The sequence below is a fragment of the Coffea eugenioides genome, chromosome 6 (assembly GCF_003713205.1).
Source record: "Coffea eugenioides isolate CCC68of chromosome 6, Ceug_1.0, whole genome shotgun sequence".
In the NCBI taxonomy this organism is placed as follows: domain Eukaryota; kingdom Viridiplantae; phylum Streptophyta; class Magnoliopsida; order Gentianales; family Rubiaceae; genus Coffea; species Coffea eugenioides.
In genome coordinates this window covers 10042762-10149658 of record NC_040040.1, presented here as the reverse complement: position 1 = coordinate 10149658, position 106897 = coordinate 10042762, and the positions used below count along the sequence as shown (strand labels likewise).

Here is a 106897-nt window from a genome sequence, read left to right as displayed (position 1 = left end):
TTATACATAAGATAATCCCTTATGTATAAAAAGTAGTATTAAAAAATACGTTGGAGGAGAGAGATTAGATTATCCTTCCACTTCTAATCTTTTGGCCGTTTTGCAATATGATTTATGAATTTGAGAACATGAAAAGAAAAAGGCAAATAATACAGGAATATATTAAACTTTTAAGTTGAGGGGATGTAAGTGCAATAGGCACTGTTGCAACATAACTTAGCAATTTGGAGACCGATGCTCAGAATGGTGACTGCTTGAATACTATAAAAGGGCTTGAAAATGAGTACAAAAAAATTTGTAGCAAAGAAAAAAATTCAAGAGCAGATTCTCAAGGAGAAGAAGGTTGGGTTAGGTGGTAAAATGAGAGGAATTATAAGTAAAAGATTCAAATCCTCTCACTTAAGCAAAAATAAAAAAAAGGAGATTCTTAAGAGATTGGTTATTTTAGCAATATGAAAAACTCTTTCATTGGAGGATTGATATTAACTCTCTGATGTCATTTAGCATAAAGGATCGATATTGTGGATGCATTTTTGTGTTTTGAAGATACGCCCAATTTGGCCCTGTTTGGACAGCCATTTTCCGCCGAAAAATTGCGTCGTTTTCCGTGATCACATTTCTCTATTATCTTTTTTCCTCACATACAACAAATCGCTACAGTAATTTTTCTACAAAAAAAATCCAAGAAAATGCAATCCAAACAAGGCTATAAATATGATTTTTTTTTACCTGAAACGAAGTTTTTTTTCTTTTCCTCCTTCGGAAGTAGAAAGCCTTAGGAGTAGCATCGTCATTTCATCGCTCGATACGTGGTCATATCATTCTGCTATGGGAGGTAAGTGAGATCTCTAAAAATTGAGGGTGCCAGGTGATATTAAGGTATAAACCTTAAGTGAAGTTTCTAGAATTATCCCTATAATAAAATGACAAAAATAAATCATGTGGTATGCTGGTGGAATAATGGTCCTCCGGCATTTCAGTAATCTTTGTTGGGCCTCGTCAAAATTATGGAGCGACAAAAAAGCTTGTTGTCCCCAAACGTAAACATGATTAGTAAATACATTATTATTTATCTTAATGTTATAAATTATGTGTGCATTGGACAGCCGATATTTCCTGAATTCTAGCAACAAATGTGCATATCACTGTTTTATCAGAGGGAGTGATTTTTGGCTAAACTCTTGCCTAAAAGATTGTTCTAGACGAACGTTGTTTTCAACTTTATGATGCCCAACCAGATGCAAACAGCGTCGAGAAATTTTTACACTCATCTGATTATAACATAAGCTTCGGCCAACAGCCTCTTGGAGAGGCTGTTGATGCCACCAAGACATTTAAGTTTTGATGGGATGAGAGGTTAAGGGTTTAATTTTTGCCTCTTACCTTGTTATTTAATTGTAGTTATCATTTTTAAGTGGCTTTTTCTGCTGGGATTGCTCGTCGGCTCCCTATTTTTTTAGATTAAACTAGAGTAGATTGTACAAATATTATCGTTGCGACAAAAAAAAATAAAATTATAACATAAGCTACTATTGAAGCACCATCAGCCATTTTCATCTGTAACAAATTGGCATCTGTCTAACCATGACATGGATAGTGCGATTCTTTCTTTTATTTAATGCATCAATGACACTAGAATAAGAACAAGATAAAAAATCTCAAGAAACTTTTGTACCCCATTTGATTTAGAACATACTACTAAAGCATAAAGTGCAAAAAAGAACTTCTTTATTGTATCATCAACTTTTTCATTTTCTTCCTATCCTTGTCCTTTTCGATACTGATCAAGTAACTTTTGAAGTTGACACGAACGAGTAATTCAAGCCCTGCCCCCATGTGAATGGGCTGGTGGTTGGCGCCTCTTCCTCGGGACCGTTAGGTCCTGGGGTCGAACCTCCGCAGCAACATAGTTCGCCGTGCATTAACGTGCTAGGTCTGGTTGGGACGCTGGCCGGGCCGGAGTGGGGATTAGTCGGGCCGCCTTTACGGACTTGATCCGGACACCCCACTCCGTCGACAAAAAAAAAAAAAAAAAAGAGTAATTCAAGCCCTGGGTCATTTAGGACCACTTTTTTTCCTCTTTGTTGTCCCTAAAGTGTTAGGACCCCAGCCCCGTTTCCCCTAACAGACTAAAAGCGCTAGCAGTCAGGAGGACCTCTTCTATTTCTTGGCGAAGTCTTGGATGAAAAATCAGCTTTTTGGGACTGTGGTGCCCCGCAGAGCAAGGCTCGCAGGAGACCACTTCGCTTTGCCATCGCAATCGCAACATTATGGTTGTTGCATTGATACGTTACCTAACGTAGTATTCACATATATACTCGTGCATTTACTATTTACTATACGTGTCATTTCTTGGCATTTCTTCTCTTTATATCATTCTAGTCAAGTAAATAACATATTTAAGAGTACCATTTAGAATCTAGGCATCATTACCTGAGATGCCATATTATATATGCTGAAACCTCTATACAATGTTTCCTGAAGAAGAAAAAAAAAAAACCCCCTGCAAATATTTGCTTAAAAAGATGAGTAGTTCTTGGCCTATGATCACGTCTTTGTATGTGAGTTAAGCATTATTAATCCTTGCGATTAGGAAGCTTGGAAAATTGCCAAAAAGAAGTATTTTCAATAACTCGAAAACTTTTTGTGTGATTAATTTAGGCCTTGTTTGGAAAGCCAGTTTTTATCAAAAAATTTACGTTTTCCGTGAACACATTTTTCAATCATCATTTTACCTCACATATATCAAATCACTACAGTACATTTTCTATAAAAACTTTAAAAAATTGCAATCCAAACAAGACCTTAGTGTTTCCAAGCGAACAATCAATGATGACTTGGCAGAAGAAACTAAACAAATTCTGACAACCAATAATTATCAAGCACATTGAAATAGTAGTAGCCTCACGAAATTTCAATTAAGCACTTGATAGTACAGCTTGTCCTTTAAACAAACTCTACCGAGACGAACTCTACTTAATTTGCAAAGGAGCAGGGGAATGAATGTACAGACCCCCCAAGAAATACTCCTGACAGATTGTCATAATGATATCAGGATCATATAATTTATCAGGATCATAAATCCTACATCCCACATTAGATGTTTGTGCTTTCCAGTCCAACGTATATTGTCAAAATCAGATTGCTGCAACACACTATGTCCTTTACCGTTATATTTTATCCAAGGACAAGAGATCATAAGCAGGAGTATGTTTGTTTGTTACCAATCTGACAAAAGTATGCCTTGACAATGCACAAACAACATAAACGGTCTTGAACAATACATATGCATGCTTTTCTTCCTCCCCATCAATTTTATCTGCAGAGAAATAATAATAATATGATAGGGCCCGTAATAATTGAAGGGCTGGGGTTGTTATATAGCTCATAGGATAGGAGAGGGTTGTTGGCTGTCTTGGGGGCTACAAAGGGGTATGGTGATGCACTTTTCCACCAAACTTGGGGTCTTCAGATTCCTACGTGAATCCAGGGAGGCAATGCCAGAATGATGAGAACAGCACAGCATATATATATCGTATCTGGAGTTTGGTAACAAATTAGACTATTACTGTCGAACAGATCATCAGGGTAGTTGATCAGTTTGCATCTCATCAGATAGATATTAATTTCCTGCCTTGGATCACTCTGTTGAACTAATATCATAACAACACTAATGATGACCATTCATTTGCACTGACTTTGATGCATTTAGCGATTGGAGCAGACTCTCATGTTCATGGCCATATTCATGGCAGCAGTTAAGCGAATTGCATGATTGTTGTTAAAAGAGGAGCACGCTATGGAATGATGATTTAATTTATTAGGAGAAACATATGATGTTTATTGTTGATTGATGCTAACTAACGAAGCCAACAGTGTCTTATCCCTAACTAAAAGAAAAGATTTATTGATAGACTCTCTTATCTAATCAAGGAGATTTGGGAGGTTGAGGATTACAGCCTTAACCCAACGAGCCATTTCTTTTTCATTTCTTTTTCACTTGTTGCTTGTCAGAGCAAACGGTAATTAACTTAAGTTGCCATGGCCTCGCACCCCCCTAATTAGTTGTCATGTAATTTCTTTGTATTTGTTTTCTTGTGGGATTTGCTGCGCCGGAAGTTTTGAGTCTCCGACGTACAGCATTCATTTACGGGTTGCTTGCGAAGTGTCAGTGTCGGGCTTATCTGGACTTGAGTGTCAGAGAATGTTTTGATTTCCAATCCAGCAGTTCAATAATGAGTTGAAAAACACCATCGATCCTAAGAACACTTGAGAATATCCACATAGCAAGAGACATCACGCTACAAATCAGTATCTATTGGTCTGAGAAAGAAGAACGAAATCTCGAGAGAAGCTGATAAATTTGAAGTCCTGCATCAATGGGCCTGAGTTTTTGTTGAAGCAATATTCTAATCTTCTGCAAGTCAAGTAACTTGTAAGAAGTGGCAGCTCTATTCCCTTGTTGTTTCTACTTACTATGGTTATATATGGTCCGTTCAGACATCTCCTTGTCTTCTCGGGTTGGGATTTAGAAGAAGAATTATATATGTGTCTGTGAAGTAAAAGTTCCGCATCAATTTCCAGGCATGGAAGAACTACGATCTATTTCAATTTCTTGTTATATAAAGAGTTGATAGGAGAACTGAAGAAAATGTAGAATCTCAACTTTCCAGCACAAAATGTTGAATACTACCGATAGATGAATAAATCAATCGTACCTGAAAGTGGAATAAATTTCACACTCCGTGGTAAATCAAAACAGAATTATTGAAACAACAGGTTTCTGACTTCCAAAATTAATCCAGATAGACATTAACACCCATATCTGTGATTATCAATTACAAAAAAAAAACAATATAACTAGAAAAACCTACAACAAACACTTAGATGCCCTCTCGCATGGTTATTGTCTGCGCAAACTCCACGCAATGTTTATGTTTCAAATGACGACTCGATCTTAGAGAAGCAGAAGAGGCAAGAATCATCCAGAATGAGCCAGCCTACAGGCCCTGCTCAGTGAGATAATCTCCCAGCCTCTCAACAACCAGGTTGCATTGTCCAGGGGTCACCGGCTCCTCATAGATCCCAAAGACTAGAGCTTGGCCAGTTTTCTTGATAGTAACACCTCCTGGCCCCTGTCCAAACCAATCAAGTAACTTTATAAAAACACATGTATAATATGGAACATATTGCGTTTCAAGTAAAGCCACAGACAGGAGGAAATGAACCATCCACTTTTTTTTGACAGTAATATCAGAGAAAACATATCGACCACTTGGTGAAAATCATTTAGTAACTTTATCAGAAAGGATGCAATTCATCTGGGCAGAAAACAACACTGGATAGACGGAGTAAAATGCAGCAGCATAAAATCATTATTATGACCTTCTTTCCACGAATAACAGCACCAGGCTCGCCTTGGATGACCATGTATTTCGTTCCTCCGAGGTGTAAACCTGTAGGGGCAAGATGTCCTGGCTCATCGAAATCAGTCATGATACCCTTGATCTCATCAGGCTTAATCTGTAAAGAAACAGAGTTCATAAACCAATGGTGGAGACACTTCAGAACTTGATAGCTTTAAACAGGCACCATACTAACAGTACAAAAGGCACAACGCCGGTCATTGGCTTGGAAAGTCTACAATTCCAGATCAACAATTTTGCATAGAGGAGGAAATCATGTTCGTATGCAAAACTCTTCACACCGAAAATGGTTCAAGAACTAAGAAAGATTCAGTAGACAAAAACAAAAAGGCGAATAAATTTCAGCTGAATGATTTGCTCCAATGTTAGGACTGTCATGAGGCCCTAAAATTGGGAAAAGTCAATAAAAGAACTCCAAAGTACATGTGCAAATGATAGCACTCCCGTTACTATTCGACAACAGAGATGATTTTAAAAAAAAAAAAAAAAAACCAAATATGATTGTAAGTGACAATTACTATGAACAATATACACTTTTATGTTATTAATGGTTCTATTATAAGATGTGGTCTGCATGAACAATGCCTTTTCTTCTTTTTCTTTTCCTTGTCTGGTGAACAATGCAACACTTAGCTCTAAAAAAAATAAACTAAATATTGCTCCCAATTTTTTGGTGATAAAAAGAAAAAAAAAATGAGTCCACATTTAAAGGGATCGTGTAGATGAAATGTGACCTGAGGGAAGTTGGAGCTCTGGGCCCAAACGGCGCCGTCGTGGCCGAGAATGGCAGCAGCAGTGAGGTGATGGCCTGTGCCTTCAATGTCACACATCAAATGATCATCCACGTAAGTTTGCCACGACATTTTTTTTTTTCTGGGCTTTGAAGAACGACAACTTCTTTCAAGAACAACGAAATTTGGATGTAGCAGGCAGTTTCAAAGCACTCCGGTTATGGTAATGATCCCGTGGAGCTTGAACAGATAACCCTTTTTTTTCCTTTAATTTTGGGGAGGTTGGAATGCAAAAGCAGAGTGATGTGAGTGATTAAGTAGGCGTATTAAGAAGAAGGGAAAATATTAGGGAAGGAAGGAATAATGAGGACGTGCATGATCGTCTCGGAGCCAGTGAGCTGTGGATTTATTATCACCGTTCAGTTTCCGCCTTTATTTAAGGAAACTAATCAACTACCATTTGGCGGCCACCTCACTGTCCATTTGCCCTTTTCCATCAGCCTTCCCCCATAAGGCCATAACCATAATCCTCCTCCCTAGCAAGAGTAGTTTTGCTCTCTGCTTTTATTTGGCTTTTCATTTTTCTTTATTTCAAAAAAAAAAATGAAAATGGAAACTCAAACCTGTCCGAAGCTCGTGCGTGGCTTTGAGGGATTAAACATATCATGTTATTACTAATTGGGCTAACAAGACTGGTATAAGCGACCTTTTGATATTTTAGACCGGTTGAAGATAATACTATAATACAAAATTTGGAGTTTTCATTGATCCGTCTTGAACGAAAATTTTATCTTGAGATTTTTGTTCATTTTTTAGTAGATATGGAAATGCCCAATTAGTAGCGCTGCGAGTAATCGGACACACCCACAAGCCCGACATACAATTTCTCCTCCTCATTTTACTTGTTGCTTAATGAATGGCTACGACCTAATTACATCCACATAACAATCACACCTGCACCTTTGTGATTCTAGCAGCGTACTACCATCCCTGTGCCATAGTTCGAGGACAACGTCTTCTTCAATTACTCTCTCACACCAACATATTTATTTTATGTTTTCTATTGTGTACCCATAGAACCATATCTGTCGTTCTTCTGTTTTCCTTTAACTATCTGATACCCTATTTGATAACCCAGTTCAGCACTTAAACTTAATGGATTCAGATCTTAACATGACCGTTTGATAATCAAAAATTGAACATCTGAATTAATTAAATGGCACTGAATTTTTTAGGCAAAACTTTTTTCTAAAATTAAGTGATAAACTATTCACTTATCACTGAATGTTATATATCCTCAAATGTATTAGATTTAATATTTAATAATTCAATAATTTAATAGATTCAAATTTCAAATTTCAATTTTATCAAAGGAATACTGAATATGTCGTATGTACTTCAACTATTTAATTCGCTAAACTGCCATAAAAAAAAAAAAAAAAAGAAAAGCAACGAGAGAATCGTGGGCATTGACTTTGAGGACCGACTCCACTCCTTTCATTAGAACTAGAGAAATGCTTCTCTTCATACAAGAAGTTCCCCAAAATAATATGGTAATTTCATATTTCCCTTCGTCCCAAGTAATGACACAAATGGTTTGTCTTTGACGCAGAATACACTGAAGAGCAGAAATCCTCATCTACCAGATTAACTGGTAAATCTTCACGAACGTGTACGCTATGAGGAATATACGCAGAACTTCCAAACCCCATGAAGCCGTTGCCATGCACTCCATGCAGAGTTCATAGCAGGCTTTTTTTTCATTACTTCCCTTGCATCGCTAGTCAATTTAGGTACGAGATCATCCGTGCTAGAATATCTCTCAAAGATAACTCGTGGATCGTGCACGCCTACCATCCCTGTCAATGTAATCTAACTCGGACTCAAATAATCCCACGAGTATGCAAAAACACTTGCAGGCTGCAATGGAAGTTATTACATGCGAGAAAAGAAGGTTGCTGTCATGGAGACAGAAATCTTCTCGAGTTCTATGGATGGGTTCGCAAACTTCCTGTCATGGAGAAGTATCACATTACAATATCATGGAGATAGAAACCTGCTCAAGTTCTATGGACAGATTTGCAAATTAATCACATTGCCGTCAACGTCCGTGTACCAATGAGAGTCAACTGAAGATGCAAAACAGCCTGCGGAGGTAATCCTCCTAGATAAGAGAACTAAATTCAATGGCAACACATTCAAAATTTATCTCTAACAGAGAAAAATTCCAACATTTGCAAGCCCAATAACAACATCACAGAAAGAATCCACATACACGCAGATAAATGGCAACATATCTTGGAGACTTCAGATTCCATCACTTCAAAACCAATGCTTCAGCTCTATGATGAGCTTAAGATTTGATTGCTTGCCCGTAGATGAGCGATTATAATAACTCTCAAACTTTCAGGCTTAGGTTTGCAGAAGCGAATAAATCAACCACTCTCCCCCATTCCCCCACCCAGCAGCTCATGCCCTTTATCCATCCTTCAACCAACACTAAAAAAAATTTAAAAAAAAAAAAGAGTAAAATGTCAAATAAAATAAACCATTCCCATGCTCATCAATCACCTTTTTTGAGATGCAAGTTTTCCAATGATTACTTCCTCCAAGAACCTATAAGTATCCTATATCGATGAAGATCCCAAAAGCAAAAAATTGCTGCCTCAGTCATTGAGGCACTCCTATTCTGTTTGAAGTTAGTAGAGCCAGTTTAAGCAACTTGGATTACTCTTCACACCAGCATTATCCACATTTCACTATGTCGAGTGCTGATGTTTACAAAATTTTGCAATTTCTATATATGTGAGAAGAAATCCATGTCAACCACCAAGACGATAAGATCTACCCCTGAAAACTGGATCTGTCCTGTCAGCCCGAGCAGAATTTTGCACTGGATTGAAATATCTAGTGCACTGCACCAGTTTATGTCTGTGGAACAGTTAAAGGACAACTGCAAAGAAAGAAACAGAGGGAATGTGCAGAGACTTATTAAGCATCCTATTACTGAGGAGGATTCAACCATTTCAAGGGGCAACGGTGTGAGAGAATGTGCATGGACATGCCTGCATGCAGAGAGAGAAAGAGAGAGAGAGGTATATATATACATATATAAAAACAGCTTATATCTAGCTGCTCCACAGAACAAACAAAAGGATACACCCACTGTGGTGTCTTCAATATGTTTCTCCCAGTGGCAAGCGGATGCAACACTGTCAAGAAGTAAAACAGATGTCCAGCTACAATGCCTAAAAGATCTGGTATGATTGGCGAACCGAATATAACATCCAGACATAGCATGGCCCATGGCAAATAAAATGCCTGTAAATGAAAGACAATGCCATGCATCAGTAAAAACTGACAAACGTATTAAAAATCCAAAAAGAGCAACGGTTTCAGGTAGAACCTAACAAAGAGAAGAAGAAAAGAGAGAAAGAAAGAAAGCAACACACCTTAAGATTGACAAGGCCATATATGTTGATACTGGCATTGGGAAACTCCCTACTCCACACATAGAGAAGCATGAAGACCAAAGATATCCCCAGGAAAGGAGACTGGAGAGGAGGAATGGCAGCTAAAACCTAGTGCACACACAAATCCAATAGTGTTAAATGAGATCATTCTCAATTCACATCAATATTCAACAATAGATATCTGAAAAAGATGAATTATCAGACTTCTCCGCTCCAAACATAAAAAGATGCAAATCTAGAGTCCAGCAGGTAGCGAAGCAGATAGGAGCAAGGAAAAGTAAAAAGGAAGAAAATATGCTTCCCTAAACAGATATGCTAGTATGAACCAGCCAATCAAGTATCCCAGTAAGGCAACTGATATTAATCTCTTGAGGGCAAGTACGTTGTATATGTTTGTGTGGCTGAGTCTGAGAGAGAGAGAAAGAGAGGGTAAAAGATGGAACTAAGTCTCACATACCAATAGGGAAAATGCTCCAAATATCATCATCCACAAGAAATCAGCTGTACGACCCTGAAAAGGTCCGCTCTCCAGTTGTACACCATATCTAGCTCTATAATTTCAAAAAGAAACAGCAGAAAATTAATCCATTAAATCTCAAAAATCATACGAGCAGTTAACTGCTCAAGGGTAAAACATAACCTCTTACTCATTTTTGTCATAGTTATGTAGCTCTCGCATAAATTTTAAAAACTCTAGTAAGCAGTAACCTACCCCGAGATTTTTTAATCACATCTTATAAACCTCCCTTGTTAAGAGTTGCCAACAAACATCATTTCTCAGTAAGCAGTTAAACTTTGAAGAAGGAAGGTCATTGTGACCTAATATTTCACAAATCGACAGGAAAATTTTTTAGAGGAGGATAGTATAAAATCAGAAAAAACTCAGTGGAGAACCTTGAGATTTGACAAAATCTAGAGGTGTGTAATTAAGAAAATAAATAACCTTCCGGTGCAACCTCAACTAGCAGTTTGGATGTTTAGAAATAACTAATTAGCTATTTATGTGATCTACTGAATAGAAGTTCCAATACTTACATCATTAAGAGGCGAATCCCAAAGTTGATAGAGAATTTTCCGAGGAAAAAAAGCGTCGTAAAAAGCTTATGGACCTAAAAAAGCAACACAGAACAGCAACACAAAATGAATAAAGAATCTCAGTAAGTCAAATTGGAATTGGTCCATTCCATTGAAAAATGCTTTAGAAAATACAATCGTGTACATTACATGCAGAAAGAGAACATTCAGATGAGCTGTCTTTCATTGGAATTAACCAAATTATACATGCCACCAACTAAATAAATTTCAAATGCTTTAAGTTGGATAAAGAAAGGAGGGATCAAAAATTAGAAAAAAAAGAGAGAATCTCAATAGAGTTAGTCAGGGTTGTATAGCACTAAAAGCATCCAGTTCTTGAAAACAATCATATTTTCTCATTCCATCATTCATATTGCTAAGATACAGCAACATATGCTAACCAAGCTGCAAATAGAGGACAGGCAAATCTATAAGCAGGAGGAATAGACATAATCAGGAAAACAATCACTTAATGTAAACAGAACCGTACAGGATTTTAAGAGTTTGTGGTCAAGCAGCCATATGGGACCTATATGTCGTCCAGATATATAAATTGGGTTTACCAGAAAAACATTGAAGCAATTATCAAAGTACACATGCATTTGCTGGCCGCTAAATCAATGCAGCAAAGGTTAACATAAATATCATCAAAATCTGACAGCAAACACATAGTTGTATACAAAGTATGGGTCTCTCTTATCACATTACAACAAAGACCAGTTTTCACTTTCAGTATTTAAAAAGCATGTTAAATGAAAATCAGTTGGACTACTATTTTTATATTGAAAATACGTCAAAGTCGTTCACTTCAGCTTCATGCAGTGGCGATGCAATGATTATCATAGCAAAACCATATGTAAATGAACAAGGCTTCCTCAAAGAGAAAGTGCAACTAACTTTTAATCTCTCATATTTCAAATCTATAAACATTATCAACATGGATATAAGATAGATATTTCCAGTGTCTCACGAACAAGGCCTAGCACAACGAGAATGAATGGAAATCATGGACTTACCTGAAAGTTAAAGAAGACTAGCCGAGGAATGTATGCAAAGTCAAAAGGAGTCAATAGGCCAATCTGACAGGCGACGGTACAAACTAAACATGCTGTCCCATAGATCTTGGTAACTGGGGGAAGTGACTTGTACCATCTGGAACAACAGAAGAGTATAAGGTGTCATCCAAGCATCGATAGTGCAAACATCCTCCAAAAGACGAGGATTGAGAGAAACAAAATACATGTCTCGAATCTTCTCAGAGCTAACTGTTTTACACCTAAGGTATCACTACATGCCACAAACGCACAATAAGAGACGAGTTTCAACACTTGGGACATTTTAATCCCCTTTGATTTTGCCTCGAATAGTTGAACGTCTCCTCCATCCCCTCCTCCCCGGGCCCGACCGACCAGGCACACCCAAAGTGAAAGCAAAAATTACTAACACTCTCTCCCCTTACCAAAGTTAAAGCACTACTTACTGAATTACTGCCTCCTCTTCTATAATTGAGCTCTTCAGATTGTATAATTTACTACATGTGAACAGATCATCGGACGGCCAAAAATACAAGGTCCAAGCCTTGCCTTTTAACCACTGACTACTGCACAATTGGACATAATTCCCAGCATGTATCCCCCCCCCCCAAGTACACTTCGCGTTTTAGCGCATTCTACTCTTCTTTCTCGGAAAACCGAACGCAGGCAGCCATGTACTTAGCTCTAATTCCCACAAAGAAGACCTCCACAACAGTTTTCATATACTTCAATCAAGCGATTTAATCAAACTTAAAATACAAATTAGCAAACAAATGAGCAAGCCAAACTTCCAACAATGCCAACAAAAATTAACTAAATACTAGTAGCAGTAGTATCTGATCGTGTATTGAGTAAGAATTAATCACAAAGCATTTATACTCATAAATGCATTAAAAAAATGAACTGCATATTATCAAAATAGCGAGAGAAAGAAAAATTACTCAGCAGGAGAAGACATTTTTTTGAACGTGAGACCAAGATCTCCGTGTATTGTGTAATTGTCGGATTTATTGTGGGGGAAAAAAAGGAGAATAGAGGAAATATAAGGATTTGTGATTTGGTTGTTGAGATGCTTTGAGTTGTTTGGGCGAATCAAAACTCAGTAGTCTGCAGAAGTTGCGTCATCGTCCTTCCACGTGGACGTCCTGGTGGGCTAATTGTGCGATGGAGTGGGACTATTCCAGATAACTTTTTCAAAATGGGCCTTTCTTTTCTTTTTCTTTTTTTTTTACTTGAAGACAAATCACATGGATTGATGGATCCAACCCAGTCCATTGAAAGGACTCCTAAGGAATATAAGGGCTCACATTTAGGTAGATTCCAAAAATTCAATGACTGGATCATTAGATCTTTAAAGATCGGATTCACTCAATTTTTTGAACCAATAAAAAAATTATGTGGGAAAAAAAAATAAAAGGGTAGAATCCTAAAATTTTGATTACTTTTTGCTGCCTTTCTTCGAATAATGGAAGGGGGGGGGGGGAAAAAGATCATGTTTATTATAATAAATCCCATGAAAATTGTGTTCATTAAACTTGGCCCTTCTCATATGAAGAATTATCACTTTTTATTTTCTATCAAAACTTTTAAAAAATCATATAAAGTGCAAACTAACATGGTTTCTACCCTACTTGGCTACTTCTCGACATATTAATACAGAGCAAAAGCACAACAAAAACTACTGCAAAAAGTACTCCCCCTCAGGACGTAATTAAAATCCTAAGCAATTCCAATAATAGACAAGTCAAATGTTTTCGTATATTATCCTAAGAAAAACATTCATTTTATCTCTCTCGACTGGAAAAATTGAAACCGCCGATGGAACGAAGAAGAATACAAATAATAGACTAGAAATTTTGGATTGTAAATTATTTGAGATATTTTTACTGTTGTACTTTTTGTGATGTGATGTATGTGAGATAAAAAGGTAATTGGGAAGATAAAAAGTTGTATTAGAAATTGTAATGGTGATATAAGCAAATATATTTGGGGAAATAACCCACTGTCCAAACAAACCCAATTATTTAGACAGCTTATGTCATTCTCGTATGGAACTGTAGAATTCCAACGATGCAAATTAAAGTTGATTTATGTAAATGTGAAGGTTGATATTCTCATTAAATGTTTACATTTCTTTTTTTTTTCTTTTTTTTTTCAAATGTTTACATTTCAAACAAGTTTAAATTAGGAGAAGATTGGATGCCACGGGAAGGATCGCAAGTAAGCTGTTCCAGATTCGAGATCTTCCTCATACTTAGGCTTTAAGAAAAAGACGAGTTTAAATTATTTATACAAGGGCTAATTGCATTTAACCTATCGAACTATTGCTAATTAGCATTTTGCCCTTTAAACTATTGTTTGTAGCATTCTATTGCCTTGAACTTTTGAGTTTCTGCAATTTACTCCACGCACTTGCCACGTGGCGAAATCTCAAGCTAATTTGGGCATTTGTTCATGAGTTTAAAAGAAAATTTACTTGCAAACTTGCAACGACATTCCCTAAGATGTGCCTCCAATAAAAGATATTGAGCCTTGTCTAATTTTGCTGATACAAGAGCTTGACAGGTAAATGACCAGTCAAGTTGTTGACAAAATAAATTAGGGCTATCAATGAGACCAGTTCAGCTCAAACCTAACCCATTCGACTCTAAAAAACTTGTTGAGTCTAAATTTTAAATAGACCAAATATTAGACCCAAACTAAATGTGAGTCAAGATTGGACTATACTAAATTAAAGTTCGATTAAGGTTCGACACTTATATAATTATATATATAATAATAATATCTATAACTTGTAGTTATACATATAGTGACATAAAATGCTAATAATTTATATATAAATTTATAGTAATTCATAATTGAAAAATATATATTATAATAATTATGTATTTAAGTAGGAGTTTGGACCGAATCTGATTTAAACTTAAAACTTCTATAATACTGTGAGCTAAATTTGAGCATTTCAATTTGAACCCGAAATCCAAAAATCCATATAATTTGTGAATGAGTCTAAACTTGTTAAAAACCAATTGACGCCTCAAAAATGAATGGTCAGTCTCAGATGAATTCTATCAGTGGTATCATTGGTATTATCGAGAGTTAGTCTGCACATTTGTGGAGTAGACACGTTAGTCAGTTCCAAAAATTCCAACATGTTCAAGTGATCAAAACTAAATCGTGACAAATAGAAAAGTTTGAGGTAAACAAAATGCCCTAATTTACGTTTGAATAGCAAAAGAGCCAATCGTCAATGAGTCAAGGATCTTCATGTCTTCAAGGGAAAATTAAAATAAAAGATACACACACAAATTTATAGAGCCCCCAAAAAAAGTGATTAAGCTCTATGACTCCTTTAATATGCTTTTCATCCACTTGTTACCAAGAAAAAATTGCTCCTTGATACTTGTCTAAATCATGATGCTAACCACATTTTGGGTCAGGAACATCGCGCGGTGCCAACAACGACGTGCCGGAGGCACATGGAAAGAAAAGTTATGCTATACCACTTGTACGACGTTTTATAAGGGGCATTAGCGACAATTTCCTCCTCCTCAGAATCCGCACGCCAGGCCATTATAAACCCCCCCCCCCCCCCCCAAACAACGACTATAAGGGGTTGTACTATAAATTTCTCTAGCTTTGGCATTGGTATTTAGGTTCAGCTACTCCACTGTCAAGTGGTTTTCCTCCCGAATTCATCGTTCTCTCAGTTCAGCAGTGTCGGAAGATCGAAAGATGTCGTGGCAGGCGTACGTCAACGACCACCTTATGTGCGACGTCGGGGATGGTAATACCCTCACCGCCGCTGCCATCATCGGCCACGATGGCAGCGTCTGGGCCCAGAGCGCCTCCTTCCCTCAGGTCTTCTAAAAAGAAATTCAACATTTAGTTTTCTTATTTGAATTACTTTTTGTTGCAGCTGATAGAAATTGTGTACTTCGTGCGTTTCCCTTTGGAGATCTGAAAATTAATGCGTACAATGTTGCACTAGTACGTTCTTTCGGAGTGTTGACTCTTTGGTACTTGGTTAATCTGTGATCTGGGCATGATGTTTTTTTCCGCTATGACGAGGATGCTATAGTTCTGATCCAATACACAAATGGAATGTCGATTTTGGGAGTTCTTCCATTGACTTTGAGTTACCTGTGAAGTTGGATGACTTGGTTCTGATCCAAAAGATGATTGCTCATTTTTTTTCTCTTTATAGTTTTAAGAAAAGTTTTTTTATTCCGGTGATTGATCACACCTCTAATTTGGTCAGTTAAACAGCCGCTGCACATAAATTTTCCAGTTTGGATATAAGTTATAGACGCGGTTAATTGAAATCAATGTACGTTAAAAATAATAATAATAATAATAAAAGTACTTAAGGTGCATCTGGGGTTGCTTTTATGCTTTAAGAGCTGGAAAGCTGTCGTTAGCAGCCAGTTTGTGTAAAACAATTAAATAAGCACTTGCTTTTTAATACCTCGCTTACAATTCCCATGTTGTTACAAGAGTATATGGGTAATCACAGACCATAACTAATGATTTGCCATATCAAAGCACTCAAAATAGGGAATTGTAGGAACAGGTGTTTTGTGAATTAGAGATTTTATTTGAAAGAACTGCTAATGCTGTTCTTCTAGCTGGTTTCTGTTTTCTTGGACATGTTCGCTGCTACTTTTATTAGGAAGGCATCTGTTTTGGGGTGGAATGAAAGGGTTGTTAACGTGTACTTTTTCACTCGAGCTGTTGTTACAGCTCAAGGCCGAGGAAGTGAGTGGAATCATGAATGACTTTGCCGAACCTGGCTCTCTTGCACCAACTGGCCTGTTCCTTGCTGGCACAAAATACATGGTAATTCAAGGTGAACCAGGTGCTGCCATTCGAGGCAAAAAGGTATTGAATTTGGCTTATTTCTTACTTGGAGGCGAAAAGATGTGTTCCTGCTGCATGATTGGGGTGCAATTTTTTGGGTCTTGTGGTGGATGTGGAGTTTAAATTGGTAGTTAATGCCCCTGTTGATGAAATATGAGAAGATGACAGGTTGCATCATGCAAGGGTTTTGTGCAGATTGACTTGAAAACTTGTTTCTCATTTTTTGGGAAAATAAAAATGGCGATCTGAGTAATGTTGTATGGTGGATCCCCAGCTTGTATCAGATGCATCATACTTACCTGTCAGCTCTCACAAAAGTCTTCTAATATTTTATTTGGCTTGCTATTATTCAGGGATCTGCAGGTGCTACCATTAAGAGGACCGGCCAGGCCTTAATTATTGGCACCTATGATGAGCCACTGACTGCAAGCCAGTGCAACATGGTTGTTGAAAGGCTTGGAGATTATCTTATTGACCAGGGTCTTTAACTATATATATTCTTCGTAACTGGTAGTACCGCTTACAGAATTTCTTTGGATCCTTTACAAGCTTTGCATCTAGATTGTCCGCCAATGAAATGATTGCAGCGAAATCCTTGTACTAAGATTGATTGGGAAATCAGATTTGAAGTAATGCTTCATCGGCGCGTGAGAAGTAGAGATATCATCGTCTGTTTCTGGATTTGACAGGGTTTTCTTTGTATTCTACCTTTATGAAAAGTGGTACTATGATGATTTCAAGCGAGGAATTGATCTTTTTTTTTTTTCTGATTTTGAATTTTTTTTTATGCCCATTTGGTTTACATTTGACACTTGGCTTTTGTAATTACTGGGGGACGATGCTTATTTTATTTAATTTATATTTGGGCAGATATATTTTTTTTTCCGAACAAAGACATAAACACACACACCCAGTTAAATTAACGCTCAGGAAGTTAACATCAAAGAACGGTCCAAAGTACAATCTAAGGGAGACCCACAAAGCAATACTGTTCAGCGATATATGATGGGTAGCTTTTCATTCTCGCCTATTTCCTTCAACATAAATGAGATGAGATACCTATTTATGATATAAATAAAAATATTTATGATACAAATAAAATATGAGTAAATCTTTTCTACACTGACAGTGTGTACACTATTATCGTTAGAATCACGACATGTGTGCAAAAATTAATTTTTAAATTTAAATTTTGCACAGATATCATTCATCCAATACTGATAGTGTATACACTGTCAGTGTAGGAAAGATTAATCCATAAAATATTACGTGAAATAATCCAACAATCCAAATTATACAGCAAACATGTTTTTAGTCGGAGCATTGTTCTGAGAATTTTCTTCGGTTGATTGGTATCTGATTTCAAGTATTGCGCGTTTCAAGATCTTGCAAAACCCGTTTTATCTCTCGAATCATTGGGACACTTTTATCCTTGAACCCGTTAACGTGGATAGAGAGACTGCACGGAAACACGTTTTATACCTTGGATCATTGGGACACTTTTATCCTTAAAACTCGTAACGGGAACAGAGACCGCACGTAAACTGACCGCATAAAATCATGCTTGAAGCCTTGAATCAGCGCAGACATTTTTCTCCGGAAACGCCCTCGTCGAACCACAGGTGAGAACTAAAAAAGTCTTCAAGGAAAGGAATATCTATATCCTCGCAGTGAATTGAGCCTCGTGCTTATAAAAAGGGGACTCGGCTTGAGAATAGTTGATGCAGAATTACAAAACAGGAATCCTCGTGGGAGGAATATTACCCAACAGACATCAACAAAAAAAACACAAAAGAAAAGCAGATCTAATTCTCTCTCATTAATGGCTTTGCTTTTGACATACCAACCATCCATCCGTCCCCCCCAAGTTGAGTACCTACAGTTACATGCAAAATTCGAGGGAAGATTCGTCCTATAACCTTTTTACCAAATCTAGTAAAGCACATTTCCGGAGGCCACCGTGCTTATCCCTGAGACACGGCAGCCATGCTCGCCAAAATCAAAAGTTCTTTTCAAGAAATTACCACAGTTAAAAGGATAGTCAAGAAACCCATAAGCAGGCAACCAGGGACATGGATAGAAACTTTTCCAACAGATGATGCAGATTTTGAAGCACTTGCAGCTGTTGCATTACTCGCAGCAGTTTTCCGGCTCCTGTGGAATGTTTGCACAAACCAACTCAGTAGGAGCACGTTACATACCAGACAAGGAAACAATCATAAAACCTTGCGGAACCTTAACTGAAAGAAACCAAAACTTATAGATGATGAATGGTTATAATAATATAAAAGGGAAACATACCCAACGGTTGCATAAATGCAGTTGTCGTAGCCTGCACAAATATATGATCATGTGTCAGCCAAACTATGAAAAAGTCCCCAAAGCAGATAATCATCCAAGCATACAACAGGAATTAAAATTCTTTTGAGCCATGGGAGGGATAAATTCATCAAAATCATCGAAGTATGATGTCAATTTTGCTTTTTGGATGTTGGAGAAAGAGGCCCTAGAAAACAAATTACCATCAAGACACACTATATCCTTTTAGAAACATCCATAAATTGAAGAATCAACATCCGAATTCCATCTACGCAAAAATATTAGATATACTCTCCTAAATCTGAATACCGAATATCTAAAAATTAGGCATATCCTCTCCATTTCAGGAACTGCCACGACAATTTAGGTGCACTGGAACCACAATCCAAAAGCCTTCAGATTTTGAACTGCTTCTGAGGACTGAGGACTCAAAAATTATGTCAAAGATTAATCTACTCGGTCCAGAAACTGACAATGATTACTTAAATAGAAGCCCATATTGCCTAAAATAAGTAAATAAATAAATAGAAGTCCAAATCTGTTTTAATGAGCAAACAAACAAACATAAATACAACAGCCAGAAACACAGGTATTACTTTAAGTGATGAGCCAGCAAAGTTAACTCAAGTATTTTGATTAATTACGGTATTATAATCTGACACTCATGAGAGAGAGAAGAATGTCTTATCAAAGCCTCCCCATTATGAATGCAGCTGTATCAAAAGCAAACAAGTAACTTGCATCAGTGCTAAACATGCATTTCATGTTATGCAATTCAATTAAACAGTCAACTAACAGAATCCATCGCAACTCAATTAAATATGTTTTGCCTCCACCACCCCATTAATAGGCTGAAATGAATGGTTAAATGGTTTTTGTGTTGCATAGAGCAGAATAATGTAAAAGGCACAAAGTTGAATAAACAGTTGAAGTTGAACGAACTTTTTTAACATACTTGGGTTCTTATTCGTTCTAAGCCCATTTCCTCCAAAGCTGCAAGCAATATCAGTAGCCCCATTCTGTTGGTAATAACTGTTAAAAGCATATGATGCATGAGATACGAGGTTATCTGGCTCAAAACAAGGCTGACTTGGCTGAATAGCAGAACAATCCACATTCCCAGATCCACAAGCCCAATCGAGGGCATTCTGAAGGTCAGCATCAGAAGCATTAGATGCTGCAACACACCATGTTTCATTTGAACTAGTGATGTTGGCACCTGTTGTGATATCCACTGTACCCCTGCCAGTGAAGTCAAGGTTGTATACACTTGTCTGGTCCGGGAAAAATAAGCCCCAGTTTCTCTCAGATTCTAACCCTGGTTTCCTGTTCTCATTGAACAAGGAAAAGATGTATACATCTAGCTCCTGTCCTGGCTTTGCTGGAGTGCCAGTGTCATTGATGACATGGCGAATCAGATTTGTGTTGTAAGTTTGGGCATTGTCTGCAGTTGCAGCTGTTTCTTTAGGAGATCCTTTGGATGGCCAGCCTGTCTCGGTCACCATTATTTTAATGGTTCTGAAATTGAGAGCCATCAAAGCAAAGTAAATAGCATCAATCTGGGCATCAAACATATTTGTGTAAAGTAAACCAGTATTTGGGTCGATTACTTCAGACGATGACTCAAATAGAGCATAATCCAGGGAAACGTTGCTAGAGGAATCCCTGTAGGCATAGTAAGGGTATGTATCAACCATGAAAGGTGACTGATTCTCAGCAAGAAATTCCAGCAAGGGTCTCAGAAAGAATGCATAGCTACTATTGAAAGCCCCTGCTGAAGGTGGATATGACCGGGACAAAACACCCAAAGAATGAGTAGTGGAAACTTTGATTTTCTTGTGAAGACCAGCCTTTCTCAGAGCAGTGAAAACATTCTGCATAGCAGGTACTACCATCGCAGAGACATTTTTGGGAACCTCAGTGGCTTCAGCACCAACTGTTATGTATGTGATCTTTGTGGCTGGATAATATGGAAGAATGTTGTTTCTTAACCAAGTATCAGCATTAGATTGAAATTGTGAGAATGGCAACAAGTCTGAATTTGGAATACCAATCACCAGCTCAATTCCACTATTTGCAAAGGCCTTCAGAACTTGGATGTTAGAGTCATAAATCCTCACATACTTAATGTTATGATTTTGAATCAATTGTACAGCTTTATCTGGTGTGGGAAGATCATCAGCATTTCTTCCATAGCAAACTCCAACTTTGCTCCCTTGGCACACTCCTGTCAAATTTTGTTTGTGAAGTCTCAGTAGAAAAAGAAAAATAACATTTAATCTGACTAACTTCTTGTAGTAGATAGTGAGGAGAATATTGGAGCAGACAAAGAAAGAAAAAGTAAAAAAAGGAGTCCACAATCATTCGTGTGCTTTCCATGCATCTTAACAATCAGAAATTTGCATCGGCATCACAGCATGTGCTTTGAAGCCAAGCTCCAGTAAACTGCTTTAAGACTAAGTGTTAGTGAGGTAGTGACTGTGATCTACTGACAAATGCATGGACCGATACAAGACATTGCATACACCAATATCCAAGAATCATTGTTTGCATCTGAATAGTCTCTTACACTGCATTTGTTCAAAGGTGAACATTAGTTTCGCCCATCATCTAGGCACATCAACTACTCTAAGTACAGAATTCAGGAATTCAGGTGGTACCACACACGAAAGGACTACTAAGGCAATTAAATAACACCAAAAGAAACTATAGAAGTGTTTTACATTGCTCTTGTCATAGAAAATAAAACGATGGAAGACGACAAATTCCACCTAAAATAGTTTATCTATGGCAACAACGTAAGAGTATATAAAAAGACGCGGAAGAGTATATAAAAAGACGCACGCATATGCAAGATGCAAAACAGTACTAAAGAATAACTGCATGCAACTCTGTCACAAGGTCATTACATATTGCTTTAGATAATAAACTCACATCACAGACAGGACCATGTCAACAACATAATTATAGCCCAAACATCAGAAAAATGTTCCTTAAATCTACAATTGGAATTAGGAAGACACGAACCACTAGCAAGCAAGGAGGGATGGGGAAAATATTGACTTCCTTGTTCATTTAAAGTCCAAGAAACCGCCAAGACTCACATTCTGACATTGTGTTAACAAAGAGATTGAGGAACTTGTAGCTTCATCAAGCCTCCCTTGTGTACTTGGGTATAGATGGAGCTGGATCCAACATGTAATCATCTTAAACACTTATCTAGTCTAAATCCTAATGGAACTTAAAAAATAGGCAAACAAACACACTTCATATTCCTTCAAGTTATATCTATACCAATTATGCAGCTAATGAAGCAAAGTTTTGCATTACTCGAAAGAAAAAAAACCATTAACAGTAAATAGGCCAAAATGACAAGGCTCAAACGAAACAAACAACTTTCCCCCGCATTGTTGCGCATGTTGTAACAAAGATGCAGAACTGACAGTGCAAAGTGATTGAGAAACAATACACATAAAACAGACAATAGGGATAGCGCAAAATTGGTTAAAAAAAAAAATACCCCAGAGCTATAGAAAAAGAAATCCCCCACAGGAAAAGTTTTAGTAAATGATTAAGTGGGTTGGGTGCATAGCCCCAAAAAACAAGTCACCTTGACCAAAGAACTATTCAAGATGTCGGTGCTGAAAACAAATACTACTGCTAGCAGTTGATCAAAAGAAGAGGAGGACCGCAGAATGAGCCAAAAAAGGGAAATGAAAACATCAAAAAAGAGGGAACACTAAAATAGGCACATTACCAATGAGCATTAGTAGAAGGGAAGTAACAAGTACGAGTATGAAGCTCCTCCCCATCAACTATCTTTCTTGGTTTCCCTTCACCTTTTTTCGGTCTATTAGAAAGAAGAGGAGAAGAGAAAGGAAGCCTTATTTACTGGCTTTTTCGCTTGTGAGTCTGTCCAGAAGACAACCAACGTTCACCTGGACAAGAGAAGAGACTACTCCAAACGATTATCTGTTTGTTTCTCTTGCCGGGCTGGAGAAAGAGGACATTGGGAGCGCTCTCTCTCTGGAGCAGCAGCGAGTGGAGTGTCCCTGTGACAAACCAACAAAACCGTAAGAAGACAGAAGAAAGAGAGAGGAGAGTGAAGAGAGAGAGAGAGCGAGAGGACTGGCTGACTGGGTGGCTGCGTGTGTGTGTGTTGGACAGTGTGCGTCAGCAAATGTCTAAGTAGGAGTGTAGGACTAGGAGTAATGTCTGTAAGTGTAAAGCGGACCTCAGAATATCTTATGGAATATAATTTAGGAAAATGCCTCGATTCCGCAGCTATTTTCCCAAAGCATAATTTTTTTTTTATTTTGCTTTACTTTCATAAGGTAATGCTACTAGCAGGTGCTTCCTGTTAGCAAGGTTCTATTTCTTGGCAAAATGGGATGTCCTGTTCTTCTCTACTTCTCTGCGAGTGTAGTAGTGTACAACAACTGTTTCCAGTTTCCACCTTCAGGCTCGGATTTAGGATTTAGAATTTAGAATAGTCCCCACCACTTTTAGCACCTGTTCCATCAGCCTCATCTCCGATGGAACTGGTGGGATCGACCGCTACGAACCATATGACTCCAAGCTGCTGGTGGGATCGACGGTCAGGGCTCGGGAACCATATCCCCCTGCAAGCTCCCGAAAGACGCGAGACGGAAGACCTCAAAGTATAGAGTAGAATTATGGGTCGGCTTTTCTCACGGCAGCTACCCAGCACCGTTCACGAACCTTGACATCTTCAGGGATAATTTCAAAAACGTCCCTTGAGGTTTTTGACAATTGCAACAACCTCCTCTTCTAAGGCTTGAAAAATTATATAACATTCCCTAAAAGTATGTCTTGATGAAACATTAATGATGTAAGTTTAAAAAAAGAAAAAAATCACTGAATATTCAATATTACCCCTCTCTAATATGTAAAACAAATTAAATGCTAAAAAGGTAACTATCACCATTATTTATTATGTGAAAATTTTAAGTCAATTTTTTGCAGGAAAAGTTAAGCCATATTTTGAAGGCTTTCGTAGTTTTTTCATAGCATCAAAGGAAGTAAATATGATTTATCAAATCTTAGAAAAGGTAGATGTAATTGATAAAGATCTTAGAGGAGGTTTTCTAAAATCATCCCATATTTTTAAGCAAAATCATACTATAAACATATATGAGTGTATCTTGTATGTGATATTAAAAAAAAAAAATTAGAAGATGCATTTTATCCTGTTTTCTGAAAACTAAAAACATGTTTCTATGCGTTTGAATTGTTATTTTTTGGATTTTATATAGAATGATATATTATATTATATCGATTTTATGTATGTGAGGTTAAAAGATAATTATAAAATATCACGAAAAACATAAAATATTTTCTTTCGAAAACTTCAATCGAAACGAGGCCGCCTTAAGCTTCCACGGCTTAATCAGAACCCCTTCATGCATTTGCAGTGGCACTTCATGAAGGTTTAACAAATCCATGATTTGAGCATGAAAGAACATCCTTTTATTAGGCCAGAGCCGGAATTATACCAATTTCTAGAATGACTTAACTCCTACAGCAAGAGTATGGCCCTAAGGACAACAGACGACGTTGGATCATATGGGCTTGGTTGTAAGTCGCAACCCTTTTTGAAAACAGGAGGCAGGAGGGCTTTGCCAAACCCAATAAAAGAGTGCACTCACGTTCATTGATTTATCATTTATCTACGAATGAATATTTGTCTTTTTCTTGGCGAGCCCGACTGCTCAAATCACAAGTTTAATTCCTGTAGTAACCAAAAAGTGTGTTTGGATAGCAAAATTATTTCAAATAATACTTTATTTACATCATAAATATAATTGTCAATCAATTTTGTATATATTTTAATTATATTTCTGTCTCAAATACATTACATCTTAAAAATATATTATAATAATTATTGCAGATAATATTTCAAAAAATCTCCTATCTAAACACATTTGAAAACTCTTTGTGAATCAGCAATGCCCGTCAAATATTTAACAACTTAGATATATCCAAATGAATAATTTCAAACACCAATGAAATTGTCCAAAACTCAAATTTACTTCTCTTTATCTTTTCTATGTTACCACCTAGTTCTTAACTCAGGTTCAAGACTTGATTCTAAATCCTGATTTTGAAAAAAAAAAGATTTCGGCTTGTTCTCAACTATATTTTTTATATCCAAAAATTTAATTTTTTACCTTAAAGAAAATTAAAAATATATTTTTATTTTTTATTCTGATTTTTTTATAATCAATTTTTACACAATCAAAATCATTTGAGAGCAGGACCTACGTATGGGTAGCACTGGTTATAAGTTACTCTTAATCAACAAGCAAGTTAATTGCAGTAACGAATGTATATTTTAGAGCACGGAGCAATCTCTCACATGCGAAGGTGCTACAACGCAATCCATAAAAGAAAGAGTATAAATTACTTGGCTACCCACTAATATTTTTGAAAAAAAAAAGTAGAGTTTTGGTCATTCAACTTTTAAAAGTATATAGTTATCTACTAAGTTATTAAAAGTATAAATTTTGAGCCATTTTGTCTATTTTCACTATCGAATCTAACATATATAAAGTATCGCACGAGTTACGAGACATAATCAAGGAGCAATTTAGGAAACACATAATATATTTATCCACCAAAAAATAGTGTGAGTATGTAATAACCCAGTAAACTATAGTGTGAGTATATATTTAACCACTAAATTATTGTGCAAGTCTTTAGATCTGGCAAACTTAATGATAGAAATACATAAAATGATTCAAAATTTATACTTTTGATAGTTTAATGGATAAATATATACTCTTAAAATTTGAATGGCCAAGGCTCTATTATTCAAAAAATTTGGTGGATTGCGGGGTAATTTGCTATAAAAGGAAATAGGATAAAGGAACATGTGTATGCTTTGCACCCAAATATTCAAACTACTAGTATAAAAAAGGGAAAAAAGTATTGAAGTACTAGTTGGTCAAAGCTCACAAGGATAATTGTGCATTGTAGAACGAAGTTTACGGTACTTCGAGGTTCCAAACACAACTTGTAATGCTTGGACATTAGAAATTTAGAACTTTCAAATTGTGGGCTGTTTCGTAAGTGAGTTTTTTGGTTGTTTATTTAAAATTTTACTGTAGAAGTTGTAGAAAAAATTTTTGAAGTGTGTAAACTTTTAAATATTTTGAAATGTATAGTTTAAAAATTTTGAGAAGTTTTTTGAGATTACTGTAGTTAAATTGTTAAAAAATTTGTAACAGATAAACTTGGCAAAAAACTTGTTTGCCAAACAAGGCCACACCCAAGTGTTTAGTATTTCATTGCCCAATTCAATTAATCTTTTATTATTTGATTTGGACTATCTATTGGAAGGATTACTAATTTTTAAGCATCTCACTTTTTGCAAAAAAAAAAAAAAAAAGTATCTATTTGTCTTTGTTAAAACAAATTTAAGTATATTAATATTTTCAAAATTTAAAATAAGTACCTATTTAATAATTTTAGTATAATTTCCGTCTATTTTAGTTTCTACCTCGAATAGAATATATCGTGCGTCACAATAAATTGGTAACAGCAACACGGCTTTTGGCGCTCTTCCCAGTTTGAATCCTCTCTTCCCCAAATTCGGTCGGTGGGTTTTGTCACCCCTTCCCTCTGCTCCACACCCAATTCCTCCCCCATTGATTCCCTACTTTCCCTTCTCTCCAAATACTTTTTCAGTCCAAACCCTAGCTTTAATTATAGAAGCAGGAATCATGAAGCTAAAGAAGCCAGTGAAGGAACTCAAGCTCTCTGTTCCGGTTCAAGATACCTCCGTCTCCAGCTTCTTGTACGCTCCATTATCTCTTCCTTTAATCTTTGTACGCTGACAATTCTAAATTAATTAAAATTTATCTAGTTTATTACGCTAGTTTTTTTTTGGGGGGAAAATTCATGAAAGTGATGGAATTTGTCAAATGATGTGTTGTTAAACATGGTAGGACCGCGAGCGGAACCTTTCACGACGGCGATTTACTGTTAAACCAGAAAGGTTTGCGCCTTATCTCCGATGACAATGATTCTCCTCCTCAGGTAATAATTTTTCGGCATTTCGATTTCGATTTGGTGTGATCGGATATCATAGAGCTTTAGATAAAATGCTCTAGTTTTGAGGACTTAATGGAAGATTGAAATTGGACGTAATTAGAAGCGTACTAATTAAGACGTGGCTGATACACGCGGTTGTTTTATCCGTGGATTGAACACTCTCATTTATTTTGCGAGGGAAGAAGCTTCAATTGAGTCCAAAATTGAAGATCTGAAGAAATGCTTAATTGATGTGAATTCCATTATGACGCTGTTTCCAGTTCAGTTGGTAGATGGAACGGAATTGGAAAAACAAGATATAAAAGAGAACAATGCATTATAGATTTCGTATAATGTATCTGATTTCACTTCAGTTCTTATAATTTTGAATATGTGGATTACATCTCAAAACAGACTTAAAAGTTTGTATACGTAGAATTCTTAAATTTGAACCTAGTTTTGCCTTTTTACATAAAGGCTTGGCCATAGCTACCGAAAAATAAATGAAACAGGACAATCACATCAAATATGACACTCATTAATACTACTTTGGCAAGTCAAACACGTCCCACAAATATTTCAGTTATAGGTGCAGCACATACATTGCTTTATATTTTATATTAATTTTTGTTTTTTCGTGTTTTCATGTCCCAAATCCATCTCAAATAGCTTGTTTTGGTGGATTTCAGATGACTATTGCCCTCAGAATATGATACGAACTGTTTTAGGACTTCTGTTTTGCTTTCATTTGAAAGTTCAGTAGTTTGTGCCATTTTCATTATTTGCTACACAACTTCCAAGAAAGAGAAGGAAAAAAAAAAAGAAGACTAGAACAGCAAAAGGTTTGCAACTTGACTAATGGAGGATGTATCATTCTCTCAAGCATCTCCTTAGCTTTGCATCACTTAAAACTCATGAAACATTTTAGGTAGTATAGGGAACCTATTGTTTGCACGTCATAGTATGCTTCTCTTTTGAATGAAAAAGAACAAGGAAAAGGAAGCCGAAGATGTGACAAATTGAATATTTGTGTGGGCAGCCTGCAGAAAGTAAGGAATTTGATCTTCAATTTTCACTGGAAGATCTTGAGACCATCAAAGTGATTGGAAAGGGAAGTGGTGGTGTGGTTCAACTTGTTCGTCATAAATGGGTTGGAACGTTATTTGCCTTGAAGGTCAGCATACAACTTCAGTTTCCTGCTAATTTGTTATCCTTGAGCACGTTGATTGTTTCAGGAGATCACTTCTCTAAGTGCACAACTTTAGTCATCTTTTTACGCACTTGTGCAATTAATGAATAATTAGTCTTGCATGTTATGCATATCGAATGTGACAGCACAGTGTTTGATACTGATCTTATGAAATTAGTGGATTATTTGCTAATTGAATAAATCAATGATTAGAAACTTTTACTAGAGTTGCTTTATTAGGGAGTTGTGAAGGTGATTTTGGTCAATCTTGCTTAAGATATCTAACATTTGAATAGTTTTGAAGGACCCTGATACTGAACATGGAAGCTTTGAGCTCTTCCTAAAATGACTGGCATTAGCTACTGGCTTTTTGTTGTCATGTCTCTTGACACATTAGCTCTGTACTGATGATGCTTTAGATATTCTAACTCCAGAGTGCATGTCTAAGCACAGGTCATCCAGATGAATATACAAGAAGATATTCGGAAACAAATTGTGCAGGAGCTTAAAATTAATCAAGGCTCACAGTGTCCCCATGTTGTGGTTTGCTACCATTCTTTCTACCACAATGGGGCTATCTCGCTTGTACTGGAGTATATGGACCGTGGCTCTTTAGCTGATGTACTCAGACAAGTGAAGACAGTTCTTGAACCGTATCTTGCAGTCCTGTGTAAGCAGGTAGGAAAAACTGAAACATGAGATTCTTCTGAAAGTATATAAGCTTAACTTTTGCTCACCATGGATATGTGAAATTTTAATATGTTCAGGTTTTGCAAGGTCTCGTGTACTTGCACCATGAGAGACATGTTATCCATAGAGATATAAAGCCATCCAATCTGCTAGTGAACCACAAAGGGGAGGTCAAAATTACAGATTTTGGTGTGAGCGCAATGCTGGCCAGCTCTATGGGTCAAAGAGACACATTTGTTGGTACCTATAATTACATGGCGGTGAGTGGAGATATGATCATGAAAAATTAATCCATTAATTTTTACAGTGGCTATTGGTACACATTCTGTAGAACATACTAAACATCTGATGTGCAACAGCAAAATGTTTTGAGTGGAAAATCTAGAGGCCTAATTCTGGTTTGGTGACTTGTTTCTCCTTTCTCATCTCATATTTAGCCTGAAAGAATTAGTGGGAGCACCTACGACTACAAGAGTGATATCTGGAGTCTGGGCATGGTTACCCTTGAGTGTGCTATTGGACGTTTCCCTTACATACAATCTGAAGACCAGCAAGGTTGGCCAAGCTTTTATGAGCTTTTAGAAGCAATTGTGGGAGGCTCTCCACCTTCTGCTCCACCAGATCAATTCTCCCCAGAGTTTTGTTCATTTATCTCTGCCTGGTAAGGTCTAAGAAGATTCGTTTATGTTGCACATATGCAGTAAACACTCTTATCTACTTCTTTATGGTCCTTCGACTGAATGCGTTTGACTATTCCATTACTCTGTCTTTAAGTTGACCTTAAATTCTTAAGACTTTTGGTTGAAACCTGCTGCAATTATTCTAAAAAAAAGTGCGAGTTTTTAGCATTAGAGGATACTTTCTTATAGTTCTATGTTGGATCAGTGACGTAGCTGTGGGTTTCTCAATGTATCCATGTTGTTGCCCCTACCTTCTCTCCTAATGATGCTCTGCTTTGTCATTGTGGCTTGCTTTTTCAGCATACAGAAGGATCCGAGGGACAGATCCTCATCTCTGGACCTTTTGGTTAGTTAACTACCCACTTCTTTTAGTCTTTCTTTTGGTCACCGTGCTCCAATATGCAAATGCTGACTGCTTGATTTGCTCCATTGCTTCCAGAACCATCCTTTTCTTAAGAAGTTTGAAGACAAGGACATTGATCTTGGCATTCTGGTAGCTAGCTTGGAACCTCCCATAAGTTTTCCTAGATGATCATTTTCTTGTAATGACTTCAGAGTACAATATTTTTCCCCATATGCTTTAGCCGCAAGCCATGCTCGCAGATTACAACTACACATTGTTTAATTCTTCTAAATTTTCCCAAAATTTTGTTGGTTGCAAACTTATCAGACATGATACGTAGAAGTCTGATACTGTAAAAGTCTGATAAAACATGATATGTAAAAGTCTGATATTGTCATACACCTCTACACGTTTTCTCAAGCGCAGAATGGCATTTAAGGTGATCATAGACCATTTGAAGGCGTTTAGCTTGTAGTGGAATGAGAGCAGATGATGTTGCTTCTATAACTTTAGCACTACTTAGTCTGTGCAAGTTAAAACTTCATAGTTTAGCAGCAGCAGCCAAAATTCTTTTAAGCAGCCAGCGGACTTGTGCGAGTTTATAAATTTAATTTTAGGCTGCTCTTCTGGGGTAGCTAATACTAACCTTGTCACAGTAGGTTTACAGCAGCAGGACATTAATGCTTATTGGTTTGTGGTTTGCACAATATCCCTTAGCCTTGGGTTGGAGCTTTCAGCGTTCTGTCGAAGGCAAAAACAGGTGTAACCGGTTTTTAAGTTTTTCATATACAGACTGCACCATGGGCGATTTAATTTGGGCCTTGGAGTGAGGGCATAAAGCATACATCAAAAATTGCATGATCTAGGCTGTATAAGTTTTTAAGTCACATTCACTTGTACCGTTATGGCCCTAAATCCTCCGTCCGTAAGTCTATTCTTTCTCAAGGAGTTGAGGAGAAATAAATTACTGCGTCAGGAAAATTAAATTAACATCAGATCGTAGAACTTGATTTTTTTTTCCTTTCCCCCGTTCTGTCTATTTGTTTCAAGTGATGGAGCCATTTGATCCAGGATATACTTATTTTGCACGTTACAACTCGGCTTGATTTCTTGGATAAGTGGACCGAATATTCCCGTCAAATAAGACCATCTTTGCTTCTGCTAAGTCAAGAAGCTTGGAGGCTTTCATTGTAGCGTGTGGAGTTAAATCGTTGTTGTCTTTTTCTAATGCTTCCGGTACTATGACACAAATAAAGGATGAGCATTTACAACAGACGTTTACATCAGCGGACGTAAGTGGAGCAGCTGTCCCCCAAGATTTTAGAAATTGGTTTATGTTCCCGTAATAGTTAAATGTTTCCCTCTCTCTCTCTCTTTTATTTTTTTATTTTTGTCCTAATATACCTTCATAAAAATTAGACTCTGCCCTTCCAAAAGTTTATAAATCATTTTGACCCCCATAAAGTATTTAAAAGTTTCACTCATATCATTTGATTGTAAATAAGGTGCAAACCAAGCAATTTGATTGTAAATATTGGACCTTGTCCTCCAATTTTTTTTACAAAATTGTATATGCGCCCTCCTGCGTCTGCATCTTTACTAATTTTGCTCTCTTAAAATCTCAAATTCTGGTTCCGCTTGTGCTTGCATAAGAGTACACGTGAAATAAAGAAAAAAAAATGCATTATAGATTAAATTAAAACATGAAGAAGAAGCATATACTCGCAAAAATCAATGGACTTTTACAAGCCAACAAGATTCAAAACTTCAAACAACTTGATGTGTTAAATCAGACTTGTAGTTGAATCAGTTACAGAGCCAGTATTCGGTGTCATTCAAGCCATTTGAAACTTCAACTTTATTTATTTATGTGCTTTAGAGAAGCACTTGAAAACTTCAACTTGATCCACCATTTTCTCTTTTTAGGGTCTCTATATTTTCCTTCATTGAAGAGTTCATTTATAAAAAGCAATTAAAAATTTCGAAAATTCCTAAATCTTTCAATTTATTTCTGTTTTAAGTGATTTTCCTATTTTGAAATGCAAAACGATCATATCATTAAAGGGAGGGAGCTGGCAAAGGCTGAAGCTGTGGGCTACGGACCGTGGAACAGGGAATTTAATCATGGGTAAGAGGCAGAAACCATACAACAACGACTTGTGTGGTGCCAGAGAGAAGCACCCAATCCCACGCAGCTCAAGCTTTCATTTCATGACTAACGCTACAGTCAGCTTCCTTATCCTGTTCCCTTTCTCCCCAGTCATTAACTCCCAAGCCCCCTTAAATTCAATCCTCTGATGCCACGGAAGCCTCGATCCAAAAGCTACCATTTCGATGCCGACTTCTTTCTCTCCTTTATAACAGTCACTCGCTTGGCGTTAATTATTATTGATTGATTGGATCTCACCGGATGATGTAGTAATTAGGCTTCACGATATTCTATTAATGACAATGATGTTTCTCGATCGTGACATCTTCAATTAAATTATGAATATCATCGTGCGTTAGATCTTATTTAAAAAAATTGCATCACATCAAGAAAAGATAATGTAGGTGTTAAGATTTTAATGTGTTAACAAATGCCTATTGAACATCCATTAAAGAAGCCATTAAATTGTCACTGTTACGCGTGGATGAGGAATTAATGGTCACAAATGGGCAAGCTGACTAAACAACTGGCATTTTTCGGATAGTAAATTGTCTCAAATAATATTTCGTTTGCATAATAAACATATTTTTAAATTTATTTTTTTATATTTTTAATTATCTATTTATCTTATATACATCACATCATAAAAAATGCTATAATAATTATTTTAAATAATACTCTATAAAATAATACTTAGGATCATTGCGCATGCACAGGGAGTTACATTGACAATAGACTATAGGAGTATAATAATAACAGCACATATCAAGGCATTTGTTTCTGTCTACAATCAAATTGGGGGATAATTTGAGAAACCTCTCTCGAGGTTTAACAATTGTAATTCCTAATTAAACAAATTATATTGGCTGAGTTTTCAAAAGCTAAGATATTAATTAAATTTGTTATGAAACTAAAATGGTTTACAAGAAAAGGGTAATGTTGAATTGAAAATATATTATCTATCTAATAAAAAGTTAAAAATAAGAGAGGCAAACGATATTTTTCAAAGTTTAGAGATGCTAAGTGATATTGTCACAAAACTCCTCAGGGGAGGCTTTTGAAATTATCCTATCAAAATGTCAATAGCTGAGTAACGAATTCCCCTGGAAGGATGGATGGATTCAAAACATTTGCCTTGACGGCCAACTTTATACGCATATATATAATCTAAGGTATACTACTATATAATTTCTAAAGCCGCTTTGGTGCCCCCGTCTAGATTGCTATTTTCTAGAGTTTTTATTGAAAAATATACTTTAACCATTTGATATATGTGAAGTAAAAAGATAATTAAGAAATGTATTTGCGAAAAATGTAATTTTTTTTTTGGTGAGAAAAATGGCAACCCAACAAGTAAAAAATATACTTGAAAGCTTTCAACGTTTTAAGAAGAAAAAATTAATCTTCAGATTTTTTTTTTTTTGGCTGCAACTATATATGCTCAAATTAATTACATATCTCAATAAAGCTTTTGATGATTAGCGTAGAGATAAGTTGATCCTACCATAATTGAGAATGGAAAATATATAATAATTGTAAGAGGTAATTAATTGGGTGTTCAATGCTCACCGAGAACAGTTCTCAAAAATCTTTTGATTTCTTTTTTTCTTGGAATTTTACCAAATAATCATAGGTGGAAAAGATCATGGCTTATCCCTTTCTCCACTTTCCACCATTTGTTGTCTTCTATTATAATAATGTTCTGTTGTCATCACGCCAAGGTTTCTTCTTTAATTTAGAGATTCCTCTTTGGCGTTATCCCTAAACTGTGGATGCCTTAAAATGTCAAAAAGAAACGGATAAAACAGTTATGTCGTAACTTTATTGGGGCAAAAAGTGCAGAGGATGCCAAAGATTATATATTATTATTTTATTTTCCCAATATAGAAATTTGAGGATAATATGATGGGTTGGTCATTGGTGACTCGGATACGGATGTCTTCGAAGCGTTTGGACCATAACCTTATCCCCTTTCCTTGTAGAATGGGAAAAGGAAGAAATTCAAGCCATATGAATTTTGACAGTGACAGATGACTACAAACCTGAGGATAAAGCAACATATCATCAATTAAACAAAGCAAAAAAAAAAAAACGCGTAGCTCATGTATGTTAATGTAACGCCCCTGTCGTAAAACTTAAAAAGTTAATGCTTCAATAACATCCTATTTGTAAAATCAACTTCTGGCTAACCAAGCCACCCTGTAATATATGTACGTATATATACATAATTAGCTCATGCGAGTTTCAACCCCTGCTGAAGCCTGAAACAATAGTACATCATCAAGTTTTCATCCTTCATTTGCTCTGCTGTTCTCCTTATTCGTTCATTCCAAGATTGTGATCTGCAATGGGTGGAGCAAATCAGGTTTATCAAGAAATGACCTTCAAGAATACCTTTGCCGGCCTTGATCCAAGGCATGTTCAGTGGGTGATCACGGAAGCTGAGGATGACACTTCCTGTGATTCTGAATCCATCGGTGAAGACTCGGGGAATAACTCCGCAGCACCATCTTCTTCATCAGACTTAGCAGAGGATGCATCCTCTTCTCCAACATCGTCACCATCTACATCACCTTCACATGGGCCGTTGTACGAGTTGTCGGAGCTTACGAACCAGCTGCCTATCAAGTAAGCATTCGATATATTTGTGATGTACCAAACGAAGAGTTAGACTTGGAACTGTTCAATATATTAATCTTTAGGTACTTCATTCAAGTAATGGTGTATGAATTTTGTTCGTTCAGGAGAGGTCTCTCAGAACATTATCAAGGAAAGTCTCAGTCTTTTACATCTTTGGCAAATGTGAAGAGCCTCGAAGATCTTGCAAAGAAAGTTAGTCCTTATGGTCAGAGGATGAAGCCATGTAAGAGCTATGCAGGTTTAGTTGGTCAAAAGATTGGTCCAAGGGCTGTCATAGCCAAGAAGTCTTCTTCCAGGGGAATGGGATCATCATTTCTATCTTCTTTTGGCAGTAGAGCGAGTTTTGTTGGCAGTTGTCGGCATCCCATTCCCCTGCACAAAGATTGTTAATCTGTAAATCACTTAATTTAAGAGGCTTGCATGTATTTTTATTGCAAGCTTTCTAATATTTCTCCATTGAAATTTTCTTCAAATTTCAAACCGTGTAAGATAAACGAGTCGAGGTCATATATGTGTAGAATGAAGCGAACAGGTTTTTATTTCCGCCTCTCTATCCCAACCCCATCGAAATAGTAAACAATACATAAATAGCAGAAATCTAGAGATTAGAGGTGTCAAAATGGGTGATTTGGACGGATTTGGGTTGGGTAAAATAGGTAATGATATAAGTGAGTCAATCTATTTATACTTATTTAATTATATGGGTATAAATGGGTAAGTCAAAAAATGAATTGGATAATTCAATTATTTATTTATTTTAATTTTTTGTAAACTCATTTAGATTCATTTTTGAAAAACTAAATTATCAATTTATATCACCCTTTGTACCCATCATTAATTTTAAATATTTACTTATAATGTTCAATAAGCATAATTACCAATTTTTTGCCATCCGTACTCTATGTAGCAAAATTACATACTATTTACTAATTGAACAATAAGAATATAACAATTTGAACTAAGTACTATAAAAGTTAACATAAAAACTTAAACAAAAAATTTTGAACCCTAGCATTTTTAACTAGACATTCCCTTGCTGCCCTTAAAATGTGGATCAAACCCACCCCACCCCCCCCCTCCAAAAAAAAAACGTTGCTATGATATCATTAACTTTGTTTTACTGCCTTGTTTACAAAATAGAAAGTATACATCTTTCAGAAAATCCATAGCAAAAGTTGCTACGGAATTGCTAATTCTGTTTAGTGCCCTGCTCAGAAGGACTTCAGCGATGGAACAGATAGCTCAGGCCTAGGGGCCCTCTAGAACGGACAAGGGGGCCTGGACAGCTTCTCAATTTTTTTCGTTTGCCAGCTTCTCAATCAGTTTCGTATCAAACCGCGCCACCCCTTTTCCACCTCGTGCCTCCGTTGCCTTCAAGGAGAATAATCAAAACCCACTCACCCTTCCCCGGCCCCCCACCTCTTCTTCCTTTTTTGCCTTTTTGAGAATTTATTCCCGGGCGTTCAATATCCTCCAACCCCAACAGCTAAGGCCACCAAGAGTCTTAACTATTATGCTTTTCAGAATCATATGCAAAATTGCCTACTCATAATGCTCGATATATTTACCTTCTTTGGTACATATGCTAATGAAGCCCCTAGGGCCTAGACCGCCCCCATATGGGAAGTCCTAGTTTACTTCGACATTTACGTACCAGATCTCAAACTCACTCCCGTATTAAACAACCGCAGTGACAAACAGCAATGCGACAAATTGCACAAGCTTAATGGAACACAAGGTATAAATTTTACAGACAGTAACTCGTAGAAATCAATCCAAAAAATTTTAAAACTGCTTTCATTAGATAGGAGCAAAAGGCTCGTCTTATCCTAGAATATAATCATCACGTAAAAAAAAAATGCCAAAGTGAGGTACAAACTTTGTATAACATCCACAAATTAGAGGTCGGCAAATGTATCTCTCAAGGAATCAAATTTTATAGACAGGTGTAATTCCCAGCAGAAAAAAGCACTTTCGCATGACAACTGCAGTTGCCTCACAAAGCAAGAGTCTACTGATCTCCTGTGGTGACCCAACCACCTACAGATTTTTCACCAGGACAAATTCAAATCAAACGCCTGTAACAACTTAGAAACCATAAAACATGCAAGGTACTCATTGAAGCCATTTGAGATTAAGACAAGCATTATCTTCCAATTTTATCCTCTTCATCTCATCAATTATATGGGCTCCATACCTGACAGTTCGTATAAAATTTTGTGAAGTCTTCAGACAAATTGTACAGGTATTCACACAAAATGTTTGGCAACATATTTGTACATGCCTCTTCAACCACCTGCAATGTGAAAAAGGAACACATTAACAAGATGCAACATGTTTAAGTGACAAAAGTAATATCAATCAGATAGATTTTTGCAAAATCTGTAGTCTTGACTCTTGAAGCATACCTCTGGGAACTGTAGCAAATGAAGGCCCAAAACCCGTTCATCTGGATGAGCCAAATCAACTGTTCCAACCTGCCCAAAACAGATGAAGTATGATGTAAGAAGCCAGCGTTCCAGGCAAAGCATATTTCTCAGCATCGAGCCACCATTCCCTGAAAAAATACTCGGGCAGGCTCCTAGTTGATTTTTTATAGACAGAAGACTGTCATCCAAGGCTAGGTTCAACTTTCAGTAAATACTGAAAATTTCAAAGAAGCTGCATTGCTTTATCCAAAACAGAGTAGGGTTAGGCTTTTGAATAAATCCAAAAAAGATTGTCATTCTTGTAATACATCATAAGCACTTTTTCATAAGAAGAGAAAAAGAGCAACAAATAAAAATCCAAATGGATAGTCAATTCATCTGATAACAGAGTAAGAGCAGAAAGCATATGAGTTTTAAGTCGCAGATTATCACCATAAAGCTCTAATCTGAAACTTCTACTCCAAAGGCTCTGAATTTATTACTTGATTCTTAACTTCTAGACTTCTTCCTCTAAGTTAAGGACTGAACTTTACTCTTCAATCCAAAAAAATTTGTGTACATTAGACCAAGTCGTTCATCAGACAAGGCAGAGACGTGTGCAGAACACGTGTACAACACACAAAACACGAATTGCAGATGGGGTGTTTACTATTGAGTAAAATCATTGGAAACCACTCCTTCCACTTTGTAATCCAACAAAATCATACTGGCTAATCACCAAAGTTGACTTCGTGATCAAGGTTCTTGAATATAGAAGAATACATTGGAAAATTCACCATTATAATTCAAATACTCTACTGTTGTAAGCATGAAGAAGAAGAAGAACCTCTACCTTTTTCAACTCCTCTACATCTCTACCAGATCTCCTGATGATTGAACAAATTCGAGCATGTGCATACAGCAAATAGACAGCAGTATTTCCCTGTTCAATATAAAAACAAGCAATACTATATGTATAGTAACAGGGTAGAAGATTTATTTAAAAAAAAAAAAAGCATCAGAGGCTTGTAGAAACAAGATGGGTAATTAGATTGATAGGCATAGTCATGAAGACTTCAAGTGACAATATGCAATTCAGAAATTATATTGGTGAGGAGCCAACTATTTCTTGCTTGATGTAATGAACAAAGAATGCAGAACTTTGGAAGAATAAGGAGAAATGCATTATAAAGAAAAACATGAATACTGGTTGCATAAGAGAAGAAATCAAGCGCCGCACCTTGTCATTAAGCATCTGATCGAAATTGAACGTGTAGTTGGTTAACCTGTTGTTCTTTAGGTCAGCATACCTGATTAACATCCAACAAAATCACTATTAAGATAAAACTTAGAAGTGGGGAAACTTCAAGAAAGTGCAAACAAACAAGTGAACAAGCAATAGGAACTTACTTTACAGCCCCATATCCAATAGCTTCAGCAGTTTGCTCAAGCTCCTCCCCAGTCCATTTCTCAGCTTTGCCTGATCAATATTCAAACATTTATCATGGTTCAAGGAGTTAAAGGTTATTCAGATACTTACAGGGTGAAAGTGGAGTAGAAAGGAGACAATGAAAACTCGAGCATGATATGTGCAAAAAGGAGACTGAGAGGTCACATATTAAGAAAAACAGTTCATAGATAACATCCTACCTCTTTCAATCAGAGCTGCTTTACACCGATTCTTAGCTTCATCAAGTAAATCAACTAGTTTAACAACTTCAGTAGCTCGCGTACGGAATCTCTTTCCATCTTCTCCTAAAACAAGACCAAAACCCACATGGCTGACTTTGGGATACTTATCTTCTTCAGCTGGAAGCCAACCTGCCTGTCTGGCAGCCTAGAATAGAAGATAATTGCACAAAGATCAACCGATCAAACAAATAAAATTTTTCCTTTCCAGGGTTAGGGGGTGGGATGCAGCATCTATCGGGATATGAATTACTTACAGCAAAAAACATTTCAAAGTGCTCCCTCTGGCCAACATCAGTTACATATATGATCCATTCTGCTTTTTCTTCATTGAGCCGATACCTACAAATTGCAGGCAGAAAACCTCAATAATTAGACAAATATTCCTACTACTAAAAGTCACATGTAAATTAAGACACCAATATAAAATTTCAATGCCTATCTCTTTATAGGTAGTCATCAAATAAATGTTAGAGAAAACAGTCTTTCTGAGTTATAATCTATAGGGCATGGTACAAGCCAAATTCCCTTTTTTTTTACTCTCAAATAACCTACCCTCACTATCATGCCTTTTGACACTTGAAGCAAAAGCTTAACTCCATTATAATGGCAAACAATTTGCATTTAACCTGCTTCTCTTGGGCTATGAAACATCACAGCATAAAAAGACACATAAGAAATATGCAGCAGGACCTAGCACCTGGGCCTCCACCCCTCCTTACACCACCCCTGACAAAACCCCAACCTTGCCCAAATGATAGTTCTGGAACTGCTCTTGACATCATTAGTTAAAATTGTAAGCAGGTGGCAACTCTGGTTAGGAGCATGGCATGCCAAATCATAGAGGAAAGATAGCAGGAAGAAGAATCAATGCAATTTTAGGCAAATTTCCGTTATAAAGGGATGAATCCCCTAACATTTAGTATACAAAACCTTGTAAAGGTAACATTTCACAAGAGATTAACTTTGAAGTTAATACGTGCATCATTTGTTTGAAAGATGCCAACTAAATAGGAGCTTATGAACTTTCTCCTCATCTTAATAATTTCCTCATCAGGGGTCTAGGGCTAGGTAGGATGACACAGAACACTCCTTTCTTAATCACGTTCTCATGCACCAATGATAATAAATTGCAACATCTTATGAACAGGCCGAAAATCATTGTTCACACTAAGTGCACTATCAGGCAAATCGCATACTAGCCACTATCGAATATGTTAGCTAGCTTGACTATGTTACTGGACTTGGGTATGGTGTCCCCCCCCAAAACAGCTACTCTAGTGCAAAATGAAGAGTAGGACACAGGTACAGCAGGGCTGACTCGAGTCCGGTTTAACATAGTTGCTTGATAATTGAGGCAGAAGCAACCAAACAGTGCACGCAAAGGTTGATTAAAAATGCATTCGAAGTAATCTTGTCTAGATTCTCTTATGTGACAAATATATATAGAATGGTGGCATATTTCAGTCATGTAAAGCAGGTATTTTGAGCTCGTAGCCACGGCTACTCTTTCAAGACTTCCAGATTTAGCTACAGACTGAATCATCTGTGGTTTTAAACTAATGCTTGACCTGCATGTATTCACCTACAGAGATTCCAAGAACTTACAAGGATAAGGTATCCAGGATTGATTAACTAGTTTTTCAAATTTGACCCTCATACTTCTTTCACTTTTTGGAAAAATAAACCTCTCAAGTCTATGCCTATAAGAACACAGACGAAATTGCAAGACAATGACGAGCAGCAAAAGTCATCTAATATGGGCAATGTGACAAACTCACAAATCAATAACAAAATAATCATACAAGATAATTTAATCCATATTATACTCTGTCAAAAAATCTATATAAGTAGTTATATGTATAACACAATTTTTTTTTTTAAAGTTCAGCCACATGCAATGCATAAAACAGTTGATCTACAATACTATTAAAAGAAAAGTAGACAGTGAATGTTAATCCCATTAACAAACACATCCAAAAAGTGAAAACAAACCACAAAGCAGCAAGATCAGTTGAAGCATAGTTGTAACCACCATCCTTCTTCACAACAATAAGAGGTCTTGTGATCCCGCCAACATAGATAACACGTGCACCTTCACTTTCTTCAATTAAGTTCTCTTTACTCAATAGCTCTAAAGCCTTTGGGATATATGGATTATAAAAGCTTTCCCCCTAATAAGAAGAGAGAAGAGATAAATAAACCTGGGCATGTGCACAGTCAAGAACAAAGACTACACTAGTCCCTACACACTACGAGTCTAAGACATATGCAAAACTTCCCAATTTAAAAACTAATGCATTTTTAAGCTATTGTGTACATAATTCCGAAGGCACAATCATTTGAATTTAAACGAAATACCAAGTATAATGCGTTCTGGCTTAGTCATCAACTATTAACTAAAGCATACAAAATTTTTTTTTTAAAAAGATCAAATATGGGAGACAGAGATGTCTCCCATATTCGAGACAAGCACCCACAGTTTTCCTCCCTTTCCTCTCCATTGGCATTTACAAGCCAATATAACTAAAACTGCATATTTGTCCTCCTGTATATTCCAGGACTCGAGTCCTCCCTCATGTTTTTTGTCATTATGATGGAAGATAGAAAAATGATTACCAATACATACAGATAAAGAGTGGCTTTTGTGAAAACCAGGTCACAAAGTGTATTCATCCTAGACGACCATTTGTCATTGTCAATATATTATACATGTGTCCCAATTTAAAAACACCTAGTTGAATCACAAAAAGTACAGAACCCATAAGTTGTAGAGACCAAATTGCATTAGAAAATGATCAAACCTAGGCAGTCAAAGGCCAGTGGAAAGAGACTTCTCAAACACTCAACTGGAATGCAAGACATACATTGCTTATTTAGTGTTCGTTTCATCATGTAAAGCTACAAAACTGCTAACATTCCATTCCATACCTTCTCCTCCAGCTTAATACCTAGCCGCAGATAAACTTTATCAAATTCCCTTCGACTAGTTTCACAGATCTGTGCCCATGCCTTCCGATACTTCTCTTCTCCTCCCTGTTACAAAAATTAACTTACAGCATGACAATAGAATTGCCAACAAGGACAACCACTAAATCAACTTCAATATATTGATAACCTGAATCCTCAAACAAACAAACAAAAGAATACAAAAACCTTTAGCATGAATGGATTTATGAACATCCAAATCACGCACTAGTGAAGCTTCAACTACAAAATTGAGGTGATTCACCTGAAGACTGACTACTGCTTTCTGGGCCCTCTCTTTAAAATCAGAATCGGCATCAAATTTCTTCTTTGATTCTTTATAAAATCCCTGAAAATGGTAACAATTTAATAGACATCAGATGATCATGTCTAGTAAAATTGAACAGCTACAAAGACTCTCATGAACCAACAGGAATCTGCTAAACAAGTGCATTTAAAATAACGTGAATTTCTATCTGCATCATAGTACCCACCTACCGTCCTGAGTAGGAAACAACATAAATAGTAGAAGTTGAATATTTTCCCAGATAAATTCTTTTATTAAAAAATGAATTCAATAAGACCTGTGTACCCAAATGCATTATAAAAGCAAGCCATTCCTTGAAAATATTTACCACCTCTCAACAGAATAATATGAAACAAGTAAAAAATCATGAATAGTCATATTTTATCTTGCACTCACTTGTAGATCTCCAATGGCTTCAGTTGGAGCAGCCTCCCAGTTAGGATTTTCTTCAAATAGATATTCTATCAGCATGCCAAACTGCAAAACAAATAATAAAAAATAGGATTCAAATAAATGAGGTAACCAAAGAGTTGGTCACAATCGATCACACATGATTGTCACATCAGTAGAAATACATCATGCAGGACAGGAGATGGAACTTAATTTGTGAAGTCACTTACAGAGCTATATTAATACAAACTAATGTGACAAGTTAGGTTCGTGGATAACAGATAATATAAACAAATAACCAAGCCTATCAGACCGCTTGTGACAAGTGAAACCCCCTTGCGCAATCTGCCTACTTTTACACCGTTCCTATAAGGTAAAAGATGGGAAAATAGATTGGGTGGAAACCATCTAAAAAGGTATGAATAAATCCAATAGGTAGCAAAATGACAAACAAATAATACCAAGGAGACTAGGATCCATGGACAGCTCCAATCCGAACAACCAAAAAACAGATCTCTAGATTTTCCACAATTAATACTTTGAAGGTAGAGCAAATAAGAAGCAAAACTAATAGATGTAAACAAATCAAAAGATGCCGAAAATCACATTGGCCACAAGGCAAAAGTAAAAGAACCAAGTGGAAAATTAGATATGTAGCCAAAATTGCCATAACCTGTGTTCCCCAGTCACCAACATGGTTTCTCCTAAGAACTTCAACATTTTGAAACTCCAGCATACGGGCCAGTGTGTCTCCAATAATGGTAGATCTCAAGTGCCCAACATGCATCTCTTTTGCTATGTTAGGTGAGGAAAAATCAGCTATTGCCCTTTGGACTGGAGGTTCTGGCGCCCATGTTTCAACACCATCAATAAGCATTTTATGAATTCTCTGCAGGAAGAATGATAACATTATTATCATCATTGCCAATATTATCACTTATTATTGTTTCTACCCATCCAGCAATAATTACACAGCAATCCAAATTTGGGAACATTTAGTATCCATATGAAACATAAAACTACTGACAACACTTGGTGAAATTAAGAAAGGCTAAATACCTTTGCCATCCATTCTGTTGACAATGTAACGTTTACATAGCCAGGTCCTGCTATTGTGCACCCCCTAATCATTTCTGAATCAGGAAGACTGTCCATGATTGCCTACAAATGGAATGAGAACAACTGAATCTTCATGCTTTAATAAAAAGGACCTAACTTTTATGTCACAATAGTCATTCTAGATTTGGATGATACTAAAATGAAACTATGAATACCTGTCCCACAGCCTGGGGTTTCTTGAATTCAGGAACTCTGCCTTTAATTTTCGCAAATAAGCTCATTGCATTATTGCTGGACCAAAAGAATAGTTTCCTCAATCAGCATTGCAGGGAACAAATGCTATGCAAAAAGATTCTAGGCATGGAAATGTTGTAATTTTTACTTCACACACAACAGACCAACATTTCAATGCAAAACCAATTAATTAGCATCCATAGACAATCTAATACACCATTTGTGAATATGAGAAGCTTTTGCATACCATTGATAATCGCCGTGTCTTAGATCTTTGCAAGGAGTAATAATAGGAACTATATCTAACTCATCAGGAAATTTATCTCTGAGGGCTTCTCCAAATAGTCTCTGTAATTGTTGCTTAACACTCCCTACTCTCTCCATAACCTGTACAGTGAAGTATAATGCTGAACGTCAAATCCCCCGAAGGAAACACATATCAAGGTGCAGAGATGGGTATAAGCCAATCTTTTTTGGACTAGCCTCCATTCAGTAAGTGTGCATATGGATTACATCTAAATCATACAGGCTACCAACCACTACCTTAAGTTCTCCAAATTGTTGATCAAAAATCCCCAATTTTCCTACCCAGCTCAGTGAACTGTCATATTAAATGTCACATTCTCCAAAAGCAAACACCTATCAATATATGCAGTCTTTTCTGAAACTGTCTAGTCATTTACGTTGCACATACTAATGAAAAATTACCTCTGCCATGGATGATACAGATTGCAGTTTTGCCACAGAGAAAGGCCTACTAGCTGTTCTCAGAATACCTGTCTAGTTTCACAATAACCACACCAAAATAACAGGTTAAAGAACAAGTAACGATATCAAACATCCCACAAAAATTAATGTCTAAATCATTTAAAAAGAAAACAATGACTCAAAAATTCTCAATTCATCAACATATTATCTTCAAGTGACTGACAAATAACCACAAACCAGTCAAGCGTCTATTATATGTTGATTTCATCAACATATTATCCCCCCACCATTATTTTAAAACCACTTCAACAATGCTAATTTTCATTTTTCCCTCGAAAACTAAAAACATCTAAAAGGTTTCAGTTTCGAAGATATTTGAAAAAGAAAGGAAACATAAACGTAATAAAAAAGAGCTGCTGCCCAAGAACACACGACCTCATTTTAGAAAGACACAACTCTCTCCAACAAACCAATGCACCCACCAAAACACCAATAATTAAGCCACAGAATTGCAGCTGTATGACGTAGCGAAAATCAAGTACATTGCACACGCCATACTACCCAAATTTGCATCAGTAACTCTTGAATCTAATCCAACATAAAACTAAAAGTAGCAGCTCTTTCTAAACTACTAAATTGGAGTAGTAACAAGTACACGTCTTCCTAGCAGATAAAAAGCATTGGTATTTCAATAATTACAAGTAACTGACTAAATTATCTTATATTTTAGGATAATTAAAGAACTAAAACAAAACAATTAGCTTAAATAGCAAAACAATAGTCATACGAGATAAAAATAAGTGTAAGAGCTGATGCAAAACGTTTAGAGAGAAGAAGAGAGACTCACGGGTTGAAAGGTGGGAGAAATGAGGAGGAATTTGAGAGAATTTTGAAGAGAAGAGAAGCTTGGGAGGAGCAAATTGGGAGGGAGAGGCCGCCGTCGGAAATAAGTAGGCATACAATGCAGCGGTCATTATACTTTCCTCGGCTTTCTCCTTTGTATTTGTTGAGAGGTTTTGGAAATTTCTATTTTTATTCCCCCTTTTACCATTCGACGAACAGTAGGGTTTTGCGAGTGGTCGGGAGAGGTGCTGTTGCGTGGGGGTTACCTCCAATCACGATTGGCCATGTCAGCCAATCAACCGGGTTCGGTAGTTTACGGGTGTCTTGGATCGTTGGACCGGATTTTGGCACGTTAAGTCGTTAATAACTAATTAACCCAGAAAATTTTATTTTTGTTAAATTATACCAAAAAAAATTAAGTAAATGGGTTTTTTTTTTATTGGCTTTGGGTAAATAGGGATATAGAATGAATTAGTTTTAGTCCTTGATTTTGCAGTTTAACTAGGTGCTCTGACTAGTTTCAATTAGTCCATGGATCTAAATGAGGAAAAAGAAAATCAATTCTAAACCAAAACTTTAGTCCATGATAAGAAGCAAATCAATAATAAATATTTCCCAAAAATAACGAAAATAAACAAATAAACAGAATATATTGAGGACCACATTAACAGTTGCTAGCCCACATATCAGGAATAAGCTTCTTGGATATTGAATTCATTGATGTCAACCAATTATCTTCCAAATATCTATTTATTCCCTGTTTAATTAGGCACCTAGTGAAACATATCACTCTTAACTCGTTGCTGTCACTTTTAAAGAAATAGATGTATAGTTATTGTATAGCTATTATAAAACATGCAAAGAGCATAACTATTTCTTATGGAACAAGTGAAGGATCACCGGAAAGCCACCTTGCGGCATTATTGAATCCTCTGTCCCCAAAGTAGTTTTTGTTTCCTCTGTCCCTTATTTGTATAGCTGCCACGTGTCTCTAACCTTTTATTAACCTAAACTCAAATAAATCGATAATAATCGGTTTACAAGTTTACTCAAAATCAATTAAAACAGATAACTCAAAACTTTTTTTAATTTTCATTTTAACAAAAAATAGTCTTGTTGATTTGGGGTAAAAAATAAAGAAGAGTTTTAGTTGGTTTCTATGTTTATGATCAACAAGACTCTTTTTTGTTAAAAAGAAAATAAAAAAAAGTTTTGAGTTATCTGTTTTAATTGATTTTAGGTAAACTTATAAACTGATTATTATCGGTTTATTTGAGTTTGGGTTAACAAAAGGTTAGAGATACGTGACAGCTGTACAAATAAGGGACAGAGGGTACAGAGAATACTTTGGGGACAGAAGATTTGAAGCCCTACCTTGCTCATCAGTGGTGGAATTAGGGCCCTAGGATTTGATATTTCAATTTTTGACGCCACATCAATTGTAGTTATAGTAAATTTATAACTAAAAGGCATTTATGTTAAGCATACATTTTTATCATTATGTCAATTATATTTTGATATCTAAATTGTACTACAATGTAGTGGTAGTTTGGAAACGTTAAAAGAGTTTATTGTTAAATTTACATGAATAACTAATTTTAATTATATCCAACTTCTTGTGAAGCGTACAAATTTTTAATTTTTAATTTATTAAGAGCAGTCAATGTAAATGAAAAATAAATATTTAAAGTTCTTTAGGGAGACAATATAGATAAGAAAGAGATTTTTATAAAAATATCGGGGCAAAGTAGATAAAAATGAAAATTTGAAAAATTTCAAGGGGTTCAAATAAGGAACAACTTAAAATTTTTCAAAAATTCTAAGCTTGAAAAGAAAATATCTCAAAATTGAAGAGGGGGTTTGTTGCCCAGGAACTGGAAGGGGGGAAGGGAAGATGGGGTAATTGCCTACCCTCAGTTACACTTGGCTCCGCCTCTGCTCCTCGTGAAAAAATTTATTTACACTTGGCTCCGCCTCTGCTCCTCGTGAAAAAATTTAAGGGTGACCGGGAAGAAAAAGAGAGTGAATAATGATTGAAAATAGGATGATTCTCATTTTCTTCCTTCCAATTCGTGCCACGTTTTTTCAATACTATAATCGCGAATCAAATTGAAAGCGATTGGGATATTATTTGTGATGTGATGCATGTGAGATAAAAAGATAATTGAAAATTGTATTTATGATGTAAATAGAATTATTTTTATTTTTATTATTTTTTTTTTTGCAAATCTTCCTATCCAAACAAACTCCATTAAATAGGTATTATTTCTGAACTCCATTAATTATACTGGCATTGGTTTGCATGCTGTCCGAGGCCCTCAGTCATTTTGAGTTTAACAATCTCTGGAGCAGGGTTTTGAGTGAAATAATTAACCAGCAAACTGGTACGAGAAGTTAAGGGAATGTTTGTAGGAAATAGTAAATTAGTTGCAGTATCACGATTCATTTGCATAGCAAAAGTTAAGCAAACAATTATTGTTTTCCTAAAGTTTCTTTTTTCAAATACATAAGAAGTTCCAATATCAGGACTTGTCTTATTGTGAGTGTCTTTGGGTACAAGTCAAGAATAACAATTTGGTCTAACATCAATGTCATGTCATCTTCATCTATGAAGGAAATGCATTAAATATGTACATTAATAACTAAAAAAAACTGGCGGGATAAGTTTTTTGTTATTTTTTTTTTTCACAAAAAAAATTCGTAAAATGCTTTAGGCACTGGTACTGTCATTGCAAATTTAGGTTAAATATCGTTTTGTATATCCAGCTTCTTGTCCTGGTCAAAGCGTGTGAAGACCCTTCTCTCTGGGTGACGGTGGAGTTCTAATTGACCTAGTTTATTTGTACCAAAGCCAAAGGGTTTACATTAAAGCTAGAATGCTATAGTTGAGTAATGATGCGCAGGAATACAAAAGAAATGAGTCAAAACCCTTTCTATTGAACAAAAAATAAATCAATGGCAAGGTGTAGCTATATACAGCATTTCTTTTTAAAATTTACAAATTTTAATCAAGTAATGAGAATTTCAAATTTTTTTTAAAAATGTTAAATTCCAACAACCACTGCCCAATGCTCAAATGTGCTTATGTGAGTGTGTATGATCATTGATTTGGCTAGTAAAGAAAACCGAGTTTGTTCCCATACCCAAAAAAACAAAAAAAAAAAAGAATAGTCCGTTCTTATCCATTTGTTACGGTCGCTGTCACCTTACATGATCAGCCCACAAGGTCGCGATTAAAATACCGCTCCCAATGTACAAACCCCCCAGCTTCCTATAAATTCTGCCAACCTGGGTTTTCTGTTCTCACTCGCTTCAGTTGATAGAGTAGCTACAGAAGAGCCACGAGTGGAGAGAGACAGATGAGGAATTCCGGCAAAAGCTCCAAGACAAATGTGAAGGCCGGCAACGGTCAGGAGATCAGGAGAGACAGGAAATCGGCTACAGGCATGAATGGATCGCCGAAGAAAGGTGGCCATGGCGGCAAGTTCACGTGGTCCGGTGACGGTTACTCTGATGCTGAGCTAGGACGGATCCACAAAGAAGCTCTCAACGTAAATGATCCCAACTATGAAGATCCTATTAAGAACGAAGACTGAAGATCATAAATATCATCGTCATCGTCATCGTCATCGGCTGTGATTATCAAATGTTGATCTTCTGATTTCTTTGTTTTTTATGAACTTGGAGATGTAAATACGCCTTTGATTATACCTAGATATATGAATCTATGGTGATCTGTAATTTACCATATTAAATAAATTCTTGAGCGTTCTTCTGTTCCTTGAGTTGTCCGATCTGTGAATCCATATTGTGTGGAATTCTTATGGGCGTACTCGTTTTGATGATCGAATGGTTTCTTCCTCGCGATTGAGAACGTTGTTTTACTTGCTTCTAAATCTAATCAAGCCTAGCAAATTACAGGGAATAGGTAAATATGATAGCAATAAGGGCACAAAAAGGAAATCAATTTATTTCTTTTATTTAATAATTGATTCATATTTGCAGAAGTTTAATTCCACGAAAAAACATTTCACAGATATATCCAAGTATCTAACACGTAACGTTGAAGATTTGCGCTAATTGTGCTTGCACGACTTGGCTTGAACTTTAATAGTTTGATTGGGGGAAGCTATTGTTTTATTTGCAAGTACCTCCTCCTAATTGCATCGGAGAACTTCTTATGTTTTATCGAGAATGCTAGCCACCTTCAAAAGAACAAAAAAGGATATAAATACACACTTAGGCTAAGTTTGGGAGTTTAGGATAGAAAAGTGAAGAAGGGAGAACTTAAGTTACGAGAGGAGAGAAGGGATTGTTATGTTATTTGGGAGTTTTGAGAATTAGTGGAATGATTTTGGATATGAAAGTCATTATATTTGTTCAAGACATTTTTAAGGATAAAATAAGTATTTAAAATTTTTTTTATAAAGTTCCTTTAACTTTCTCTTCATTTCTTTTCAATCTGGGAGGAAAAATTTTATCTACTATTCATCATCCTATTTTTTTCTTTTATTTCTTACTAAAAACTCACAAACAAAGGAAAATCAGACTTTCTCTTCTCTCCCTTTCTTTTCAGTCCAAACCCTCAACTCCCAAAGGCACCCTTATTAGTTCCGTTTGGATTAGTCGTTTTTTGGAATGTTTTTGAAAAATGTTACTGTAACAGTGTATATAATTTTTTTTTGAAATATTTGATATATTGTATGGATGAGATGTTTTTTGAATTATTGTGTAATACTATAACATTATATTTAAAAAACTTGTTTTAGTAGAAATACCCGATACTAGGATTTTGGATGATTTGTTAATATATGGAAGGCAATTTATTGCTTAATAGTAGGATTTTGGTATAAATTATGAAAAACAATACGATATATTACACCATTAATGTTTAATTTCTAATGATTGACCGAATTATGACATTTGATTTTTAATAACTTACTTATAACACAAAGCACAAGATTTCACAACAAAAGGAAAAGCCAAAATTTATCCGCAAAGAGCATTGACTGGTTTTTTCAAAAAAAGAAAAAAAGAAAAAAAGTGGAGTGGTGAAAAGCGTGAGAAAATGCAATTTCCATTGAATAGTTTACGTCCACGCTTTTTCACAATCTTGTGCAAGACGTGAAAACAAATCGTTGATGACATGGCAATAAACCACTGGAAAATTAACGATCCGCTGCAGTAGCATTACCTTGCTTCCGCCACACAGTCCCACGCAACCGCAGCTCCCCCCTTTTCCGTCCCTTCCCATCACCACCTCCGCCTCCGATCCCCCTCTCTGCCGCGCTTCGGTCACCGTTAAACCGGACCTGCGCAATGTGAAAGAAACAATTAAAAGCAAAACAGAAAACAAAACCCTAGCTAATTCAAACGCTTAGAGGGAAAACAACACAAGCTCAGAATGGGGAATAAAATCGCGCGAACAACGCAAGCTTCGGCGACGGAGTATTACCTGCACGATTTACCGTCTTCTTATAATTTAGTATTGAAAGAAGTCTTGGGCCGAGGACGATTCCTGAAATCGATCCTGTGCAAGCACGACGAAGGACTTGTGCTAGTCAAGGTTTATTTCAAAAGAGGGGACTCCATTGACTTACGCGACTACGAGCGCCGCCTCTCCCAAATTCGCGGTGTATTCACTGGCCTCGATCACCCTCATGTCTGGCCCTTCCAGGTCTGCCTCTACTTTTACTCTGAAGTACATTTATTTGTACATAAATGCACCTTCGCACTGATATTTGTGAATTGATTTTAATTGTATTTTAGTTTGAGGATAGGGCTAAAATTGGTATCACCCTTGCCGAGATTAGTACTTCATTCCTTAGAAGAACGTGGAAGAGAAATTGTAGTGTGAAGCATATTTAATAAAAGGGATGCATTTTAATTTTTGGTTGCAGCATCTTATAAAGCGGTTAAATGAGAGCGTAATATGTAGTAAGCAAAGGGCCAGAAGTAAATATTAAGCTCGTGTTCATAGTCGAGCTCTGGGAACTAGTGTTCCTTTTGGGATTGCCAAAAGCAATGGACATCAGTGGCGGAAATGAGTTGCATCAGATTAATGCTTTATCAAAGTGATGCTGCTATTTGAATTTCTCCCGGTTACTTTGTTACAAGCTAGGTAGAATTATGGTTTACCAATATGGGTATTAGGAGAAAGTGGAGCTCAGGGAAAAATAGTGTTTGTAAAGTAGTATTTATTTAAAATAATTTTAGTTTATGCTACCAATTGAAGGTTTATAAAGACAAATTTGTAAATCATTCATGTCAGTCTGAAATTGTTTTTTTCATTGGAATTTGGGGGCACCACGAGGCTGATACTTTGATGGAAATACTTTGCATTCTTTTTTTTTTTCTCTTCCTTTTACATTTGGTAGGAATGTGTTTAGGTGATGACCATAAATTTAGGTTTCGAATTCCCTGAAGTTTCGACTGAAAATGAAGAAAGGCAGAAATAACTTCTGGAGACTAGTGTATATGGCATATCCTATGCCTGTGCTTGCTGGAAAGTCTATGGTTATATTGCCCTTTTCTTTTTCTTAATAAATGAAGCTACTGTTTTTGAGATTATGATGTAAAATGAAAGTAGATTTGAGTAGTTTTAATACTAACTCTAAAGGGCAGTTTTGGTGTGACATAAACTGACAGTAATTGTTGACACCAAAAGGAGGGCTTTTACTTTATCTACATTTAGATGTTTAATTGTCTCATTGACTGATGAATCCTTCTGAATGATTGAATAATTGTGGTTTTTAGTCGCTTTAAGGAGTTTAAGACTTTATGATTGTTTTGTTTTCTTGCTTTTTTGGTGGCTTAAAATGGTCTTATTTTGCAAATGTTGTATGCTGCAGTTTTGGCTTGAAACTGACAAAGCTGCCTACTTGTTGAGGCAATACTTTTTTAATAATCTTCATGATCGGTTGAGCACTCGACCTTTCCTCAGTCTTGTTGAGAAGAAATGGCTGGCTTTTCAGGTTTCTTTCTTTCTTCTCATTGCAGTGTTAGTCTTTTAGTTGCAGTTAGGGCTTAATGAAATTTTTGGTCTTGCAGCTGCTTTATGCTGCAAAACAGAGCCATGAAAATGGAGTTTGTCATGGTAAGATAAGTGTAAATTTAATCTCCTCTGTTAGCAACATTATATTGATTCTTAGGAAGAAGTAACTTAATTTAATCTGATGCAGGTGATATTAAGTGTGAGAATGTTCTGGTTACTTCCTGGAACTGGCTTTATCTTGCTGATTTTGCATCATTCAAACCGACGTATATTCCACATGATGATCCTTCTGATTTTTCGTTTTTCTTTGACACTGGTGGAAGAAGGCGGTGTTACCTTGCTCCTGAGGTTGGTTTCTTATTCTAGTTAATCTTTTTTTTTTCCCAACCAGAGATTTAGCAAGATAAGCTTAATTTAATTTAATTTTGTAATTCATCTAATATTTATGTGAAAATCTATGTTAACATATGCAGGATGGGAAATAATATTTTAGTTTGAGCTTTTCTAGTTCTTGACTTGAAATTAAACTTTTCGTCCTAGTACTATAGGGGTTAATGCTAATACAAATTTAAAGCATCTCATAAGCCTTGGGATTTTGGCAATATCCTGCCTAGAATGTGATACAGTTGAGATGATCATAAAATTGCTTAGATCTTCTGTTACTTTGAATTGCTAATTTTTTCATTGGCGCATTGCTTTATGATTGTACCTTTCTGGTTTTTGCTTAATGACATAAATTTGGATTCTAGTTATGAGGGTTTGTTTGGATAGGAGTTTATTTGGATGATTTATTTGAGATAATTACTGTAGCACTTTTTATGATGTGATGTATGTGAGATAAAAAGGTAACTGGGAAGATAAAAAGGTAATTGGAATTTGTGAAGCAAATTATTTTATCTGAAATCATCTCAATCCAAACAATGCTTTTCATTATTCAGGTCTGGGAGGACGTATAAAATTGCTTGGCAGAGAAGTTTTGCTAGATATGAACTTCTTGTCATGATTTTTCATATTGTTAATGGATTGCTTGTTTGATTAGAGTGGCTGACTTTCAACCTTTCAGTTGGCTGGTGTCATAAAACATAAAGATAGGGGGAAACACTATGCAGTTAACAACATATATTTCTCATTTTTTAAAAGGGCCTGCCTAATATGAGTCAACTTCTTTCCTTTTGGTGACTAATGGAAGTAACTTCTTATTTTCTGTAAGAAGTGCCCTAGAAGAATGACCTTTTTGGTGTATTCTGGAGAATGTTGTCTGCTTCCTATTCGTTTGTGCTGGTGAGATCCAATTTCAGATGAAAAGTTAATTTTGGTTGTCTGTATACATAGTGCTAGAATGAGTTTTTGGTTGTATTTCTTTTCAAAGACACTAGCTTAACTCACAATAAAAGTACTTGACTATCTTGATCAGCTTTATTGGTGATTCTTTTAGTTCGATGGAGTGGTTTTCTTAATTTGCCTGACAACTAGTAACAACCAAATATTGCTTCCTCCTCCTTGTCCTTTTGAAGATGAACTTTCTAAACATTCGTAATTTCCCCTATTAGTGCAAGGCAGACGGCTTATTTATGTTTAAGGAAACAGCACTTACCATGACAATTACTAAATGACACCCTTGCTGAATCTATGTGCAATTACGTAACTGTGTGTTTTTTCGCCCCCTTGACAAAATTGAAATTCATTACTACAGACATTTCATATTAATTGCTTTATTGACATCTAGATCTCTTACTTCAGAGTTCTCCCTTTGTCCAATTAAGGTAAAACAAGGAAACTCTTCTCGAACTTTTTGGTCGATAAATATTGTTTTTCAATTTTCACAACTTTCTTGGTAGCCCTGACCATTTATGTTTAGTTTGTGCAGCTTCCTTTGTAAGCTTTATTGGATTCATGATCACAGTTGTGATAAGGTTATGGATGGATATAAGAAGACAAATAAATGGACTTTCTTTTCTCCTTGTCTGTTAGGTACAACAACATATGTTTAGGTTTCTTATAGTGCAGAAAGGACATAAACATTATGCTAATGATGATGGGAAGCAAAATGCATTAGGAAGTGTAGAAAATAAAAATAAAAAGCAAAAACAAAAGTCTTGTAGAAGAATCCAAAACCTGAAGTATGGATCACCTGAATGGTCACAATCAGCGAAATTATCATCCCCTGTAAGACTAATTCGGACTGGAGATTAATTTTGATCCTATGTTGACCATTCATGACACATGATCATCAAATTGTTACCAAGTATTGATTGATTCTTTTCCTCTTTCAAATGGAAAATTGGTTATTTATAGCATGGTTAACTAGACTGTGAAATATTAGAAGTTCCTTTCTACAAAGAAAATGAATGAAGAGAGAGAGAGAGAGAGAGAGAGAGAGAGAGAGAATTGCATTTAGTGAATGTGACAGTTGCCTTTTGTCTATACTCACTAATAGAAGTTGCTTTCATTTTTCAGAGATTTTATGGGCATGGAGGTGAAACGCAAGTTGCTCAAGATGCACCATTAAAACCATCAATGGACATCTTTGCTGTAGGGTGAGTTTTCTGCATTTGAGCTGATAATTTGGAATTGAAGATTACTTTATTAAAAAATACACTGGAAATAATTTATCGCTTTGGTTCTTGAAGTTTTGGTATTCAAGGAGCATTTGCTTCTTAAATGCTCCATAGTAGTAGAATCATGTTTACGTCAGTGTGCAGATAAGTGGAAATTGTGTTGAAAGTGGCAACATGTATTGTGACAGTTGATTTTTTGGTCAATGTGGGTCTTTTCTTTTGCAATACTATCAAAAGACAATTGTTGCTGCCTATGCTAATTTTTTATCAATTGACCCAGAATCCTTTACTTCCCGGTTATTGTTTAAGTTCCAGATTTTCTCTTTGGCTTCAGCCTATATCACTAACAAGTTTAGTGCCCCTTCTGCTGCAAATTGTTCCATATTAGCCCCTTGCACTGCTTTTGTTTTATTGCCAAGAGGGTTGTTGTCTTGTAAAAGCATGGGCAGTGGTGCTTGAGAAATCTAATGTGATGCCTAAAGGTGGTAAATATGCTTTTCCCAGTACATGAGAAGTGGCATTAACTAAACTTATACATGCTTTTAAAATTATTTATGCGAATTGAAATACACAAATGCACACACTAGATTGCAATTTACTGAATTGAAGATATGATGAGACCTTCTTTCCCATTTTGAAAGAATAATTTTTTCCTTGTGCAAGTCTTTGTTTGCCCTGAAATTTTAATTTACTTATACCTGCATATGCTGCTTGAGCATAAATATCACTGATGTTTTATAAGAACCTGAACTTGGAAGTAAAGTATCTGATTATGTTAACTTAACAATAAGATGTTTCTTGATCCAGGATTTGTTTTTCCATCTAAGGAACAGTGCTTGTCTTATTGATATTTTATTAAATAGATGATAGTATCACATGTTTGTCTTTCTTTATTATATGATAAAATTTCTACTTTTGTGTCTTGCTTTACATTTTTAAAACAATAGTCATTTCATCTTTTGATGGAATTCTGGATCTGAGCTTGATATGTGTCAGAAACTTGTCTGAAATCGTTTGTGTGAGTGGGAATCATTGTTTCGTATTGGACATAGATGATAGTATCTCTCTGGCATCCTGGACTTTGCGCTATATATGAACAGTATCATTTTCTACCCTCTTTCTGCCTGTTACTTTGAATGACTTGATCTGGCAAGCTCGAACAGGTTATTTCCTTGAACTCACATCTTGTAGCTTTTAGCTTGCTGTGCAAGTTCATCTTTTGTTTTGACGATCTTGCTGTTGTGCAAATAGCTAAATAACATTGTCACCTTACTAAGTAAGTCAAAACATGGAGAAAAAAATGTGTTCTTTTTTGTGGGGGCTGACTAAAGTGTGGTTGGGACTTATAATTGGCCCACATGGATGAAGTATGTGAAAGTAGTAGGACTATGTTGATCTGTGAGATTCTTTGTTTAATACAGTACATTGGTGACAATAGATCTTTAATAAAATTGGGTAAAGATTCTTTTACCTTTTGTATCAAATCCTACAAGTAGATCAATGATTTATTCCTCAACAACAGTAATGAAATTGCCCCAAACCCATTCAAGGAATGTGATGCGCTTCACATCAGTTGCTTTTGCAGGAGTCCATAAACAACCAAAGTTCTTTGCAATAACTTATACTTCTATATCATGTGGTAATCAAATTGGTATTTCTGAAAAAGAGATTAGGGTTCTAGATCAATAGCATTTGTTTTAGCTCTTGTCTATGGATTAATCTTATATGCACCGACAATGAATGCACTGTTGGCCTTGGGTGCTTGCCATGTAAAACTTGGATTTCAAATTGAAATTAAAATTAGTTGTCATGCATCCAGGCCTGACAGACACTGCTAGTGTATAGGAGATTAATTGGGCTTGCATAATCATGTACAGCCCTCAAGTGAGCGTTCATGTTAGAGCACAATCAAATTAATTACTATCATTTCTACATATTTCATCCAAGCAATCCAGTTGTGGTCTATCATTTTAAGTTTTGTTTGCTTTAGTTGCTACATTTTATTGGTATATACATATTGGTTGGGTCAAGAGGTTCTCTTTTTACGTTATACAAAGCAGTTCACAAACTAATTTTCTTGACTTTTTTGGCTTTGGATGGTTGCTTTTATGGTTGAGGCACAAATCTTTGATGAGGATGTCTTTATCTATATGGCAATAAGCTCTTGCCTTGTGATACAATGGATTTACACTTTTCTTCAATTTCATGTTCTTGCTTCAGGTGTGTAATAGCTGAGCTATTCCTCGAGGGTCAGCCATTGTTTGAGTTGTCTCAACTGCTTGCTTATCGTAGAGGACAATATGATCCTAGCCAACATCTAGAAAAAGTAAGATCTAGTCAATGCCATTTTAACTTGGCTCTAACCAAAGGACCTTTCTCTGCTTCTTCTTGTGTCATCATATTTTCCCAATTAATCTCTTTCAAGAAATTTCATGGAACATTGACTTCACTATATAGGTTGAAGTGTTTGCCTACTAGTCCACTTAGAGTGTTTATTGAATCTCTAAATTAACTTTTATTTTTGGTCTTTATCTTGTTTGCATAAAGATTCCAGATTCAGGAATCCGCAAGATGATTCTTCATATGATTCAATTGGATCCGGAGGCACGTTTTTCTGCTGAAAGCTATCTGCAGAACTTCTCTGGCATTGTGTTTCCTGGCTACTTCTCTCCATTTCTCCACAATTTCTATTCCTTGTTGAATCCCCTTAATTCTGATGCAAGGGTAAGGTATTTTTGGTGCTTGATCTTTATCTTGGTGATAATTACGCTGTGCTCAAGCTTATTTAGAAAGTTCCTTGGTGTAGGTTTTAATATGCCAGACGTCTTTTCAAGAGATTCTTAGACAAATGATGAGCAGTAGTGTAGTCAAGGAGACTGTTTCTGGGGAGGCGCTTTCTTTAGATGCTATGCATCAATCTCTGCATGGGACAGATGCACAACATAATACAAATGTGGAGAAGGACACCAGTAGCAAAAGAGAAAAGGTGGATAAGGGCTCAATTCATGATAGGTTTGATCTTCTTGGTGATGTTGGTAATCTACTCAGGGATGTGAAGGAAAATAATCGATTTCATAGCATGAAACCGTTGCTGGAAGGTGTGGCTAGATCTGCATATTCTCAAAACAGAAAGCAGTGTGATGTGCAATCTCCTGATGAGCTGATTCAGAGTATCTCTAATATATTTAACAGAAGTCACCATCCCTTCTTAAGAAAGATAACAACAAGTGATTTGAACTCATTAATGTCGGATTATGACAACCAGTCAGACACTTTTGGTATGCCTTTTCTACCATTACCTCAAGATATCATGAGCTGTGAAGGTATGGTTCTGATTGCCTCATTGCTCTGTTCCTGCATAAGAAATGTCAAACTGCCATTCATGAGGAGAGGAGCTGTGCTTCTATTGAAGTCGTGTTCCTTATACATTGATGATGAAGATCGATTGCAGCGTGTGCTTCCATATGTTATTGCAATGCTCTCAGATCCAGCTGCAATTGTGCGTTGTGCTGCCCTAGAGACTTTATGTGACATTCTTCCCTTAGTCAGAGATTTTCCACCCAGTGATGCTAAAATTTTTCCCGAGTATATTCTTCCAATGCTCTCCATGCTCCCTGATGATCCAGAGGAAAGTGTAAGGATATGTTATGCAAGCAATATATCTAAGCTGGCACTTACTGCTTATGGGTTTTTGATTCACTCTATAAGTTTGAGTGAGGCAGGAGTTCTCAGTGAATCAAGTTCGCCACAGAAGTCACTCTCTACATCCTCTGATACATCTGGAAGGAGATACAGTCCAAATAGTGATGCACAGCTTGTGCAATTAAGGAAGTCTATTGCGGATGTCATTCAAGAACTTGTGATGGGCCCAAAGCAAACACCAAATATCAGGAGAGCACTCCTGCATGACATTGGCAATCTTTGCTGGTTTTTTGGCCAGAGGCAGAGTAATGATTTCTTGTTGCCCATCCTCCCTGCTTTCCTAAATGACCGAGATGAGCAACTCAGGGCAGTGTTTTATGGACAGATCATATATGTCTGCTTTTTCGTGGGACAAAGGAGTGTCGAGGAATATCTTTTGCCATACATTGAGCAGGCTTTAAGCGATGTAACTGAGGCTGTAATTGTGAATGCACTGGAATGCCTAGCTATTTTATGCAAAAGTGGATTTCTAAGGAAGAGAATCTTGCTTGAGATGATAGAACACGCTTTTCCACTGTTGTGTTATCCTAGTCAATGGGTCAGGAGGGCCGATGTCACATTCATTGCAGCTAGCAGTGAGAGTTTAGGTGCAGTAGATTCATATGTTTTCCTTGTGCCTGTTATACGCACCTTCCTGCGTAGACAACCAGCATCTTTAGCTTCAGAAAAGGCTCTTTTTTCATGCCTAGAGCCGCCAGTGTCAAGAGAGAGATACTATCGTGTTTTAGAAAGTGCCAGGAGCTCAGACATGCTGGAGAGACAGCGAAAAATATGGTACAACAGTGACTCACAGGCTAAAAATTGGGAAACAGTGGATTTTCTTCAGAGAGGGGTGAAGGAGCTGGATCCAATGATGTGCTGGTCTGACCGACAAAGAGATCTTCAGAGCAATAAAGTTGTTGAACGTGCAAATCTGCCTCTGGATCTTGCAGATTGTAATGATAATGACCAGAATTCAAAAGTTGTGGGCAACTCAGTGCAAAGTCCTATGGCTATGGATTCTGGCGACTTCCTGGATTCTGAAAAGTTGCAGTTGCCCGGTTTTATCTCTCCACCTCTTAGTGGAATGAACAGTTTAATGGAGAAATCATCACAAGGCATTCCTTTGTATTACTTTAAAGTTGATAACAAACGAGCTGCAGGCTCTCCAACAGTCTCTGATTCATCATTACCATGTGGTTCTTTAGGTTTTGGTTCTGCATCCTTGCCATGGATGGATCCAGTTAGTAAATCATTTAGCTTGGCCAATTCAGATCCAGCTCCTAAGTTTATCTCAGGCTCAATCAGCATTGGTGGTGGTTCCACACAATTGCGAAGGGTTGTACATGAAGTTGAAGACAGGGAAATGGATCAAACAGCCTTTGTAAATAACAAGTTTCTGGAAATGGGAGTGTCTGGTACAACAAAAGGGAGTTCCCTTTCAATTGAAAGTAATTCTGCTTCAAGTGAGGGTGCAGATGTACCATCTTTTGGGCGAACATCGACGATTCCAGATTCAGGGTGGAGGCCTCGTGGGGTGTTGGTTGCGCATCTCCAGGATCACCACTCTGCTGTTAATGACATAGCTGTTTCCACTGACCATAGCTTTTTCGTAAGTGCATCTGAAGATTCTACTGTTAAAATTTGGGATTCTAAAAGGTTAGAAAAAGATATCTCATTCAGGTCGCGCCTAACTTATTCTTTAGATGGAAGTCGAGCACTGTGTGTTGCTGTGATCCAGGGTTCTGCTCAAGTTGTTGTTGGAGCTTGTGATGGAGCTATACACATGTTCTCTGTTGATTACATATCCGGGGGACTGGGCAATGTTGTGGAGAAATATTCAGGCATAGCTGATGTTAAAAAGAACGGAGTTGGAGAAGGTGCTATATTAAACCTTTTGAACTACTCCCCTGATGGTGGTGCTTGCAAAATGATTTTGTACAGTACCCAGAATTGTGGAATTCATCTGTGGGATACAAGAACAAGTTCAAATGTTTGGAATTCAAAAGTGGTCCCTGAGGAGGGTTATGTATCTTCTCTGGTTGCAGATCCTTGTGGGAACTGGTTTGTCACTGGGTCATCAAGAGGCGTGCTTACCCTTTGGGATTTGAGGTTTGGAATACCTGTCAATTCATGGCAGTATTCTCTTGCATGCCCAATTGAGAAAATGAGCCTTTTTGTTCCTCCTCCTAGTACCTCCTTCTCCCTATCTACCAGACCTCTTGTTTATGTTGCAGCAGGGTGTAATGAAGTTTCTCTTTGGAATGCAGAAAATGGAAGCTGCCATCAGGTACAGTTGGATCACTTTGTACTTTTTACAAAATAGTAAAGAATCGAGCAAAAGAGTGAAATTTGACTGAATGTGATTAAATTGATTGATGTGATGTTGTATTTTAGAAAGAATATGATCCATATAGATGTTCTTGCTGGTAAACATGCATGCTTGGGAGGGATGATTAGTTATGGAGACACAGAAGGATTGGAGGGGGAAGTATAATGTACGTCTGGGGAGTAATTTTTGAGAGAATATACTTGTTGTGCTGGGATACTTTGGAAGTTACAGACAATTAGATTTTAAATGTGAAATTCACTCGAATAAGATATACTAAACCCCGATATTGTAGTTAGACTGATGAATGGAATGAGCAGTTGGCACCTGTCGTTCAATCACTGCAATAACATTTCGTGCTTTTATACTGGTGGATTTTTGTGCTACTTATTCTGCTTTTTGCAGGTGTTGAGGGTAGCAAATAATGAGACGGATGCTGAAATTTCTGACTCGCCTTGGGCATTAGCCAGAGCATCCAGCAAGGGGAATGCCAAATCAGATATCAGGCTAAGTGCTAATTCGAAATATAGAATCGATGAGTTGAATGAACCACCTCCACGTCTTCCTGGCATCCGTGCTTTACTTCCGTTGCCAGGCGGGGATCTATTGACAGGGGGTACTGACTTGAAAATACGTCGCTGGGACCATTCCAGGTACATTTTCTAATTTTCTTTATGCATTTGGGCAGTCATTGCAATTCTATTGACCCTTGCATATCTATGCTTCAGCCCTGATCGAAGTTATTGTGTATGTGGACCATCTATAAAGGGAGTTGGAAATGATGATAGTTTTGAGACAAAGTCTTACTACGGTGTGCAAGTTGTGCAGGTATGTTAATGGCATCATCATGATTTGTTTCTCTTTTTTACTTGGGACATGAATTGTTTCTAATGAAGTTCTCAAAAATTTGGGTAGGCTTCTATTCAGAATTATTAGGGACTCTTAAGTTGTATGTTTTTTTGGCAATCCTTGAGAAGTTTCTTCCCTTCTCATTGTAAAGGTACTAGTTTAAAATCCTGGGCCATGCCTGGAAGGAGAAAACTGGACTGATGGTTGGGCTTTTTTTTTTCCGGGGGGGGGGTAGTGTTGGATTCAAATGTCGTACGTTTTCAAACTGAAGATTTTCTTTAGTTCAATGGTTCTCTATCGCTTCTTCTTTTTGCCTGTGATTGTAAACTTACCTAGCTGCATTTGGACGAGAAATAGCCCCTCACTTATGTTCTGGGATGATGGCCTACTAATTTATATTGATCTTTTTTACAAACAGGAGGGCAGAAGACGACCTTTGACAATGAGATTGACCACAAAGACTATCCTTGCTGGTGCTGCCACTGATTCTGCAGGATGTCACCGTGATTCTGTCCTCTCTTTGGCTTCTGTGAAGCTGAACCAGAGGCTTCTGATTTCGAGCAGTAGGGATGGTGCAATTAAGGTTTGGAAGTAGAGGACTCGGAAATAACTGTTGTTCATTGTATATATTGTAGGTTCAGTAGAAATAATTGTACAGTATTTACCAAATCTGAAATACAGATTTTTGTGTTCCTAACTGCTTTACATTTCTAACCTAGCTTTAGTTGTACAGCTTAATGAGCATATTGTGACATGTATATCTTCTTTTTGCAATGGAAATGATGCTTTCATTTGTGTTGACATCCAACTTTCCTTTAGCTTGGTACTGCAGTATGTCAGAAACTGTTGTACTCCATTTAGACCTCTAATTGTGAAACTTTAATTCTTATTTGTTGGCCTAGGCCACATTACTGGCTCAACTGTGAAACTGTCAAAAGAATTTGTTATAGTGCTGTTGGACTCAGGATTAGGTAGTATTTTGTTTGCTCAACCACTATGAAGTCCTTTAAATATTGGATTTATCTCCCGTTTGAGATAACTGCAATAATGATGGATGGAAATTTTTGAGGCATTGTGAGAGCCTGTCTGTGGTATTGATCTTGAAAATTTCACTTCAGATGGAAGCACACCAATAGACTGATTTTCCAAATTTGAGAAATCAAGAATAAACTGTAAAATATTTAGTTGCCAATCATTTCCCTGAGAAATTATGTTGGAATTTTGTATCATGCAGCTAGGACTTGGACTACATGGTTATTAGAAATGGTCTCAGATTGGGCGTTTGCATGTTTAGCTTAACTACAGGTTATCTCCCTTTGTGACCATCAAGTTCTTTTTCCTAACCATTAGTGAGTCAAATGAGGAACAGTCAATAGTATACCTAAGAAAAAAAACAAAATGCAATATAAAATCCCCAGATTCAGTCTTGAACTAAAGCAAGTCCACCAGATGTCACCCAATTGTTTTAGTATTAATAGCAAATACACACGTGGAATTTAGGGGTATAAGATGACGGTAGTCATGTTAACTGACCACTGAGGACCAGTGAAGCATGTTTAATCACTCTAGATACTCTCCAGACTTCATGCTGTACTGCAAGCCACAAGTCTGTGGTGTTAATGCTCTTGGCCTTTTCGATGGCATCATCTATTCCAGGGAAGTACTTAGAACCATAATCATTGTGCTTTGATGGTGCAAATATCTGAATGATATAAAGCATCAGTCAGTATTTGGTTTCAGTTATCAAAAGTGTCATTTTCAGCTGCACGCATTTTGGTATGCTAGATGTTCCAAATGCTTTTGTGATTATTCTTTCCTGAAATTCTTTGGTCTAAGTAGATGTCATTTTTGTGCTTTGTAATGGAAGAAAAATAAGAACCTTCAATCAAGGTGAAATAACAAGCACTTAACTGAATTTTTAATTAGCTACAACAAGGTCACTTGCAGGTGATTTAAAGAAGCTTACCAAATGCTTGTACCATGTCCTTCCAGGAAGTCCTTCGCGGTCAGTGAATGCTCGCTCTGCCATCATTAGTCTGTCATTCAATTCTCTTACTTTGTAGTGGTCATTTTTTGATACAGAAGCCCAAACATTTCTGTCTTGTAGCACCTAATGAATTGTGCTTCTATCAATAAAATTTAGCACACTTAGAGATCTCTACCAAGTTTTTGACTAATAGAGCTGGAGATGTACCTTTATCTCGTTTGCAATTTTAGTCGCTGCCATTCTCAGTTCCTTGATAGAGTTAAATAAGGGAAATAGTTTTATGCCCTTTTCTGACAACTCAATTTTCAAGTCTTCCACACTTCTCTAGTTACAGGATCAAACAATCAAAAGATTAGATTACTTTCAATTGTAGAAGCAGGTATATTATACTCATTTCTCCACTATAGGAAACATACCTGCAGCTCATTGGCATAGGACAGATAATCAAAAGGTAAAAATTCTTCATCAGCAAGCTGAAGTGCTACTAAACCCCAAATACTTGTCACTGTTCGTACACAAAAAGAAACAAGTTGATGAAAAGATTTAACTGCTGAAGTAGAATTGTGTTGGACAAAATAGATGATAGAAAACAACAGGATTGAAAACACAACTAAAGGGTATATTTTTTTTATATTAAGTATAACATATCTGGAGCTACAAATCTACCTGTAGCATTATAACAATGTAAGTTTGCTGTTGAATCACATGAGCCACTGTAACAGTGACTGATGATGAAGCAATATTTGTGTACATAATGCAGCTATGTTTCTAATGGTTTAGATTGTTTGAGTGAACTTTCATCTCTTTTGTGAAAATGGATGATAGGAAACAACATGAATGAAAACACAATTGAAGGAATTTTTTTTATAGAAGTAGTGGTATAGAATAACAAATCCGTCTCTAGCAACATCTGTATATTAAATTTGCTCTTGCATCACAATATGTGTATATTTAGTGATGATGGAGCAATAACTATGTATACGGAATGCAGCTAATCTTTGTGAGACTATATTTGTTTGACTGAAATTTTAATATCTTTCATGGACATTGATGCGATATAGACCATGATTTAAAGTATCTTATTTCTCCTATATCCTTCCGTGAAGATTAGGAAATGTGACAATTTAATCATACAATAATGGTACTTGTTGTGGAGCAGTCATGTGTCATGGAGCACTATATGCATGATCTACTATAACATGGAGTTAGAAGATGTCTGTTTTAGGTTTAAAACATATTAGAGGGGTCTGATTCAGTATCTATCCATGTCGATTGTCAAATGCCTGAAACAGATACTTGATATATTCGATACAGGTTCGTATTCTAATTTTACTGTGTACTACTCATGCTACCAAATTTTTTATGAAAAGTTTCTTCTTTATACATGAAAATTTATCTCAATTTTAATATTTGGTGAGATGTGTCCTGCAAGTGTTTGAGCATGCAATGACTTGTCTAAGGTAATCTTTCGTTTCTTTTGAAACTTTTGAGTTCCCTTCAGTGCCTTGAAAGTGTGTAGTGTCTGACACAAGCTGTAAGCTTCTGTATTTGATTTTTTTTTTTAATTTTTGAATTAAGTCATATTTTCGTTGTCATTTCTGACATTGTTCATCTAACTAAACAATCATAGGTTCTTATGATGTTTCTTGGCTCTATTGGATAAATTATTGTTGTTTCTTGCTGCTCGAAACCTTTATGCCCGTCAGTTTTTCGTCGCCTTATCTTAATTCTTCCTATTTGCAATTTTCTTTTTCTTCCTCCTCCTTTAACACATCTCTCCAACATAGTATTTCTGTCAGTTATGCTGAATACTGTCTGTTAAATGAATCTGTGTTTTGCTATGTTTAATGTTTTTCAGTATTTTGTTGTGTTTCCATTTAATATGCATTATTTTTTGAATGCCTGATAAGTGAAACCTGGTCTTGTTGTTTTTCTTCCATGTTGATTTTAGACCCTGCTTCTATAGGAACTCTTTTAGCCAAATGGACGCTTGAACTAAGAAATTTCATTTGGAGAGGGCCAATAAATAATATATTTTTTGCACTTCTCTGCACACTATCCGTCTTATTATGCATGTGATTCCTGCAACTTTTGATTTCATTGCCAAATGTTAACTGATTTACTAATAAGGGGATGGTGGGGAATTTACAAAAGCGGGATCAACTTAATTTATGTTTTAAACTGAACATAAGAGTTGCTTTGTGACTTTCTATTCTGTAAGATTGGCATTTCTGATGATTAATTAATAGCTCATCCCAATTATGTGATGAAACTTTTAATCTCAGAAGCCATTGAGATGTCTATGCAATTGCAGTAAATTCTACTATCTAGCAGAAAATTATAACTAACCTGCTACATGCCTGTGAAACTTTGGGTCACCAAATTTCTTCATCCAGATGAAGTCATCATACATTGAGTGATAGACTGGATAATCTACAAGCCACCAAATTTTGTCAAGTGATGGTTGAAAAACGTTAGAAGTCATAAAGTTCAAGAATTGGACCGATTCTTAAAAAGGAGTATGCCTAGCGTTTTTGCTTAGTATGATATATTTTGTGCTGGAAGAGAATCTCTAGTGCTGGAAATAATAAGTCTATGTTTCTTAAGGAAAAAAAAATTTATGCATGATGTACTTTTAAGGTCAACTGGGTCATGTCTATACGAATTAATTCTTGTACTATGAACTACTCTGATTGCACAGCCTCAACACGTGTTTGTAATGTGGTAAGTAAAGATGATGGTACTCAATAAAAATGTTAATTCTTGTTTCATGCACATTTTTAAGGAGACAAGCTTCTCGATTGCAACTAGTTAAGTCCATGATAATTATGCATCTGTCATTACCAGTTCTTTGTATGCTAGTGATGTTAAAGGGTTGGCTAGAATCTGTCTGAATGCATGCCTGTCAAGACAACTGAATAGAACATTGTGCCTTGGATGATTCGCTAGAATTCTCAGTGTATTGGTCTGATTCTGATTTTATTTTGTTTTCTTCTGCAAATTATATTTTTTCAAGATTCTTATGCTCTAAGAGTGTCATGGGAGAGGCAAGGTTTTGACTTTTGTGCAACGTTAGAAGTGTAATTGGGTGGGGAAATACATTGATCTTCACAACTAACTTGATTCATGGTGATCTTAGTGTCTATTAGAGTTTGTCCTAGACATCTGGCAAAATGTACTCATTTGACCTATCAATCTTGCATCTGTATCTTCATCAGGTCCCTCTATTCTTTTGGATTAATTTCTAGGCTGTGGTGTCTATTTGATGTTGTTCAGAGTTAGTGCAGGTTGTAGATGAAAATTTTAAGCCTAGTCAATTAGCAGCAGAGAGTGGATGGATGGCCTGTGTATTAGTCAGGAGGTATGTAATTAATGGGTAAGCAAACCTTGTTTTGAGGCTGTTAAAAAATCTGTCTCTTCTTCTTCTACTTGATCTTACACCATTGTTTTCTCTTAAATGTTTGATACATTGTGGTTGATGTCCCTGTACCATTTACTCCGACTCTTATTCTCAACTCATCCTGTAATTTTCTTTTTCTATTGCTGTCTTCCCCTTGTTTTTATGACATTTTTTAAAAAAGATGTTCTTTATAGGTTATTGTTCAAGGTAAGAAACTCAATGTACTGAGTTGATCCTGATCTAGCACTGTTACTATACTGGTTAGATTGATACGAGTGTGTTATACATAATATGCACCAGATCTAAATAAAGTTTTTTGCCTAGATATGCTAACATGCTCGATATCTCCAGAGCTATGATACTTAGTAGGGTGTTCTTTTAGAGAAATGGAGATTTTGTGCTTTTCTAAATTTGTGATTTGTCATACTACACTGCTTTAGAGCCTAACGAGGATAATGTCATTATTTCTCTTGTAATGAAAGTCAAGTGGTATAACACAACGTTATGGAGAATGAACATACATACAAATGGTAAGTGATGCTAGAGAACTGGCTGATGTAATTTCATCACACTCACTGACCAATTGTTATGAGGAAAGACGATGGTAAGATTATTTTGCTTTTAGAAGTTTTTTTTTTTGGTTCTTAATGCTTGTATGTCGAAGCTACTGCTTTCTTAGTCCTACTATACAAAAATTAATTTTCCTTGCATGGTCCGTAAATCCCTTCATTGATTCTTACCATGAAGAATCATGAATAGCTTAAAAAGAAAAAAATTGCTTTAAGTTTTGAGCTTTTACATTGTTTTTCTATTTATTTCTCTGATATATTTATTTAGGATGCTTTATGGTACGAGGTTTTGCTTTGAATGCTCAGTGGTCTTATTAGATTCTGCTCTTTTTTTTTCATTTATTTTGCCTTCTGGGGAGAGGACAGGGGGGTTGGGAAGAGGGCCGGGGGTTGTTTTGGAGATGACATAGGAGCTTACTATGTGAAGGAATTAATGAAAAGACAGAGCAAATTACATTAAGGTGAAATTAATTGGATATCTGCGTAATAACCATTGATGCAAGCATCTCTTGCTTTGTGAAAAAGATTGCCAGAATATATTCATTTTACCTTCTCCATAAGAGATATCAGTAGCTGGAACACCAACATGCTGAACGAAGGCAGAATAATCTGATCCTCCTCCTCCTAACCTTCCAATCTTAAAGACCTTTTGGTCAGTTTGTCAATATTGAAATCCAAAAGCCACTTATCAAGGCCACAGAAATCCAGAAGCTGACCTTTTAGATTTAGTATTTCTTGGTATTCAGGGGCAGTTTGATTTTAAACCTAAGTAGCTAAATGCCTTAGTTGAAAAGCATCAATTGAGTTATCTCGTAAAGATAAATTATAAATCAAAGTGGTAGCACAATGGTCTAGGACGTGGCCATTTATTCAGTGCTTGTAATGTTTACCCTGCTCCCACAACCCCAAGGTTCACATTTAAGAACTCTAATGCAACTCTCTTTCTTATTTAAATTGTCTTAAGATGCTTACCTTAGGATTTTCACTGGAGCGAATCCAGGATTGGTAGATGGATTGCGAGGAGTTATCCGGGTCTTGGACCTAAGTCAGAAGTTTATCTAATTTGAGTGAGAATAGAAAGATAAAACATAAATTGACATTTGAAGTTTGACAGACTGGTATTCTTGTGCTGTTAAACCACATTTGCACCTCTATATATATATATTTTTTTGAACTTGTTGCTTTCTACGTGGATTAACCATATGCAATCATTGTTAATGCATATGGCAATGTTGTAAAACCCTGTTGCCCCAACCCTTGAGATTCGTTTCGTACCTGCTTAGTTGCTTTTATTAGTAGCTCATCGAGCTGTGGAGTTGCAGAGGCATAAAATCCTAATCCTTGAACTGCAATATCAACATTCATATAGGCTACAGCTCTTGATGCTAGCATTTCCCTGTTCTCTTCAACCCATTCTGTTGATCCTATCTGAAGATGGTGAACTGCTTATAATTCAGTTAAAACAACAAATATGTTCTGCCTGTATTAGCTCACACAGCCTCTTTCTGGCTTTGGTTATTTGAAAGGAGCCAGGGCTGCATGTGGACGAGTGAATGTGCTACAGTGAGAGGAGCGAAAGACAAACCAGGCCATATTCTTCAGCATCCCAATTACAAAATATAATTGTTCGCCGAGGTTTCCAACCTTTTTCCTGGAGCTTCCACATCCTGTGTGCAACCTGTCTCTCTCAAAAATATCAGTTGAACTGCTATTTTCCTTGGAATTTGAATCTAGGGATGTTAAGACGATTTAAGCACCAAAATTTTACATACCTCAAGCAGGGCTGCTGTACCACTATTTGGATCAACAGCTCCAAATGTCCATGCATCCCGGTGATTCCCAAGTATGACATATCTAGAAAATTTTCAACTGTGTGAGGAAAATCTAGCATTAGAAAGTTACTCGGTAAGCTTGATTTTGTTTATCCAGGCTCAGTTTTTTGGAAAATAATATTATGATTTCATTTTGGCTATCATTTCTATTGTAGGGCTTGCTATAACAATTTGCTTGTCGTTTTCTTACGTGACAATTTCATCATGCAGAATTGTTTCAGAGATGCGTATTAATTTGCTGTACATTGCATGTTTGAATTATTCAAACTTACCTATCAGGTTCTTCTACACCTTCAATGATTCCAATAACATTTTGGATTGTGGTTATAACTTGCTTTCCCTGCAAAACTCACGGTATGGGCTTTCTTAGTTACTGCATGCCTGTTTCAGCTCTACAGATTCGACATTTTGCTGGTTTTTCGAGACTTACAGTATAACTAAGATTCAGAATTGCTGGTCCTGGCCCAACCTTGTAGACAGGAGCATCTTTCCCTCCCTGCCAATCGTCATTTGCCACTTGTCCATCTATGGACCTCAGGATTCTGTCACCATCAGCCCATGAAATAGGTAATGATGGTATCAATGGAACTTCTCCTCCTTTCTCCGCATCATCATCTGATAGTCTCTCGCACAACCCTGAACTAGGCCAGCCAGGTGTAGTGGGATCACCGGCCCCATTGTACACGGATCCCACCTGGACTCCACTTGAAGGCATCCACTTGTCATCAGGAAACCATTTTGCATCACCTCCTCCACCGTAATCCTTCCTATCTGTGTAAATTAATACACCTATAGCACCTTCTGCATAAGCATTTTCCACAATGTCCCCTCTGTATATCTTTCCATACTTTGCCAATACAACATTCCCTGACACATTTACTTTCATTTGCTTCAATACAGCATAGTCCTGTACGCGCCCGTAATTGGCATATACTACAGGTCCAGCTACAGTGGCAGACTTGGCATATGCGTGGAACGTCGGTAGGACTTCGTCTGCCACGTCGGCATAAGGATCACCGTCGTAAATCTCTTGGTGGAGATCGAACTTGACGAGGCTGTCTTGAGGAGTAGGTTTTAGGGTCAAGGAACGTGAGATGGGATAAGTCAAGGCAACTTCATAGGTTGTTATATGTGATCGAACCTTATAGGAAGTGAGGGTGGATAGAACATAAGCCGCTGCTTCGGCATTGGCTTCGGACCCAGCAACATGAGGCCGCTTGGTTAGGATGTAGAGGTGGTTTGCTATTGATTCATTGCATGAAAGGGAATCAGATAAGAACAAGGAATGATAAAAGGACTTTGACGGGGGTGAGAGGAGGAGGAAGGAGATGGAAGTTGCTATGGCTATGAAGCTTGAGATCACGGGAATCAGATAAGAACAAGGAATGATAAAAGGACTTTGACGGGGGTGAGAGGAGGAGGAAGGAGATGGAAGTTGCTATGGCTATGAAGCTTGAGATCACGTTCGTATTCATGACAGTTTTAGAGGTCGGAACAAATTTTACGAAATAGTAGATGCTTCTTGGGAGCTCTCCCTAAGATGGAAATCAGGGTTTAGTCTGCAAGAAATATTCTGAGACTACTACTATTTTCGGTCCTTTTAAGGTTATTTCCAAGTGGGGCAAGGCAGATGGGAGGGTGGGGTGATGGATGTTATTTCCAAGGAAGAGGAAGGACAAAGGGTAAGATGCGGTTTTTTGTAAACTTTTCAATAATTGATGTTGATTCCGTTCCCATCGAACGAAAACCTGATATATTTATGTCGCTTTTAGAGCTTTGATTGTTGCCAACTGATGTAGAAATAGGCAATGAAGCTAAATTCATATTATTTGTCGCATTTTGCCCGAACAAACACTTGAATAGATTCGGTCTATGTAAAATTTAGTAGTTTAAAATTTGCTATACGATCTCTCCGGCTCAAATATTCAATAGTTGATAAAATTTGAATCACTAAATTTACAAGATCGAATTTATCCAAGTTTTTAACTTTTGCCCATAATCGTACAATTATTACCCAGATTTGCAGCCTCTACTTGTTTATCCTAATTGGCATGTTTGGCATGGTACGAGTCAAGAAAGAATAGCATCTTGGGTTATGTGTATAAAATACTCCATAAATGTGCAAAGAAATATGATTTTAGGGGTGAGCGAAAAAAGAAATATTTGGAGTGTAAAACCCAACGTTGCATTGATAAGTGTATTCTTATCAAATGTTAATAGAACGTGGTGACGAGGACCGTGACTCCTGAAAATAATACTTAACTTATGCATCTTTATACGCATCCTATATGTATTTATACGCACGAGTGTATAATCATTTGTAATACAATATGTACTTGGCACACTATTAGGTGTACATGTAAGGTTTCCTTCCTCTGGGCTCTAAACTCAAAAACCCAGAAGAGAGAGAGAGGGAGGGAGAGAGTGAATTAGGTATTTCTACACCATGCTATTGCCACAACGGTTTTAGAATTGGGTCCATGGGCCAACAAGGTGAGATATAAATTTGCACAATGTGACTTCAACCTGGCCCAAAAGAACAACAATTGGGTGTCAAATAAGGTTAGAAGAAGAAAAAAGATTTCTAAGATTAATTTTTTCTGCACCATCTAAAAAAAATTTCCAAAAGTAGCATTTGTTGATACATGACGCATGATTTCTATTCAAATATAAAATTTGATTTTGTATATGTTACATGAATCTAAAATCCCTCCTGTAAAAGAAAATTTTTGTTCTAATAGCTTTCTTTCTAGTCTTCTTCTCTGACAAACTTCTACAACGATATTGGCTTTTGAGCTAGTTAGCAAATATATGTGATTCATGTGACGCATATAAACCAAAGATAGAAACCCACATTTCCTCGAGTGTTTGGCAACTACAGTAGCAAGCACCCTTCCCTGTACTATATGTTGAATAGAACTAATTAGAAATTACTGTGCAAAAAATGTTATTTACACTTCTTTTTTTTGCTTATCACACCCTCATTATCATTTTAATAATATAATTTTTTATTTATTAGATTATATGATAAAACAAATGGTAAGAGCGCAAATAACAAAAAACAAAATAGACTGCACAAAAAACACGTCATTTCTGAAAGCAGAATATGTTCAGCTTCATACGGAAACATAGAGATGGTCACGGGCACCACCAACTCTGAATGAGCTTTAAAAACTCGGAAAGAAACGTTTTTGTTAGGCCGAAAAGTGCATGCCTCCCTAGGACTCGCTTTGTGGTCTGAGATCGTTTTCCTGTGATCCCCCTCCCCAACCCAACCATTCCCCCTTCTTAGTTCTTCCCCAACATTCCACAATGATTCAATTAGAGGCACCCGTGACCTCTCACTCCATGTCAAGATCATCTAAATATAGCATCGCTTTTTCCACCTAAAATGAAAAGGCAGCAGCAGTTACTACTAAGCACTAATTCCCAAGTAGTACTGATATATATATATATATATATACACAACCAATTTACGAGCCAGCTTAATGCACTTCCTAACCCCAAAACAACATTCCTTAGTACGGCTTTTTTCCTTCTTTTTCTTTTCTCCTCTTCTCGATCTCATTCTCATTCTGTAGAGATCAATCGATATGCCCACTTCTAAACTTCTTGTACATTCTATCATTTTCATTCTTCTGAGCTATGGAAGCAATACAGTAGTATGCCACACCAAAGGCATTAGGCCAAAAAGAACAGCTTCAGGGAAGCTATTTGCAGTGAATATGACCCAAGTCCAATACTCTGAACAACAATTCATGAAGTGGGTAAACTTTGTTGGCAGCCTCAATCACTCTGTGTTCAAGACCGCCAAGAATAAGCTCTTCCCTTCTTACACTCTTACGGTCGACAAAAATCCAAACTACGGTGACTTTACTACAATTCAGCAGGCTATTGATTCTCTCCCTACTGTTAATCTAGTTAGAGTGTTGATCAAGGTTCATGCGGGTGTTTACACGTAAGTGTTTTAGGATATACTCAATACATTTCTCTGTTCTTTGTGGTATTTTCTGTCAAGGCTTGGTAAATGCATAACTGTACCACCAAGAAGAGAGAGAGAGAAAATAGTGCATTACTATTTACTATGGTACATTTAAGAGGTAGTCACGCTCAAGTTTTTGTTATATTTCGCCACCATTGAAAAAGAAATATGTCGGTTTGTTGCACGTTGTCCTTTAGCTTCTGATCAATATGCTACAAACTGGTTTCCTGACTACAGGTACCTACTTTGCATGTGGTTTTTGAAATGCGTCTTTTCTTTCATCCTTCCTCATCTTTCACAGTTGGTATTATTTTCATGTTGCTTTCTCTCCATCAAATGATCATTTCTTTTTGACCCCCCCAAAAATGCGAGTTTTCCAGGGAAAAGGTTACAATACCTCAGCTGAAGTCATACACATTTGCTTCTGCAACATTTGCTGTGAATTCTCCATATTTCATAGCCAAGAACATCACATTCAAGGTAATATCATTTTCCCCTTCTTTTGTTATTGGCTAGTCATAATTAACATTTTAATCTCATGATCACGTAATATTTGCCAAAAAATAAAAAATGCATGCAGAATACAACTCCAGTACCACCCCCAGGAGCCATTGGAAAGCAAGCTGTTGCATTTAGGATATCGGCAGATACAGCAGTTTTTGTGGGTTGCAGATTCTTGGGTGCACAGGATACGCTGTATGACCACGTAGGCAGGCATTATTACAAAGATTGTTACATCGAAGGCTCTGTGGATTTCATCTTTGGTAACGGGCTCTCTTTGTTTGAGGTAACTATCTCCACTGATCCCTTGAGAAATCGACAAACAATAATATTATTGTCTTTGCATATCAGTGGTTAGTTAAAACTTTACAGTGCTTGCATCTTGTTTCATGTTCCTCGTTCTTAATAAAGCCACGTTAGCATGTTCATATGGTTTTGGTCTCACCTGTTGAAATTGAATTCGTTCAATTGAACACTTTTGTGTGGACTAAAAACATACATTGGACAAACAAAGTACTAAAACTTAAAAAAGAAAAAAGTACTAAAACTTGATGAAATTTGGATCGCATGTCCTTTTATGAAAATTGTATGTTCTTGAATTCATTGTGGGATGACGCGAAATGTGGAGGTAGATACAAGTCGTGTCTTTTCTAAAAGCAACACTGTGTTACATGAAAGTGGACATGCTTCACTTACATCAGGAGAGTTTGTTCGGTTTCCGTTCTATTTACAGTTTGGTTTTCCTTTTTCAATTTGCCAGCTAATGATCCTACTGCACTAAACATAGAGCTCGCCTGTTATAGCTGATAGTTCAAGAGAATTGTTGCAAGAAACATATGGCTTTTATATTGGCAACCAAATTAATTAGGAGGGAGCATTCTAGATATATCAATTTATGCTTCGATCCAGAGAACTATATATATTACTCTAGAACTTAAACTTAGAATAGAAACACTAATTTCTACCATTATATATGCATTTAGAGCAAGTACATTGATCCTAATCAAGAATCCTCTGGGTACTATTGTATGTTAGTGAAACAGAAACACTATTAAGAATGTACATTACATAACCAATTATGTACTGCATCTGCATGCACCTAGTTATGCTCAAATCATGAAATGATGATGGCAGAATACATAATGGTTAAAATGTAAACGCAGGGTTGTCACGTGCATGCAATAGCACAGTTAACGGGGGCAGTCACAGCACAAGGGAGAAGCAGCCTGTTGGAGGACACAGGGTTCTCCTTTGTAAACTGTAAGGTCACGGGTTCAGGAGCCCTGTACCTAGGAAGGGCATGGGGACCCTTTTCCAGGGTAATCTTCGCTTACACATATATGGACAACATTATCATTCCAAAAGGCTGGCATAACTGGGGTGACCCTAGTCGAGAAATGTAAGTAGTGCTCTTCCTCGTCATCACCTCCCTGCAAAATTACAAAATCTTTATCATCTTCCTCCACTATACATAACATATGGCCATCCGTATCAATATAGTGCTCAATTATAGGTCAGTTTGTATCACATCAAAAGCATTGCTTTTGATGGTGGTATTGGGACGGTGCCACCCCAATTTCGAACTATATATGTATATCCAAACTTATCTTTTCCTTATTATAGCACCAGCATGCATCACACTGCTCTTCCACCATGATTATCAACTTTGTTTAAAGTATTCAGTCACAACTCACAACCACTTTACAAACATCTCCACAGCGACAGTTGTTTGTTTGTCACTATATATATAGAGCTAGTTAGCAAGGACAATACTATTAAAACCTTGACTTACTCTCACTCCTTATTTAGTTTGTGTCTATTCTTCTTGTCTACTATAATCCACTTATAATCAACCATTAAAGTGTCCTAAACAAACTTTACCTAACTTTCACAAGGCTCCTATATGGAGGAATATTCAACTTTCAGAAAGCGCCATGTACTAGCTAGAAGACTTGGATACGTCCTAGAAGTAGAAGAGTCCAAATTATTGAATGCCCTGGATGTGAACACAATTTTAGTTTGTGGCTACTGTTTATTGCACCTGATTACAATGTATAAGTCTCTAATGCACGTGTACAACCACAGGTATTGCACTATACTGGATCTCTGTCATTAAGAAATTGTCCCCATTTCTTCCAAAATTGTTTTACAAAACTTTGCCCTACTCTTGTGTTTCTTATTTTTTGAAAATTTGTGCCCAAAGTCTTTCTGAATCTTTTGATTTTGGGTGTAATCACTTTCATATGGTTGTTTACATGAATAATTTCTTGATTCCCCAAATTTTGCTTGCCCTAATATTTGTTTTAGATGAAAATTTATGCCTAATAATGAACTTGTGATGGGTTTGCTTTAGTCAAATCAACACTTGTGATGGGAAAACAAGATGTCATTTTGAAAAAACAAATGGCTTTAAATTTTTGGAGCTGTTGGTTTTCTCTATACAAGGCACTTTGGAGAATTCTTAGATTTCTTAGACACAAGTGGTGCTGCAGCAATAACATACTTTTTAAATTCAAGAATGCTGGTTTCTATTGTGAATGCAACCAGAATATGATACAATACCAAATGAAGAATTATCTCCATAGATTGTGCTAGGAAAAAATCTAATCAAGAAAATTAGCTTGACTTGTCTATTAAAAAGACTACTTTGCTAAAGAAAGACTTTCTCCATCTACAAGCATTTATTAGATACTAGAAAATTCCCCCCTCCCCCCCCCGGCCGTTTGGAATCTTTAGCTAACACACTTGTTGACTGCTATATATGATTACTAAGTAATTTAGGGAACAAAATCCAGTCCAGTTATATCGTTGTGTTGGCACTCCATAAGGAATAATTCCATGCATGATACTTGAAGGCAGAACTAACTAGTTACCAAATATTTTCTTGATGTGCCATTCATAAATCAAATCAACTCCAATAATTTTCTTGAATAATTTAAAAAACATGTCACTGAGATGGAATTTTTTTTCGATTCATCCTCCTTAGTGAAACTTATTTAAGTTTTGCGTCATAGTAATCGTTAATCATTTAGAGGTGCATAAATAGGCCTACTACTAGCTGCCATTATAGGTTAATATATTCTAACTCTTCCATTCCTCATGGCAACTCAATGTACAAACTTGCACAATCTATATATGGCACTTATGATCATGTATGTGTTAGTTTAGAGTTATTTCATATATATTGTTTCCTTTGTGTCTTGCTTTTTGTTATAAATGTTGGTAAGAATTCTTTATATTTCTGCAAGGATTATACTTTTCTCAGGCTTTTTGGCATAAGTACCCTTTTCTATATTTTTCTTCTTTAATATATTCTTCAATTGGAGTTTTTGTGTTTATTCTAGTAGATTGTTATTCTAGTACTGAATTGTAGCTTGCTTTTTGTAATTGCACATCGACCATCCCTTTTTCTTATTTATTCTGGACTTAGATTGCATATTTTCTCCTCCAAATACTCATTTCTCACTATTTGTAGCACTCGAAACACTTTCACATAAGCTTGGGATTCGTTGCAGGATCTTAGTATCATTTTAAGCTCAAGTTGCACTTTTTCTTACTGGTAAATATATGTGTTATTTTTGTACTTTATTTGTGAGTATGCTGCCATTATAGGACTTGTAAGTGCTTGTACACTTATGTGCCGTTATGTATACGAGATTTGTAGATGACATGTGTGACTTTGGTAAATATGTGTTTTTATTTTATTGGATTTCCATTGCTGTTATGGGAGATTTGTTAATGAAATGCTTGATTTTGGTGAAAATGTGTTTTTACTTTATTGGATTTCCATGGCTGTTGTTTAGGCTGTTTAATTTTGCATAGATAGAACTTTTGTCTTCAAAATAATATTATGTTTGTATTCTTTTTGTTAGGATAAGGTGCAACAAAAAATATGGATAAGAGTTTGATGCACTTCAGCATAGTGTACCTACAAACATAAGCAATGTCAATGGTCTAAACTTACCAAAAAGGTCTTCTCGGATCCGTTTATTTGATAAGCCTCGGGTAAGTCCTTGTATGTTAAATATCTGACTTGGTTAAACAGACATATAGCGACTAAATTTAATCCACTTTTGGCTAACTGTTGATTAAATGGTGTATAACTCATTGCATTATAGGTTCCTGAAGCATCAAATGATACCCAAAATGGACGAAGATATGCAAATATGCAAGCTGATGGTAAGGAGATGGCTACCAAAACTTCAGCTAAAGGGATGGCATCACCCACATTTGTTGCGATGCAAACTGATGGTACTCCTTCCTCACAAAATGTTGGATCCAATCAGTCTATTGGTTATGAAAGTAATGAAACTGGAAATAGCAGGGACCTCGATTCAAATGGAAATGGTATGTTAAATCTGTCCAAAATTGTGTTCCATATTAAACAAACAATGTAAATGTGAGACCCCGAAATTTTTCTTGTCTTTACAGCTCTTATTTGAACTTACTTGCCTTAGATTCTTGGTTGTTTTAATGGTTGAATTTGAGCCAAGGGAGTGAATTTTGTTAAGAAAAGTTTCATAATCTCAAGTTGTTAGAAAATCTGGAAATTCAGAATTTTTAGATAATCTCATAGAGCTTCCTACGGTATAAAATTCAGAATTTAATTTAATCTCTATAAATTCCAGAAAATTGGCAAAGTTGACTGAAAATTCTGCCCTGTACAAGTAAAAATAAGAATGTTATAGTAGCTTACGACTCAATTTGGACCAACTTATGAACTGAATCTCTTTGAGGTGTCTTCTAACAATTATTAGTATTTGAAGTCTACTTTTAATAAGCCAAGTTGTATGAATTTTTGATAATTATAACTCAAGTTATGAGCTTTCTAAAGGAATGGTGCATACTAGGATTTTTGGTGTGTTTTTGGTGTATTTTGGTAGTGTGATAACTTAGAGAGGTGTGTACACTAAATTTGGTGGATAAGAGAGGGTATTAATTAGGAGGAAGTATGTGATTAGAAGTGCTAATAATAAGTTAGTGAATCTGTGAGGACCCGTAAATTTTCCTTATTTTATTTTATTTTCTTGCATGCATTTTCTTCACTATACCCTATTATATGGATTTTACAGAGATTTTATAAGTGAGTAGAGTTTTAAATCATTTTTCCTAGTTTAAGTTAGTTCATATTAAGTTTGAAGCGTATTATGGACGTGGGACCCGCTAGTGCAGTAAATGCAATATATTTTTGACAACTAGTTGAAGTTTGTATTAAGGGATATTATTTTACAAGATGCTAGGAGATAATTAGAGGTTAGCTAGATTAATTAGTATTGGGAGATAAGAGGATGAGATAAACATTAGAGGTGCCACGTGTCGCATTACCATTCGAAGGTGGACTTTGACCAAAGCTTTCTTACCTTTCCTAAAACTAATTTTGACCAAAATTTGCTCCATTTTTCCTCTTCTTGGCCGGTCCTCTTGAGAAGAAAAACCAAGAGAGAAAACTTCATTTGCCAACTTCAAGCTTGCTTCAATCTTGAGTTCGAAGTTGGAGATCATGTTTTCCTTAAGATCACGCCACTACGAAGTGTCACTACGGGTAGAGGAAAGAAACTTCAACCTCGGTTCGTAGGACCTTATACAATTCTTCAGCGAGTTGAGAAAGTGGCGTACCGACTCGAGTTGCCGCCAAGTTTATCCCGAATTCATGACGTCTTCCATGTCTCGATGCTCAAAAAGTATTACCCCAACCCAACTCACATCTTACAACCAGAGAAGATTGAGATAGATGAATCACTTACCTACGACGAGAAACCTGTACAACTACTCGACCGAAAAGTTAAGGAGCAGAGAAATAAACAAATCCCTCTGGTGAAAATCTTGTGGAAAAATCATGGGGTAGAGGAGGCGACCTGGGAGGTGGAAGGGGAGATGAAAAAGAAATACCCTGGTCTATTTACGAATCACGGTAAGAAATTTCGAGGATGAAATTTTTTTAAGAGGGAGAAAGTATGAGAACCCGAAATTTTCTTATTTTTTTTAGACATTAATTTATTTATTTGCATACATTTTCTTTTTTTCTTTATTATGAAAAATTTCTAAATAATTTTTATGAGTAAATATAGTTTTTAAATCATTTTTCTAATATAAGTTAGTTCATGAGATATTAGGAGTGTATATCAGACGTAGGACCCGCTAGTGCGATAAGTGTGATAAATTCGGTCAATTAGGTTAAGTTTTGTATACAGGGATTAATTTATTAGGTGTTAAGAGGTAATTAGAGGTTATTTGGATGGATTAACATTGGAGAGACATGGAGATAAGCTTAAACCCAAAAGGTGACATGTGTCACCTTCCTATTCAACCTTGGACTTTGACCATCTTACCTCAACTTTACTAAATACTAAAATTGACCAAAAATCATCTTCATTTGCATCCCTCTTTATGATACCCCGAATTTTAGGACAATGTTTTTCCCTCGTTCTTTTAAAATTTTGATTTATTTCTTTTGTTTTGTTTAAAAACATTATTTTTTTTATTGGACACTTTAAATTTGAATCAAAACCTAGTTTTACTTGTGACTAAAAGGTTATTATGTAATTGAATTTATGTATGATAATGGATATTTTATTATAGGTAATTATAGTGATTGGGTGATTAGTGGAGTAATTGAGGTGTAATTAGGTTTTTGGAATATATCAAGTATGTAAATTGTGGAATAAATTGGTAGGATTGTGAATTTAATTGGGTCATAGTGTGACTTTTGGTTAATCACAAGTTGCTAGACTTCCTAAAGGTTCCATGAGATTCCTAAGCTTAATTGTGATTGGCTAATCAAAAAGGTAGTGGACTTTGACCACGGGACTTAGTATTAATCTTCTTAGCAAGACCAAAGCCAAAGAAACAAGGTAAGTTTCGGCCAGCTCTTGGGAGAAAAGAAGGAAGGAACAACCGAGAGAAACAAGAGGAAGAACAAGAGAAAAAATTCTGGTTGTGTGCAACCCATCCAACAAGCTTGGGAGTTAGAGCAAAAGAAAGCTAAGGAACTTGGTTCTTGAAGTGCAACCTTGTGAACCAACCTTTGGAAGGTAAAGCAGCCTTGAACTCTTGTAAAAGCTTGTAGCGATTGAGTAGAAATGTTGATTTTGATGTTGTACGATGCTAAGAAGGGTTAATGATGGTTTATCTATCACTTTTGTGGGTTTGTATGGAAGAGTTGGTGATGTCTATGGTGGTTTGAGAAAATTACAGCAAGTGATACAAATTTCCAGTTTTGATGCTTTAAATTTCTGTTACGATGGATTGTTTGTGTTTATATTGGTTGGGATGGATATGGTGCATGTTCCTGAGTTAGGGTTGAGGTTTTCAACTGTATTTCTTGTTGGGTAGATGGTATATGATGGTTATAATCTTATATAGGAAGTTGAGGTAGTGAATCAAGACAGAAATAAGAAAATTAGCATTGGACTGTATGAATTCCAGTTTTCGGTTTTGAAGATACCCTGTTCTGCCCAGTCCTGTTCGACCATGATGGAGGTCGAATTAGGCTAGTAAAAAAAATGAAAGTTGTATAAAATGATTGTTTATAGTTGCCTACAAAATTTCAGTTCGATCGGAGCACTGTAACATGTAAAATGACAGAAATACCCTTGACTGCCCATAAGCCCTGTTTCGCGGACAGTTTTCTATCTTCGTGGAGATTTCAATTTTTGACTTGGAAAATGCATGATTTATTTTTGGAGGCCTTCATAAGAAATGTAAGTATATGTCTTGGATTTGAAATGCCATAAGATACACCTCAATCGGACTTCGGTAGCCTGAGTTATTGTCGTTTAATCATAGTGCGGTTCACTAGTCTAATTGTGAGATGCTGGTTCTGTAATTTGAAATTTTGACCTAGCTACACTATGAACTGGACTGAGTGGTCTTCATCAAAGTTGTAGCCATTTATTTAAGCTTCGAAACGGTATAAATTTCATCCCAATCCGACAAGCGTAGCCTCAGTTGTGTCCATTATGCAAAACAATGTCAAATCTGTCTTTTGTTTTATGACTTAAACTTCATTTCCGGACATTTTCCTAGCTTGATTTTGTACTTGTACGACTTTGAGCCTATCGAACGGCTATTGAAATGAGATGATTTTTGTGTGTGACTTTGGGACTGATTGAGGAAAATAATGAAGTCATAAATGGCTGGAAAATAGGTAAATACAAAGGGCGTGCTGCCCAAATTTACGCTCGAGGGCTAGGTAGATATACTTGTGACACGAGTAAGGCTTGAGAGCGAATACCACTTGAACCATCTAGGATATTTGTGTCTTCTTTTATTGAGATATATAAGTTAGAATTTGGCCGAACTTGTACCCTTGGGAAATGAAATAACGACTACTAGAAATACGTTTTCTCCATTTCTTCGACTCAAATGGTATTTCAAGTGTAATTGTTTCAAAGTTTCAAAGGTTTAAGAGCGAGCATGAATTTTTTGGAATTTGATAAGTATCGTGGATACTACTTAAGCGAATTGCATTTACTTGATTTTCTTGAAGCGAAACTCCTATGTTTCAAACTCTAGAGAGTTTTACATTAACAAATGATATTTTATCGCAGATTTGGACTCCAACCAAGGAGTTGGACCTGAACGCGACTTTTGAGAGGCACTAGACCTTTGGTGAGTGCTTCCAAATACCTGATTGAACTAGACACTTGTGTTCAACACTTGACCAATGTGATTTAATGACATGTCATTTGTTTGATCGGGCAAGAGTGTACTTTATCGCACTTGCCCTAATATGAGATATACTTGTTTATTGTTGCAATGGATTTGATATATTTGTGTATATGGTGCGCACTTCCTGGAATTCCAGAAACCCTGTGGCGAGTTACTCGAGTTGAGCCGGCACAGGCTTGGTCGATTGGGTAACGAACCCTGGGTCTTTTGTTTTGTCAAGTGGAGTGATATCTCCTCGACTAATCGATATACTCGAGTATTACCACCAGTGTTTATTAAGGATTTTGGGCCCAGTAGAGGCTTTGGATGGTGGACGGAGAGTAGTTTAAGTGGTGCTCAACTGGATTGGTTACTTACTTGAAAGTTGACGGAGTGTCAACTATTACTTGATCAAGTTCTGGTAACGCAATGGGAAGTTGGCTCCTGAGAGCCATCCGTATCCTTATACTTTGGAATGATTAGTATTTATCGTGTTATTGTTTCATTTTGAAAGAAAACTTTGCACTCGCTCACTTAGAGATTTGCTACTTGAAGTGTTATTGCCCACTTTTATGAACTTTTCATGCTCATTACTTTACTATATTGACACTTGTACTTGTAAACAATGGTCGATTTGCTATTTGGAACCTCACTGGGTTGTTAGCTCATTCCACTCCATTTGTTTTCCTTACAGGGGGTACGAGCGAGGCGTGAGACGTATACAAACTAGCGTAGTCTAGCTGTTTTGAATTTTGACTTGTACGCGCGTTATCACTCACTTAGGATGATTTGTACTTGGATTGTATATACTCTGAAGTATTTGGGGTGTATAGAAGTTTTGTATCTTGATTTGTGCATCGATGTATATTATAAGTTTGAATTGCGATGTTACTTATTGTCTATGGATGTATGCGTGAGATACGAGTGAGTGAGTCCTGGCGAGAGTTGGGCAGGCGGTCCGCCGAACCCTTTGGTATGCCCTAGGGGGAGGTGGGGTCGTCACACTCTTGGCCGAAACTCTTAGGGAGAGAAAAGAAGAAAGCTTCAACTACTTCATTTAATCCTTGCACAAATCTTGTGATTCAACCACCAAAACACTAAATCACTCCATAAAAATCCTTTGCTAGGTAGGGTTATAGAAGGTGGTGGAGTTGTTTTGGAAGAGAGAAACCCAAGCTACTACCTTTCTTGAGGTGTCAAGGTATGTTGTGTAGAATCTCATTGTTTGATCCTAATAATGGTTTATTGGTGACTTGTGGTAGCTAAATAAGTTGATTTGTGGAAGATTTCATGATTTTTAGTAGAGTTTGATAAATTTCTGATTTAATAATGATTTTTCTAATTTTATATAATAAGTATTGTTTAGTCCTGGAATGATGGTTTGTTATGATGTGAAATGGAGCTTGTATATGTTGGATATGATTATTTGCAGAAAATTACAGCTTTGTGCCGAAATTTCAGTTTTAGGGTTTCAAGATTTGGGGCTTTTCTAGGGTTGTTGTGGAACTCTTGATTTGGCTTTGATTAAAGGGCATTGTAACCCTAATAAGGTGTATTGAATGGCTTGTGACTTGTAATTGTAGTTGTGGTGGTGTTGGATGAATATAAATGATTAATTGTAGGATGGAAAATCTGAAATTTAGGGGTTATGCTGTCCAATTTTTAGGTCTAGGTGATTTCATGGTAATTGGCTTGTTGTGAGTGGACATGGGTGCCTTTAGGGGTTGTCTAAACATTTGGCACCCCTTGTTCTGTATTTTGTTTCCAAGTTCTATTTTGGCCATGCATTAGTCGCTTTGATTAGGTTTATGACTCGTGTGCGAGTCTCAATTGCGTTTTTGATTGTTATAGGACGTGCCGGTGACTCAAGGCATATGTCGGGCGGAAATTTGTGACTTTGCTTTGCTTGAATTGGTGAATGTACTACTCACGTGATTGTTATTTCATGGCTTTATTGTACTTGAAATCTGTGACTGGATTGTTTGTGATTACTGCTTATGCTAGATGAGATGAGGGTGTACTTGATCACTCTCGTACTCTATGGCTTATTTGACTGTTTACTGTATCACATGGAATTTTCTTGATAATACTTGAACTGATGTCGTTTGGACGTGTATCCAACGACCATTATTGTTACCTCTGAGCTCAACCTCATTGGAAGTCAATTGACTCGAGCCAGTAAGGACTTGGTCGAGGAAAATTGACAAGCCATAGGGACTGTTGTGGGGAATCTATGGGTATGAGACCCTTGATTCCGGTACACTCGAGTATTACCATTTCTGATCTGCTTGGTGTTCGGGCCCGGTAAGGGGAATGTGTGGTGAACGGAAATCGGAGTAAAGTGGGGTCTACAGTTATGATTATTCTTTGTACATTGACGGAGAGTCGATGAGATGAGATCAAGTATGGCAAATGAGGAAAAGGGCTCTTGAGAGCCGTCCGTATCCTTTTACTCTCATTTGTTGTGTGGTGTTAGTTTTGCGCACTTGATGAACGTATTTGAATTGAGTATCATTACGATTATGTGCTCCTTGAATGCTTGAGTAATGGTACCTCACTGGGCGAAAGCTCACTCCGTTAATTTTGTTTTCCTCACAGGGAACAACCTTTTGAACCTGTGATTTTGAAGAATGAGTTGAGCTAGTCTAGATATTTTTGTATAGTTTCTCAGTGGTTGGAAACCCTAAATGTATCTTGAATCAAATGTTTCCCTTTTGATTTGTAAATATACGAATATGGTATATAAACGTGTTTAGTCATGTTCATGTGTTATTTTGGTTTGTAAATGTCCATTGTAAAGGATTATATGAACTTTCTTGTATTCGATTGGATTTTGGACAGGTTCGGAATTTGAACGAAGAAGGAAAAATTTTGGCGGGAAATTCTGTGAAAGAATCCGGCCAGTTTTTGGCCGGATTGCCGGCCGGATTGGCATGGATTTTTGATCCATTGGTTTTCAGCTACTGCCTCCAATCCGGCCGGATTGTGACGTGGCAGTCACTATTCACTTTCCGTTTCGATTTTCATTTTTCCGTTTCATGATTGTTGATTTGTTTAAGCGCGCTAATGTATTCCGGAACGATTTGAGTTGTGTATAACCGTATTAGTAGTCCTGGCGAGAGTTGGGCAGGCAGTCCGCTGTCCCCTTTGGTACAACTTAGGGGAAGGTGGGGCTGTCACAGTTCACTGTTTTGAAACCATGATTTTAGAAGGAAGGGTCGAGCTAGTGTAAACGTTCCTTTGTTAAGTTCTTTTGAAATAGAAAACCCTAATTGTACTTTACTCAAGTATCGCACTTTGATTGTAAAGTCCCAACGTATGTATGTAAGTGTTTATTCATGTTTCCTTCGTGTAATTAGTAGTGAATGTACGTTCTATGTGTGTATATGAACTTTACTTGTAACCTTTGGAAAGACCGGGCGAGCGCGGCGTTTGATCGTGGATAGAAAAATTTTTGGCGGGAAACCCTTGCAGAGAATTCAGCCACATATCCGGCCAGTTCTTGGCTGGATTGGCAGGGGACGTTGAAAAAAAATTGGATGGGTCACTGCCTTGAATCTGACCGGACTGTGATGTGGCCACTTTTCGTTTCGTTTCGTTTTGTTTTCCTTTTCATTGAATTGTGTAATTGAAGTACCGTTTCACCATATGGTTTTGTAAATCATATTTTAGCTTAGTAGTCTTCATTTGTTGGTTTCTTGGGGTTCTATCGCGCGTAATATAGGGTTTGTATGATTCGACTCCGTAGTCCTGGCTAGAGCTGGGCAGGCGGTCCGCCGAACCCTTTGGTTCGCCTTAGGAGAAGGTGGGGCTATCACAGGTGGTATCAGCGCCACCTCGCGTGGTCTCTGCGCGGAGTGAGCTTGGATCAAGTGGTGTTATAATCCCGATTATGTGAATAAGTGTAAAGGACTAAGTGCTCTTCTTGGGCGTAAGCTATGAATCGTGATTGTTATAAGTGTAAATTCCTTATTATGGTCCTTGAGAAAGATAGATATATATGTCGGGTAGGAATCTTTAATATGGATGATTTACTCTTGGGACCGGCTGGCTCGAGTTGTGAATTATCTTATTTGGGATTCTTGTACCCGACTACTAAATAGAAGAGAGCCTAGATTAGAAAGGACTTGGGCGAACTAGAAATGTGATTTTATGGAATTTCATGTGATTTGTTCGGGTGTCGTTAAGTATAATTAACCCTGCCTAAGATATAAGTTGTGCTATTCTCGTAGATTATGGGCGGAGCCCTAGAGGGGGAAAGCTTTTCGTTAGTTGCTTTTGTACCTTTGGCCTAATTGGTGTATAGGACTTTTGATGACCCTAATACTTTCATGGAATTTCCTTTTGCTTGTATCTGACTGATTGCTATCGTGTGATTTGTTTGATAAAGTTGTGTTAGATAGATATACACATTTTGATCTGTGTGTATCTCTTGTTACTTGTTCATATATATATTTATCTTTAATATTATTTTCACGCTTTGACCCTGGAATAGTTAATCCAATGGAGGGTACCCATAGTGGACGAGGTCGTGAACGCAGTGTTAGGCAACCCTCGAATGAAGGGGGTAACCGGGAACCAATACCTAAACCAAATCCTGAACCTAAGGTCGACCCAAATGCTCAGGTAGCCGCTGCTATCCAACGCATGACCGATCTACTAGCCCATGTGGTGGAACACCAGGGCCAAATGTGAGAACCCGTAATTTTTTCCATTTGTTAGGTTTTATAATCTTTCTAGGCTTTCTTGTTTTCAATGGCTTGTTTTCTACACTTTCTGTATCCGGAAAATTTTCTAGATTATTTTTACGAGTAAATATAGTTTTTAGATGACTTTTCTAGTATCGAATAGATTTTGAGAAATTAAGAACGTATATCGGACGTGGGACCCACTAGTGCGAAAAGTTTGGAAAAATTCGGCCAATTAGGTTAAATTCCGGATACTGTGTAAAATTTATCGGGTGTTAAGAGATAAGTAGAGTGTGTGAAATGATTGATGTGAGAGAAAAGAAGTGATAAGATTGCATTAATGGAGTGACAAGTGTCACACAACCATTGGTTGGACTTTGTTGGCAACTATTCACTATTTTGACTTTTGACCAAAAATTGGTTAAATATCTCAAAAATGCACAAAAAAATTACCATTTCTTACCTCTTGTTGGCCGAACCTCTTGTGCAAGGAAGGAAGAAGAAACTCTTCAAGTTCTAGCTACTACTTGGTGCAAATCACCCAAAAACATTTGCTTACATCCATTTCTACTCCATAAAAATCTTTCTAGTTGGTGATAGAGGTTGTTTGGTGAAGTTTTCTTGAAGAGCTAGGGTGGTCTACAACTCCTCTTCTCTTATTTCTTAGGTAAGTGATGATTAAACATTCTACTACACTTATTGATGCTTATATGGTGCTTAATGGGACCTAAAGTGATGGATTATGTGACTTGTTTCTTGATTTGAAGTGTTTTGGTGAAGTTTTCAATTTTATGATGAATTTTCTGGTTTCATATGATCTTGATGGTGTGGTTGTTTTTGATGGTTGGTAATAAGGGGCTTTAGCTCTAGTAGGTGCATATGATAGGAAATTGCAATCAATTTTGAATTTGGAAGAATTTCTGGAAAATTAGGGTTTTGGTTGAACATTCTGTCCGAAATTTTAGGTCATAGATAGAGGCCGAATTGGACTTTTCTCAAAACATGAAAGTTGTAGGTATTGATGAGTTTGAAGTGCCTGCAAAATTTCAGGGTATTTGGAGTAGTGTAGAGTGAGTTATGCCGTTTTTACTGTTGCTGTTTTTGGTGATCAGAATGTGCGAACTGCGATAGTAATTGTCTGTTTTGACTGGAATTGATTTGGATTTTGTTGATGGTGTCTTATGATGAAATGTAGCTTGATGTCTTAGCTTTCATATGCCTTTGGAATCAATGCATTTGGACCTGTATAGACTGACTTGGACTGATTACAGTTTTGTGTGTTTTACAAACCTGTTTTGGTAATTCTGGTTTAGTATTTGGCACATTTGACCTAGTTGTGCTAGGATTTGGACTGAGAGGCCTTCTACATTGTTGTAGCCCTGTCTTTTAGCTTCGAGATGGTGGGTCTTACGCCCTCATCCGATAAGCGTAGCGCATTTTGTGCCATTACCGCATACGGAGGCCAAACCTGTTTTTGTTGATTGATCAAATGAGTTATATTTTCTGATTTTCTGGTTTGCTATTATGCTTATATATGTATATGAAACCCTATTGGGGTTGTGATTGGCATGGCTTTTTGACTCGTTATCGAGTCTCATTGTACTTGCTTACATGTTTTAAGACTTACTCTTATTCCGGTCATTTCCTTGCTAACTTTTGTACTTGTACTGCTTTGAGCCTAGTGAATGGCTTTTGGTAAATGAGATGACTTTTATGTGCAATGTTGGGACTGATTTGAGGAAATCATGAAGCCTTAATGGCTGGAAAAGTAAGAAATTTAGGGGAAATGCTGTCCGATTTTCTAGGCCGTTTGGTTCTTTAAGTTGGATTTGCCTTTTGATGGAAATGAAGGGCTTTTGGGTTGTTGACCCTAGGTCTTCATGTTATCTTTTGTTTCCAAGAAAATCATGTTTTTGCACCCTTGCATTAGTATTTTTGGGCAAGGCGTACGACGTGTAGTCGAGCCTCACTTGTGCATTCCGTTTACTCGATTTTGGATATGAAACCTTCAATTGGTTTATTTTGATTATTTTAGGGTTTCTTGGCGATTAAGGCCAATCTGAAGTAAAAACTTTTGAAGTTGAGCCGGTGAGTGTACCACTCCCTCCATTGCTATTTAACTTGATTTCTGCTCTGCAATCTGTTTATTTGTTCGAGACGAGGGTGTACTTTATCACACTCGTTCTCTAGTCTGTTCATATGCCAATTTACTATGCAAAATTTGAATCTGTTATCTGTGTCTGCATCTGTTCGGATTTCTATGACCTATGAGCTCAATCCTGTGGCTAAGTTATTCGAGTCGGGCCGGCAAGGGCCTGGACGATTAGATAACGAACCACGGTAGTCTGTTCGGGGATTTTGGGTATTGAGACCCTTGATTCCGGGTATACTCGAGTATTACCATTTTGTTCGTTTGAGGTGAGCGGGCCCGGTAAAGGGGTGTTTGGTGGACGGAATTCGGTGATAAGAGGGGTCTACGGACGCATTGGTTCTATATACGTTGACGGAGAGTCAACCGGTTTGGATCAAGTATTGCGCTGGAAACTTGGCTCCTGAGAGCCACCCGTATCCTTCTGATTTGAATCATTGGTTCCTTTGCTTTACATCTGACATGTGTATCTGATTTGTTAAATGTGAAATGCCATGATTTTAATGCTATCTGTTTGGTACCTCATTGAGCGCAAGCTCACCCCTTTCTATTCCCTTTTGTTTTCCTTACAGGAAAATAAACACTTTTGGTCTGGATTTGACAAATGACTGCCAAATTGAGCTAGTTGAACATATCTTTTGTATAGCTCATGTATTAAAACCCTAAGTGTACTTTTGGGGCGTTTTCTCTTTTGATTTGGCAAACCGTGTGTATATATTAACTTTTGAAAACTTTTGTATGTCATTTTGATTTGTAAACGCTAAAGTTCAGATGTGAAGGTTTGTTGGCTATTTCGGTTGGGTTCTGACGGGTCGGTCACTATTCATGGCCGACTTCGGATTTCATTTTTTTTAAATTTTGGGTTATTTTACCATTTTGACTCGTTTACGCTCGTTCGTAAGTTCCGGATCGCTATAGATAGTTCTAGTCTGCATCGTGAGTCCTGGCGAGAGCTGGGCAGGCAGTCCGCTCACCCCTTTGGTTCGCCTTAGGGGAAAGTGGGGCTGTTACAGGTGGTATCAGAGCCACTTCGCGTGGTCTCTGCGCGGAGTGAGACTGGGCCAAGTGGTGTTGTGGTCCTAATTTCATGAATTTGTCTAAGTGCTCGTTTGAGCGTAAGTTATGAACCGGGCATGTGATAAGTGTACGAATCATTATCATGGGACTCGAGGAAGCTAGGTATGTATGTCGGGTAGGAATCCTTAATAAAGATGGTTTACTCTTGGGACCGGCCGGCTCGAGTTGTGAATTATCTTAGATGGGATTCTTGCGCCCGGATACGAAAGATATGAGGGCCTAGGTTAGAAAGGATTTGGTGAACTAGAAAGGCCATTTCTCGGTGGATCGTTTATGTTTGTACTTGACTTAACTGGCTGTATATATGATAAGGAATTTCGAGGACGAAATTCTTTTAAGGGGGAGAGAGTGTGAGAACCCGTAATTTTTTCCATTTGTTAGGTTTTATAATCTTTCTAGGCTTTCTTGTTTTCAATGGCTTGTTTTCTACACTTTCTGTATCCGGAAAATTTTCTAGATTATTTTTACGAGTAAATATAGTTTTTAGATGACTTTTCTAGTATCGAATAGATTTTGAGAAATTAAGAACGTATATCGGACGTGGGACCCACTAGTGCGAAAAGTTTGGAAAAATTCGGCCAATTAGGTTAAATTCCGGATACTGTGTAAAATTTATCGGGTGTTAAGAGATAAGTAGAGTGTGTGAAATGATTGATGTGAGAGAAAAGAAGTGATAAGATTGCATTAATGGAGTGACAAGTGTCACACAACCATTGGTTGGACTTTGTTGGCAACTATTCACTATTTTGACTTTTGACCAAAAATTGGTTAAATATCTCAAAAATGCACAAAAAAATTACCATTTCTTACCTCTTGTTGGCCGAACCTCTTGTGCAAGGAAGGAAGAAGAAACTCTTCAAGTTCTAGCTACTACTTGGTGCAAATCACCCAAAAACATTTGCTTACATCCATTTCTACTCCATAAAAATCTTTCTAGTTGGTGATAGAGGTTGTTTGGTGAAGTTTTCTTGAAGAGCTAGGGTGGTCTACAACTCCTCTTCTCTTATTTCTTAGGTAAGTGATGATTAAACATTCTACTACACTTATTGATGCTTATATGGTGCTTAATGGGACCTAAAGTGATGGATTATGTGACTTGTTTCTTGATTTGAAGTGTTTTGGTGAAGTTTTCAATTTTATGATGAATTTTCTGGTTTCATATGATCTTGATGGTGTGGTTGTTTTTGATGGTTGGTAATAAGGGGCTTTAGCTCTAGTAGGTGCATATGATAGGAAATTGCAATCAATTTTGAATTTGGAAGAATTTCTGGAAAATTAGGGTTTTGGTTGAACATTCTGTCCGAAATTTTAGGTCATAGATAGAGGCCGAATTGGACTTTTCTCAAAACATGAAAGTTGTAGGTATTGATGAGTTTGAAGTGCCTGCAAAATTTCAGGGCATTTGGAGTAGTGTAGAGTGAGTTATGCCGTTTTTACTGTTGCTGTTTTTGGTGATCAGAATGTGCGAACTGCGATAGTAATTGTCTGTTTTGACTGGAATTGATTTGGATTTTGTTGATGGTGTCTTCTGATGAAATGTAGCTTGATGTCTTAGCTTTCATATGCCTTTGGAATCAATGCATTTGGACCTGTATAGACTGACTTGGACTGATTACAGTTTTGTGTGTTTTACAAACCTGTTTTGGTAATTCTGGTTTAGTATTTGGCACATTTGACCTAGTTGTGCTAGGATTTGGACTGAGAGGCCTTCTACATTGTTGTAGCCCTGTCTTTTAGCTTCGAGATGGTGGGTCTTACGCCCTCATCCGATAAGCGTAGCGCATTTTGTGCCATTACCGCATACGGAGGCCAAACCTGTTTTTGTTGATTGATCAAATGAGTTATATTTTCTGATTTTCTGGTTTGCTATTATGCTTATATATGTATATGAAACCCTATTGGGGTTGTGATTGGCATGGCTTTTTGACTCGTTATCGAGTCTCATTGTACTTGCTTACATGTTTTAAGACTTACTCTTATTCCGGTCATTTCCTTGCTAACTTTTGTACTTGTACTGCTTTGAGCCTAGTGAATGGCTTTTGGTAAATGAGATGACTTTTATGTGCAATGTTGGGACTGATTTGAGGAAATCATGAAGCCTTAATGGCTGGAAAAGTAAGAAATTTAGGGGAAATGCTGTCCGATTTTCTAGGCCGTTTGGTTCTTTAAGTTGGATTTGCCTTTTGATGGAAATGAAGGGCTTTTGGGTTGTTGACCCTAGGTCTTCATGTTATCTTTTGTTTCCAAGAAAATCATGTTTTTGCACCCTTGCATTAGTATTTTTGGGCAAGGCGTACGACGTGTAGTCGAGCCTCACTTGTGCATTCCGTTTACTCGATTTTGGATATGAAACCTTCAATTGGTTTATTTTGATTATTTTAGGGTTTCTTGGCGATTAAGGCCAATCTGAAGTAAAAACTTTTGAAGTTGAGCCGGTGAGTGTACCACTCCCCTCCATTGCTATTTAACTTGATTTCTGCTCTGCAATCTGTTTATTTGTTCGAGACGAGGGTGTACTTTATCACACTCGTTCTCTAGTCTGTTCATATGCCAATTTACTATGCAAAATTTGAATCTGTTATCTGTGTCTGCATCTGTTCGGATTTCTATGACCTATGAGCTCAATCCTGTGGCTAAGTTATTCGAGTCGGGCCGGCAAGGGCCTGGACGATTAGATAACGAACCACGGTAGTCTGTTCGGGGATTTTGGGTATTGAGACCCTTGATTCCGGGTATACTCGAGTATTACCATTTTGTTCGTTTGAGGTGAGCGGGCCCGGTAAAGGGGTGTTTGGTGGACGGAATTCGGTGATAAGAGGGGTCTACGGACGCATTGGTTCTATATACGTTGACGGAGAGTCAACCGGTTTGGATCAAGTATTGCGCTGGAAACTTGGCTCCTGAGAGCCACCCGTATCCTTCTGATTTGAATCATTGGTTCCTTTGCTTTACATCTGACATGTGTATCTGATTTGTTAAATGTGAAATGCCATGATTTTAATGCTATCTGTTTGGTACCTCATTGAGCGCAAGCTCACCCCTTTCTATTCCCTTTTGTTTTCCTTACAGGAAAATAAACACTTTTGGTCTGGATTTGACAAATGACTGCCAAATTGAGCTAGTTGAACATATCTTTTGTATAGCTCATGTATTAAAACCCTAAGTGTACTTTTGGGGCGTTTTCTCTTTTGATTTGGCAAACCGTGTGTATATATTAACTTTTGAAAACTTTTGTATGTCATTTTGATTTGTAAACGCTAAAGTTCAGATGTGAAGGTTTGTTGGCTATTTCGGTTGGGTTCTGACGGGTCGGTCACTATTCATGGCCGACTTCGGATTTCATTTTTTTAAAATTTTGGGTTATTTTACCATTTTGACTCGTTTACGCTCGTTCGTAAGTTCCGGATCGCTATAGATAGTTCTAGTCTGCATCGTGAGTCCTGGCGAGAGCTGGGCAGGCAGTCCGCTCACCCCTTTGGTTCGCCTTAGGGGAAAGTGGGGCTGTTACACCAAAACCCTAATTCTCAACATGGAAACCCTGGTAACAATGTAGAAGGTGAGGATAGAGCCCTTGAAAGATTTCAGAAGTTCTCCCCACCAAAATTTCTTGGAGGACCAGATCCTGACATGGCTGAGAGGTGGCTGGAGAAGATGATCGATATTTTTGCTGCGTTGCACTACACTGAGGAGAGACAGGTGACATTTGCTATCTTCCAACTGGAGGGAGCTACCCGTTCTTGGTGGAATATCATAAGACTCAAATGGGAAAGAGAACAAACACCGAGGACGTGGGTGAACTTCATCAGAGAATTTAACGCCAAGTTTTTCGCTCCTCTAATCCAAGAAAAGAAGGAAGATGAATTCATTCGGCTTCGCCAAGGAACTTAGACCGTAGCCGAGTATGAAAGTCAATTTACCCGGTTATCTAAGTTTGCGCCCGAACTGATTGTAACCGAACAAAGACGGAAAAGGCATTTTGTCCAGGGATTGAATGTTGAGATTCAAAAGGATCTAGCTGTAGCCCAACTTAGTGCCTTTAGTGATGCTGTGGAGAATGTGACGCCCCCACTTCTTCCTAAGGTGAACCAAAGGGTATCCGCGGGACGCCTGCCCAACTCTAGCCAGGACTCGGTATAAAATCCAATCGAGTTTAGTACAATACTAGCCATTATCGCGACGTAAGGTTAGAAAATACGGAATGTTCGAACTTAACAAAATATAACAATCATTCAATCCTTACATCGGATTCTCAAAAGATACATCATTTTCCAAAATATACAACAACCAAGATGTCTAGTCAATTACATTGAAACCCTAATACAAAAGTACATTCAAAAGGGGTTCCCCGAAGTTCACTCCAGATCCTTTCCTGTTAAGGAAAACAAATCTACAGTGTGAGCAAAACGCTCGTGAGGCTAAGAATACACATGCAGGCACGTTGTTCAAGTAACACTCCCAATTTAATAAGTTGAGCGATAATATTTCAATAAATGACAATTCAAGCTAGAAAAGTAACCAGAAACAATTCAAGGATATAGGAGCTCTCAGGAGCTATTTTCCACTTGCACGATCACGAACCTCCGCGAGTTGACACTCTGTCAATCGGGTAGGTTTAGTCCGTATAACTTCACTTATACTTTCCCCTTCTCACCTTACATACCACATCGGGCCCGCAATACATTTATAAGGCGATACTGCTCGAGTATGCCAAGCAAGACCTCTTAATAGGTCAAGTTTTTATTTCTCATGGTTCGCCAAGGAGCCCGGCCAAGCCCATGTCGGCTCGAGTCCTGGGTTAGCCAGTGAGATTTGAGCGTCCCCCACTTAACACTTAAGAGTCGAGGAGATTCACTCCCATCGACTTATGCAGCCATAGCATAAAAATCACTTAAACACTTCATTTAAATTCACTTAACAAGTCACTTCAACTAATTCAAGTATTTCATATTACGAAATTCAAGTACAATCCACTTAAATGAGAACGAGTGCGATAAAGTACACATTTGACACAGCACTTCTAAAATATTCACTTAACAAAACAATTAACACATCTTCACACACTTGACACTCACCGAGTGATTCAAATAGCAAGTACAAACGAGGGTTTAGGCGTCTCCCGTGAGATTCTCTTAAGGGTCTTCTTGAGTGCCTGAGCATTTAATAATAAACTATCACTTAAAAACCCAATTATTAAAGAAGATTGTACACTTGTGCAATCTAAGGAAATTTCACGAAAATGAGCCTTAATTATTCGTAAATCGATGCTCAAAAGTGGGGTTTTAAAACACAAGCGAAATCTGATTTCCATCTTTGAAATCGAGTGTAAAACGATCAAGTGATTTCAACGGAAAAGAGAGAGTTTGAAAAAAAAACTCCATTTCCTTTAAGTTATGAATTTTCAGATTTTTGGCACTTACTTTGAAAAATCGTATCTCACTCTCTACAAGTCCAAAATTGGAAAATTTGGTACCGTTGGAAACTACTTCCAAAGTACTAAAAGTTCCTAGAATACACTTTTCCATGATTCCCGAACGGAGAGCATTCAAAAATTGGTTCAAAGTCACTGTTTTAGGCTTGCGAGACAGTTTTGAGGTTGGTTTTTCGTCAACTTTGGAAATTCGGCAGAATTCACACAATGTGAACCAGCCTCTAAAATTTGGAACTCAATTAGTGTTGCAAACAAGGTTTAAAACACAATAAGAGGATCAAGAATCGGAGTTTTGACCACCAAGATATGATAGCTCAAAGTTGCTGAAAATTTGAACCTGTTTGACCGTTTCCCAGGTTTAAATCATTCGTTTTAGGACTTTGATTGAGTATCGAAACGGACTCAGAATGGCACGAAATTTAGTAGGAATACACTACCATATAAGGGCTATTCCTCTGCCAAATTTTGTACAAAAATACGTACGGAAAGATGGTTAACCGAATCACTAAAGTTTCCAAATTTCCAAGGCGAATCTACCTTGTACGTTCCGTTTTCCATTTTAAAATGTTTGGCCAACAAAACACTTCAAACATGGTCCATTTCAGTAGGTAATGTCTAAGAGATGTCCAAGATACATTCGGTAGGTGATTAACACCAAGAATTTCAAAACAACAAGTCCCAATAAAGATTAAAGCTTTAAGCTAACCAAAAGAAGGTTTGAATTCACCAAGTCAGTTTTGGATTTCGGCCACAACTCACTCAATTGAACTCAGAATTGAGCATGGTTGGTGGCGTTGAAAACTACATTCATAAGGATTCAATTTCATAGAAGAAATTGTTTTCAAAATCTATCCACAACCAGCTCATATGTGAGCATCAATTCGCTGCTCACAACCGAGCTTCCAGTGAACCAACGAAACAGGTCAGTCAACTTCAAACGGTGGTGTGGAGTACTCAGGTGGAATCAGGACATGCATTTTGTACCATTGCAAATCTGGGACTGTCTAGTTTCCAGTCCCACAAACAGCACTCGATTTCGACATCGGAGTAAAAAGTTATGGCTGTTTGAAAAACACTGCCAGAGTAGTGAAGGGAAAATTTCCAGTTTTGCCGAACTTCCGAAATCACAACATTTGGCCAACCAAATCACGTTATTTTTTGATAAAACTTTCTACACAACCCTCACAACATATATACATCATAAACAAGTCATTAGAACCACGAGAAATCACCCTATGGGTCACGGACAACACAGGGGCAGAAATGGAAAATTTTCATCCTCACTCCCCTTTGAACTTTCATCCATAATATCACTCATTTCCACTAATTTAAGCACTAAACCAACATTAATATCATCAAAACACAACAAATCAGTCCATCCAACCATAGTGGGAGTTCATAGAGCCCACACACCAAAATCCAACATAAATAAACCTACCCACATGCATGCATGAGCTTATATGTGCAATAGAACTTCCATAAATCAAGATTTTCAAGGTTGACCATCACCTACTTGTTTAGATGAACCAAGGCAGAAATTTCAGTCCAAAAATGCTCAAGAAAACCATGGAAAGCAGACCCTTTTTGTAGCTTGAGTGGTTCACCAAGTGATTAGCTAAGTGTTGTCAAATTTTGGTGTGAAATGGTGAAGGATTGGTGCAAGAAATGAAGCAAGTTTGATTCTTTGCTCTTGAGGGTGCATGGCTGTTTGGAGCTGGAGAGAGAGAATGTGCAATGCAAATAAACCTTCCAAGAGAAGCTAAAAGGTGTGGCCACAATTTGTTCAAATGTCAACCCTTCAATAGTGCGCGTTCGCGCGCTTTTCGTGCTCGATTCCTCTCGAGTTTATTTCACTAGTGCACTAAACCTCTAATGCACTTGTATTCATATTAATATTATTCAATCTTAATAGTCTAAAAATAATGGTCTAAAGTCCCTCAATTAAATCGCGAGCGTAAAAACGCGTACTTCCGATTTAAGCGCGATAAAGTGAACCTTCCGAGAAATTATTATAACGATAATATAACTAACTAACATTTGAACACTTAAACATAAAAATACCTATTTTAAAACTAATGTACATGTCTCCAATTTTTCAAGCCCATAATATCCTCAAATCGGTTATTGCTTCCAAAAGCGCATTCACTATTCTCACTTAACGAGCTTCCAAAAATTAAATTTTGAAACAAATCACTTTAAAAATATAATTAAGTTATAGATCCATATAATTAGGTCCAAAGAGATTAGAAAATAATATTCGGGGCAATTGGCCAAATAAATATTTAAATAAGATAGAAATAGGAAATTAAATAAGTAAATTTTTGTGAGTCCTTACAGAGAAAGCCCAGCGAGTTGAAAATGCGAGGTTACAGGTGAGAAACTTCCAAGCTAAGAAAAAGGGATTTCCTGGGAGTACCTTGGAACAAGAGGATAAGAGTACACCCCCTAAGATTGGAAAGGGAAACAGGGGAGTGCGACTACCGGGGGTGTCAAGTGTTGTCTCACAAGGAGGATCGGTCTCTGCTTCCCGTGGTCCCTGTGGATATTGTAGAGGGCCAAATCTCACGGAGGAGAATTGTTGGAAGAAAGGGGAAAAATGCCTGCGCTGTGGGAACGCTAACCATCGAATTGCTAACTGCCCAATTCTATTGCGAGAAGGGAGAGGGACCCAACAATCAACCAAGACCAATCCTGGACAGTCCAAGGGGGAAGGGACTGGACCGAAGGTACCAGCTCAGGTATATTCTCTAGAGCAACATCAGGCCCTTGACTCGTCTAAGGTCGAAGAATATACAATCCTTGTGATGACCCCACCTTCCCCTAAGGCGTACCAAAGGGTTCGGCGGACCGCCTGCCCAACTCTCGCCAGGACTCACTCACTCGTATCACGTGCATACATCCGTGGACCATAAATAACATCGCAATTCAAGCTTATAATTTACATTGATGCACAATCAAGATACAAAACCTCAATATACCCAAACTGGTTCAAAATGTATACAATCCAGATACAAAACATTCCATTCGAGTAATAGCGCGAGTACAAGTCAAAAGTCAAAAGAACTAGACTACGCTAGTCTTTACACGTCTCACGTCTCGTTCGTACCCCTGTAAGGAAAACAAAACTAACGGAGTGAGCCAAAGCTCAGTGAAGTTCCAAATATCAAATTGGCCATCAAACAAAGTAATAACAGTGTAATAGTGAAATAGCGAGCAAACAAGTCCAATCAAGGAGATAATACTTCAGGTAATCAAGAATGTATAGATCATATTCACATGTAAAGATACAGTGGCTCATGTCTCGGCTCCATCCCAGCTTGATCGATTGGTAGTTGACACTCCGTCAACTTTCAAGTAATAACTAGTCCAGAAAGAAAACCCCACTTCATGCCAGTTTCCGTCCACCGATCAACCCCCTTATCCGGGCCCGCACGCCACACGAAACACGGGTGGTAATACTCGAGTATACCGATTAGCCGAGGAGATAACACTCCACTTGACATTATTAGTTACCCAGGGTTTGTTATCCAATCGACCAGGCCCTTGCCGGCTCGACTCGATTAACTAGCCACAGGGTTTCTAGAATTCCAGGCAAGATATAATTCATACACATGTAAAGCAAGTCAATTGAAATCGATGAACAAGTACAAGTCTCATTAGGGCAAGTGCGATAAAGTACACCATTGCCCTGTTAAATCACTTATATATCATGTAATCACATTTGTCAAAGAGAAATCACAAATATCAAGTTCAATAAGATATTTGGAAGCACTTACCAAAGTAGTGTTTTTAGTGTTCTCGTCTGGGTGGTACCCCGGGTTTGGAGTCCAAATCTGCAACAAAACATGATTTAAGAACTTTGAAAATCAACAAAGATTCGAAACTTAGACGTTTCGTTCAATAAGAATCAAGAAATTGAAATTCACTTGGAGAATAGTCGTGAAATGGTTGCTCGCTTTTCAAACTGAAAAATTTTGTAAGATGTATACTTGGAAATAACTTTTGAGTCGAAAGTGCAAGGAAAATGGATTTATAGTGATTATTACCGCTTTTCCTAAGGGTACAAGTTTGGCTAGGTTCTAATGTATAACCCTCGATAACCAAAGTAGCAAGAGTCCTAGATGGTTCAATTGATATTCAATTATCAACTTTATCCAAGTCGCAAGTGTATTTCTCTAGTCCTCTAACGTAAATTTGGGCAGCATGTCCTTTGTATTTTCCTATTTCCAGCCATTTATGGCTTCATTATTTTCCTCATTCAAACCCAAAGGTACACACACAACAATCTAACTTCAATAGCCGTTCAATAAGCTCAAGACAATACAAGGACAAAATCAAGCTAACAACAAGTGCGGAAATGCAGTTTAACAAGAGACAGATTTGATAGAGTTTTGCGTAACGGACACAACCAAAGCTACACTTATCGGATTGGTATGAAACTTATACCGTTTCGAAGTTAAGACAAAGGCCTACAACTTTCATGCAGATCACTTAGTCAAATTTCCAGTGTAACCCAGTCAAATTCCCAATTCACATAACCGACTTCCAACTAACTAGCTAGTTAACCGTACTACATTTAAATGGCCATATCTCATGCTACCAAAGTCCGTTTAAGGCGTTCTTTGAGGTGTTGAAAAGCTAAGAAAGAGTACTAAAATTTTCATGTTTTGGAAAATGGCTAAATCTGTGACAGCCCCACCTTCCCCTAAGGCGAACCAAAGGGGTTAGCGGACTGCCTGCCCAGCTCTCGCCAGGACTACGGTACAGTTACACGCGTTCGAATACGTTTCGGGAAAACAAAAGTGCGCTCGGACAAGCCATAAGTATCAAAATAGCAAAATAAAAAAAATGGAAAACTGAATAGTGGCCTGGATAGTAGAATCCAAACATCAATTTAACATATACACATTGAAATCCAACATTTACAACCATAGTGGCATGCCACAGACATTCATAAAGAAAGTACATATTCAGTTTGCCTATCAAAAGGAAATGAACCCGTTACACATTAAGGCTTCATTTCAAGAGCTATACAAAAGACATTTATAAGCTCAACTTGGCAAGTGACTATCCAATCCATTCTCAAAAGTAATTATATCCCTGTAAGGAAAACAAATAACACGGAATGAGCTAAAGCCCAGTGGTATACTACTACATAAGCAACCAAAGTCACATAAGGATGAACTTTCATTTAAAGTGCACAAATAAGCAGTAAAACAAAACGGAAAAGGATACGGTCGGCTCTCAAGAGCCCATTTCCACGCTTGCAATCTTGATCCAACCTCATTGACCCTCCGTCAATGAAAAGTAACCATCCGTAGACATCACTTACATCCAACCGTCCAACTATCATACCCCAACCGGGCCCGCACTCCATTCAGTCATTTTGGTAATACTCGAGTATACCGGAACCAAAGGTCTCATTACCACAAGATTCCACAGTACAGTCCCCGTGGCATGACAATTTTCACGACCAAGCCCTCGCCGGCTCGATCCAATTGACTACCAAACGGGGTTGAGCTCAGTGATAGAGTAAAGCCATTGGACATTTGCCCAAATGATACCAAATCAGTTTCCATGAAGGGAATTCAGTATTTCATATATCAAGTGCAGTAATTCAGTAATGCAAGCACTAGCCATGCATGGAATCACAAGGGGTGAGGGCGGTCAAGTACACCCTCACCTCAATCATTTCCAATAACTGTGACAGCCCCACTTTCCCCTAAGGCGAACCAAAGGGGTTAGCGGACTGCCTGCCCAGCTCTCGCCAGGACTACGGTACAGTTTACGTCGATCTATAACGTTCCGGAACATCCCATTGCACGTAAACAAGTCAAAAGAGTCAAAATAAAAAAATGAAAAAAATTGCCGAAGATGAATAGTGCAGGCCACGTCAGAATCCGGCCGGAATCTGGCCGGATTTCCGGCCGGATTCTCGGCCGGATACTAGGCCGAGAGCAATCCAAAATGTTCTCCAAAACCCTCCGCAATCCGGCCGGCAATCCGGCCAGTTTCTGGCCGGATTCCTGGCCGGATTCAGTCCAGTGACTTTTCGTTCAAAATTTTCCTTTTGCCGTTTGAAATCCAAATCGATTCAAAGTTCAGCCAAACATCAACCAAGCATATATACATTGAAATCCAACATTCCAAGCCAAATCGGCATACCAAAATATCCAACTAATCCATACATGTACAATAACCAATTACAAACCAAACATTGGAGGAAACAAAACACTTAGGGTTTCACCCTCAAGGAGCTATTCAAAATACATGTACATGAGCTCAACTTGTCATTCAACTATTACAATCTTTTCCAAAAGTGTTCATTTTCCTGTAAGGAAAACAAATGGAACGGTGTGAGCTAAAGCTCAGTGAGCAACTATCACAATAGCAGTTAAGATCACATAAGCATAACCATTCAAGTCAAGTATACAATTTCGAAGTAAAGCAATTCAGTGAAAGGATACGGTCGGCTCTCAAGAGCCCATTTCCACGCTTACATTCTTGATCCACACTCATTGACCCTCCGTCAATGTTAAAAGTACCAAACCGTAGACCTCACTTCACTTCCATTCCTTCCACCCAACATACCCCAACCGGGCCCGCACTCCATTCAGTCATTTTGGTAATACTCGAGTTTACCGGAACCAAGGGTCTCATTACCACAAGGTTCCCCAGTACAGTCCCCGTGGCAATTCAATCTTCACGACCAAGCCCTCGCCGGCTCGATCCAATTGACTACCAAACGGGGTTGAGCTCAGTAATGCAGTATGGCCGTTGGACATCGTCCAAACAACCTCAATTCAGTTTCCATGAAATGAAATTCACTAACCAATATATCAAGTTCAGTAATGCAATAAAACGGTAACCAATCAGTGACAATCTCAAAAGAGGTGAGGGCGGTCAAGTACACCCTCACCTTGATCAATTTCAATATCCAAGTAAGCCATTCAGGCATCACATAACATTTAACAAAGCCACATAGTAACAATTTAGTGAGTGGTATACTCACCAAGTGAGAAAATGATGTTTCATGCACCGTCGTTAAACGAACGTCGTGCACCACCGTTTCCTCCTAGAACAAGTGAACAATTACCATAAGACTCGATAACGAGTCACAAAGCCAAGCCAATTATAACCCAATAGGGTTTCATGCATGGAAATTCAAGTGTTAAATACGTAACCTTTACTCAAGTCGAGAATATAGTTTTCTAAATTTCGAGTAAAAATGCGGGCAGCATGCCCTTTGTGTTTACCAAATTTTCCAGCCATAAGGCTTCATTATTTTTCTTCAATCACAACCCAACAACACACATATAAGCATTTCATGTCAAGAGCCGTTCCATAGCTCACAATATCATAAAACAAGAAACCATACCGAGCCATAAACAACACCAATTCACAACCCCAATAGGGTTTTATAAACATATACTAGCATGAAAGCAAACCAGAAATTAAGAAAGGCTTTAATGTTGGCCTTGATAAGAAAACCGGTTTTGACGTCATAATGCGGTAATGGCACAACTCTCACTACAATTATCGGTTGGGGGTGTAAGACCCACCATTTCGAAGCTATGAAACAGGGCTACAACAATGTAGAAGGCCTCTCAGTCCCAATCCTAGCACAACTAGGTCAAAAGTGCCAAATACCAAACCAGAACCGAAATTGCAGGTTCCCAAATCACACAAAACTGTAATACGTCAATCTCAGCCTACACAGGTCCAAATGCCGAAATTCCAAAGGCATAAGTTAGCTAAGATATCCAGCTACATTTCATCAGAAGACACCAACTTAAAAATCCAAACCAAATCCAGTCAAAACAGGCAATTACTATCGCAGTTCCGCACATTCTGTTCACCAAAAACAGCAACAGTAAAAACGGCATAACTCTCTCTATACCACTCCAAATGCCCTGAAATTTTGTAGGCACTTCATACTCACCAATACCTACAACTTTCATGTTTTGAGTAAAGTCCAATTCGGTCTCTAGCTATGACCTAAAATTTCGGACAGAATTGGGAATAATATGAACCCTAACTTTCCATTTTCCATCCAAATCCAAAATTGATTACATTTTCCTATCCAATACACCTCATAGAGTCATTATCAGCCATTACCATTCATCATACAAGGCCACAACATCCCATTCATATTAAACCAGAAAAAATTCCCAATAAAATAAAAACTTCACCAAAACTCTTCAAATCAAGATAAAAACCAGAAATTTCAGCACTCTTATCACTAATAAGCACAACATAAGCATCATTAGGTGTAGTAGGGTGTTTCAAGCTTCACTTACCAAGAACCAAGAGAGAGGAAGATGTTGTGCACCTTAGTCCTTCAAACAAAGTTCACCAAACAACTTACTATCACTAGAAGGAAGAATTTTATGGAGTAGAATCTATTCTAGGTGATTAGTTGTGGAAGATTGAGTGAAATGGAAGCTAAAAGTTGAAGAATTTCCTTCCTTCTTTGAGCTTGAGAGGTTCGGCCATCAAGAGTGAAAAATGGTGCATTTTTGTGATTTTTGAAGATATATAACCAAGTTGGGTCAAAGGTCAAAAATGTGAATAGTATTTCTTAAGGTCAAACCAATACTTATGTGACACTTGTCACCTCATTAAATGCATTCTTATCATTCTTTTCTCTCTCACATCAATCACTTCACACATACTACTTATCTCTTAACACCCGATAAATTTTCCACAGTATCCGAAACTTAACCGTATTGGCCGAATTTTCCCGAACTTTTCGCACTAGTGGGTCCCACGTCCAATATCTAGTCTTAATTTTCTAAAAACTCTCCAATACTAGAAAAATCATCTAAAAAACTATAACTGCTCATGAAATCCACCAAGAAAATATTCCTAGGCCAGAAAATGCAGAAAACATGAAATTAAGGGGAAAATAAACCCTAGGAAAATATTAGGGCAAAACGGGTTCTCACACTCTCTCCCCCTTAAAAGAATTTCGTCCCCGAAATTCCTTATCATTGACTACTCCGGGATTAAATTGAGCAGTATACTGATCTGTACCCCTTCACTGGCCAGGTTCATTAAATTCTTACCTTCCACGTCCTCTGATGAGTCAACATCTAAGGAGTACACCCGAGAAGACACGTTCGATCCATCCTTGTCCCCCTTCGACTGGTCAGGGTGGGTCGTGGTTGGTGGCAGAGTCCCTTGCCTCTCGCGCAGGCGAGCTGGACAGTTAGCAATTTGATGTTCGGCATTCCCACAGAGCAAGCATTTTCCTCCTTTCCTCCAGCAATTGTCCTCCGAGTGGTTTAATTTTCCGCAATACCCGCAGGGTCCGCGTGCTGCAGAAGCTGAGCCTCCTCTTGACGGCCTCTCTGGTGACATTTCCGGCATCCTCACTCCTCCCGTTCCCCGCCCAAATTTGGGAGGGATACTTTCATCCTCCAGTCCCGAATTGTTTCCAGGAAATCCTCTCTTTTTCGCCTGAAAGTTTTTCACCTGGAGCCTAGCATTCTCTACCCGTTGTGCCTTTTCCACTGCTTCATTGAAGGCGTTAATTTGGGCTGCCGCGAGGTCCTTCTGGATTTCTACGTTCAGGCCCTGGACAAATCGCCGTATTCTTCGTTGCTCGGTCAAGATCAACTCAGGCGCAAACTTGGATAAACGGGTAAATTGACTCTCATATTCCGCCACAGTTTGAGCCCCTTGGCGGAGCCTAATGAACTCGTCCTCCTTCCTCTCCTGGACTAGAGGAGGGAAAAATTTTGCATTAAATTCTCGGATGAAGTTCACCCAAGTCCTCGGCGTCTGCTCCCGTTCCCATTTCTGTCTGATGACGTTCCTCCAGGAACGGGCAGCCCCTTCAAGTTGAAACACGGCAAAAGTGACCTGCCGTTCGTCCGGGTAGTGTAGGGCCGCGAATATATCAACCATTTTCTCCAGCCATTTCTCAGCCACATCAGGGTCGGGTCCCCCAATAAACTTTGGAGGGGAAAACTTTTGAAAACGTTCTAGAGCTCTATCTTCGCTCTCAATATGATGGCCAGGGTTTCCGGGGTTTCCAGGGTTAGGGTTTGGGTTTTGAGCTTGTTGCTGCACTACTTGTGCAAGCAGGTTTGTCATTTGCTGCATAGCAGCAGCTATCTGGGCATTAGGGTCGGCTTGGGGTTCAGGATCAGGTCCAGTCGAGGTTTCCCCCGCACCCCTAACCGGTGTAGGTTGTCTAGTTCTGCGTCCACGGCCTCGACCACTCCGAGTGCCTTCCATCAATCTAAGTCAATCTAAGTCACCAAATAGATATACTGTTAAAGGGCACCTAACCCTCCTTTCCGTAGCACCAGACAGGAACAAGGAAACAAGAATAAGTAACTCAAACAATTACCGCGAAGAGCATTTAAACATATACCACGTATACATAGATCACATAACCAAGTTAAGCAATCATACGGAACAGTCAGTCAAGTACATATGAAGTCATTGCATGAAACAATAGGGTCTTCCAAAAGTACTATAGACACCTAGGTCACAAGTACAAAAGGACTCACGAAACGCTTTTCCCCTTCTAGGGTTTCGTCCAAATATTGATATCTTAATCAAGGTCGATCACGCTTAACCACCCGAACAAACCACACGAAGTTCCATAGAATCGCCTTTCTAGTTCACCTAATCCTTTCTAACCTAGGCCTTCATATCTTTCGTATCCGGGCGCGAGAATCTCGTCTAAGATAATTCACATCTCGAGCCGGCCGGTCCCAAGAGTAAACCATCCTTATTAAAGATTCCTACCCGACATACATACCTACCTTCCTCGAGTCCCATGATAATGATTCGTACACTTATCACATGCCCGGTTCATAACTTATGCTCAAACGAGCACTTAGACATATTCATGAAATTAGGACCACAACACCACTTGGCCCAGTCTCACTCCGCGCAGAGACCACGCGAAGTGGCTCTGATACCACTTGTAACAGCCCC

At 37.4% G+C, this 106897-nt stretch overlaps 11 protein-coding genes across 12 annotated transcripts in view; 5 read left to right on the top strand and 6 right to left on the bottom strand.

Annotated features, from left to right (window-relative positions):
• Positions 1-4883: 4883 nt before the first annotated feature.
• Positions 4884-6369, bottom strand: LOC113776010 (profilin-3). The gene is made up of 3 exons (XM_027321076.1): positions 6161-6369; positions 5386-5523; positions 4884-5135 (listed from the first exon to the last, which is right to left on the bottom strand). The coding sequence occupies exons 1-3, from the start codon at positions 6287-6289 to the stop codon at positions 5001-5003; spliced, it is 402 nt and encodes a 133-aa protein (XP_027176877.1). The 5' UTR covers positions 6290-6369; the 3' UTR covers positions 4884-5000.
• Positions 6370-8225: 1856 nt separating this feature from the next.
• On the bottom strand, positions 8226-12798 carry LOC113774859 (derlin-1). Its single transcript, XM_027319503.1, has 7 exons — positions 12680-12798; positions 11721-11856; positions 10666-10739; positions 10088-10181; positions 9610-9738; positions 9318-9478; positions 8226-9088 (listed from the first exon to the last, which is right to left on the bottom strand). The coding sequence occupies exons 1-7, from the start codon at positions 12694-12696 to the stop codon at positions 8980-8982; spliced, it is 720 nt and encodes a 239-aa protein (XP_027175304.1). The 5' UTR covers positions 12697-12798; the 3' UTR covers positions 8226-8979.
• Positions 12799-15354: 2556 nt separating this feature from the next.
• On the top strand, positions 15355-17471 carry LOC113775862 (profilin-1-like). Its single transcript, XM_027320902.1, has 3 exons — positions 15355-15599; positions 16482-16619; positions 16952-17471. Exons 1-3 carry the CDS (start codon positions 15474-15476, stop codon positions 17084-17086), a joined length of 399 nt encoding a protein of 132 aa, XP_027176703.1. The 5' UTR covers positions 15355-15473; the 3' UTR covers positions 17087-17471.
• Positions 17472-18238: 767 nt separating this feature from the next.
• Positions 18239-23240, bottom strand: LOC113775039 (glucan endo-1,3-beta-glucosidase 13-like). Its single transcript, XM_027319759.1, has 5 exons — positions 23152-23240; positions 22675-22969; positions 19873-21144; positions 18900-18930; positions 18239-18752 (listed from the first exon to the last, which is right to left on the bottom strand). The coding sequence occupies exons 2-5, from the start codon at positions 22727-22729 to the stop codon at positions 18611-18613; spliced, it is 1500 nt and encodes a 499-aa protein (XP_027175560.1). The 5' UTR covers positions 22730-22969; positions 23152-23240; the 3' UTR covers positions 18239-18610.
• A 3281-nt stretch (positions 23241-26521) lies between these two features.
• LOC113775691 (mitogen-activated protein kinase kinase 6) lies at positions 26522-30294 on the top strand. The gene is made up of 8 exons (XM_027320671.1): positions 26522-26736; positions 26888-26978; positions 28012-28146; positions 28615-28839; positions 28929-29111; positions 29289-29512; positions 29832-29877; positions 29971-30294. The coding sequence occupies exons 1-8, from the start codon at positions 26663-26665 to the stop codon at positions 30061-30063; spliced, it is 1071 nt and encodes a 356-aa protein (XP_027176472.1). The 5' UTR covers positions 26522-26662; the 3' UTR covers positions 30064-30294.
• Positions 30295-34169: 3875 nt separating this feature from the next.
• On the top strand, positions 34170-35187 carry LOC113776067. Its single transcript, XM_027321136.1, has 2 exons — positions 34170-34651; positions 34768-35187. The coding sequence occupies exons 1-2, from the start codon at positions 34371-34373 to the stop codon at positions 35051-35053; spliced, it is 567 nt and encodes a 188-aa protein (XP_027176937.1). The 5' UTR covers positions 34170-34370; the 3' UTR covers positions 35054-35187.
• A 1203-nt stretch (positions 35188-36390) lies between these two features.
• LOC113774979 (arginine--tRNA ligase, cytoplasmic-like) lies at positions 36391-45438 on the bottom strand. Of its 2 annotated transcripts, none has more exons than XM_027319657.1 (18): positions 45273-45438; positions 44426-44493; positions 43965-44104; positions 43699-43774; positions 43484-43585; positions 43098-43313; positions 42431-42511; positions 41993-42076; positions 41692-41796; positions 40756-40934; positions 39018-39102; positions 38722-38908; positions 38482-38551; positions 38312-38381; positions 37925-38014; positions 37072-37140; positions 36861-36959; positions 36391-36703 (listed from the first exon to the last, which is right to left on the bottom strand). In XM_027319657.1, exons 1-18 carry the CDS (start codon positions 45397-45399, stop codon positions 36593-36595), a joined length of 1959 nt encoding a protein of 652 aa, XP_027175458.1. In that variant the 5' UTR covers positions 45400-45438; the 3' UTR covers positions 36391-36592. The 2 variants fall into 2 exon arrangements, with proteins under 2 accessions (XP_027175458.1, XP_027175459.1); XM_027319658.1 differs by having other exon boundaries at positions 44426-44497; positions 45273-45437.
• Positions 45439-50475: 5037 nt separating this feature from the next.
• Positions 50476-62482, top strand: LOC113775819 (serine/threonine-protein kinase VPS15). Its single transcript, XM_027320838.1, has 11 exons — positions 50476-50945; positions 52120-52242; positions 52319-52364; positions 52450-52610; positions 54720-54799; positions 57041-57146; positions 57368-57544; positions 57627-60791; positions 61236-61483; positions 61559-61658; positions 62098-62482. Exons 1-11 carry the CDS (start codon positions 50673-50675, stop codon positions 62272-62274), a joined length of 4656 nt encoding a protein of 1551 aa, XP_027176639.1. The 5' UTR covers positions 50476-50672; the 3' UTR covers positions 62275-62482.
• Positions 62483-63057: 575 nt separating this feature from the next.
• Positions 63058-70819, bottom strand: LOC113775927 (probable glutamate carboxypeptidase LAMP1). Its single transcript, XM_027320980.1, has 12 exons — positions 69898-70819; positions 69740-69807; positions 69408-69489; positions 69221-69313; positions 68911-69063; positions 68608-68676; positions 68185-68272; positions 66016-66099; positions 64083-64171; positions 63874-63990; positions 63646-63789; positions 63058-63381 (listed from the first exon to the last, which is right to left on the bottom strand). The coding sequence occupies exons 1-12, from the start codon at positions 70351-70353 to the stop codon at positions 63199-63201; spliced, it is 1626 nt and encodes a 541-aa protein (XP_027176781.1). The 5' UTR covers positions 70354-70819; the 3' UTR covers positions 63058-63198.
• Positions 70820-72982: 2163 nt separating this feature from the next.
• LOC113776303 (probable pectinesterase 53) lies at positions 72983-75353 on the top strand. The gene is made up of 4 exons (XM_027321432.1): positions 72983-73425; positions 73830-73929; positions 74030-74236; positions 75114-75353. Exons 1-4 carry the CDS (start codon positions 73061-73063, stop codon positions 75351-75353), a joined length of 912 nt encoding a protein of 303 aa, XP_027177233.1. The 5' UTR covers positions 72983-73060.
• A 24377-nt stretch (positions 75354-99730) lies between these two features.
• The window catches only part of LOC113773515 (probable glutamate carboxypeptidase LAMP1), a 16440-nt gene continuing 9273 nt past the window's right edge, over positions 99731-106897 (bottom strand). The window contains exon 5 of the mRNA XM_027318156.1: positions 99731-99774. Within this exon, the coding sequence (XP_027173957.1) occupies positions 99731-99774 (44 nt within the window). The remainder of the gene's footprint in view (positions 99775-106897) is intronic.

What these genes read in the sequence shown, in the direction of transcription:
- LOC113775691 (XM_027320671.1), top strand. Translation starts at nt 26,663, where the DNA reads ATGAAGCTAAAGAAGCCAGTGAAGGAACTCAAGCTCTCTGTTCCGGTT. An exon ending in ACCTCCGTCTCCAGCTTCTT is followed by an intron (nt 26,737 to 26,887) that starts GTACGCTCCATT and finishes TAAACATGGTAG; the next exon opens with GACCGCGAGCGGAACCTTTC. An exon ending in TTGCAGTCCTGTGTAAGCAG is followed by an intron (nt 28,840 to 28,928) that starts GTAGGAAAAACT and finishes TAATATGTTCAG; the next exon opens with GTTTTGCAAGGTCTCGTGTA.
- LOC113776067 (XM_027321136.1), top strand. Translation starts at nt 34,371, where the DNA reads ATGGGTGGAGCAAATCAGGTTTATCAAGAAATGACCTTCAAGAATACC. An exon ending in ACGAACCAGCTGCCTATCAA is followed by an intron (nt 34,652 to 34,767) that starts GTAAGCATTCGA and finishes TTGTTCGTTCAG; the next exon opens with GAGAGGTCTCTCAGAACATT.
- LOC113774979 (XM_027319657.1), bottom strand. Translation starts at nt 45,399, where the DNA reads ATGACCGCTGCATTGTATGCCTACTTATTTCCGACGGCGGCCTCTCCC. An exon ending in AGACACGGCGATTATCAATG is followed by an intron (nt 43,775 to 43,964) that starts GTATGCAAAAGC and finishes CTTTTGGTCCAG; the next exon opens with CAATAATGCAATGAGCTTAT. An exon ending in CAACAGAATGGATGGCAAAG is followed by an intron (nt 43,314 to 43,483) that starts GTATTTAGCCTT and finishes TTCTTCCTGCAG; the next exon opens with AGAATTCATAAAATGCTTAT.
- LOC113775927 (XM_027320980.1), bottom strand. Translation starts at nt 70,353, where the DNA reads ATGAAAGTAAATGTGTCAGGGAATGTTGTATTGGCAAAGTATGGAAAG. An exon ending in TTCTGAATCTTAGTTATACT is followed by an intron (nt 69,808 to 69,897) that starts GTAAGTCTCGAA and finishes TGAGTTTTGCAG; the next exon opens with GGAAAGCAAGTTATAACCAC. An exon ending in TAATAAAAGCAACTAAGCAG is followed by an intron (nt 68,677 to 68,910) that starts GTACGAAACGAA and finishes CTTCTGACTTAG; the next exon opens with GTCCAAGACCCGGATAACTC.
- LOC113774859 (XM_027319503.1), bottom strand. An exon ending in TAGTCTTCTTTAACTTTCAG is followed by an intron (nt 10,740 to 11,720) that starts GTAAGTCCATGA and finishes TTGCTTTTTTAG; the next exon opens with GTCCATAAGCTTTTTACGAC. An exon ending in TTGGAGCATTTTCCCTATTG is followed by an intron (nt 9,739 to 10,087) that starts GTATGTGAGACT and finishes TGTGTGCACTAG; the next exon opens with GTTTTAGCTGCCATTCCTCC.
- LOC113776303 (XM_027321432.1), top strand. Translation starts at nt 73,061, where the DNA reads ATGCCCACTTCTAAACTTCTTGTACATTCTATCATTTTCATTCTTCTG. An exon ending in GTTCATGCGGGTGTTTACAC is followed by an intron (nt 73,426 to 73,829) that starts GTAAGTGTTTTA and finishes CGAGTTTTCCAG; the next exon opens with GGAAAAGGTTACAATACCTC. An exon ending in CCAAGAACATCACATTCAAG is followed by an intron (nt 73,930 to 74,029) that starts GTAATATCATTT and finishes AAATGCATGCAG; the next exon opens with AATACAACTCCAGTACCACC.
- LOC113775819 (XM_027320838.1), top strand. Translation starts at nt 50,673, where the DNA reads ATGGGGAATAAAATCGCGCGAACAACGCAAGCTTCGGCGACGGAGTAT. An exon ending in CTCATGTCTGGCCCTTCCAG is followed by an intron (nt 50,946 to 52,119) that starts GTCTGCCTCTAC and finishes TGTATGCTGCAG; the next exon opens with TTTTGGCTTGAAACTGACAA. An exon ending in ATGGACATCTTTGCTGTAGG is followed by an intron (nt 54,800 to 57,040) that starts GTGAGTTTTCTG and finishes TTCTTGCTTCAG; the next exon opens with GTGTGTAATAGCTGAGCTAT.
- LOC113775862 (XM_027320902.1), top strand. Translation starts at nt 15,474, where the DNA reads ATGTCGTGGCAGGCGTACGTCAACGACCACCTTATGTGCGACGTCGGG. An exon ending in AGAGCGCCTCCTTCCCTCAG is followed by an intron (nt 15,600 to 16,481) that starts GTCTTCTAAAAA and finishes CTGTTGTTACAG; the next exon opens with CTCAAGGCCGAGGAAGTGAG. An exon ending in CTGCCATTCGAGGCAAAAAG is followed by an intron (nt 16,620 to 16,951) that starts GTATTGAATTTG and finishes GCTATTATTCAG; the next exon opens with GGATCTGCAGGTGCTACCAT.
- LOC113775039 (XM_027319759.1), bottom strand. Translation starts at nt 22,729, where the DNA reads ATGGGGAGGAGCTTCATACTCGTACTTGTTACTTCCCTTCTACTAATG. An exon ending in CCTTCTACTAATGCTCATTG is followed by an intron (nt 21,145 to 22,674) that starts GTAATGTGCCTA and finishes AAAATTTGACAG; the next exon opens with GAGTGTGCCAAGGGAGCAAA. An exon ending in TGCATTTATGCAACCGTTGG is followed by an intron (nt 18,753 to 18,899) that starts GTATGTTTCCCT and finishes AACATTCCACAG; the next exon opens with GAGCCGGAAAACTGCTGCGA.
- LOC113776010 (XM_027321076.1), bottom strand. Translation starts at nt 6,289, where the DNA reads ATGTCGTGGCAAACTTACGTGGATGATCATTTGATGTGTGACATTGAA. An exon ending in AGAGCTCCAACTTCCCTCAG is followed by an intron (nt 5,524 to 6,160) that starts GTCACATTTCAT and finishes GTTTCTTTACAG; the next exon opens with ATTAAGCCTGATGAGATCAA. An exon ending in CTGTTATTCGTGGAAAGAAG is followed by an intron (nt 5,136 to 5,385) that starts GTCATAATAATG and finishes TGGTTTGGACAG; the next exon opens with GGGCCAGGAGGTGTTACTAT.